Below are 144,179 nucleotides of genomic sequence, written 5' to 3'. Positions count from 1 at the left end.
CTCAAGTCCCTTAGTGTGTCTATTACTTTGCCCAGGAATATTGTGTGTTTTATTTTCCACAGCCTCTAGGTGTGTCACTTACTTCCACAGCCACTTTGTGTGTTGTTTACTCCTTCTATCCCATTGTGTGTGTCCCCAGCCCCTTTGTGTGCCTCTTTCTCTCCCAGGCCATTTGTCTCTTTCTCCCCTACCCCAACGCCTCTGTGTTTCTCTTCCCACCAGCCCCTTTTATGTATCTCTTTACCCCACAGCTTTTATTGTGTATGTCTCTACCCCATGCCACTTTTGTATGTCTCTTCCCCATCATCTTATCTGTATCCCATCAGCCCTTCTGTGTGTCTTTTCTTACACTTCACCATACACTCTATCTCTTTCGCCCCCCCCCCCCCCCCCCTCCGCGGAGCTCCAATACGGCAAGCAAGTATCTCTGCTGTGACCAACAGCAGTATGGACTTGGGATAGCAACCAATCACAGTACAAAGCTTACAACCAGTGTGAATGGAGACTTGTAATTACCAGAAAGGGTGGGGAGAGACAATAACAAGGGCTGAGGATCAAATAATAGATTTAAAGGAGAGGCAGGGCAGTCTGTTTGAACTTGTCTAGAAGTGTCCTTACTGGGAAAACATACATAGGACCAAATCATATGGGAAACATTTAGGCACTCATAACAACACAACATAATAAAACAGCAGACCATGGGCCTCTGGGTCATGGGAATTTGCAGGCTCCGCCACACAGCTCCCCCTTAATCATTAGTCGGGCAGACACAGCCTGTTCTCCACAGGTCAGCTTGGAGTTATCCGGGGTGCTCACGGTCACTTGTCCAGTTCTGTTTGACGAGATAATCCATTTGTGTTACTATTATGTTGTCTGGGAGTGGAACGGGAAAAGGTACAGTTTTCCCCAGAGTTCGCTGGATCGCGTAGCTGGCAAAGAGTTCCACTCATCCAACGACCATGTACCGCTGCCTGCGTTTCGGGAGACAAAATGCCCGCCATTCACAAATGGCGGCAACCCAGGGAAAGAACTTACATTAATTGTTCCTTTGAAGTTAACAAGCCGAGGGTGGTCGGTGTTCGGGGGTGTTAAAAGGGTGACCACACATCTTCCATTCAGGAAATGAACAGGGAGGTATGGACAGCCGAACAAAGAGGAATAAGTCTTATACAGCGGACCCAGTCTGCTACACGGCTCCCTCTTAATCATAAGTCCGGCAGACACAGCCTGATCCCCACGGTCAGCTTGGGGATGTCCAGAGTGCTCACGGTCACTTCTCCAGTTCTGTTTGGCGACATAATCCATTGGCGTTACTGTTCTGTTTCCTGGGGCGGTAGTGGATAGTGAAGTCATAGGGCTGGAGAGCCAAACTGCAGCGCAACAGTCTAGCATTGTCCCCCGCCACCTGGTTCAGCCACACTACCGGTTTGTGATGCGTGAGCTAGGAAAATTGTTGTCCATACAAATAAGGCTGCAATTTCTTGAGGGCCCACACCCAGGTAAGGCACTCCTTCTCAATGGCAGCGTAGCTCACTTTTCTATGTAATAGTTTCCGGCTTAGGTATGCACGGGATGTTTCCGACTATCGTCCCCGACCTGGCTCAGTATTGCTCCCAATCCAAACATAGAAGTGTCTGTGTGGACTAGAAAGAGTTTAGTTAGAATGGTAGTAGCCAGGACAGGGACATTAACAAGTGCTGCTTTTAAGTCTGCTCCGGGGTCCACACTTCGGGGTCTAGATTACCTGTCGTCGAAGATTATTTTTGAGTTAAGTCTGTGAGGGGCTTAGCTAAGGCGCTATATGAACACATTTTCAGTAATAACCAACCATCCCTAGGAAGGTCAAACATGGGTCTTCTTACAGGGGGATTGGGGGGGGGGGGAGTATGCCAGTTGGCTACTGCCTCTATCTTAGTGGGCTCTGGTCTCTGATTCCTGCACTCCACCCGGTGACCCGGTCTGGTGGTTGTATGGGCGCTACCTCCTCGGCTCTTGGTAGCACAGGACTATTACATAGGTGGTGTCACACTTTTGTTCCACCATCCGGTAAGGGCCCTGCCAGGCAGCCTGCAGCTTATCACAGGATGCTTATCTGCAGCTTCTGTCCGACCCAAAAGCAGTGGTCCCTGGCTTCCCTATCATACCATGTCCGCTGGTGCCCCTGAGCCACCTGGAGACTGTCTCGCATGGTTTTGGTCAGTTCCTCCAGGAGCTTCCGCAGCTCCAGCACCTATGGCTCAACAGGGGTCCCATCATGGTAAACTTTTTTTTCCAGTGTTCCCCATTGATACCTGGGGCACCTCCCGATATGAAAAAAGGAGATGTAGCATGAAGCATTCCGAATTTCTGCTAGAGAACATCCGCTTCAGTGTTTTGTTGAACCACTTTCATAGACCAAAGGTCTGGTGGTTGTATGGGGAGCCCTGAATAGATTTAATGCCACAGAGCTTCCAGAGCTGGTGGGTGACCGCCGCAGTGAACTGGGTGCCCTGATGAGATGATCACCCAAGTCAACCACACTTGAGAGAAGATCCACATTAGGGTCAGAAACTATCCCTTTCTGGACGGACTAGGCTTCGTTAAGGGCCCTATTATATCGACAGCCACTCGGCTAAACGGTTTGTCTATAATGGGTTGGGGGTTCAGCTGAGCTTTGCGGCGGTCTCCCCACTTTCCTACTCTTTGGCAGGTGTCACATGTCTGGCAGTCAGTGGTGTATCCTGGTTTTGTGCTGCCCTAGGCATGACAAAACTCAGGCACCCCCCCCTTCCTCTGCAGCCCCCCCTTCCCCGCCTTCTAAATACAAACACACACACACATTCATTGACAGACACGCATACACTAGCTAACAGACACATACATTCACTAACAGACACGCATACACTCTCACTAACAGACACACTCACACACTAACATACACACACACTCACTCACTAACAGACACACACACTCACTCACTCACTAACAGACACACATACACACAGTCACTAACAGACACACACAGTCACTAACACACACACACACTAACAGACAGACACACACTAACAGACACACACATATACACACACACACACATTAACACTCTCACATTTTTTTTTAATTCAATCCCCACAGCCTCCTTACCTTTGGAAATGCTGGGGGGGGGTACTCCCTTTCCTCCCTTTCCCTGGGGTCCAGTGGGGCTGCTGGGCTGGCGGGCAGGTGGCCGGTGACTGCAGGCAGCGAGGGAGCACTGATTCTCCTATTCTGCTCCCTCGCGTGCCGCAGAGTGATGCCGGAGCCGGTGTTCTGTCAGATTGCTATACCTTGTCAGATTGGTATACCGGAAGTGACGCGGCCGCACCGGAAGCGACGTTCGGACGGGGGGGTGCGCCGACGCGCAAGCGCACAACAACTGGGTAGGCAATTTTAACAGCGAGCAGGGGAAATTAACGCCAAGGTGCGCACGCGCGTCATAGTACTCCGGTCGGAGGTACAGCGCGTGTGCGCACTACAGGGCAGGGAGCACTTCACCCCCCGCACGTGCGCAGTATAGGGGTAGGGAAATTTGATGGCCATTTCTCCTGTTAAATCTCCCTACCCCTATACTGCGCATGCGCGGACCCAATAGACCGCGCGTGCGCAATGTGGGGTAGGGAAATTTCACAGGAGAAATGGCCATCAAATTTCCCTACTCCTATACTGCGCACGCGCGTGGGGTGAAGTGCTCCCTGCTCCCAACACCCTCAGCCATAGCGAGGGGGGGTACATTATATTGTGGGGGGTCTCTAGATTATATCTTGGGGGTCTGTACATTATATTGGGGGGTCTGTAGATTATATTGTGGGGGATCTGTACATTATATTGGGGGGTCTGTACATTATATTGGGGGTCTGTACATTATATTGTGGGGGGGTATGTACATTATATTTGTGGGGGGTCTATACATTATATTGGGGGGTCTGTACATTATATTGTGGGGGGGTCTGTACATTATATTGGGGGGTCTGTACATTATATTGGGGGGGTCTTTAGATTATATTGTGGGGGGTCTGTACATTATATTGGGGGTCTGTACATTATATTGTGGGTGAGTCTTTACATTATATTGGGGGTCTGTACATTATATTGTGGGGGGGTCTGTACATTATATTGGGGGTCTGTACATTATATTGTGGGGGTCTGTACATTATATGGGGGGTCTGTACATTATATTGGGAGGGTCTGTACATTATATTGTGGGGGTCTGTACATTATATTGGGGGTCTGTACATTATATTGGGGGGTCTGTACATTATATTGTGGGACGTCTGTACATTATATGGGGACGTCTGTACATTATATTGGGGGGGTCTGTACATTATATTGGGGGGTCTGTACATTATATTGGGGGGGTCTGTACATTATATACCTCCTCAATATAATATACAGACCCCCCCAATATAATGTACAGTAGATTATATTGTGGGGACTGTACATTATATACCCCCCAATATAATGTATAGACCCCCCCAATATAATGTACAGACCCCCCACAATATAATGTACAGATCCCCCCAATATAATGTACAGACCCCCCATATGATGTACAGACCCCCCCACAATATAATGTACAGACCCCCCCAATATAATGTACAGACCCCCCACAATATAATGTACAGACCCCCCCAATATAATGTACAGACCCCCCTATATAATGTACAGACCCCCATATAATGTACAGACCCCCCCAATATAATGTACAGACCCCCCATATAATGTACAGACCCCCCATTATAATGTACAGACCCCCCACAATATAATGTACAGACCCCCCACAATATAATGTACAGACCCCCCACAATATAATGTACAGACCCTCCAATATAATGTACAGACCCCCATATAATGTACAGACCCCCCACAATATAATGTACAGACCCCCCAATATAATTTACAGACCCCCAATATAATGTACAGACCCCCCCACAATATAATGTACAGACCCCCCAATATAATGTACAGACCCTCCCACAATATAATGTACAGACGTCCCCATATAATGTACAGACCCCCCATATAATGTACAGACCCCCCCCACAATATAATGTACAGACCCCCAATATAATGTACAGACCCCCCACAATATAATGTACAGACCCCCCCAATATAATGTACAGACCCCAATATAATTTACAGACCCCCCCAATATAATGTACAGACCCCCCCAATATAATGTACAGACCCCCCAATATAATGTACAGACCCCCCACAATATAATGTACCCCCCCTCGGATGGCTGAGGGTGTTGGGAGCAGGGAGCACTTCACCCCCGGCGCGTGCGCAGTATAGTGGTAGGGAAATTTGATGGCCATTTCTCCTGTGAAATTTCCCTACCCCACATTGTGCACACGCGGTCTATTGGGTCCGCGCATGCGCAGTATAGGGGTAGGGAGATTTAACAGGAGAAATGGGCATCAAATTTCCCTACCTCTATACTGCGCACGCGCGGGGGGTGAAGTGCTCCCTGCCCTGTAGTGAGCACGCGCGCTGTACCTCCGACGGGAGTACTATGACGTGCGTGCGCACTGTGGCGTTAATTTCCCCTGCTCGCTGTTAAAATTGCCTACCCAGTTGTTGTGCGCTTGCGCGGTGGTGCACCCCCTTGTCCAAACGTCGCTTCCTGTGTCACTTCAGGTGCGGCCGCGTCACTTCCGGTATACCAATCTGACAAGGTATAGCAATCTGACAGAACACCGGAATATGACGTCATATTCGAACTCCCGGCATCACTCTGCGGCGCGCGAGGGAGCTGAGAGCTCACAAATCAGTGCTCCCTCACCAGCGCCGCCCGCATGGATTTTTAGTCAGCCACCCGCCCGCTTAAATTGTCAGTTAGCCACCAGGCTAACAAGACATTTGCCTGGGCATTTGGGGGCGGCATTTGGAAAGTGCGTCCCAAGGCAAATGCCTTGTTGGCCTCGCGGCTAATACGTCCCTGCTGGCAGTATCGCCGGATATCTTTGGAGATCCCCGGCCAGAAGATGTTTTGGGTCAGTTGGTACTTAGTGCGGCTGACCTCTTAGTGCCCTGATAAGTTTAGTAGTTCCTGTCTGTATTTGCGGGGTACCACTAATTGCTTGTTGAGGGTCGGGGTCAGTCCTATTGTGTTTTTTTTGGACACCCTGTATAACAGCCCTTTGTGCAACATACAACTTTATCCATCTAACCCCCCTTGGTTGGTGCTATCTTGTCCCAATAAAAATATAAGGAGGGGTCTGCTGCTACTTACCTCCTGAACTCAGCTCGGGTGTCCCAGGAAAGGGGAGCTATGGTCATATCAGGGGAATTTGTCTGGTATTACCGGAGCTTTGGAGGGTGAGCTGACTTCCACAGTATTGGCTTGTTGTCTGGTGGTGACTGTATAGGTCTCTTTTGCTGGTCCATTAGCAAATGTGGATGTGAGTTGGCCCAAGTCATTGCCTAACAGGACTTTGGCCGGTAGCTCCTGCATTAGTCCTACTACCTCCACCTACCAGGATCCGGCACCCCAGTTCAAGTGTACATTGGCTGTGGGCAGTCAGTAGATAGCACCCCTGCAACCCTGACTGCAACACAGATATATCAGTTTTTCTGTGTGTCCCGGATCAACTGTTGCTTGACTATGGTAGGGGGAAACTCCCGTGTCCCGGAGTCAGTCCTGCTGTTGACGAACACCCATTGTCTGTGGTGCTGTTGGTTATCAGCCGCAGCCTGCACTGAGTCCACTTTATGCAGTGTTCTCTAGGTCTCTTCGGCGGTTGGCGACTCTGATCACCCCCTGGGTAGTACAGGAGTTGCAAACGCCTCAGTGTGGCAACAGTGGGAGCTACCCGTGTCGCCGGTGAAGGACTGGATCAAATTCAGGAGAGTCTCTCTCTTTCTTGCGGACAGTCCAGCTGCATGTATCCATACTTTTTACATTGGTGATGCTGACTGCCGCGTTGCTTGAAACGTTACTCATTCAGAGATATTTGCACTTTTGTGAGGGAGGGGGGGTTGTTGCAACTCTGGAACACGTGGTTTAGGCAGTGCAGAACTGTATTAAGGGTGCTTCACCCAGCACTGGAATAAAATAAGTTTATACTTTAATTTTGGCTTTATAATAGGAGAACTTAAATAGCAATGTCCAATAGTGCATGCTAAACAAAAAAAAATACACTTAAAGGGGTTGGAGTAACTTTTTAAAATCGGTTTTGTCACATCTCTCTATTTCATTAAGATAAAATCTTTTACAAAACACTCATAATGTCTGCATTGAAATTCTAGTATAATCAAAATAAATTATAGTAATCAAAGTAGTGTCTACTCTGTATTCTGGTAAAATTTGAGGTTAGCAAACATTGACAAATGGTGAAGCTTTCACTATCAAGTTGTGTCCATTTTCAGCTGCCATTAATAGTAATAGCTGTAAAAACAGTTCTATAAGAGGATCACTAATATTCCCCATTGTTATACTCTTGTGAACGTGCAAGAGAGCAAAGGTGATCAGGATTCCCGAAGCATGATGCACCAGGAGTTTTCCTCGTAAGAAAGATGATGTGCCAATCAGGGAAAGTTTTAGATGAGTGTATCTTCCTTTAACTTCTGTCCTGGGCTGCTGCACACCAATCCCGAATGTCAGAGTTAGGGGTCTTTAAAAAAAAAATTGGTTTTAGAACCATATCACATCCCCACTCCAACAAAATCTTGAAGGATCTGCCAATACATAGCACTGGGGCCTACTGACATATTGTTCTCTAAAATGTAAATCACTCCTGATAGCAAATTATCGACCTACTGCATAAATCTAACCCTGGCAGCTGTAACGCTATATTATTATCAAGATCTGCCTCTTAATGGCCTTTGGTGAATCCCTGAATAGAATATTCAAGGTAAAATCAGGGATAATCCCTGAATTATGATATTAGGAGTAAAATGCTGAGATTTGTGTATAATCCCATTATAGTGTCAGTGTCAGGCTCACAGACTGGCATACACAGAGTTAACAACAATTTCAGGCTGTAGAAGTGAGCAGGACCTTTACCCTTTTTTTCTGGCAGTGAAGGGGTTATGAAGGACAGCCTGCAGGAATAAAGGGTGTCACGTGTCATGTTAATCTGAGATCTAGTGCAGAGGAGTTGGAAGCTCAGTAAGGACAAGGAACAATGGCCAGTGACAGCAAGAAGACAGTCCTTATAACTGGGTGCTCATCGGGCATCGGGCTAAAGATTGCCGTACAGCTGGCGCATGATCCCCAAGAGCGCTATCATGGTGAGGACTTATAGAGAGCTTATACAGAGTAATAAGAGGCTATATGGAGTAATAGGAGGAGTTATAGTGAAATGTTATATGGAGTAATAGGAGGAGCTATAGGGAGAGGTTATATGGAGTAATAGGAGGAGTTATAGAGAGAGGTAATATGGATTAATAGGAGGAGTTATAGAGAGAGGCTATACAGAGTAATAGGAGGAGTTAGGGAGAGGTTGTATGGAGTAATAGGAGGAGTTATAGTGAGATGTTATATGGAGTAATAGGAGGAGTTATAGAGAGAGGTTATATGGAGTAATAGGAGGAGTTATAGAGAGAGGTTATATGGAGTAATAGGAGGAGTTATAGGGAGAGGTTATATGGAGTAATAGGAGGAGTTATAGAAAGATGTTATATGGAGTAATAGGGGGAGTTATAGAGAGAGGTTATATGGAGTAGTAGGAGGAGTTATAGGGAGAGGTTATATGGAGTAATAGGAGGAGTTATAGGAAGAGGGTTTATGGAGTAATAGGAGGAGTTATAGGGAGAGGTTATATGGAGTAATAGGAGGAGTTATAGGGAGAGGTTATATGGAGTAATAGGAGGAGTTATAGGGAGAGGTTATATGGAGTAATAGGAGGAGTTATAGAGAGAGGTAATATGGATTAATAGGAGGAGTTATAGAGAGAGGCTATACAGAGTAATAGGAGGAGTTAGGGAGAGGTTGTATGGAGTAATAGGAGGAGTTATAGTGAGATGTTATATGGAGTAATAGGAGGAGTTATAGAGAGAGGTTATATGGAGTAATAGGAGGAGTTATAGAAAGATGTTATATGGAGTAATAGGGGGAGTTATAGAGAGAGGTTATATGGAGTAGTAGGAGGAGTTATAGGGAGAGGTTATATGGAGTAATAGGAGCAGTTATAGAGAGAGGTTATATGGAGTAATAGGAGGGGTTATAGAGAGAGATTATATGGAGTAATAGGAGGAGTTATAGGAAGAGGGTTTATGGAGTAATAGGAGGAGTTATAGGGAGAGGTTATATGGAGTAATAGGAGGAGTTATAGGGAGAGGTTTTATGGAGTAATAGGAGGAGTTATAGGGAGAGGTTATATGGAGTAATAAGAGGAGTTATAGGGAGAGGTTATATGGAGTAATAGGAGGAGTTATAGGGAGAGGTTATATGGAGTAATAGGAGGAGTTATAGGGAGAGGTTATATGGAGTAATAGGAGGAGTTATAGGGAGAGGGTATATGGAGTAATAGGAGGAGTTATAGGGAGAGGTTATATGGAGTAATAGGAGGAGTTATAGAGAGAGGTTATATGGAGTAATAGGAGTTATAGGGAGAGTTTATATGGAGTAATAGGAGGAGGTATAGAGAGAGGTTATATGGAGTAATAGGAGGAGTTATAGAGAGAGGTTATATGGAGTAATAGGAGGAATTATAGGGAGAGGTTATATGGAGTAATAGGAGGAGTTATAGGGAGAGGTTATATGGAGTAATAGGAGGAATGATAGTGAGAGGTTATATGGAGTAATAGGAGGAGTTATAGGGAGAGGTTATATGGAGTAATAGGAGGAGTTATAGAGGTAGGTTAAATGGAGTAATACGAGAAATGTATATAGGGTCTAGAGTATTATGATGCATCAGACAGTTCATGATTTCTTCTGTACCTGCATTTTGTATAATTATTTAATTAAAGGGAAACTCCAGGCACCCAGAACACTTCTGCCCATTGGAGTGGTCTGAGTGCCAACTCCCACTACCCTTAACCCTGCAAGTGTAATTATTACATTTTTCATAAACTGCAATATTTACATTGCGGGGTTAAGTCCTCCTTTAGTGGCTGTCTACTCAGGCTATGTGAGGACCTCCAGCGTTGCCGAAATCCCCATAGGAAAGCATTGTATAAGCCATTGCCGCGCATGCGCATTAGGTCTCCCCCGCCAACGGCCACGCATGCACATGTCGGCGGCTGATGTCGGCGGGGGGAGGAGCGTAGGCGGAGCCTGACCATCGCCGAGGGACATCGGCGCTGGACTCCGGTAAGTCACTAAAGGGGATTTATCTCCTTCAGCAACTTGGGATGGGTGGTGGGAGTTAGAGGGGCACTAGAAGGTCCTGCAGTGCCAGGAAAACTAATATATTTTCCTGGGACTGGAGAATCCCTTTAATTTTTACTTGTGTGCTGGGGGCTAGTTGCACCCCCAGAACACGTGACATTGTCAGCTCAGAACTCTGTCATCAGTGCGATAAGAGGCATGATTATCTTCTTTATCTTTTCTTATATATATATATAAATCAACCCCTTCTAATATTTGAATTCCTTGACTTTTTTTCATAACAGAAAGTTACATTTAATTTCTCTCTTTATGACATCTGTTACTACAGTGTCCCAGAATATGTTCCTATCCGTACAGCAGGAATTATGTTATTACATATTTTGAAACATTATATTTCCCTATGTATTTGTGCTACCTTGTTCCTATTCTACATATAGCAGGGGCCCACTACTACTGACTGAACACATTTTTTGTCCTAACTTCTCTATAATATCACATTAGTGTGAGTATTCATTTGTAACAATTGTTTCAGATATCAGACCCTTCCGGTCTCATTTTATTCTGTGCCTCCCCTGTCATTGTGTATACAACCTTATGCAGTGAGCAATCCCCAACCCCAACATCAGGCGGTGGCTGAGTGTGATTGCTCCTGCAATCCACCCAATCTAGCAGCCGATCGGAGAGATCACTGTGTGTTTCAGATGCTGCCTAGCAACTGTGGAATGCAAGCGGTTCGCGTACCGATCTCGCAATCGGCAGGTTCAGCTGATCGGTTATCTCCTCGTGCACAGTAGCATTTACTGCAAGGTTCACACACGACATGGGTAAGCACATCATTTTCATACCTATATTATTTTGCCTATACATGTAAGGTTATCTTTGCCATCCTGAGGAAGGCTCCTGATGTGAGCCGAAACATTGATGTATATTTTTTTTGTTTTATACTATATTAATTAAAACTCATTTTTGGATATTTTTATTAACTATATATAACTATATATAACTTTACAACGGAGGAAGCTTCAAGAGAAAAGATGATCATGCCTGATGTTATCACACTGATGACAGGCCGAAAATATGCACAGCATTGACATTGGTTGCCCGTGCCTACCTTGTCCCTTAAATGGTTCCTTATTAATGTACATATCTTGGACTTGCAGATTGGTTGTGTTAATATATTAATAGTTCTCTTTTTTAGATTTGTTTTCTTTTTATAAATCTTGGGGGCTTTATTATGTATTTTTTTTATTTTAAAAACAAATATGTAAACATTTTCAAAAACAGCATCAGATAAAGGGAAGAGTTGCTTACTTAACCCCTTAAGGACCAAACTTCTGTAATAAAAGGGAATCATGACATGTCACACATATCATGTGTCCTTTAGGGGTTAATAATGAAATGTCCAGCATACACCTACACATTCCAAGGTGTTCTTTTATTACATGATCAGAGCAAAGCCTGTTTTCATGTCTAATAAAGAAGCACCTTGCAATTATGACGCTTAAAAGAACAGATCTTAACTACATTTTGCTGTAGCGCTATTATACGTTTTAGCTCCCATGGTGCTAAGTCAGACAACTGATATACGAAGGGGGCCTGCCCTTTTATTATTTTTCAGAAAAAAACACTCTGCTCTGTGAATATATAGGTGCTTAGGTGCAGTTATAAAAATATAACAACTTCACACGCTACTACACTCCGGTGGATATGCCCCTCTTAGTGATGTCGCGAACATGAAATTTTCCTTCGCGAATGGCGAACGCGAACTTCCGCAAATGTTCGCGAATGGGCGAACCCGGCGAACCGCCATAGACTTCAATAGCAGGCGAATATTAAAACCCACAGGGACTCTTTCTGGCCACAATAGTGATGGGCCCCCACCCACCTGAGCGGTGTGTGGGGGCCCTAAACAAGAATAAGGGAGGGAGACCTAATGTCCACCCCCCAGGCCCCTAATGTCCTCCCCCCGGCCCCCACCCCTGAGCGGCGGGTGGGGGCCCTAAATACCAATGGGGGGGACCTATTGTCCTCCCCTCAGCCTCCACCCCTGAGCGGCGGGTGGGGGCCCTAAATACCAATAGGGGGGGACCTATTGTCCTCCCCCCCGGCCCCCTAATGTCCTCCCCCCCGGCCCCCACCCCTGAGCGGCAGGTGGGGGCCCTAAATACCAATGGGGGGGACATATTATCCACCCCCCGGCCCCCACCCCTGAGCGGCGGGTGGGGGCCCTAAATACCAATAGGGGGGACCTATTGTCCTCCCCCCGGCCCCCACCCTGAGCGGCGGGTGGGGGCCCTAAATACCAATAGGGGGGACCTATAACTTACTATAAAAAAATAACTTACCATTCGATGTTTTCTTTCTTCTAAAATCTTAATTTTTCAGGCCCAAAAAAGGGCAAATAAATATCCATAATAACCGACGCAATAAAAAAAAAAAAAAAATGAGCGCCAAAAAAAATAATCCATCTTCACCGGGCGAGGGCTCCGCGCAGACTTTCTGATTGGTTACTTAATCCACCAATCAGAGTGTTATGAGTCAAATTACACAGCGTGGGAAAATTCCACAGAACTTTCCCACGCTGTGTAAAATGACACAGAGCACTCTGATTGGTGGATTTCAAACCAACCAATCAGAGTGCTGTGACAGGTAAATGTAGAGACTTACCTGCCAGTCTTTTCCTTTACCTGTCAGAGCATTCTGATTGGATGGCTTAAACCCACCAATCAGAGTGCTCTGAGCCTAATTGCAGGGCGGGGCACGGCTTTATAAGCCTTCCCCCGCCCTGCAGAGCTCAGTCTGCGCGGAGCCCTCGCCCGGTGAAGATGGATTTTTTTTTTTTATTGCGTCGGTTATTATGGATATTTATTTGGCCTTTTTTGGGGCTGAAAAAAGAAGATTTTAGAAGAAAGAAAACATCAAATGGTAAGTTTTTTTTTTGTTTTTTTTTTACAGGTTCTTAGTTAAATGTCCCCCCCTCATTATTTTTAGGGTGAGGGGGGTAGGTAGGGGGATCGTTTTTTTTGGGGGGGGGAGGTGGTGACTAGGGGTTTGGGGACCCCTAGTCACCTGGGTGGACACACATTTGTTTTAGGGCCCCCACCCGCCGCTCAGGGGTGGGGGCCGGGGGGAGGACAATAGGTCCCCCCTATTGGTATTTAGGGCCCCCACCCGCCGCTCAGGGGTGGGGGCCGGGGGGGAAGACATTAGATCCCCCTATTGGTATTTAGGGCCCCCACCTGCCGCTCAGGGGTGGGGGCCAGGGGGGAGGACAATAGGTCCCCCCCTATTGGTATTTAGGGCCCCCACCCGCTGCTCAGGGGTGAGGGCCGGCATGGAGAAAATTATGTCCCCTCATTGGTATTTAGGGCCCCCACCCGCCGCTCAGGGGTGAAGGCCGGGGAGGAGGACAATAGGTCCCCCCCTATTGGTATTTAGGGCCCCCACCCGCCGCTCAGGGGTGGGGTGCAGGGGGGAGGACATTAGGTACCCCCCCTTTATTAGTATTTAGGGCCCCCACCCACCGCTCAGGGGTGGGGGCCAGGGGGGAGAACATTAGGTCCCCCCCAATTTGTGTTTAGGGCCCCCACCCACCTCTCAGGGGTGGGGGCCAGGGGGGAGGACATTAGGTCCCCCCCCCCCAATTTTTATTTAGGGCCCCCACCGCCGCTCAGGGGTGGGGGCCAGTGGGGAGGACAATAGGTCCTCCCCCCATTATTTTACTTTAGGGCCCCCACCCGCTCAGGGAGGGGGGACACTTTTTTTTTTTTTTTTAACAGTGAGCAGCCACAGGCTGCTCACTGTTTAATAGACATGCCCCTACTCGCCGTATTGCGAGTAGGGGCCCAATTTACTAATACTAAGTAATTTTTTACTTAATATTAGTAAATTTGTCTGAAAGACCACAAAAAAAAAATGAATGCAACTTCAGAATTAATTAAAATTGTATGCTGTCTAGGAGGTGGGTGGGTCTGGGAGGGAGGGTCTGCTGCTGATTGGCTGGAATGTGTCTGCTGACTGTGAGGTACAGGGTCAAAGTTTACTCAATGATGAAGAATAGGGGGCGGACCGAACATCGCATATGTTTGCCATCTGTGGCGAACACGCAATGTTCGCCAGGAACTATTCGCCAGCGAACCGTTTGGGACATCTCTAGCCCCTATTCAATACAATACACCAACCAGAGAAGTGGAGCATGTAAGGTGTACTATAGGATACACCTACCCTTTGTTGGGACGTAGGGATTAAGCTGTAAAATTGAGGGGAAAAAGGGGACTTATAGTGTAATAATGACAGGGGTATAAGTGGACTGTAGGGGTCCAATGGTCCAACTCACATGTGAATGAGCCTTCCAGGACCAGCTCAGATCGTACAGGCAGAAGTGTACTAGGTGACACAATTCCCTGTTCTGTCCGCTCAAATATGGTATATAAAAAATAAGTGGGGAAACCAGTCGACTTCTGGTGCAGTATGTTAGGTATGATAAACCAGATATACAATAAAAACGTCTTGCTCACCTATTCCAGAGCCCTTAATGTCTGGCTCAAGGTGATAGCGCTCTGTGCCTCTCAGGGGGCACACTCTTCTTTTCAAGCAAGCAGGCAGGAATGATTTATAGGACTATATTATTTAATAAACGCAACAATTAAAAACAAAGTAACAAAAATAAAAAGCTAGCTGCCAAGAAGACAAACAAGTTGTTATTGTTCCTCCTCCGATACGCGTTTCACCCTTTCCTACAGTTTAATCCCTACGTCCTAACAGAGTGTAGGTGTATCCTATAGTAGACCTTATACGCTCCTCTTCTCTGGTTGGTGTATTGTACACCTTCCTGTTTTTGATTCTTTGTTCCCTTTATTATTTTGTCTGTTTCTCGCACAGCTGTGAGTGATGGCAATGTGAACCTGCATAAAGCAACACTGTATCACTTTCAGCTGCCGCTGTGTGAAAATTGTTGAGTATCTGCCACCAAAATTATTCTGAAAAATATGTTCTTGAATACATGCTAGCTGATCAAAAAAAAAATATACATTAAATATTTTGGATATGGTAACAATAATCCATTCTTTGCTGGTATGAAAGAACTGCTTTATAAGAAGAGATCAAAAACCCTTTCTTATGCTTGACAACAAGCACCAATAATATGATTTCTATATGCTAATACTGAAGTATGGCTGTATAGCACAAACTTCCAGGTCACTTGAAACTTCCAGGTTGGTGAGTTCTACAAGGGTTTGCAGCCATCTTTCCTTCATTATAATAAGATCAGTGCTATCAGGGTCCTCTTACGCTTGTAAATTCTTATTAACTAAGATTCATGGATTTAAATTTGGGATACAATTACTCATTTCACTTGAGTTGGCTTTGCTTTGGAGTTGGAACAAGCCCCGAGGCTGATTGAGCATCGGGAGAGTTGTTGCCAACTGCACTTGACGTGAAAGAGTTTGTTTCTGCTTCTGTAGCTGTCAGAAACTGACCTATGTTACTATATCCTACTCACAGTCTAGTTTTTATCATTAATTATTAAACTGCTAACACAGAGAGACCATTACAAAGAAAAATAACTTTATAAATAAATAAAGATGTTTTGTCTGGTTGCAGCTGAGAGTGCTGACCTTTTGCTCTGGATAAATCTTCTTATCTCAATAAGAGGATTGAAGTCCTACGGTGTTAAAGCCTCTTAAAGAAGCCTTCCTGGCTGTCCTACATTAAGTTGTACAGTCGCCCTTACAAATAGTGTCAATACATTGCTTATCAGAAATACATATTGTAACAGGTACAGGGTGCATGGTCCCTGACTTTGGATTGAGACCAGAAGCTGTTACTGTATCCAGCCACCGGGGACCTCCAGGCTACGGGGACCTCCAGGAGCTAACACAGCAAACTGATACCATACGGCTACTCGCCTAGCAGTCGGAGATTCTTAAGTGATATCGCCCAACCATCAAGCAGATAGTGGATAAAGAGATTAAAAGCTCTTTCTACCTTGCACCCAAACACTAGACAAGACTGAGTGCAGGGACAAGACAATACTGGTATATTTATGCAATACAATGTCTTACATAAAGGTGTGATGAACATTTTAAACAGTGTGAGGACCTTGTGGATGACTCCAGTGATACAGAGGGTACTAATCAGAGTGCTGGGCACATACACATACCTAATGTCAGTATGTCTGGGCTAAACTGAGCAAATGGGGGAAGGGAGCTAGAACCACTTGTCCAGTTGGTGTTTTCTACAGTGTCCTTGGTGGTTAACCGGTTAATTACATAACCCAAAATGTATGCACTGAGATTTTCTGGATACTTAAACTTTCAGGGCTGAAGAGTGATGTCCATTAGACTTTCGGCATTCATTTGAAAATCGTCTATTTCGTTTATTCATCCAAATTCTAAATGGAGCAATGGAAGAATTAACTAAATTAGGAAACAATATACCAAACAGCTAAAAAAGACTAAAATACTGCTTAGTAGACAGCTCCCTAATCTGGTATTCTTTTGTTGGATCGTCATATTTAAGGATACCAAAAGAAGAAATAGATTCTTTTACCTCAAATTACAGCCGAAGACTTAATTTTGAATAATTAGTGTTTGCATTTTTATGATCTCCTCTGTGTAAAGTGACTTTTTATTTTTTTCATTATCAAAGGGTTAGAATTTTTTATTATAATAAAACTGACAAACGTAACTGTAAAATATGTCATAGGTTTAAGGGGTCACAATGTTTTTTCAGTTTTTTTTAAACATCAGTAAGTACAAGTTCAGTAATAATCAGTACAATGGTGGATGAGTTATTGGTCCGAGGATTAAAGAGCAACATTACATATAAGGTAAATACTTATTAATGATTGAACATGTAAGTGGTCAGCTGCCCTCATTGAAGGTGGGGCAGATGACCACTGTTTGAGATATCTGAGGACTCTGATCCAGGCTGTGCGGCTATGCTTCCTCATACTATGGGTCTGGCATGAATGATTGAAAGCACACCTTGGCGTCACAGATGGCCTTGGGTTATGATATATAGTTGCGGGTAGGTGTGGGAGTGTGAGAGGGTGGGTAATGAGCCTTCTGAAATTGGTCTTATACTGGTCCCCTGGGTAGTTTGGAGAGATCCTGTTCATAACCATATCAATGGGGACATGGGTGATTATTCATACTATGCATAGAATACCTAATCTACAAAGTGATAGAACTATTTGTTTGTCAGGATGTACCTTTGTTATGAACCCAGTTTATTTTAGGGGATTCTTCCAGTCCCTTTCCAACTGTCATATTAAACCGGAGGAGTGGAGAGGGTTATTTTACTACTTAGTTGTGTAGTATTAAGACAAGAAAATTCATTGAAGGCACTCGTTTACACATATATTTGGGGTAATCGACTTTGAGAGGTAGGCTGATATGGCCCTGTAGAGTGTAAATTTGAGAGAGTTCTTGTTAAAACTGTGTAGATAAAACCTATCAGTAAAGAGAGGAGGTAATACTTTATTGTTGTTTAATAAAGAGCAAACAGGCTTCCAAAGTGGAGAGAAAGGTATTTGTGAGTTAGAGAGGCTTGGATTTCTTCCATCCATCTGAACAGTTCCACCTTCGCGATCCACTTCCTAATAAATGGTGCTTGTGGGCTTTTTCAGTTTATAGGGATGAGTAGATTGGCATACGTTAGAAGGTGTGTGATTAGGAGATGTTGTGGTTTGGGGGAGGTTGTGGGTTTAATAGGAAAATGAGCTGGTAAAAGTGGCAGTTGAGATTCTACTAAGTCTTTTATCATTGCTGTGATCCTTGTCCAGTAGGCCTGAATAACTGGGCAAGACCACTAAATATGAGCCGATGTGGTCCCTGTCTGGTGGCATCTCCAACATTTGTCAATTGTGTCAGGAAGGGACTATGAAGCTTTTCTGAGGAGTAGTGCCATCTAGCTATTCTCTTATCTCCACTTTCTTGTATGTTATTGTTGACGGAGGAATGGTGTATTTGTGCAAAAAATTTCCCCAGCCCTGTGACGTGAGTGAGATGCTCAGGTCATTGGCCCATGTAGATGTAAAGTGAGCCAGTGAGGTTTTTTGGGGTCAAGTAGAAGGAGCTTATAGAATGTGGAGAGATGATTCACTGATATTATGCATCACACAACTCGTTTCGTAGATCGTGAGGTTGCGTGGTATATTGACCTTTTTCACATGATTCCTCCAGTTATTTAAAGTTATATCAAGTCAGTGGTTGAGTTTCCTTTGGTGGCAATGGGAGTTTAACATTGTCAGAAATCTATTTTAATGTCTTTTTCATACTGCAGGTGTGATAGTGGGGTGTGGTGGGGTTTACTAGATAAAAACTAGTAAAATACTCTATAGCAGATAGGGAGCCTGCACTTACCACCACTGTAAATGAAGACTCATTCAGTAATAATATGAGATTTGGGTTGCATTCTTCCACTAATTTAAAATAGGATGTGACTAAATATATATAAAAAAGAACCTCAGAATAAATTAATTGTGTTTATAATGCTGCAATTATTACGAATAGTAATAACTATTATGTGGATTAAAAATATTATTAATCACAAGTATGACAGCTCCACATTAACTTCAACTTTAGTAGGTTGCAGTTTTGCCCTCAGCCTCGGGAACCCTGAGCTGTTCCATATCTTTATTGTTCTCTCTGCCTGCAGTCATTGCCACCATGAGGGACCTACGAAAAAGTGGAAAGCTGGAAGCAGAATCAGGACATTCCTTAAATAAGACATTAGAGATCAGACAGCTGGATGTGACTCAGGAAGACTCTGTGAAGAAATGTTTGGATGGACTTCCTGATCGGAAAGTTGACATTCTGGGTGAGTGAACCTTAGAGCTAATGCCATCGATTTGCTGAGTAAATGTTAAAGAACATTCCAAACACCAAAGGCACTTTAGCTTGCTGAAATGCTTTATGTGTGAAGAGTGTGTTCTCCCTTTTCATTTGGCAAAAATGAATTGTCAATTTTCTAATTTGACCTTGTTACCCACCCCAAGGCTGTCAACCAAACGACAGGTCCTGTTACTTCCTGGTTTGGTTAGCTCAGTGGCGCTAAACTCAAGAGGCAGCACACCTGCCTTGCAATGACCTCTTATTGAGCTGCATTGGGAAATCTGTGATTGGATAGCCACAGCAATTCCGAAAGTCTGGGGCAGCGTAGAAGGGGAGGACTTAGAAAGGCAGCACACAACAGATCTACAGCTTTTGCAAGCTCTTTTTTAGATATTCACCCAATGAAAACAAGCACAATTAAATACATGCATGTGTTAATTGGAGGTATATATACTAAATAGTCATTTTGTTATGTTTTTTTTTTTTTTTTTTTTGCTATAATACCTTTAATCTTATTTTCAGTGATAAAAATGATGACACTTTTCCTTTAAATGGTAATGCATGGGGTACAGTCAGGTAGTGGAGAGCAGGGCAAGCTGGGATATGGGTTCACAAAACTATCTTAAACTCTCAAACAGTTTGACACCCACTGATGAGTGCATCTAATGAAGCTTCATGCAGGAAGAGTTATTTATTTTGTGCACTGAAAGCATTGGTTTGCCAAACAATGAAAACAACTATTGCACTATACCCATACCTCCCAATATATATATATTTTTTTTTAAATTCTTTATTTTTCTTTGTGCAGGGAGTAACAAAACGTTTGTCAATGCCACAACAGCATATTCAACAGATATAAGCACAGTAGTTGTACATTTGTGGCATGAGAATATCGGCACATTTTTTAAATGTTATGTTTTAAATAAGCTATGTACAGTGGATTATGCATGTTTTAAGTAGTTAAGTTGTGAGATTGTAGCAGAGATTTCAACAAGATAACAGTATGATTAGTTATACGTTGAGAGGCATCAATGCGAGGAACAGGTTTAATATACTAGGCGGTTAGCATTATACCCAGTTTATACATGTTGGGATTTACGTTGGGTAGGGTGCCCGTCAGGCGACGCTGTCTAGGCGTTAGCAGACAGTGAGCGACCATATGCCAGAAAAACATATAAAGTTAAGCCGTGTTTCTATGGTGGGTACATATTTGATGCTATCAGCAAGATTACATTTTCCAAATAAACAGGACCTCGGTGGCAAGCTCCCTGTAACTGCATCCATTCCACTCACACATTACCTTTTATGCAGGAGATACCAAATCATAAAATAATATAAGATAACAATATAAATCAGAGGAAGTTGGCAGCTTTAGGGCTGCATGCCTATCTGGTGTGCTGCAGCATTTGTTAAGACTAATTACAGAGCCTGATGGGTAATGTTTAAGATGTGATTTTGGCAGGAGCTAAAAAAAAAACATCCCTAAAAATATGGTACAGAAATGTAAGAGTCCTTAACTGAAGGGCAGGATGTGCTAAAGTCCCATGGTAGCCGTGTAACAATAACCCAGATGATTACTGAGACTTGGGACCATAGTCTTGGTTAACCCTCACCAGTCTTGGGTAGGTTATAGCCCCATGATGTCAGTGTCCAAAGATCCTGCGTCTCAGGCATGGCGATGTGCCATGGGTGAGTACGGTGTTCGATGAGGTGTATTGCTGTGTTCTGCACCTGATAACTAGGGTTTTTTTAGACATTCTGAGTGCTGTGTGTGACAGTTATAAGGCAATTACAGTGCGGGTTAAAGTGTGTATAAAGCATTTGTCAGTAAGGTACTAAAGGAAATCACTTATAACTTTGCTTATCTGCAGGAGAAAGAGTCCTTGGCAGTTCAGTTTTAGGCGTGTCAGCCATGCAGGTAGAAGCAACAGGCGTCCCGGTGAAGCGTAAAGCATGTGTGGGACACATGCAGCCAGTCCACTCCCGACCCTTAACCTATGCCAGATCTCGAGGCCTGTCGCCTGGCGGCAAGGTTCTGTTCGGCAATAAGGTGTATCCAGCCATCTCGTGGGAAGCAGCATGTCATAGTGGCAGCGGGGTCGGAGCTCCATTCCAGGGAGGTGGGCCCAGCAGCCGGGGGCAGTCTGCGTAAGGAGGTGTACCGCAGACCGCGGTACCGAGGTCCAGGCAGGTGAGTTGTATTTCTTGTTAAGCCTGGAGTGCTGCACTGTATCTCTGATCGACGCAGCACTCCAGTCCGAGGTTGCGGGTAGGGTGGCTTCTTTGCCGCCTTGTGTCGGAGTGATGCGCGGCGTCTGAATCTCCAGCGTGCCGTCCCCCTCAGAGCCGTCAGAACTGGCGGTCTGCGATGCAGGGTTAGGCGGTGCTGCTGGTCCCATGTGCACCGTTGTTTCACTGCGGCCATTTTGCAGCCGCCACGTGGGCGCCGCGAAGGCCGGGCGCCATGTCTTGCTGCAGCGTTTTGTTGCATTTGCTTTTCCAGTTTGTGCCAGAATGCTATAAAGATAGCGTCCAGCCGTGCCGCATAGTCAGAGCAGTCTGCTTGGCTGTCAGTAGGTTTTTCGGAGCTCTCTCCGGGTTCCTTAGGTATTCCCATAGAGGAGGTCCCAGGGGCGCTCCGAGTCTGTTGGGTTTCAAGCTGTGTTGCGGGGGTAATCGTCCCCAGCGAGGACCGGGATATCCCCCGCCGGTCCAGAGGGGGGGGGGGGCAGCAGGGCTGTGGTGAGTACTCTCATGTGTGCTTGTCCCGTGCCGGGAGATCGGCCGCCTCCCCCAGGCCCCAGGCTCTGCTTTTGATTAGGCCGCATGGCCGGTGTCGGCTTTTCCGCTGTGTTTTGGTGCCAGACAGGTATCATTCTCTTCCTTGTATTCTCTAGTGCCAGTCTCCGGTCACCGTGTGCCTCTGGCACTGTTAGTTTGGTCGATATTGGCATAATTGTGCCCTCTGTTACAGGAGCTCACAGTGTGTGCGACCGGCCATCTTGGCTGTCAGGCCCCGCCCCATCATTTTGTTATTTGGGCAGTGGTGTTCCTTTAATGTAGGCCTTTGACTCTGATTGGAGAAAACCATAAATTTCACTGTTAGCATAGCCCAAAATAAAAACTATTTGGGATACATTCAATCTCAGTCCAGTTGTGGGCTAACTCGCCTTATGCCAGGATGAATGCGGCAACTGAGTATCCATAGTTTATGCTGTAGGATGCTGAGGGAATAATAAGAAAGGCTTCTGAATGTATGACAGGTCAGGGGAAATATGCTGAATAAGATTATGATAACACAGACATTTGTCAGCTTCACCAAAGAGATATTAACATCAAAATGCCTTGATTGCAGAAGATCTGTTTAGTGTGTTTTGCCTATGCTCCTTATACACTGTGACGGTAGTCCCCATCATTGGGAGCAGAAGGACACTTTACATTACAGGTTCCAGTATTATTATTATGTTTTAGTCACCCTTTACAGCAACCTATGTTGGTAGCAACAGCTACATGCACTACCTGAATATCAAACTTGTTAATTTGCATATTCAGGTAGATTTGCATATTGCTAATTCTGCAGGCAGGAGAGATATTTAGTGTTAATTATTGTCGTCTCCATCCATAAATATGCCATTATATTATTAGAAGTTCCTGTATGTGGTCTAATGTGATTTTATTTTTTTTGTATTTTTTTTTTTGAGTTGTCACAGTAATCTAAATGTAATGAGCATGTGGGCTAGTCCCGAGTGAAAAAAAAATAAAGCTTAGTATGTTAGTTCTTTAAATAAATAAATATATGTAATGGTATAAATAGATGTTCTGTTAATAAAAGTTGTCTTTATCCCTTTCACAAGTGTCATCTAGTGCTTGGGGAGGTGGGCTATAATCCTTATAGCAGCATTTTTTTTCCCACCCAAGAGGACTTCAGTGGAGATACTAGCTTTGAATATTGGAGCTCCACTACATACACACACTAGGGAATGATATTGGGAAGACATGACAGTAAAAACCCAAAAATGCTGCCAAAACCCATTTGGTGCTTCTGAGCCTAATAAAATATTTCAATAATGTGTGAACAATTTATTTTGTTCAAGTGATCCTCTAGTAAGTTAATTTCCCATTTAGGAAACACGTTTTATGCCTTAACACATGATATTTGCTTGCAGTGAACAATGCTGGTGTTGGGCAAATTGGTCCAATTGAAAGTTTTTCAATGGAAGACATGAGAAAGGTGTTTGAAACAAACTTTTTTGGAGTTGTGAATCTTGTTAAGGAGGTCCTTCCTGGAATGAAGAAGCGTGGGAGTGGCCATATTGTTGTGATCAGTAGTGTCATGGGACTTGTCACAGTAATCTAAATGTAATGAGCATGTGGGCTAGTCCCGAGTGAAAAAATAAAATAAAGCTTAGTATGTTAGTTCTTTAAATAAATAAATATATGTAATGGTATAAATAGATGTTCTGTTAATAAAAGTTGTCTTTATCCCTTTCACAAGTGTCATCTAGTGCTTGGGGAGGTGGGCTATAATCCTTATAGCAGCATTTTTTCCCACCCGAGAGGACTTCAGTGGAGATACTAGCTTTGAATATTGGAGCTCCACTACATACACACACTAGGGAATGATATTGGGAAGACATGACAGTAAAAACCCCAAAAGGCTGCCAAAACCCATTTGGTGCTTCTGAGCCTAATAAAATATTTCAATAATGTGTGAACAATTTATTTTGTTCAAGTGATCCTCTAGTAAGTTAATTTCCCATTTAGGAAACAAGTTTTATGCCTTAACACATGATATTTGCTTGCAGTGAACAATGCTGGTGTTGGGCAAATTGGTCCAATTGAAAGTTTTTCAATGGAAGACATGAGAAAGGTGTTTGAAACAAACTTTTTTGGAGTCGTGAATCTTGTTAAGGAGGTCCTTCCTGGAATGAAGAAGCGTGGGAGTGGCCATATTGTTGTGATCAGTAGTGTCATGGGACTTCAAGGTAAGCAAACAAAATGCAGGATAAGTGGTTATGTTCCTTTTTTTCATTATGAGAACTATCAGTGGACTCATTACCTATAAACAATAGTTGAGTTAATCTTGCTATGCAGCAACTTACTGCTGAAAAGAACTCCCCATCCCCCTTATGCACATGAGACTGCTGAAGTTTTTTAGGGCTTGTGGCAGAGCCCCACACTCAATTTGAGGGTCACCACCAGATTTTGCCTTTGCCTGGAGCAGGATAGCTGAAGTGACTATAGCAGTGCCCTCAAACATCAGCCAAGGCTTTAGGAAGGCTAAAACAGGCATACTTTATTTCACAACCTTTATACAGACATTCCTAACAGGGGTTTATTAGCTGAAATAATATAATGTCACCCCAGCGCCTCTGTGTCTGGAGAATAACTCAATTAAAGACAGGGTGATTTAATTAATTAGCGGACATCAGGGCACCTTACAATGTATCTCTGAAAATATCTAGTTCTCATATGTAAACTGTCAAGAAAGCTCCCGGATCAGATTGAGCAATCACAGATTGAAGTTTGACATACCCACGGCCATCCTTTGATGCTGTTGCTTGGTAGGTCCCTGTCTCAGATAATCAGCTTCTGGAGCCCTATAGAAAGAAGTCCTTGGTATCTCTGGATGCCTAATTACCTCTCTGATCTTCCTTCCAAATAGTGCCCTGTGACCCTGGTGGTCGGGGGACTGGGATACATGATTAGAGATTAACAGGATTGCGACACAGTTCCAGTGAACAGGTCCAGATCGATTCTGGATATCTCAAGGTCAGGCGCTTGATGTAAAGATGAGTCCAAGCGATCTGCAGATCGCCTGGGGAAGCCAAATAAGCATCCAAGGCCCTATGCTGAGTTATATGTGATGGTACAGGAGGGGAAGCAAGCAGTGGAGATTTGAGCTCTTTTGGAAGTTTTATTCCAGAGTCTTACACCATCTGTTAAGGTGACCGGACTAGTCCTTCAGAGGGTTTATCTAAAGATTTATAATAGAGCTTATTTCAAGAAAAAAAAAATCCACTTTTATTATAATCCCTAGTTACATATTCCCATCCTTTAAACAGAAGTCTAGGTGGGTTTCTTGTCTGACTTGCGTTGAAAGTTCAAAGCAGAAAGTAATGCTTCTATATGCAAAGCATTGGTTAGGCAGAGCATGAGGATTGTTATGGATACAATGTAAGTCCTCAATCATTTTATATGATAAGTATTCGACTGGACTGGAGATCATCAATAATCTATTCGACTGGAGATCATCAATGGTATTTGCGACAGCAGATTAGGTGCATTGAGGAGACTGTGCTAGCGATGGAAAAAAAAAAGAAAGAAAGAAAAAAAAGTAGTGAGTTTACTTAATGTGCCAAAATCTAAAAACAAACACAGCAGTGTAATACAAAAGCAAATACAAATATACAAAAGTCCTGAACTCAAACTACCACCACTTCTGAGCGGCAGCAATGACTACAGTATTTTCATTTTTAACATTAGAGTGTTTCTTTAATGCTTTCTTACCCTATTTCCTTCCTACTCATCTTGTTTTTCTCTTCTCTCTTTTCCAAGAATAAGAGCGCCATGAGAAATGTACATGGTTATTCTCTAAAGTAAGAATTCAAAGTAAATTTCAAATTAAAAGGAACACTATAGTCACCTAAATAACTTTAGTTTAATAAAGCAGTTTTAGTGTATAGCTCATTCCCCTGCAATTTCACTGCTCAATTCGCTGTCATTTAGGAGTTAAATCACTTTGTTTCTGTTTATGCAGCCCTTGTCACACCTCCTCTGATTGACACAGCCTGCACAAAATAAAACTGGTTTCATTTTCAATCAGATGCAATTTACCTTAAACAATTGTATCGCTTTCTCTGTAAATTGAACTTTAATCAGATACAGGAGGCTCTTGCAGGGTAAAGCAAGCTATTAACATAGCAGGGGAAAAGAAAATCTAAATGAAACAGAACTTGCAATAAAGGAAGGATAAACTTTAGATGACTCTTTACAGGAAGTGTTTAGGAAGGCTGTGCAAATCACATGCAGGGAGGTGTGACTAGGGTTCATAAACAAAGGCATTTAACTCCTAAATGGCATATAATTGAGTAGTGAGACTGCAGGGACATGATATATACACCAAAACTGCTTCATTAAGCTAAAGTTGTTTTGGTGACTAGTGTTCCTTTAACCCCTTAAGGACCAAACTTCTGGAATAAAAGGGAATCATGACATGTCACACATGTCATGTGTCCTTAAGGGGTTAAGGTTCAAATAGTCTGTTACGTCAGTTATGTATTGTTTGGTTGTTTTGCTCTTCAATTTGAAATTCACTTGGAATTCTTACTTTAGTAAATAACACGTAGTCTTGCATATTTCTATATAAATTAGGTCTCTTAGGTCTTAAAAAATTAAAAGCACAAAATAGAATCTTTCATCTAGTCTACTCTTCTTCTTTTAGGTATTATATTTAATGATATTTATGCTGCATCAAAATTTGCCATTGAAGGTTTTTGCGAAAGTTTGGCAGTCCAGCTACTGAAGTTTAATATATTGTAAGTACACAGACAATTGTACCTAACATGTTCTCTTTTTGATGAGACGTTTACAAATCTATGTTTTATATATTAAAAAGCCTAAACCAGGTATGTTTTTTCCAGCATCTCCTTGATAGAACCAGGACCTGTTAACACAGAGTTTGAGATGAAGCTGATGGAAGAAGTGTCTCGTTCAGACTTCCCTGGGGCCGACCCTGAAACCATACGTTATTTTAAAGATATTTACCTACCTTCCGCTCATGAGATCTTTGTCACCTTGGGACAGACGCCAGATGCAGTGGCAAAGGTTATATATTTTTATTTACCTTGTATTTACTACTAATATTTAAATCATAGGTATAATATTTTGTAACACCTTAAGGACGGGACTGTTTTTGCGATGTTGTACATTTGCGACCAGGCTTCTTTTTACACTTTTGTGGTGTTTGTGTTTAGCTGTAACAAATTAGCTGTACAAATTATATATTGTTTTTTTCAGGACAAAATGGTCTTTCTTTACATACCATTATTTATATAATCTCATGTAATTTAATATAAAAAAAAAAAACACATATGATGAAAAATTTAAAAAAATACATGTTTTTTTACTTTTACTTGAAAAATCGTTTACTCATTTACAAAAGCGAATGAAAAAAAACTGCTAAATAGATTCGAAATTTTGTCCTGAGTTTAAAAATACCCAGTGTTTACATGCTTTTTTTTCTGCAAGTTATAGTGCTATAGGTACAAGTAGGATATTGCGGTTTCAAAACATACATAACACAGTTTACCGAACACATAATATTAAAGACAGCCTGAATGCAATTTGCTACACAGTCTTAAAGGGGCATTGTTCCTAAAAGTCATAATATGTCCACGGATGGCCCTTAAAGGGCCAGTAGCAGCAATATAAAATACCACATGCCCGAATATTGCATAAAAAGGTACAAATTTACCAGGGACCATAGTCAGCAGGTAGGAGGCGGGCAGCCAGGCCTCTCCAAGGCCCAGTGGCGAGGCAGGTTCCGCCACATTTCTCCCCTTTCCCATTGAGACTATCCAGACTCCAGACCTCCAGTCGGTCTGGGGCTCTGATAGTCAGCCGGCCTTTCTCAAAGGTTGTAGTTGTCGATATGGCCCCCTGCCACTTGTGCCCAGTTGTAGATCCATGGCGTGGGGAAAAGGTAACCAGGGTGCCCTCTCCCCTGGTTGAACAAAGCTGTTGCTGGGGAGAGGGGGTAACAGGCTCCTCTCCCTGCGACACCCTCTCTTGGTGTAGGGGAAAACCAACTGCCTCCCCTTCCAATACCTTGTCCTGTTGTTGGGGACCAGGACAGACTGTCCATATCTCCAATGGTGCAGATGCAGAGACTACGGTCCCATCTGCACTGTTGTGGGGCTTACTGTCTCCCCTTGGTGGGTTAGGCTGCTGCAGGGGAGTGGGAACAAGACTCTCCCCTCCCGGTGGAATATTCTGCCGCTGGGGATCTGGGCCAACTGCCCAGCATCCCTGTAGCCCACCCTGCCGCTGGGGAGGGAGGACGCTACTCTCCTCTGCCTGCAAGGTACACTGCCGCTGGGGAGGAAGGACGACACCTTCAGATCCCTGGAGTACACACTGCCGCTGGGGAGGAAGGACGGCACCTTCAGATCCCTGGAGTACACACTGCCGCTGGGGAGAAAGGACGGCACCTTCAGTTCCCTGGAGTACACACTGCCGCTGGGGAGGAAGGACGGCACCTTCGGCTCCCTGGAGTACACACTGCCGCTGGGGAGGAAGGACGGCACCTTCGGCTCCCTGGAATACACACTGCCGCTGGGGAGGAAGGACGACACCTTCAGCTCCCTGGGATACACACTGCCGCTGGGGAGGAAGGACGATACCTTCAGCTCCCTGGGGTACACACTGCCGCTGGGGAGGAAGGACGACACCTTCAGCTCCCTGGGACACACACTGCCGCTGGGGAGGAAGGACGACACCTTCAGCTCCCTTATTGTTCAAATCTGCTAGGCACTGCAGGAACTCTGCCGTTACTTTCCTCACGAACTGCACGTATCCAGGCGCCATGCTTACTCTGCCGACGTTGGTTCCTTTGTAGATAGGGGCGCTGTACGGGTACTAGCGTTACCCTCACTTTGTAAATCCACGAACGGTGTCTCTGAGCTGCTTTACCTCGCACTAGGACGCCATCCCACTGCTGCCATCAATGTAACAGATCACCTGGCACCCCGACTGGGTACCTCCGTTGAAAGATGCTCCTAGCGCTTCCTGAGGACTCCAAGCACTGCAGCAGACACCACAACCACCGAACCGGAGAAACATATAAATCCTCTCAAGCATATGAATGCTGTATACAGCCGAATAGGACAAACCATGCAAATAGGTTTACTCTCCTAGCAGTCAAACTGGAACAGCATACAATAAATCCTCCCCCAATAATGAGACGACACTTCACTTTGAGGGTTAAGCAGGAACTAAAGATTTATTCACATAACCTCCTTTTAAGACATTCTCCCATGCAAGGGAGGGATCCACAACAATTAGTACCACAGCCAATAATGTACCAGTTACCTCCCACACATCTCCTCTTCTTAGTGTGACACATAATCCCATTATTCCAGCCACAAATTCCCTGGGTATCTGGATGTACCCCTAAACATAGGGTTACCCCTTTAAATGTTACATTCCCTGGTAGCCCTGATCTGGGTGAGACGCATATCCAAAAATCACCCAGATCGGACCAGGGGTTCGGGAATTATGGAGGGTTAACGTTTTGACCGACCACATGGCAAAAGTATCCGAAAATAGTTCCATGTATTTTGGCCCTGCAGTCAGTTATAGAAAAGGGAATGAAAACACACAAACTGCCTGGGTTATTGAGCCTGGGGAGGGTATGAATGAATTCCCTTGTTCGTGGGGTTCTTTCTACCGAACGGCGGGCCATTCGGTAGTTTCTACACTAATTCATGGAAGTCTGGAGGTCTCAGCGGTGTTTGCCTAGTCGAGTGTCCGATTTTAGTTCCAGACACTCGACAGCAAAACACCGCTGTTCGGGAGTTTAAGATGGCCACCGCCACGTGTTCGTTTCCCGAATGGCGGCCACCCAGAGGACAAAACCACACATTACACACATTGCCAATTACCCATTTGCAACATTGTTGCGAACGGTAATTGGAGGCACACTTTAATCCTGGGTGGTCTGGTTATTCGGTAGTTTCATTCAATATAATGAATGGAGTGATTCTACCGAACAATCAGACTAATGCTGCATCCACATAACACAGTTTACCGAACACATAATATTAAAGACAGCCTGAATGCAATCTGCTACACAGTCTTAAAGGGGCATTGTACCTAAAAGTCATAATATGTCCACGGGTGGCCCTTAAAGGGCCAGTAGCAGCAATATAAAATACCACATGCCCGAATATTGCATTAAAAGGTACAAATTTACCAGGGACCATAGTCAGCAGGTAGGAGGCAGGCAGCCAGGCCTCTACAATGCCCAGTGGCGAGGCGGGTTCCGCTACAGTGCGAAGGCACCAAAACATTCCCCGCACCACAACCACTACAAAAGGATGCTACTGCGTCTGACCCTTTACCAGGGACCTCCAGGAGATGCTGGAGCAACTGCAACTATCGCTACAAAACATACACACATCAGAGAACTGTGAGATGAGAATTGACTTTTTTTATTCTTTATTTTTGACTCAGTAAAAAAACAAAAAAAATGTTAGGAACACATACGGTAGAGCATAACAAACAGGGTGTCTAGCATATATTGGCATTGGACTAGGAGCTGAGGGAATTTAGTTTTGGGTAGTGGGAGACAGCACTTATTCTAAACCTAGCATTGCATTGCTAATGGCATTTAGGCTGGATGTACTTATAGTACAGTAATAATGTTATGGTTCAGTTTGCCAAACTAAGTTATATGGGGAGCGTGTTCAACATAGTGTGGGCATTTAGTAGCGCTCCTGTTTTGAAATTATACCCCATTACCCTGGGGATGTGGGGCGGGAGAGGGGGAACGTTTCAGCAGTGCGATTAAACTGAACACTTGCTAACATAAACATAGGAGAGAGGTGAGTCTCGGTCGCCATAAATGGCATGCCCATGTAACAAGAGGGCTGTTAAGAGGTAAGTATTAGTCCCTGGATTCTTCATGTAGTGGCGGTTGGGGAGGGTCCTGCTCCAGCCCTTCGGGGGACAAACGGTGTCACCTTCATAGGGTCACTTGTTGATGGCTGTGCCACTAGGTGGTTTGGTTCCACAGTTGACAGAGAGTCCTGTTGCAGCCCCAAGGTTGGCAGGAGATAGGTGTTTGCACCCTGCATATCTTGGATCTTGAATAATGTGTTGCCATGGTGGATTATTAATTAGTGCCTGGGGTCGCCTCCATTGGTATTTGATTTTTTGCAGGTGAAGGAGAGCCGTGAAGGGTATCATGCGGCGCCCCAGTTGCCCCTGATAAATCAGCGTAGAATGAGAGCTGCATACTCTCAAACACATACGGCGTTTGGGTTCTCGTCTCTTGAAGGACCGCTGATCTGTTTCCGTGACTCAGGAAGTGCACCAGGAGGTCTCTTGGTGCTGCGACCGGGGCTTTAGATGGTCGTGGGAGGTGGAACATCCCCACCAGGGCTCTTTGTATGGCCTGTGTAGGGGGCACGAGAGTGGACAGCAGGCGCCTGATAAAGTGCGGTACCACCTCCTCCGGTATCTTCTCACCTATGCCCCTGATCTTGAGGTTCAGGCTTTGCCTCTGATCCTCCAGGTCTGTGAACTGTTGGTCCATTATGTGGGTCTGCTGTTGCAGGCCATGTACTGCTTTTTGCAGCTGCGTCGTGTCTTGCGTCGTGTCTGCGAACCGCTGGCCCATTATGTGGGTCTGCTGTGGCAGGTCGTGTACTGCTTTTTGTAGCTGCGTCATGGAGTCAGCTTCCAGCGTGCTCAGACGGCCTGTCAGGCCTTTCAGGTCTCAGCAAATCTGGGCCATGTCAGCTTGTATAGTGAGCTGAAGTCCCACTAGCAGTTCTATCATCACTGCTGTGGTCACTGGAGAGGTATCTGCTTGTGGGTGAGTCTGGAGAGGAGCTGTCAAGATAGGTGAGTGGTGTATTTCAGCCCCGCTTGTAAAGTCATCCGATATATCAGAGCAGTCGTCGGCGTAGACAGCCATGTGCCCATGTTGTTGCAGGCCTGCCTCCATAGGTCTCTGATATTTCCGCTCAGCCGAGGTTAATCGGGCTTGGCCTTTTTATTTTTTCGGCCATTCTCTTTAATTGCAGTTAGTGGTTCAGGTTGGTACCGTTTGCAAGGAGATGCGTTAGAGGGTCCAATGTGGTTGATGGGTACGGAGCTCCGATTGCATGCGGCCATTCAGGTCAGTAGCTTCGGGATTTACTTTTTAAACAGTAAAACAAACACAAAATTAACTTTTTCAGTCCCTGCCAGCCTAAATACAATACCTCTTTGTCAAATGCACTCTTCCTACATGATATTAACCCTTGGTGGTTTAAACTGTCTTAATTATCAATAGGCTTAAACCTTTGCACGCCAGTAATATTAACCTTAAAAGTTCTCATCTCTGCCTTATTCACATTGTGAACATGGGTTAGCTGTTCACGTGAACTACAGTTTTGTTAACTAGCCCTTCATAAGTCTCACTTGTCCTTAGTCCATCAACTAATTTGGAGTTGGAGAGTTAATCACAAGGGTTCATAGTCTATGCCCAAGAGGCTGGCAAGTGAGTCTCTCTGCAGGGTCCATTTGTGACTCCGTCTTGTGTGCCTCCTCTCCAGGTCACACAGTGTGCTATGTGTGAGTAATGTACTGTTTATCCAACTATATCTCACTTTTATGCTTACTAATATTTTATAATTTCTCTTTCTGACAGGCCACTGTGAAAGTGATTGGAATGAATCAGCCAGTTTTCCGTCACCAAACCAACATTCTCTACACCCCCTTAACTGCTCTAAAATATGCAGACAACACAGGAAACCTCTCAGTCAGGACCTTCTATAACCTTCTCTTCAACTATGGCTCCATGTTCCACTTTAGCCTGAACTTTCTCAGATGTATAACCTGTAATTGCTTTCGCAGGAGAGTTATGCCTGTCTGAACTTGCTTGGTTACCTGACTATATCAGTCTACAAATGTGTAGCCTTAAGGTCTACAACAGCATTATTTTAACTAACAGCCTGGATAGGTCTTTAAAGGAATTTAATTTATGAAAAATAAAATATATATTATTTGTATTAAATCTTTTATTTAATAAGGTCCCCAGTCTATTTCTGAATGATATCTGACCCTCACTGTTTGTTTTTTATAATTACAATATATAGTAATCTAGTTTGAAAACAGACTAAAAAGTCCATCAAGTTTAACCTTTAAAATCCATTCCTGTATGCTGTTGATCCAAAACCCCAATTGTAGTGATTTCCAACTACAAAAAGGGAAAATAATTTCTTATTAACTCCATAAATGGCAATCAGATTACTCATTGGATCAACAAGCAAGATTGCACAGTCAAGGTGGGGCCTTACCACAGTTTTATAAAGAGGCAAAATTATATTTTGCTTGTGTGAATCAATAACCCTCCATATACATGATAGCACCTTACTAGCTTTTGCAATGGTAGACCAGCATTGGATACAGTTGCCTAGTTTATCTCTAGTTGTTCCAAAGTCCTTTTTATTTGATCTTATCAGTATCTCAACCCCATTTAAAGCATAAGTGGATTGTGGCATTTTTATGCCAAATGCATAACTTTGCTTTTTTCTGTGTTGAATCTCATTTGTCACTTGCCTGTCCACTCCCTGAATTTACCAAATCACTATTTATAGAGTTTATATCATGCTCAACCTGTATTTTCTTACCTAGCACCTAGCAAGCACTGACATAACTTTAAATGCCCATTTTAAGATCATTTATAACCACTTTTGTACAATTTGAAAATGTTCAATTTACAACTACTTTCTGTAATTTATCTTTAAACCAGTGTTGTGTCCAAAAACATAATTTTCATCTAAGCTAACTGATTTCACCCAGACCACTTCATTTTACTGGGTGCAGGCTCACAGGCTTTACGCTCACAGGTCGGGAGATTCCTGGTTGAACTTTTGAATATCTTTATATATATAAGCACCACATCTGTTTTCTCTATAAGACATGGTTAATGTAAATATATGTATTTTTTTGGTTTGTTTGGTATTATAAAGGTCATTTGTTCCTATCTTCCATAGAAGACTAGAATGATAAGTGCTTTACAAATTGGGAAAAAATGCAATGAGTGCAAATTATGCAAGAAAGAAATTGTAAAAATGTCTGTACTAGTCTGTTAGAGTACTTGTGTGTTGTAAGTTTGTGTACATTCCTGATATGGATTATGTCGATATGCACTAAATGTGAAAATAGGAAACATGAAGCTACATAAGTTATGTTAGATTTGTATATGCAGTTATTATTTTTTTTTTTAATAATGAATAGTTTTACTTCATAAGCCCTCCCTTTCACCCCATCTCTCACAACCTGCAGTGTTTCCTGTTTTGTTCCACAAAAACGGTTTATACAATGTCATAACTTTGGTTTCTGGGAGCTCTGGTTCCGTTTTTCATTTTCAACTCAACCATTGAACTACAAATATTATTACTAAAACATTATTATTATTATTATTGCCTCTTATATAGCGCCAACAGATTCCGTAGCGCTTTACAATATTATGAGAGGGGAATTTAACTATAAATAGGACAATTTCAAAAAACGTACGGGAACAATGGGTTGAAGAGGACCCTGCTCAATCGAGCTTACATTCTATAGGACATTTATTATTTTTGTATTGCTATTACGATGGCATATCACTTTATAATTGCTTGATATGTGGGCACTTTATATTGTTTAGATTAGATTCAATGAAATGTATTTTTTTTAGGTTATTTTCTTTGAGATTCAGAGAGAGGGAAAGAGTCAACTCCTTTTGATTAAGTACCTAATTGTTCAGTGAGATAACAGATGGGGTTAATCCCATACAGGTTTTGCGGTTTGCACTCAAGTGTAACTCTTCACCGTGATTGGGTTATTTAATTATTGATAACCTATATGTAGCTTTGTATAAAAACTCCCTGACACCCTTATGGTGAGCCCGTGCAGCACTGCATAGGGGATAAACTCAGGAGTGACATAGAAAGTCACTTCCTGGTTTGGTTACAGATTGCTGCAAAATATGCAAAACAATGCAGCAAGTGTAGGAAATTAATAAAGCTTAAATATTTTTTTTTAAATGTCTTTTTATTGTTTTTGGATGTTTCGATGCATTATCTATATAAGGCATTAAAATAAAGAATGGACCGTCATTGGAATGTCCATTCAGACTCTCGTGTGTTTATTTAGTTATTTTCACTTTACTTATCCAACCATCTTGTTGAGGTTTATCTTGAGCCTGATTGTACTATTTCCATTCCACTGGAAGGTAAAATACATAATGTGTTTTTAGTTGATTAAATAGCTGTTTGTGTCAAGTGAAAAAAAACAAAACATATCTGAGGTTTAAAGAGACACTCTAGGCACCGTTACTACTTTATCTCATAAACTGGTTACAGTGTCTGGCGCTGACCTTCCATTCAGTGTTTAATCAGGCAATCCCATCTGTGCCTCTTGGGCTGATGAGGAAACATGAGCCTGAATAGCAATGGGTAATAGTGATTGACTAAGACTGTCAGCTGACCATTTTCAACCTATCACAGCCACCAACTGCTGGTATGAATTGGTATGGCTTAGGAAGAATGTTATCTCTGCTTAAGCCATACATCCACTGGTGGTTGAGTTGTGCCAAGCCCTGGACCCTTATTCAGTGTTAAACTTCTTGAAAGTGATTTATTACTAAATGGAGGCACAGCACCAAAGAACTCCAGACACTATAACCAATTTCATGAAATTAAATGGTTATAGTGCCTATTGGGTTCCTTTGGGAATCCAGGTATAGAGATTCTTTCAACCTTGGCCTTCTCCAATACACAGTATGCACGGCATACCTACTTTATACCCCAGGCAAACATCCTCTATATGTATAATCAGGTGAGACACCCCAAGGGTTGGTCGTCAAACTTTGATTATTCGGGGAGAATTCAACAGAAAATTGCACACACTAGGCCAAAAGGACAGCTGGAAACATTACTGACAATTGATGGCTTATTGAATAATTCTGTAAATTATTTCTTAATTTAATTTCCTTGTATCTTTATTGACACCCAGTGGCGTACATACCGGGGTCGCAGGGGTCGCGGCTGCGACCGGGCCCGGCCCACCAGGGGGCCCGGCCGCCCTGCGACCCAGGTATGTACTCACTGGGCCAGCCTCTTCTCCTGGGGGGCCCAGGAGCCGGCCACCTCCGGGCCCCCCGAGGCTGGCCCTGCTTACACCCGGCGGGCAGTCAGGCTGGCGGGCGCGCGTGGGAGCACTCTCCCCTGAGTGCTCCCTCTTCAGCTCCCTCGCGCACCGCACTGAAACCGGAGCCGGAAGATGACGTCATCTTCCGGCTCCGGCATCAGTACGCGGCGCGCGAGGGAGCTGAAGAGGGAGCACTCAGGGGAGAGTGCTCCCTCGCGCGCCCGCCAGCCTGACTGCCCGCCGGGTGACACCACTGGACCCCAGGGAATCCCCTCAGCTCTCCCACAGGTAAGGAGGCTGGGGGGATTAAATAGAAAAAAAAAAAACGTGTGTGTGTGTGTGTGTGTGAGAGAGTGTATGTTAGTGAGTGTATGTTAGTGAGTGTGTGTTAGTGTGAGTGTGTGTTTGTGTGAGTGTGTTAGTGTATGTTAGTGAGTGTGTGTTAGTGAGTGTGTGTTAGTGAGTGTGTGTTAGTGTGAGTGTGTGTTTGTGTGAGTGTGTTAGTGTGTGTGTGTGTGTGTGTGTGTGTGAGAGAGTGTATGTTAGTGAGTGTATGTTAGTGAGTGTGTGTTAGTGTGAGTGTGTGTTTGTGTGAGTGTGTTAGTGTATGTTAGTGTGTGTGTGTGTGTGTGTGAGTGTATGTTAGTGAGTGTATGTTAGTGAGTGTGTTAGTGTATGTTCGTTAGTGTGTGTGTGTGTGTGTTAGTGTGAGTGTGTTAGTGTATGTTAGTTAGTGTGTGTGTATGTTAGTGAGTGTATGTTCGTTAGTGTGTGTGTGTGAGTGTGTGTTAGTGTGAGTGTATGTTAGTGTGTGTGTGAGTGTGTTAGTGTATGTTAGTTAGTGTGTGAGTGAGTGTGTGTTAGTGAGTGTGTTAGTGTATGTTAGTGAGTGTGTGTGTGTGAGTGTATGTTAGTGAGTGTGTGTGTGTGTTTGTGTTAGTGTGTGTGTGAGCGTGTGTTAGAGTGTGTGTGTGTAAGTGTTAGAGTGTTTGTCTTAGTGTTAGAGTGTGTGTGTGTTAGTATTAGAGTGTGTGTGTGTTAGTGTGTGTGTTGGAGTGTGCGTGTTAGTGTTAGAGTGTGTGTCTGTGTGCGTCTGTTAGTGAGTGTGTATGTATGTTTGTCACTGAGTGTGTGTCTGTCAGTTAATGTGTGCGTGTGTGTCTTAAGCACTTACCTTTCTCCAGCGCTGGACTCCCTTGGCGCTGGGGATCTCTCCGCCCCGATCCGCCTCTCAGCTCCGAATGCGCATGCGTGGCAAGAGCCACGCGCGCATTCAAACCGCCAATAGGAAAGCATTACTCAATGCTTTCCTATGGACGTTCAGCGTCTTCTCACTGTGATTTTCACAGTGAGAAACGCAGAAAATCCTCTAGCGGCTGTCAATGAGACAGCCTCTAGAGGCTGGATTAACCCTCAGTGAAACATAGCAGTTTCTCTGAAACTGCTATGTTTTCAGCTGCAGGGTTAAAACTAGAGAGACCTGGCACCCAGACCACTTCATTGAGCTGATGTGATCTGGGTGTCTGTAGTGGTCCTTTAAGTGTATGTGTTTATGCATGCACTGGCGTACATAACGTGGTCGCAGGGGTCGCAGCCCTGCGACCAGGTGCCCGCCGCCATGTGTTGCGGCCCCAGCCCGCGCAGAGTAAGCGCGCGCGGGGGGGGGGGGCCCACGGATCAGTTTTCGCACCGGGGCCCCATGGGTTGTGTGTACGCCACTGTTGACACCTTTTAAGAAAATAGCAAATTAAAACTGTGTGTGTGTTCAAAATAAATGTTTCTGAAATATATTTTCATTCTTTGAGCTAATGTATTATCTAGTTGGGTAGTTTCTTAAGTAAAATATATTTTAATGAGCCAAAAAGTATGTATGCAAATTATTTAAACAAAAATTAATTTTTACAAATGTATAGGTTTATTTTTTTGTTTGTTTATGAATAGTAATTTAACAAATGTAAACAAACCAATGTAAATAAAGTACAACCTGGCAAAAAGGTTTCTAAGTATTTACATACTTTTCTGAATTCTATATTTGTAGATCTATGAATAGATCGGTACAGCAAAATAAATTGGCACTTATTATATAAAACATTGCTCTATACCTTGTTTTTTAATGACTGTTCTTGGATTGTATCTTGCTTTATCCTTTACCAAGCATTGGCTATACTGAATATTACTGTATGACAACAAATAGCAGCCCAAGCAGACAAAACCTTGAGGTAGCAGACCTGGTGGGCTTTTACTACTTGGGCACATTTAGTTGCTGCTGTTTTCATTTAAATAAAAAAAATCCTGCAATTTATGGACAGTATGTGGCTGCTTGACCATAACACCTGATAACCTTTGCCACTCTTCTCCCAATTTGTACCCATTTAGCCAAAAGAACCATTGAGAAGTCATTTACTAATGATATCCAAAATGATGTGGCTTGCAATCAATGATCCAGGTCATCCCAATGGTGTTCAGTGGAGTCGAGGTTATAAATAATAAGTACTTTTAAAAAAAAATAAGGAACTTGCCAAATCACAACCTGTAAAACTTTTTTCTGATTTTGCTAATTCCACATTTGTATTAAACTATAAACAGGCTGTCTTGAGATTATGAGTAATCTTTGACAGCTGTCCAAATTAATTGCTGATTCTGTGTAATGTGATGTAATGTGACATGATAAGATACCTATATAATCTGATGGTTTATATAAATAAATCAAAGTTGATTTGAACCTCAAATTGGTGTTTTGTCTGAGTTGATTCTCCACGGTGTTGTGTGATGATTGGAATTCCTGAAGTACGTAGCTGCAGCTTTAAGATCTCACCGGGGAGGCCACTCAAGTTCTTCTACACCAGGCTTCTTAAACCACGTCTTCATTGGCCCAGGGGCACAGTCATTCTGGAGCAGGAAAGGATGTTCTCCAGACATTTGCCACAAAGTTGGAAGCATCCAATCGTCTAAAATGTCTTCATATTCTGTAGTATTAAACTGGTCCTGCACAGGAGACAAGGGGTTTGGTTCAAACTCTGAGAAACAGACCCAAACCACCAAATGGTGCTATGCAGTGAAGTTGGCACTAGGTATCCCAATAGGTAGCATTCTCCTGCCATCTGCAACATCCAAATTCTTCCATCACACTGACCTCTGCGCCAAACATTTTTTACAATAAAAACTGGGTTCCTGTGCCCATATCCCAAGCAAGTGACATGCTTAAGAAGTTCTCTCTGGAGCGCCCACTCTGCCCAAAATGCTCTTGGATCGGAGGTGTCTAGCCTGAGTTAGCTGCAAGTTAATGTTTCGACTGGGCTGTGATGATTATTATCATTATTTTATTATTTATATAGCGCTAGCAAATTCCGTAGCGCTGTACAATGGGATAATCCTCTGATCCGGCGCAGAGCTCCACAGTGCTGGGTAGGAAGTCCTCGTCACCTATGATGATGGCGCTTTCCGTTGGTACATGAAGCACCATCCTTAATTTTTAAATTAACTTAGAACTCACTTTGAATTATGGACAATTCTCCATATTGTTAAAACTGTTAGTCAATAAACTTGTGACTATTGCAGAGTTCTAGAATTTTTCTCTAACAGCTGTTTTTCCTCATTTTTTCCATTGGGATTTCATTTGCAAAAGTTCTAACTTTTAAAAATGATCCTGATAGATTGTTTGCACTGTCCTAGAATTGTGACTCAAATGGTGATCTAGTGGTGCCACCTAATGGTTAAACCAAAACTTGCAGACTGTTATTTATCAGTGAAATGAAACTGAAACTGCAAATGCTGGGCACTGGGCAGTATCCGGTGTAAGAAGATGAATACGTGTGTCTATAATTCGATAAAGCAGATACCCAGTCCTGATCAATTTTTGTAGTGCAACAGTGTTTGCGAATCAACATTGCTATTTGTATCAACCAACTAGGACCCTAATTTAATATTTTTGGATAAGCTTTCCAAATGATTTAATGATTTTTTTTAAAATATATTTTAATATTACTTCTTTATATATATATATTTTTGTTTATCCAAAATATTAAATCATTTGAAAGGTTTATCCAAAAATATTAAAACAATGCCCAAGTAATATAAACAGCTCTAAAGAATGCGTTCCAACAGTCCCCTATTCGGGTTTCTGTTTCTTTGTGTCAGGCTTGCTCCCTTGTGTCCCGCCATTTTTAGACCCCAAGGAATTGTTCCAGGAAGTGCAGTGTGAGGACTTGAGCTGCACAGAGAGCACTTAGGGTATTCAGACCATAGGCAGGGTGCTCCAGAACCACTAACGCATAGGAAGTGGGACAGACCAGACTGTATCATGTCACCCTAGTGCACACATGCCAGACTGGCATCCCCCTTTGAGGTGGTCTGTCCACTTTTTTGGGTGTGTCCGTTCATTTCCTTGATGAACATGCCACTGCCAGCACCTCCTTATGACCTGCTTACCTCTGGTCCTGGATCCAGTCTTTCCTCCCTATGTTGTGAAGTATACTGTAAAAGTATATTACTTTTGTTTCTGTCCATTCAACCCTAGCCACACATCCTCTGGCTATGATTTACAAAACCTGTATGAAAAAATAATTGTTTAATTTTCCATTTGATGTTAATCTTCTGCTCTGCTGCTTCTTCGAGGTCTAGCAGGCTATTAACAGTGCAGGAGATAAGAAAGTCAAAATTAAACAGACTGTGCAATAAAGGAAGTTTAAACAATAGATCTCTCTTTACAGGAAGTGTTTAGGAAGGCTGTGTAAGTAACAAGTAGGGAGGTGTAACTACAGCTGTATGAACAAAGTGAAATACCTTCTAAATGGCAGATAATTGAGCAATGAGACTGCAGGGGCATGATCTATACACCAAACCTGCTGCATTAACCTAAAGTTGTTTTGGTGACAGTTGACAGTAGTGTCCCTTTAAGTGTGAACTCCGCCAGAGGAGGCCAGACGAGCCAGCTGGGGGGATAAAAGCTAAGTAAATCTTATTATTTTCTTATTTCTGGGGGTGAAATAATCTAATTAATAAACCACTGGCATTAGGAATACATGTTTGTTCCTTAACAGAGGGTTAAGAGGGAAGAATAAAGAGTTGAGTTGTCAATAAGTGCATTTAATTTCATTTTCTCAAACCTCATAAATACATCTTTACTTAATACAGGAATTAATAAACATAAAGTAATTGTGACAGTATCGCATTCATGTCACTATGCAGAGGCATTTTTTCTCACTTAAGAGCTGTTCTCACACTCCCTGAGGTTTACCCCTGTCGTTCACTAGGTAAATCACTGAAGACCACCCTCACTCTAACCCTCCCACTAACTAAGTCTCACAGGGAAAATCCCTTGCCTCCTCGTGGTCACTCTGGCCAGCTAAAACTTTAACTCGGTGGACATTCAACACCATGAGTGCAACAAGAGTGTTTTTTTTAACCGAAGGAGACGGATAGCTATCTGGGGATATAAGACAAGTGGGGGTTATTTGTGTTACTTCATATATTTTTGGGGTATATTGTAATGGCGCCCTGATGTCTGGTTATAATTAGAGTTGAGCGGACACCTGGATGTTCGGGTCCGGCGGGTTCGGCCAAACTTTGGCTGCTCACTGTAAAAAAAAACAAAAAAAAACTATTGCCTCCACCCCCGTGCGACGGGTGAGGGCCCTAAACAAGAATGTGGAGGGGGGGACCTACTGTCCTCCCCCCCGGCCCCCACCTCTGCGTGGTGGGTGGGGGCCATAAATAAAAAATGGGGAGGGGGACCTAATGTCCTCCCCCGGCCCCCACCCCTGAGCGGTGGGTGGGGGCCATAAATAAAAATTGGGGGAGACGGAACTAATGTCCTCCCCCCGGCCCCCACCCCTGCGTGGCTGGTGGGGGCCCTAAATAACAATAAGGGGCGAACCTAATGTCCTCCCTCCAGCCCCCATCCCTGCGCAGTGGGTGGGGGCCATAAATAACAATAAGGGGGGGACCTACTGTCCTCACCCCCACCCCCACCCCCGAGTGGTGGGTGGCGGGCCATAAATAAAAAATGGTGGAGGGGACCTAATGTCCTCCCCCCCGGCCCCCACCCTGAGCGGTGGGGGGGGGGCATAAATAAAAAATGGTGGAGGGAACCTAATGTCCTCCCCCCGGCCCCCACCCCTGCGCGGCGGGTGGGGGCCCTAAATAACAATAAGGGGGGGTACCTAATGTCCTCTCCGGCCCCCACCCCTGCGCGGCGTGTGGGGGCCCTAAATAACAATAAGGGGGGGACCTAATGTCCTCCCCCTCGGCCCCCACCCCTGAGCGGTGGGTGGGGGCCATAAATAAAAATTCCCCCCACCCCCAGGTGACTAGGGGTCCCCAAACCTCAAGTCTCCCCCATCCCCAAAAAAAATTACCCCTACCTACCCCCCTCATCCTAAAAATAATGATGGGGGACCCTTGTCTAAATACCTGTAAAAAAAATAGACTTACCATTTGATGTCTTCTTTCTTCTAAAATCTTATTTTTCAGCCCCAAAAAAGGCCAAATAAAAATCCAGAATAACCGACGCAAAAAAAAAAAAACAGAGCGCAAACAAAATAACCCATGGAGGGCTCCGCGCAGACTGAGCTCTGCAGGGCGGGGGAAGGCTTATAAAGTTCTTTGGAATTTTCCCACACTGTATAAAATGACACAGAGCATTCTGATTGGTGGATTTCAAGCCAACCAATCAGAGTGCTCTGTGTCAATTTACCCAGCGTGGGAATGTTCTTTGGAATTAGTGGATTAATTAACCAATCAGAGTGCTCTGTGTCATTTTACACAGCGTGGGAAAATTCAAAGAACTTTCCTCCATGGATGAAGATAGTTTTAAAAGCCCCCACTCGTGCGTCTCGCCACAGGCTGCTCAATGTTTAATAGAATACTAAGTGACCAGCTTCTATAAAGGCTGGGTCACTTGCTGCACTGGCCAATCACAGCCATCCCATTAGTAGGCATGGCAGTGATGGCTTCTAAGGGCACACGAGTCAAACGCTTGTTGATTGGCTGCCCTGCAGCCTTTCAAAACGCGTCATTAAATCGCTGAACTCCAACCCGAACATACAGTGATATGTCCGTGTTCGGGTCCGGGGTCCGAAAAACTTAATGTTCGGTATGAACCCGAACTTTTCAGTTCGAGTTCGCTCAACTCTAGTTATTATTAATACCGAGATGCCGGGGCAGGTATTGGATGTACTGAATAGAGACCCCTTTGTGAGTGTGTTTAGCTCAATAAAAACAGTTGTATGTCCAGAATTATGTGTCGTCCAGTTACTGGAGGAATGGGCTATATTCACTAAGCAGCACTTTGTTCCAGCTCGAGAGAATTTCGGCGAGATATTCGCACTCAGGATTGCAGCTCCGCTACAGATATGAACCAAGTTCAAAGGAGATGTCTCCATATATCCCGCAAATACTTAAATTCCTCTGTCTTCCAAGTCTATGACTTTATTCTCCAGATACTTAATTCTCTTGTCCACCTATGCATTTTCTGTTTGGAAGAATTTGTAATCAGATTGGATCTTGTCAAGAGTGTCTGCTTGTATAGAGAGGACGGCGGTAAGTTGAGAGACTTATTTCTTATTTTATTTGAATAGACCATCAAGAATCTCTAAAATACTTTCCTGGGATATAGCAGGTTCCTTAATAGTACCTACAGAAGTTTCATCTTCTGTAGTCCTAGATGTATGTAAGTATTGCTGTATGAGAAACGGTAGATTCATTGCCCAGGGGCTGCGGTGGCCATGGGATTAGGATCTCCCCTGCCGGTCTATGCAGGGCCCGCGCTATCCGAGTGCCGGCCCCGCTGTGTTTCATTAAATGCCAGTGGGTTTGATCTCCCTCACCGGCCCACATGTAATGTATTGCGGCCGCTGGCGAGGGAGAGAGGGAGGGAGACAGGAGAGGAACCTGGAGGAGCCCTATCTTACAGCTCCGCCGTGTTCCTCTTGCGAAATTTATGGGTCTTGCAAGAGTGAACTCACCACTAGCATCAGCAGGGGTGGCAGCACGGTCCCCCCTCCCAGGGATGTAATCAATGCTTCTTTCTTTTTTTTCAATGAATACATAGATAATAATATGCCCCTCCTTCCCCAATACACAAGTCCTCCAAACATATTCATACACCAGCACCCTTACTCTCACACACACACACTGCACCACTGACACTCACAGCACCCTCACTAACACACACAGTGCACCCCTGACACTCACAGCAACCTCACTCATACACACACACTGCACCCCTGACACTCACCGCACCCTCACTCACTCACTCACTCACTCACACACACTGCACCCCTGACACACACACACACACACACACACACACACACACACTGCACCCCTGACACTCACAGCACCCTCACACACACCCACGCATTGTACCCCTGGCACTCACAGCACCCTCACTCACTCACTCACACACACACACACACACACACACACACACTGCACCCATGACACTCACAGCATCCTCACACACACACACTGTACCCCTGGCACTCACAACACCCTCACTCACACATGCACTGCACCCCTGACTCTCACAGCACCCTCACTCACACACTGCACAACTAACACTTACAGCACCCTCACACACACTGCACCACTGGCACGCACAGCACCCTCACACACACAGCACCCCTGGCACTCACAGCACCCTCACTCACACACACACACTGCACTCCTGACACTCACAGCACCCTCACTCTCTCACACACATTGTACCCCTGGCACTCACAGCACCCTCACTCACTCACACACACACACTGCACCCCTGACACTCACACACACACACACACACACACTGCACCCCTGACACTCACAGCACCCTCACTTACACAAACACAGTGCACCTCTGACTCTCACAGCACCCTCACTCACACACACTATACACTTGGCACTCACAGCACCCTCACTCACACACACACTGCACCCCTGACACTCACGGCACCCTCACACACACACACACACACACACACTGCACCCTCACACGCACATAGCACCCTCACTCAAACACAGTACCCTCACACACTGCGCCTATCACTCACACACACACTGCACTCCTCACACACACAGCATCCGTACCCACACACACACTGCACCCCTCTTGCACACATACTACACCCCTAACACACGCACACATCACCATAACACACACAGCACCCTCACATACACACACACACTGCACCCCTGACACTCACGGCACCCTTACTTACACACACACACACTGCACCCCTGACACTCACACACACACACACTGCACCCCTGACACTCACAGCACCATCACACACACACACACTGCACCCCTGACACTCACAGCACTCTCACACACACACACACTCACACACAGCTTTCTCACACGCAAATAGCACCCTCACTGAAGATACAGCACCCTCACACACACTGCATCCACCACTCACACACAGCACACAGCACCCTTACCCACACAGCACCCTCACACACACTGCACCCATCTTGCACACACACTGCACCCCTCTTGCACACACACACACACACTCACACACAGCACCCTCACACACACACTGCACCCTCACACACACACTGCACAATACTCTTTACAGGCATTTTTGTCACCTGGTATCCTATCTATGGAGACACCAGAGACAAATTTAAGCAAACACAGTGCAAGCATGTTATTAAATTTGCTTGCGCTGCGCAGAACAAATACAGGGCCTTTTTCTCATGCTAGAGTTCTTCAGCAGAGCTCGGCGCATGGTGTGCCCTGGAAGAGCATTGAACCAACATGCTCACTTTGTGATGGGGCGTGCTTGTCATAGGTGATGAAAAAACACACCCTATGCAGCCGTCACGTCATCACGCCCTCCCCGAGCAAGTAAAATGTATTTTCATGAGCCCAAAAGTATGTACAGAGATTTAAAAAAAAAAAAAAGATTTAATTTCTACAAATGTATATGTTTATTTTTGTTTATGAATAGTTCTTTAACCCCTTAAGGATGCATGACGGACCCCGTTCGTCATGCTGGGGAAGCACTTAACGCACTGTAAAATGAACCACAGATCACGTCGATCGTGGCAATCGCGGGGTTAACGCAAAGGTCTGCTTCGATATTCGAGGCAGACTGGGAGCACCCGATCGCGCTTTCCCTGCAGCTGTGATCACTCTGACAGGCAGTCAGAGTGAGTACATGTGCTGCAGGGACTACTGATCTGCCTCCCTACGCTTCCGCGGTCAGTGTGAAGTGCAGGGAGACGGATCAGTGAGGATCCTCTTCACCCTGTGGGAAAAAAAAAAAAGTTAAATCCCACCCCCCCTTTAATAAAATGAATCCCTTCCCTGCCAATTGATCACTGACTACAGTGATCAATTGGCAGGGACTACATTTTACTGTGATATGATTATTTTTTTTAACCCCTGAGGGTTAACTTCTATTTATTTATTTATTTATTTTTTCAATTCTTTATTTTATTCGTGCATAGTTTGAACATGTATGTTTGCACTGCCCCGACAGCAGGTGCAAGCGGGTATGAAGACATAATATTATAACATTGGTAAGGCATTGAAAAAACATTGCACAATTTTTGATAATTATGTAACAATTTGAGTGTTAAACATTGAACAGGCTAAAATGATTCTACATATTAATAGCTTAGGTTAGTGATTGGTTGCAAAAGTACAAGTTAACTCGTTAAAGTCTAAAAGTCGTAATGCGTCAAGCTGGATTTTCATTAGATAGGCTTAGTTAAGTAAGACAAGCTAGAATCTAGGCATATTTAGTCCAACAGTGTAACAGTATAAAAACAGCATTCTGGCATGTACGTGCGGGGCAAGTTTCATTAGTAGGTGCAGATTAGTGATTTGTGCCAACGGGACACTGGCTTCCATTATGGTAGGAGTGGGTCAGGACTAGGGAACTGACAAGTATTAAAAACAGGTTTTAGGACTCTGGGTGGCCTATCATGCCAATTTATAGCCAAAATATATCTGCCGCAGCAGGAAGTATAGCTCTTAGGAAGGTTGGTAGTCTGAGGTGTCTGCCTGGTTTTTGCATTAAAAGTAACAACTGAACTCTCTACCGTAACAGCAGGATAAGAATACTAAAACACTATAATTCTAAATCATACTAACAATAAGCAGTGCCCGCGAGAACCTAATACAGTGTAGTATAGCCTCAGATTGCAAGCGAGCCTGAAGTAAGTCTATGGCCAGAGCGTTAGCCGATGCCACAGTCCTGGCTCAGCAATACTCCGGCACCAAAGAAAAGAAAATGTTACTTGCGCTTTTTCCTTAATCCCTATGTATATTTAGACAAATGGAGGTCATTTAGTTGCTCCAATGGCCATTGGAGGGATGCCCGCCTGCCAACGTCAAGGCAGACCCCCCTAAGCGGGTCCTAACACTGACCCTTCACCTTGTGTTGTAGTCCTTGCTGCTTAAGCGCAGGACTTCTCTTTTTCTATTTGTATTTACTTTGTATCACACAGCCTGGTTACAATGCTGCTACCCATCCCATGTGTTCCCTATTAAGGGTTAATAAGTAAAGGGGTGTATATAAAAAATACCCCTTTCTGTCTCATTAGAGATATCTTTGCCAGAAGCTCAAGGAAGCAGGCTGAAGGGTCAGTGTTAGGACCCGCTTAGGGGGGGGTCTGCCTTGACGTTGGCAGGCGGGCATCCCTCCAATGGCCATTGGAGCAACTAAATGACCTCCATTTGTCTAAATATACATAGGGATTAAGGAAAAAGCGCAAGTAACATTTTCTTTTCTTTGGTTTTTACTATATATTGGGGCTGATGTGTGTTGTAGTCCTTGCTGCTTAAGCGCAGGACTTCTCTTTTTGTATTTGTATTTACTTTGTATCACACAGCCTGGTTACAATGCTGCTACCCATCCCATGTGTTCCCTATTAAGGGTTAATAAGTAAAGGGGTGTATATAAAAAATACCCCTTTCTGTCTCATTAGAGATATCTTTGCCAGAAGCTCAAGGAAGCAGGCTGAAGGGTCAGTGTTAGGACCCGCTTAGGGGGGGTCTGCCTTGACGTTGGCAGGCGGGCATCCCTCCAATGGCCATTGGAGCAACTAAATGACCTCCATTTGTCTAAATATACATAGGGATTAAGGAAAAAGCGCAAGTAACATTTTCTTTTCTTTGGTTTTTACTATATATTGGGGCTGATGTGTGTTGTAGTCCTTGCTGCTTAAGCGCAGGACTTCTCTTTTTGTATTTGTATTTACTTTGTATCACACAGCCTGGTTACAATGCTGCTACCCATCCCATGTGTTCCCTATTAAGGGTTAATAAGTAAAGGGGTGTATATAAAAAATACCCCTTTCTGTCTCATTAGAGATATCTTTGCCAGAAGCTCAAGGAAGCAGGCTGAAGGGTCAGTGTTAGGACCCGCTTAGGGGGGGTCTGCCTTGACGTTGGCAGGCGGGCATCCCTCCAATGGCCATTGGAGCAACTAAATGACCTCCATTTGTCTAAATATACATAGGGATTAAGGAAAAAGCGCAAGTAACATTTTCTTTTCTTTGGTTTTTACTATATATTGGGGCTGATGTGTGTTGTAGTCCTTGCTGCTTAAGCGCAGGACTTCTCTTTTTGTATTTGTATTTACTTTGTATCACACAGCCTGGTTACAATGCTGCTACCCATCCCATGTGTTCCCTATTAAGGGTTAATAAGTAAAGGGGTGTATATAAAAAATACCCCTTTCTGTCTCATTAGAGATATCTTTGCCAGAAGCTCAAGGAAGCAGGCTGAAGGGTCAGTGTTAGGACCCGCTTAGGGGGGGTCTGCCTTGACGTTGGCAGGCGGGCATCCCTCCAATGGCCATTGGAGCAACTAAATGACCTCCATTTGTCTAAATATACATAGGGATTAAGGAAAAAACTCAGAAAACTCAGATTTTCGGAATGGACTTTTTTCTCCACGCTCAGAAACGGACTGAACCGGAAGTTACGAAGGAGGCGCAAAGCACTATGGGATTTGGAGTCCACTAAGGTACCGCAACCGGAAGTGACGTTACGTCACTGAAACATCAGAAAGAAAGGAAGCCGATAGGCTAATTGACGATAAGGCGGTTTTTTTGGACGCATAAAAACCGGAACCGGCAGAATGCAACCCACGGCCAACTGAGGAAGCTGTTGTACAGCGAAACGCGTCTTGGCAGAGGAGAACGGAACTACTACTGCACCTTATACCTATATGGACTATTTTTTTATTTTCTAGCATTGTGTTAATTTTATATATATACTTTTTTACCTTAGCTAATAAATTATTTATATTTGACTGCTGCATCCTGCATTTTGTCCGGTAAAAAGGGGGAAGTGTCACCCCAATTTGACACCAGGCGTACAAACTTAGAGCCGAGGACAAATAGGCTCTAAATAAGGTGAGCAATTTTCGCTTTCATTATAATTTACCTATAAGAAAATTTCCTTGAAAATACTACACCCAGAATCCGGTCTCTCTTTTCTCTTATATCCGTATGGTGGCAAGACAAAAAGAACGGAAGGAAAAAGAGGGGTTAAGCTGTCTACCTTAAAGACACGGAGGCCTGGAAGTTTAGAGCCTAAAAACTAAAAAGGCTCTAAAGAATGTGAGTAATATTATACTCACACTTAATATCAATCACTATATACATACAATATTACACTATTATTCTGCATTTTGTTTTCTTTTATTTTTCATGTATACCCCCGCAAGCTAACCAATTTGGGGTGAGTTATCCATATTATTCACTGAGCGCTGCACTCTAATCTGAGACCCAGAGAGTGGAAACACTAACCGGATCCCAAGAGATTTCGTGTCCCGATCCTGACATTACGACAGGGCCTTGTTCCTCACTCACTTTAATTATGTACTTACGTATAGACCTGGTTCTAAGAACTCTAAGGCCGATGCATTGTCTCGTCAATATGAACCATCCACTATAACTGAACCACTTCTGTCCTCCATAGTTCCTAAGGGGAATATCATCGCGAACACGAATCTCAGGATTCACTCTCCATTGCTTTCTGAGATCATGAAGTTTCAGCATTTGGCACCCAAACAGACCCCTGGGGATGGACACTTCGTTCCTGCCGCTCTCCAACTGGAGGTGCTACGCTGTCTCCATAACAGTAAGGTGGCTGGGCATCCTGGCATCCGCAAGACTTATGCGCTGGTCTCTAAAGATTTTTGGTGGCCTGACTTACGCAAGGATATTAAAGAATTCATCGGGGCATGTGAAGTTTGTACCAAGACCAAGCTACCCCATTCGCTTCCATGCGGATTTCTACACCATTTAAGGTTCCTGAAAAGCCTTGGTCCTGCCTGGCAATGGACTTCATTGTTGATTTGCCTATCTCTAAAAAGCAGACTGTCATCCTCACTGTGGTAGACAGATTTACTAAAATGGCTCACTTCATTCCCTTACCTAAACTCCCATCTTCGCCCGAATTAGCGGAGATATTCGCCAGGGAGATTTTCCGTTTGCATGGGATACCTTCCCAGATTGTCTCTGACAGAGGCTCCCAATTTGTTTCCCGTTTTTGGAGATCATTCTGCTCCCAACTAGGCATCAAATTGAATTTCTCCTCTGCCTATCATCCTCAGTCCAATGGAGCTGCTGAACGCACTAACCAAAAAGTTGAACAATATTTACGTTGTTTCGTTTCAGAACACCAGGACGATTGGGTCGGTTTGATTCCTTGGGCGGAGTTTGCACATAACAATCTCATTTGTGATTCTACGCATTCTAGCCCTTTTTTCTTGAATTATGGCTTTCATCCTTCCATCCTTCCTTCGGAGTCTTCTTCTCAAGGGATACCGTCGGTGGATGTTCATGTTGCCAATTTAAGAGAGTTGTGGGATCAAACTCGACAAATCCTTCTGCACAATTCTACGCTGGTTAAAAAACACGCTGACAAACGTAGAAGGGCAGCACCGGTGTTTGTTCCAGGCGATAGAGTATGGTTAAGTACTAGAAACATTCGGTTAAAAGTGCCGTCCATGAAGTTTGCTCCTCGATATATTGGACCTTACAGGGTACTGTCTCAAATTAACCCAGTTGCGTATCGTTTAGCGTTGCCTAATGCCTTACGCATTCCTAATTAATTTCATGTTTCCTTGCTAAAACCATTAATATGTAACAGGTTCTCCTCCACGATCGCCCCTCCCCGCTCAGTTCAGGTGGAGGGTCAGGAGGAGTATGAGGTCAATTCCATCGTTGATTCTCGAATCTCCCGGGGGAAACTGCAATATCTGGTCGATTGGAAGGGTTATGGTCCTGAGGAGAGAAGTTGGGTACCTCAGGAGGAGGTGCATGCTCCCCGTCTCCGCAGGGCGTTTCACTCTCGATTCCCTTCTCGCCCTGGTGTATTCCGCCCGGTGGGCGTATCTGAGAGGGGGGGTACTGTCAGGGTACCTGTGGTACCTGTGGTACCTGTAGGTAGAGACTTAGCTGTTCCTCCATCCAGACGGCCTGATGGCTCCCTTCCCCACGGTCTATCCGGTCATGCAAGGCCGGCCGCGAGGGAGTGACTGCCTTTTACAGCATCTAGGCAGGAAGTTGTCATCAGGACACTCCTCCGGAACGACCTGTCACTCAATTGCTGCAGGACCAATCAGGAAGCCTCGGAGGCGTGGTTACTGTTCTGAACAGGGTATTTAACAGAGCTTCTTTCATTAGCTCATTGCCCTGTCGCGGTTCTAGCTTGCTCTAGTCACTCAGTGCTTGTGTATTCTATTATCCCTTTTGGTTTTGACCCGGCTTGTTTACCTTACTCTGCTTATCTCTGTTACCCTTGATTCGGCTTGTCTCTCGCTTACCTGTCTTCTGTTACCCTCGACCTCGGCTTGTCTTTGACCATTCTATACTGTACTACTTACGTTAGTCCGGCCATTCTAAGGTCCGGTATACGTATCTGGCTACTGTTTGTACTCTGCGTGTTGGATCCCTGTCCCGATCCTGACAGCTTATACTCGAGTATATACGGTATATACTTTTGTGTGGAAATTTTGCTTACTGTGATGGCTACTAAACCTACAAGACAAACATACCAACTTCTAAAATTGTTTCACATTGAAATTTAATTTTAGCCCTTTTATTTTGTGACCTGTAACTTTCAAAATAAGCTGAAATCCTATATATATTATGTACTCTATAAATGAAGACACATAAATGAATTTATTTTGAATTACTTTTTCTAAGCTGCACATATTATGCACACACTATTAGTGACAAAACTGTGAAAAACTGTTTTTTTTTTGTTTTTTTATCACATTTTTGGGCATTTTTAAAAAATAATTAAGTAGAATTTATCTATGTATATGTGACATCAAATTGAAGACCTTTTTGCCCTCTAAAAACCGGTATATATATATGTGTTGAGATGCAAATTGCGTTTGAACACAAACAGCAAAAAATGCAAAAATGAATTGTGACTCGAACGGTGATCCAGTGGTGCCACCTATTGGTTAAACCAAAACTTGCAGACTGTTATTTATCAGTGAAATGAAACTGAAACTGCAAATGTTGGGCAGTATCCGGTGTAAGAAGATGAATACGTGTGTCTGTAATTCGATAAAGCAGATGCCCAGTCCTGATTAATTTTTGTGGTGCAACAGTGTTTGCGAATCAACATTGCTATTTGTATCAACCAACTAGGACCCTAATTTAAAAATTCTGGATAAGCTTTTCAAATGATTTAATGAATTTTTAAAAATATATTTTTGATATTTTAATATTACTTTAAAAAATAAAGTTTCTCCAAAAATGTTAAATCATTGGAAAGGCTTATCCAAAAATATTAAATCAATTATTTTATTTTTTTTTTACATTGCACCGTTATTTGCATGTGCCAGTCTGTGTATCTGTGTGTCAATGTGTATCTGTGTGTGTGTGTGTATGTATCTTACACACAGATACACACACTGGCATATAGTGGCACACAGATACACACACTGACACACAGATACACACACCTTGAAACACAGTGTGTATATGTGTGTGTGTGTGTATGTATCTGTGTGTCAAGTTGTGTTTATCTGTGTTTGTATGTGCCAGTGTGTATCTGTGTGTGTATGTATCTGACACACAGATACACACACAGGCACATAGTGGCACACATATACACAGACACACACACATACACACACTCAGATACACATACACACACTCAGATGCACACAGTGACACAAACACACATCTTGACTCACAAATACACACACACTCAGATACAAACATATATACAAACACTTGCACCCACAGATACACACACTGGCACATACACACACTCAGATACACACAGTGTCATACACACTGACACACACACACACACACACACATAGGCACATACAAACACACTGATATACACTGGCACGTACACACACACACACACACCAATACACACACACACACTCAGATACACACAGTGACACATGCACTCCCTGACATACAGATGCACACACTGACACACATACTCTTTGACAGACACAAATACACTCTCACTGACAAACACACATACTCTTTGACAGACACACAAACAAACACATATACACTCTCACTGACAAGCACACATACATTCTCACTGACAAACACATACACACTCACTGAGAAGCACACATACACTCTCACTGACAAACACACATACACTCTTTGACAGACACACATACAATTTATTATTTTTTAAAAATTTTACTCCACCCAGCCTTCCTACTTTTGGGAGTGCTGGCATTGAGTCTTTATGTCCCTGTGGTCCAGTGGGGCTGCTGAGAGGCTGGGCGTGCGGTCCCTGTGGGGCTTCAAGGCGGCTGGGCGTGCGGTCCCTGTGGTCCAGTGGGGCTGCTGAGCATCTGGGCATGCTATCCCTGGGGTCCAGTTGGGCTGCTGAGAAGCTGGGGTGCGGGAGTACAGTGCGGGTGGCGAGGGAGCAGTGATCTTCCTGCTCAGTTCCCTCGCGCGCCTCTTAGTGATGCCGGAGCTGGAGTGCCGTCATATTCCGGCTCCGGCATCACTGCTGTGCGCGAGAGGGAGCTGAGCAGGGGAGAGTGCTCTCTCACCGCGATTTTGTTTCCAGAAATTTTGCCGGAACCTCCGCGGAACACCAATTGGGAAACGCTGCTCTATATCGTGATCAAATTATTGAGTAAAATAGTGGACCTGCGCTAAATGTATAAACAATCGCTGTCATTATACTAGGTATAATGAAATACCTTTGCCACATTACACTATGAAATACTAGTATATAACATGTGCTAGATATATACATACTCACTTTTCCAATCCTATGAGACAGCTTTACTCTATTGCAGCAGATGAAAAGGGAGATCACTGCCGTTTTACACAGCAGAAATATGATGGGATCTGTATATATAAAATATCAGTGTTATGATATCTTAATGAGGATTGTGTATGTAGAGCCATGAGGGCCACATTAATTATTGCACAAAAAAGCATGTTAGTATATGAAATGCCATCAATTTATAAACGCAAACTATTATTAAACATGATTGTGTCATACATTAAAAGAGTATTAATAAGATCATTAAATAGCAAAACGTTCTAATAATTTAATATGTTTCTAAAAAAAAAAAAAAAGATGTGTGTGTTCTTAATATAGAAACTGTGGGAGTAACGTACAAAGAATAATTCTGTTCTGGGTCAAAGTTCTAAAAGTGGAACTGTCCCTATGGAAACCACTATAAAGCTGCTGATGACTTTTTCACTGTCAGAACTTTGACCCAGAATTACTCTAAACACCTAACTCCCTATAACACTGTGATGTTTCCGAAATAAATTGACAGGCAGCATGCTGTGTTATAACCAAATCATGTGACAGTCATGTAGGATATACATACAGGAAATCTCACTGTCCCTTTTCCTCCTCCCATAACCCTCCTCCCGGAACAAATCCTTCCTAAAAATAACTAAAACTGCAGGCCAGGGCTGGTCCCACACTGCCTGCTATCAGGGGCTACCAGATCAGAGGGGAGCTGAGCCAAACTAGCCAGACAGCAGCCATGCAGAGCAATCTTCAGGAGGAGCTGGAGGTAAGGTATATGGGCATGCATGCTATACACACCCACAGCCCTATGGGCGGCACTTTGCATAGGCTGGGGATGTCAATGCTTATACAGCAATACATACACTGCTTAGAATGGAGATAAGTTGACTGAAGATAGGAATGGTTTAGAAACATAGAGCGTCTTGTGTGTCTATCTGTATCTATATAGGGACATATTTGTTTTTCTGAACCTGAAATGATATGTATGTGTATGAACAGATCCATATACCCAGAGCTCCCCTTCATATACCTCTAAAGCAAGCAGTGTATATTTTCTATTTAGCAAACTTAGGGACTAGGGAGGCATTTCCTGATGACGTGCAAATATACACGTGTACTTATAAAATAAATAAATACAATAACCCCAGATGTTCGCTATTTCCCTTTTAAGAAAAAAAATTATAAAAAAAGTTAATATATATATATTTTTGTAATTAAAGCTAATGTTTATTGACTTATAAAATAACCAGTTGTTAGTAAGTTTCACAACTGCATGTTTGTATTAACAATTGGAATTATTTGCTTACGTTGGCTGATTGTGCAATAAAAAAAAAATAATCTCTGTAAAGTGCAGTTTTTGTGCACTTTTTTGTGGAAGTGATATTTAGAGCATGTGCGTTTTTAAATCACTATTTATCCTCTGAACAGTTGTTTTCTCTATATTTGGTATTTTTATGATTATTTTTACATCATCATATGGTTTCTTCACGAGTCCCTAGAAATAAATACTATATTTTGAATTTAGCACTTGTAATTATTTATTAATCAACTAGGGAATTGTTCCTGATGTTCAACGCAAAGCAAATATATATGATTTTTTTCTTTTTCATTATACTCGCTCACACTCTCTCTATATAATATATTTTTTATTATACTATTTCTAGCAGATTTATTTTCATTATCACTTAGCATAATTATACTCACTATTTTTTGGTAGTTAACTGGCCACTTTAGGCACCATCACATTACTTAATTAAATTAAAAGAAACGTTTTGCATGCACTATCCCAAATCCCTATGCTTATTCAAAGAGTTACTACAAGCTCCATGACCTTTCAATACATTGAAGTGGTTATGGTGCTCAGAGCCTGTCCAAACACTGGACTTGCAGAGATATTTACTTTTTCTGCCCAAGGTGTAACTATTCTGGCAATGTCATTAGAAATTCTCTGCATGATACAGTGGAGGGCTTAAATCATTGGCTCAGCCAATGACCTAGCTCTCAACTCAGGAGAGCAATCTGGCTCTTCACAGGAAGTAGTATAGGCAGGGATTTGCACCCGGCAGACCCTATATAACATGCCAAATGGATCTAAAAGCATTCTGGCACATAGATAATATTTGAAATGTGTGCCAAAAATGTCCCCGGCACACAGTTGCATTCATAATTTAAAGGGACACTATAGGCACCAAAACAACTTTAGCTTAATGAAGCAGTTTTGGTGTATCGATCATGCCTCTTAAGTCTCACTGCTAAATTCTCTGCCATTTAGGAGTTAAATCACCTTTGTTTCTGTTTATGCAGCAGCACTGGTCACACCCTCCCCTGTCTGTGACACAAAGCTGAAAAGATTTGAGGGGTGTCTAGTAATCCTGGGTCAGTGACAGATTCGACAAAGGTTATGGAGCGTGACTAAAACTTCACCCTTTGTCAATTTTTTTTAACCTGCTCGTTCTACAAAAGGAAAAGTAGGGACTGAGTTTCTTTATCTATAACATGGGTCCTCAAACTCCACCCCCCCCCCCAGATGTTGCTGAACTACAACTCCCATGATTCTTTGAATTACATAGATAGCCAGAGAATCATGGGAGTTGTAGTTCAGCAACATCTGGGGGGCCGGAGTTTGAGGACCCGTGATCTATAACTTTGGGGGGGAAGCGTTTAAGAAATAGAACAAAATTAAATCAGTGCATACAAGGGTGGGTCTCAAAACATGACCAACAGATTACAAGTGACAGAGCCACTTTTAAACCATTTTACTGGCAAGAGGTTTACTGCCTAGGAGATGTGTTACAATTTTACAGCCCAGGTAATGTGTTACAACTTTACAGCCCAGTTGTTATAGTTTTCATGGAAAGCAATCACTGCGGAAAGCATCTGAGATGATAAATTAGGCAATTTGAGTACCTGAATCTTTTTTTTTGCATGTTATAAAAAAATAAAAGAATTTCTGCAATCCTTGCCTTTTAAAAAAAAAAAAAAGGGATGTAAAAGATAAATTGACACAAGATAAAGAAGGGCAAAGTGCACAACAGTTGCCATTGAAACAAATCAACTATTTCATGCATGAAATAATTAGCACAGTTATAATGGTGAGATAGTGCTAATATATTAAATATGCTTGGCTCGGCAAGGAAGTGGAAGTTAATTTTATCATTAAAGGAACACAATACGGTCAGGAACACAAACATGTATTTCTGACCCTATAGTGTTAAAAACACTATCTAGCCCCCCTAAATATAGTAAAATCTTACCTTTAATAATGTTTGCTGGTGCTGGCTCTGCCCCGATCTGCCTCCTTGGCTGACATCATCAGATTGTCAGTTAAGGAGACGGGATCAGGGTGGAGCTAAGCGCCACCCTGGCCAATCAGCATCTCTTCATAGAGATGCATTGCATCTCTATGAGGAAAGTTCAATGTCTCCATGCAGACTGTAGAGACACTGAATGTCAGTGCTGCACACTGTGCATCACTGCCTCAAGAAGCACCTGTAGTGGCCATCTGAGGAGTGGCCACTGGACGTGTCACTAGGCTGAAAAGACAGTGTTTACTGCCAAAGTAAAAAAAAAAGTTAAAGTCCCTTTAACTGGTTGTTCATTACTCTAGGGAAAGTGATGGCTGCCTAGTAGTAGAGAACACTTTGTTCTGACAAATGTAAAGTTGCATGGATGATTACAGCACAGTGTACGAAGGTATTGAGTATTCTAGGCATATATGTTCATTCTCTAATGCCCACGGACATTGATGACTGTACCACCCAGCATACTTAGCCAGGCTTCGCCTAAATGAGCCTGATGGGAGTATGACTTCACCTCATCTTGAATGCAGATATCACTTAAAATAATGCATATAGTCCCATTTTTGAATGTCAAAGTAGTGACACAGCACTTTTAACCCCTTAAGGACCAAACTTCTGGAATAAAAGGGAATCATGACGTGTCACACATGTCATGTGTCCTTAAGGGGTTAACAGTGCAATGTATCACAGTGTCACTCAAATTGTGCTTATTTGGGAAATACAATTCTTGCAGTAAAGGTTTTAATTAAAGTGGATTTGTCACCAAAAAAAATTAACTAAATCAGATCTGCATCTTTATAGCTCCCTGTGTCCAAAACTCTTAATTTTTTGTTCCTGGGTGTTTAGTTTTCATAAAATACAAAAAGAAAAGTTGGGACTATTTTTTCCTTATGCACATTAGTCAAGTTGACAAAATTTGACAATGAATGGAACTTAACCCAATGTTCTATTTTGATTGCCAATCAAATTTACTCACAAATCGACCAGTAAAATCAATTCTACAGAAGACCAAACAGCAGACATCATGGGCAGAGGCAAACAATATGGCTGCACCCAGATATTGCGATCAGACTGAAGGGAGAAAAGATAAGTACTGTATACATTAAGACAAGTGGCAATGGAGGCAGTGTAATCATTAAAGGGACACTATAGTCACCCAGACCACTTCAGCTCAATGAAGTGGTCTGGGTGTCAGGTCCCTCTAGGGTTAACCCTGCCTGATGTAAACATAGCAGTTTCTGAGAAACTGCTATGTTTACATCTCGGGTTAAGCCAGCCTCTAGTGGCTGTCTTCCGGACAGCCACTAGAGGCGCATCAGCAATGATTGAGGCATATTATGCTTCAATCATGCAGAGCGTCCGTAGGAAAGCATTGAAAAATACTTTCCTAGGGACACTTTTAATGCGCGCGCGGCAGTGCCGCGCATGCGCATTCGGCGCCGGTGACGTCAGACAAGGATGCTGAGGTCGGCGGGGGAGGAAAGGTAAGGGAGCCCGGCGGGGGAAAAGGGTGAGTAGCTGCAGGGGTTTTAACCCCTTCAGCGCCGCGGGAGGGGGACCCTGAGGGTGGGGGCACCCTCAGGGTACTATAGTGTCAGAAAAACGGTTTTCCTGACACTATAGTGTCCCTTTAAGATAAAGGGGGCGTAACGAAAAGAAAACTGGAGAAAATAAAAATAACAGTACCACTTCAATGCAATCCCGGCAAAATACCTTCTAGAAGGTACAGGAAAATGTTTACAAAGTAACAATTTATCATTGAGGAATCTACCATTAAATAATACATCTGTTTAAGAATAAACCTGCTCATAGATAATAATATCTTAAATGCAAACTTTTTTAATTTTTTAATTTTGAAACAGCTGCATTTAGAATAGTCTAGGCACCATAACCACTACATTTCAGTGTAGAAGTTATTGTTCCATCTGACTACGAAACTCCCCCCGTTTCTTGGTCAATCCAATTTTTTTTTTCTTAAAATTCAAAGTGAATTTTAAATTCAAGGGTAAAGTAGCTGACGTAGAGACATAGCGTTCTTAGATGATTTTTCCATTTTGACTATTTTGACCCTAATTTTGAAATTCACACCTAATTCTTACTTTAGTGAATAACTCTGTAAGTACTGTTATTTTGGGTCAATTTATTGCTCTAAAAAAAATAGGTAAATTTTCTGCAGAACACTAGTATCAGTGCCTAGAAATAAATTACACTAAGCTGCTAAAATGGTTTACTAGCAAGATAAAAAAATTTCACTTGCAATAAAAAGTACCAATGTCACGATAAACCAATTAATTTGAGATGACTAACCTTGGCAACCCAGATGTTTGCGAAGTAATCGCTCTTAATTTTCACGCAGCCAACCTTTAAAGTGATCCTTTAGTGGCAGGAAAACAAAGCCGTTTTACTGGCACTATCGGTTTCAAAGGTCCCCCCCTCCTCCCGGGGGGCTCAAGGTTTTAAAACCCATTCAGCCACTTACCTGAATCCAGCACCGATGTCCCTCTAAATAAGACCATATATTAATTTTTCCCCGAAAAACGCACTAGGGCTTATTCTCGGGAGAGGTCTTACTATGGGGAAAAACCTGTACTTGAAAGCAGGTCTATGTTCGTGGGAATTCCACCAAATCTTCCCCCGAACATAGACCAATTCACTAGGGCATGAAATCCTGCAAATCTATGTTCGGGGAAACTTCCTTGAACATAGATTAGTTCACTCGCGAATGGAATCTTGCGTATCTATGTTCGGGGAAACTTCCCCGAACATAGATAAGCTTACTCGCGAATAGAATTCCGCAAACTTCCCCCGAACATAGATAAGCTTACTCACAAATGGAATTAGCGAACTACTAGGGCTTATTTTCAGGGTACAGCTTATATTAGGAGCTAGGGCTTATTTTTGAGGGATGTTTTATTTTTGTGGAAACACAATATAATAAAGTGTTGCAAGGTTAGCCAATGTTTTACCACTGTACCTTTCCTTCATAATCAAGAAAACTAGAATGAAGTGACCACGTGAGTTTTACCGGTCAGAGTTGAGCTTGCAACTAGCTGCCTGGGCAGAATTCAGTTGCCAACATCCCATAGTGATTCTCTTTCTACATTCTTACTTCTTACTTACATCACTTTGTGATCCTTGTTACTGAAAGCTAGCTGCTAGTTTGCTGTGCTGTCAGTTATGTCAGATAACATCATGTGTTAGCAGGCAATGGCCGGGTCAGTCGGAGTGACTTATGTTTGGATAATAGCTGAAAAAACAATCAAAATAAAACAGTTGCAGTTTGCCTTTGAAGTGTTACTCCAACCACGATGACCACTTTAGTGATTTGAAGTGGTCTTGGTGGTAGTAGTCAACATGTGCAGTGTTTCTGTTTGAAACATTGCACATACAGAAATAAATCTAATTGTGTGCTGGGGCAGAGTTCTGGGCTGCTAATGTCACGTGTCCTGGGGGTGCAACTAGCCCCCAGCACACAATTAAATTTACTTATTTACCCATTTTATTTACCTTTTTTTTGCAGCAATAAATTGACCCAAAATAAATAAAGTACTTACCATGTTGTGAGGCCTACAGACATACAGGGTTAGTTACTCCTCCTATTACCCCATATAACCTCTCCCTATAACTCCTCCAATTACTCCATATAACCTCTTTCTATAACTCCTCCTATGACTCCATATAACCTCTCTCTATAACTCCTCCTATTACTCCATATAACCTCTCTCTATAACTCCTCCTATTACTCCATATAACCTCTCCCTATAACTCCTCCTATTACTCCATATAACCTCTCTCTATAACTCCTCCTATTACTCCATATAACCTCTCCCTATAACTCCTCCTATTACTCCATATAACCTCTTTCTATAACTCCTCCTATTACTCCATATAACCTCTCCCTATAACTCCTCCTATTACTCAATATAACCTCTCCCTATAACTCCTCCTATTATTCCATATAACCTCTGCCTATAACTCCTCCTATTACTCCATATAATATCTCTCTATAACTCATCATGTTACTCCATATAACATCTCTCTATAACTCCTCCTATTACTCCATATAACATCTCTCTATAACTCCTATTACTCCATATAACCTCTGCCTATAACTCCTCCTATTACTCCATATAACCTCTGCCTATAACTCCTCCTATTACTCCATATAACCTCTCTCTATAACTCCTCCTATTACTCCATATAACCTCTCTCTATAACTCCTTCTATTACTCAATATAACCTCTCCCTTTAACTCCTCCTATTACTCCATATAACCTCTTTCTATAACTCCTCCTCTCCCTAAACTCCTCAAATTACTGCATATAACCTCTCTCTATAACTCATCCTATTACTGCATATAATCTCTCTCCATAACTCCTCCTATTACTCCATATAACCTCTCTCTATAACTCATCCTATTACTGCATATAATCTCTCTCCATAACTCCTCCTATTACTCCATATAACCTCTCTCTATAACCTCTCTCTATTACTCCATATAACCTCCCCCTATAACTCATCCTATTACTCCATATAACCTCTCCCTATAACCCCTCCTATTACTCCATATAACGTCTCCTATTACTCCATATAACCTCTCTCTATAACTCCTTATATTACTACATATAACCTCTCCCTATAACTCCTCCTATTACGCCATATAGCCTCTCCCTATAACGCCTCCTATTACTCCATATAACCTCTCTCTATAACTCATCCTATTACTGCATATAATCTCTCTCCATAACTCCTCCTATTACTCCATATAACCTCTCCCTATAACTCCTCCTATTACTCCATATAACCTCTCCCTATAACTCCTATGTGTTGGAGCTCCTGTAGGGGGACTGAGGATGGCCTCAGACCCAGGGGGGAGAGTTGGTGATCTGGATACTAGTCCTGCTCTAGTCCCAGGCCTGGAGATGTTGGAAGGCCAAGAAGCCCAAACAAACGAAAGCAGACATTTTAAGGAAAGTTTAATTAGTAAAGCTTTGACGGTTTTGGACAAAAGACTGTGAGATGCTTCTGCTAATTATCAGACTTTATGTGCAATGTATGATGATTTGCACAAGCAGAAGCAAGATTTGGTGAAGAAAGTGGATGAAGTAACCCAGGAATCTGAGAGAACAGGTTTACTGCAGCAGATTGATCAGATCCAGGAGGAGATCAACTCCCTACAAACGGCAATGGATGTAAAAGAGGAAAACATTGAAAAACTGAAAAGTGCAATAAAAGGTGAGGAAAGAAAATTTTATAAAATGCAAAAGTTAAACCCATTAAGGATTAAGAAGGTACCAGCACAACCCCTTAAAGACAAGCAAGTAGGGGTAATGAGAAATTAAGTGATAAAATGTGCCCAGTGACTTTACCTGCTCAAACAGGAGAGGCTGCTGCTGAATGTAAACCTGAGAGTTCACCTGGGTGAATTAAACCAGCAGCCCTCAGCATTGCCATACCTGAATGTTCAAATGAAATAACTGTCCATAAGCTGAGATCTAGGAGCATAAAGCGTGTTGTGGAAAGACTTATTGAGAAAGAAACAGATCAAGAGAAAGAAAGTGATTTTCAAAAACCTCTTGGTGTAAGCATTGCAGGAGATACCACACAAAGCAGGAATTCCACAGCAAAGCTGAATCTGGAGGAATCACCAGATAGTCATCTGCAATCTGGAACTGGTTCTAGCAATGCAGTAGGACTAAAACCTGGACCGGATTCAGGTACTAAAATGGGAATAGGAACCAGCATACAGAGCAGCTCCCAGGTAAATGTACAGCAACCTGCAGCAAGCGGGAATTTGTTTTCAAATGTAGCAAGATCAAGGGGAGATGTATCTAAACGGAAGAATGCAGTGCGCCTGTTGTTCACAGGACCAGAATCTGACATTCCAGACAGAATATTCATTGGTCGCAAACTCTTAATAGAATTCATGGGTTTTTCTGCAAGTGACATATTTGCATTTATTCATTTTCCTGGATCAAGACAATTTGACATTAATTTTAAACTGATGCAGAACTTGGATATGTTTTGGGAGATTTTGCATAGGACAAAATCAGATGGTATCTGGAAAAACAGGAAAGCTATCCCACTCACAAAACAGGCTACAGTGTCCATCAATCTCCAGTTCCAGACAGAAGTAGTGGCTTTAAATGACATAATGTATTGGATAAAGAGACACTGTACAGTTGTGAGTGACCCACAAAAGATTTATGATGAGATTGGGCTATGGAATGGTGGATGGAAACTGCAAGTTAAACTGTGGCAGACAGGGGGCGTTACTCACCATTTACCACACAGTTTTTTTATTGGTGCGGACAGAGGCATCTGCTATTATCCAGGACAGCCTAGAAGCTGTTATAAATGTGGGTCAATAAGGCATTTGGCCTATTGCTGTGATAAAATAAAGTGCTCTCAATGTAACTGTCTGGGCCATATGAGATCAGAATGCAAGCAGGACGTAATATGCAACTTATGTTCTGTACAAGGTCACACCTTTAGAGAGTGCCCAGAAGCACACCATAATAAGATAAACGACTGTGTGCTAGATTTGGAAAGCATACTTACTGAAGCAATGGAAGAGTCCAATACAACCGAGAAACAAGATACAAATGAGCCACAGAAAGATGACATTACTGAGCCAGAAAACATCTTAAGGAAAGACGTAAAGGAAACACAATCTCCATTAAATGTTGAAAAGGGTCCAATACCAGAAAAAAACAATGAAGAATTTCAGTTGGTGCAAGGAAAGCGCAAGAAGAAATTAAAATATCCAGGTTCTTGTGAGTCACAAAAACCTCCTCCGATGCTTTCATCATTTGAAATAACCGCTGGTCGCTATGCTATCCTGGACGAACCTAGTGAAGATGCCATGGAGTTTAAACAGAGTGAAGGATCTCTCTGGAAAAGGCGATCCACAGAGGAATTGCAGTTGATGTGTGAAGAAGAAGCAACTGCCTCTGTTTCAATAAAGCGATGGGGATCTCAGGGTGACAATATAGGAGCAGTAAAAAAGAAGCGCTGAGTCTCCTTGGATTTCATGACTTTACATATGTGCTCGCTTAATGTTAACAGTTTGAGATTAAAAGAGAGAAGAGACTTACTCTATACTTTTCTGAAAGAACAATCATTTGATGTGTGTTTATTACAGGAGACGATTAAGAAATAATAGTCAGGTTTTTTGTGCAAAAAGAGAATGGACAATGGGCCCATCTTATTGGTCATTTGGACTGGAAAGTTATGATGGGGTGGGTATTTTGTTTAAGAATTGTGATTTTAAAATTGATCGGATAGTGGAAATTGTTGCAGGTAGATGTCTTTTGTTAGATTTTACACTTAATGATGTGAGATATCGAATAATTAATATATACGCTCCTCAGATAAGAGCAGGTAGGAAGAAAGTGTTGTTTTTAAGTGTAAAACCATATTGTTTCACATCCAAAGTGTTAATTATGGGGGGTGATTTTAACTGTGTGGTAAATAATGAATATCGAAATAGTAATTATAAAAATTTAAAATATGATGAAAATTTTCTAAAAAATCTGATCAGTCAAGCTGGTCTGATTGATACTTTTAAATATAATTATCCTACACAGCGAGGATTTACATATCATAAAGGGAGGTGGGCAAGTCGTATAGATAGACTTTATGTAAAAAATCAAACTTCATCTTTTAGATATAATCTAGTCTTGGTAGAATTTTCAGATCATGATATGATTAGTCTGTCCTTAAAGGTAAAGGAAGGAATAACATATGGGAAAGGTATCTGGAAACTAAACTCAACAATACTTGATAATGAAAATGTAAAGCATGAATTCATTGCTTTTTATGAAGATCGAAAAACCACGCAGTGCTTATACGACACGATGTCGAGTTGGTGGGAACAAATAAAAAAAGATATTAAAAGTTTTTTTAAATCAAAAGCTAGAAAAGAAGGAAATCTGCAATATATGCAATATCTTGCCCTAAGACTTAGACTTAGTAGATTATATTCCTTGGTCAATAATGGTGAGACTGTGAATTCAAATAGCATTGATCAAGTTAAGGATAAAATGAAAAACTCCAATATGACCGTATGATCTCTCTAAAAGCTGAAAATGAATTTGATAGTTGGGGTTTCACAGCCCCAGATCCTTTTCAAGCGTGTAAGGAAAGAGTATGTAAGAAAGCCATGGCAGGACTGGTAGATCAAGATGGTGAAACACAAACAGAAAGTAAGGACATTTTAAATATTGTCACAAAATACTATAAGCAATTGTTTGCAAGACAGCCTATCGCAAATGAAAATATTTTTAAATATTTGCAAGATGTTGATAATCCGGTATTAAATGCAGTGGATGCTGAGATCATGGTTAAACCTATAACAGAGGAAGAAGTTAGAAATAGCATTCAATCATTAGTTGGGAAGAAAAGTCCAGGATTGGATGGAATAAGTGCAGAGTTTTATAAAGTGTTTTTAGATCTTTTGGTAACGGACCTTGTAGTGCTATATAACGAAGTGCTAACTCTGGGACAGTTGCCATCCTCACAGTATGCCTCAGTCTTGGTACTTTTATTTAAAAGTGGTAATTTAAATGAGCTAAAGAACTGGCGTCCGTTATCATTATTGAATACCGATTACAAAATTCTTGCAAAAGTCATGTTTATAAGGCTTAGTGCAGTGGCTGAAATTTTGGTAAGTCCATGTCAGTCGTGTGCAGTTAAGAATCGTAGCATACAAGATACACTGTTGCTAATAAGAGAGGTGGTAGAATACGCTAAGCAGCAGAGAGAAGGTATTTATTTGGTAGGGCTAGACCAAACCAAAGCATTTGACCGAGTACACCATGAATTTTTATTTGAGACTTTACGGAGATATGGCATTCCTGATACTTTTACTAAATGGTTGAAAATACTCTATAAAGAAGCAATATGTTTCCCTTTAATTAATGGTAGTTTGGGAGACCCTTTTCAGGTTGAGTCTGGAGTTCGTCAGGGTTGTCCTATAAGTCCTTTGCTTTATGTTTTTAGCATTGACCCTCTATTAAGAAAAATAAAAGGAAACCATAATTTTGAAGGTTTGGAAGTGAAAGTAGAAGGTGTTTCCGAGAGGGTCAAAGTTTGTGCTTATGCAGATGATATTTCTGTTTTTTTGAAATCAGAAGTAGATAACCAATTGTTACAAAGAGAACTTAAAAGTTACTCTCAAATTTCAAACTCTATGGTTAATATGGAGAAAAGTGAAGCATTGTGGCTGGGGGAGAATGTAGAAGCTTTTCAAATCCCTTTTAAAAGAAAAGATGAAACAATCAAAGTGTTGGGTATTACATTTGGATGTGTAGAAGACATTGCCCAGAGAAACTGGGATGATAAATTAAAAATATTCTCAGATAAAATACACAAATGGAAAAATTGGAAATGGTCTTACCAAAAGAAAATTCAAGCTATCAAACGATTTTTATTTCCCATTTTTATTTATACTAGTTTTGTCTTTCCATTACCTGATAATTTAGTGGTTAAGATAACCGGTGGTTTGTTGTTCCAGCTAATATGGGGAAATCGTTTAAATATTGTTAAACGTAACATTTCATATCTCCATAGGAAAGATGGAGGATTAGGCATGTTGTGTCCTGAACTTTTTTACAATCTCTTGTTTATAACCAAGAATTTAAGTTTTTTTAAATCTGGTAGGACAGATTTATGGGGAGTCTTGTATAAAAACCAGATTAATCACTTTGTTAGAGTTTGGGCAAGAGGTGTAAAGATCAAAAGATTGTCTGGTAAAGTTAAACATTGCTCTCTATATGCTCAGCAATGTATAAAGTTGTTGCTGAGATGGCAAATTTCATATGAAGATATTACTGGGCTAGATAGAAAACAATTATATCATGTTCTGTTAAATAAGTACTATAGTGCCCAGCTGGTTTTAAAAGACTGCCCTAATACCTTAATGAAAAAAGCCATTCAGAATGTTACTAGCACGAGAATACCAGTTAAATTGAGAAATGTTACTTGGCTTAGTTTTCAAGGAAAATTATACGTTCGATCCAATTTGAAATTTAAAAAACTAGAGGAACGAAATTGTCCGAGAGAAGAATGTTCAGGGATATTAGAAACAATGTCTCATTTTCTGTGTGACTGTCCCTTCAGTTTAGCAATATGGACAGAAATGTCCATACTTCTTAAAATATCCCATTTTAAAGGACAGTCATATGCTGAATTAGTATATGGAGCCTTCAAATGGGCAGACAAGATTAACAAATGCACTTTATATGTAATTAATTGTATTGTAATATATCATTTATGGCAAGCGAGGTGTTTAAAATCATCCAAACAAATAATTGTAACAACAGATTCTGTGATTAATCGGATAATCAAAGACATAAAAGATGTATATGTAAAAGAACAAACTACAGATTATTGGAAAAATATAGATATGACATTCTGTTTTTAATTGTATTTTTGTATATGTTTTTGATACACTGAACATTGTTTTGTAATTTGTTGTTAGAAAATGTAATAAAAAATTTCCTCCAATTACTCCATATAACCTCTTTCTATAACTCCTCCTATGACTCCATATAACCTCTCCCTATAACTCCTCAAATTACTCCATATAACCTCTCCTTATAACTCCATATAACCTCTCCCTATAACTCCATATAACCTCTCCCTATAACTCCTCCTATGACTCCATATAACCTCTTTCTATAACTCCTCCTATTACTCCATATAACCTCTTTCTATAACTCCTCCTATGACTCCATATAACCTCTCCCTATAACTCCTCCTATTACTCCATATAACCTCTCTCTATAACTCCTCATATTACTCCATATAATATCTCTCTATAACTCCTCCTATTACTCCATATAACATCTCTCTATATCTCCTCCTATTACTCCATATAACCTCTGCCTATAACTCCTCCTATTACTCCATATAACCTCTGCCTATAACTCCTCCTATTACTCCATATAACCTCTGCCTATAACTCCTCCTATTACTCAATATAACCTCTCTCTATAACTCCTTCTATTACTCAATATAACCTCTCCCTTTAACTCCTCCTATTACTCCATATAACCTCTTTCTATAACTCCTCCTCTCCCTAAACTCCTCAAATTACTGCATATAACCTCTCTCTATAACTCATCCTATTACTGCATATAATCTCTCTCCATAACTCCTCCTATTACTCCATATAACCTCTCTCTATAACTCATCCTATTACTGCATATAATCTCTCTCCATAACTCCTCCTATTACTCCATATAACCTCTCCCTATAACTCCTCCTATTACTCAATATAACCTCTCTCTATAACTCCTCCTATTACTCCATATAAACTCTCTCTATAACTCATCCTATTACTGCATATAATCTCTCTCCATAACTCCTCCTATTACTCCATATAACCTCTCTCTATAACCTCTCTCTATTACTCCATATAACCTCCCCGTATAACTCATCCTATTACTCCATATAACCTCTCCCTATAACTCCTCCTATTACTCCATATAACCTCTCTCTATAACTCCTCCTATTACTCCATATAACCTCTCCCTATAACTCCTCCTATTACTATATATAACCTCTCTATAACTCCTCCTATTACTCCATATAACCTCTCTCTATAACTCCTCCTATTACTCCATATAACCTCTCCCTATAACTCCTCCTATTACTCCATATAACCTCTCCCTATAACTCCTCCTATTACTCCATATAACCTCTCCCTATAACTCCTATGTGTTGGAGCTCCTGTAGGGGGACTGAGGATGGCCTCAGACCCAGGGGGGAGTGTTGGTGATCTGGATACTAGTCCTGCTCTAGTCCCAGGCCTGGAGATGTTGGAAGGCCAAGAAGCCCAAACAAACGAAAGCAGACATTTTAAGGAAAGTTTAATTAGTAAAGCTTTGACGGTTTTGGACAAAAGACTTTGAGATGCTTCTGCTAATTATCAGACTTTATGTGCAATGTATGATGATTTGCACAAACAGAAGCAAGATTTGGTGAAGAAAGTGGATGAAGTAACCCAGGAATCTGAGAGAACAGGTTTACTGCAGCAGATTGATCAGATCCAGGAGGAGATCAACTCCCTACAAACGGCAATGGATGTAAAAGAGGAAAACATTGAAAAACTGAAAAGTGCAATAAAAGGTGAGGAAAGAAAATTTTATAAAATGCAAAAGTTAAACCCATTAAGGATTAAGAAGGTACCAGCACAACCCCTTAAAGACAAGCAAGTAGGGGTAATGAGAAATTAAGTGATAAAATGTGCCCAGTGACTTTACCTGCTCAAACAGGAGAGGCTGCTGCTGAATGTAAACCTGAGAGTTCACCTGGGTGCATTAAACCAGCAGCCCTCAGCATTGCCATACCTGAATGTTCAAATGAAATAACTGTCCATAAGCTGAGATCTAGGAGCATAAAGCGTGTTGTGGAAAGACTTATTGAGAAAGAAACAGATCAAGAGAAAGAAAGTGATTTTCAAAAACCTCTTGGTGTAAGCATTGCAGGAGATACCACACAAAGCAGGAATTCCACAGCAAAGCAGAATCTAGAGAAATCACCAGATAGACATCTGCAATCTGGAACTGGTTCTAGCAATGCAGTAGGACTAAAACATGGACTGGATTCGGGTACTAAAATGGCAATAGGAACCAGCATACAGAGCAGCTCCCAGGTAAATGTACAGCAACCTGCAGCAAGCGGGAATTTGTTTTCAAATGTAGCAAGATCAAGGGGAGATGTATCTAAGCGGAAGAATGCAGTGCGCCTGTTGTTCACAGGACCAGAATCTGACATTCCAGACAGAATATTCATTGGTCGCAAACTCTTAATGGAATTCATGGGTTTTTCTGCAAGTGAAATATTTGCATTTATTCACTTTCCTGGATCAAGACAATTTGACATTAGTTTTAAACTGATGCAGAACTTGGATATGTTTTGGGAGATTTTGCATAGGACAAAATCAGATGGTATCTGGAAAAACATAAAAGCTATCCCACTCACAAAACAGGCTACAGTGTCCATCAATCTCCAGTTCCAGACAGAAGTTGTGGCTTTATCACACACTGACACACTCTAAATGTCTGTCAGTGTGTGTGTGTGTGTGTATGTCTGTCTGTTAGTGTGTCTTTGTGTATGTCTATCATTGTGTATGTGTGTATCTGTATGTCTGTCAGTGTGTATCTATGTGTCTGTTAGTGTGTGTTTGTGTATGTCTATCATTGTGTATGTGTTTATCTGTATGTCTGTCAGTGTTTGTGTGTATGTGTGTGTGTATCTGTGCGTCTGTCTATCTGAATGTGGGAATCGGTAGAGCCCCAGCTTTCAAAGCATTGTTGAAGTTGCACGACAGAGGGGGATCTATCTTTTAGCCATCCTGTGTACATACACAGACCGTCATACAGAGACATATGTCTCTGTATGACGATCTGTGTATGTATTCAAAAGGAATAAACGCAGGCAAAGTGCGACGTTTCGGCTCAGCAGAGCCTTATTGTATGAGCTGAAACGTCACACTTTCTATGGGGTGGTTCACCTACCAATAAATATACCATTCTTAAATCTGGTAGAATATATAAAAAACAGATTAATTACTTTGTTAGAGTTTGGACAAGAGGTGTAAAGATCAAAAGATTGTCTGGCAAAGTTAAACATTGCTCTCTATATGCTCAGCAATGTATAAAGTTGTTGCTGAGATGGCAAATTTCATATGAAGATATCACTGGGCTAGATAGAAAACAATTATATCATGTTCTGTTAAATAAGCACTATAGTGCCCAGCCGGTTTTAAAAGACTGCCCTAATACCTTAATGAAAAAAGCCATTCCGAATGTTACTAGCACGAGAATACCAGTTAAATTGAGAGATGTTATTTGGCTCAGTGTTCAAGGAAAATTATACGTTCGATCTAATTTGAAATTTAAAAAACTTGAGGAACGAAATTGTCCGAGGGAAGAATGTTCAGGGATATTAGAAACAATGTCTCATTTTCTGTGTGACTGTCCCTTCAGTTTAGCAATATAGACAGAAATGTCCATACTTCTTAAAATTTCCAATTTTAAAGGACAGTCATATGCTGAATTAGTATATGGAGCTTTCAAATGGGCAGATAAGATTAACAAATGCACTTTATATGTAATTAATTGTATTGTAATATATCATTTATGGCAAGCGAGGTGTCTAAAATCATCCAAACAAATAATTTTAACAACAGATTCTGTGATTAATCGGATAATTAAAGACATAAAAGATGTATATGTAAAGGAACAAACTACAGATTATTGGAAAAATATAGATATGACATTCTGTTTTTAATTGTATTTTTGTATATGTTTTTGATACACTGAACATTGTTTTGTAATTTTACCACATGACAGGAGGCTTCGTATTTTGCATTAAACTCTCTTTACTAACTCACACAGCAGTAAAGAAAAGTGAAAACATTAACCAATCAAAATGCAATAGGAAGCATAGTATTCACAGAGATAAGGCTCCTCCCCCTCTTTCTTTACTGCTCCTTCAGCAGACAGGTCAGAGTTTTTGGCTCTTCCCTTACTTATCTTATTTTATATTGAATTTCTCATTAACTTTGATGTTTGATATAATAGAAATTTTCATATTTGTCTCCTAGGACTTTGTCCTTCTGCTTTGTTCAATAAAACAATTTCCTCCTATTACTCCATATAACCTCTCTCTATAACTCCTCCTATTACTCCATATACCCTCTCCCTATAATTCCTCCTATTACTCTATATAACCTCTTCCTATTACTCCATATAACCTCACCCTATAACTCCTCCTATTACTCTATATAACCTCTCTATATAACTAGTGATGTCGTGAACATAAAATTTTCTGCTCGTGAACGGCGAACGCAAACTTCTGCAAATGTTCGCGAACCGGGCGAACCGCCATAGACTTTAATAGGCAGGCAAATTTTAAAACCCACAGGGACTCTTTCTGGCCACAATAGTGATGGAAAAGTTGTTTCAAGGGGACTAACACCTGGACTGTGGCATGCCGGAGGGGGATCCATGGCAAAACTCCCATGGAAAATTACATAGTTGATGCAGAGTCTGGTTTTAATCCATAAAGGGCATAAATCACCTAACATTCCTAAATTGTTTGGAATAACGTGCTTTAAAACATCAGGTATGATGTTGTATCTATCAGGTAGTGTAAGGGTTACGCCTGCTTCACAGTGACAGACCAAACTCCCCGTTTAACGCACCGCAAACAACCGCAAACAGTCTGTTTGTACAACCGCAAACTCCCCATTTGCACAAGGTTGGATACCAAGCTAGCTATGTCCCGTTCCTTGTCCTCACTAATGTCATTGAAGGTCTCTTACTCCACCCAGCCACGTACAACACCAAGGGTCCCCGAAAGGTGACAACAAGCCCCTTGGGACGCCTGCTGTGTTTGGTCTTCCACCTCCTCAAAGCCACCTTCCTCCTCTGACTCCTCTTCTTCAGACTCCTCTCTCTGCGTTGCCTCTCTCTGCGTTATTATAAGGTGTGTTAAGTAGTACTATTCCTATCAGTTGGTCCTCCTACTTCAAATTTGGGGCACTACACATGTTATCTAATGTGCCACCAGATAGGAGTGGTGTGTTAAGTAGTCCCCCTCATCAGGCCTTTTTTAGTCGAATGTATTGCCCACTGTCAGTCCCTTTGGGATCCATCCCTCATTCATCTTAATAAAGGTGAGGTAATCTAGACTTTTTTGACCTAGGCGACTTCTCTTCTCAGTGACAATACCTCCTGCTGCACTGAAGGTCCTTTCTGACAGGACACTTGAAGCGGGGCAGGCCAGAAGTTCTATCGCAAATTGGGATAGCTCAGGCCACAGGTCAAGCCTGCACACCCAGTAGTCAAGGGGTTCATCGCTCCTCAGAGTGTCGATATCTGCAGTTAAGGCAAGGTAGTCTGCTACCTGTCGGTCGAGTCATTCTCTGTGGGTGGACCCCGAAGGGCTGTGGCGATGCGTAGGACTTAAAAAGCTCGGCATGTCCTCCATCAACAACACGTCTGTAAAGCGTCCTGTCCTTGCCGGCGTAGTTGTGGGAGGAGGAGGATTACTTTCACCTCTTCACCTGTTAGATTCCCGTTGTGCTGTGACATCACCTTTATACGCTGTGTAAAGCATACTTTGTAATTTTATTTTGGAACTGCTGCATCCTTTCCGACTTGCGGTAATTTGGTAACATTTCAGGCACTTTCTGCTTATACCGGGGGTCTAGTAGCGTGGACACCCAGTACAGGTCATTCTCCTTCAGCTTTTTTATACAAGGGTCCCTCAACAGGCACGACAGCATGAAAGACCCCATTTGCACAAGGTTGGATGCCGAGCTACTCATGTTCCGTTCCTCGTCCTCAGTGATCTCACTGAAGGTATGTTCTTCCCCCCAGCCATGTACAACACCACGGGTACCAGATAGGTGACAACGAGCACCCTGGGATGCCTGTTGTGGTTGGTCTTCCTCCTCCTCCTCAAAGCCACATTTCTCCTCTGACTCCTCTTCCTCACAATCCTCTTCCAGCGTTGCCGCAGGTCCAGCAAGCGATGCTGATAAGGCTGTTTCTGGTGGTGATGGTAACCACAACTCTTTCTCTTCCTTTTCACGCTCATCTATGGCCTGATCCAGCACTCTTCTCAGGGCACGCTCCACGAAGAAAACAAATGGTATGATGTCACTGATGGTGCCTTCGGTGCGACTGACTTGGTTTGTCACCTCCTCAAAAGGACACATGAGCCTACAGGCATTGCGCATGAGCGTCCAGTAACGTGGCAAAAAAATTCCCAGCTCCCCAGAGGCTGTCCTAGCACCCTGGTCATACAAATACTCGTTAACGGCTTTTTCTTGTTGGAGCAGGCGGTCGAACATTAGGAGTGTTGAATTCCAACGTGTCGGGCTGTCGCAAATCAAGCGCCTCACTGGCATGTTGTTTCGCCGCTGGATATCTGAAAAGTGCACCATGGCCGTGTAGGAACGCCTGAAATGGCCACACACCTTCCTGGCCTGCTTCAGGACGTCCTGTAAGCCTGGGTACTTAAGCACAAAGCGTTGTACGATCAGATTACACACATGTGCCATGCACGGCACATGTGTCAACTTGCCCAAATTCAATGCCGCCAACACATTTCTTCCGTTGTCACAAACCACTTGGCCGATCTCCAGTTGGTGCGGAGTCAGCCACTGATCCACCTGTGCGTTCAGGGCGGACAGGAGTGCTGGTCCGGTGTGACTCTCTCTGCTTTCAGGCAAGTCAACCCAAAGACGGCGTGACACTGCCGTATCCGGGATGTGGAATAGTACCTGGGGAGCTGGGGGGGGGGGGGGTCCGTTGATGTGGAGCAAGACGCAGCAGCAGAAGAGGACTCAGCCGAGGAGGTTATGAAAGAGGATGGAGTAGGAGGAGTAGAGGAGGTGGCAGCAGGCCTGCCTGCAAGTCGTGGCGGTGTCACCAACTCCTCTGCAGAGCCACGCATTCCATGCTTGGCAGCCGTCAGCAGGTTTGCCCAATGCGCAGTGTAGGTGATATACCTGCCCTGACCATGCTTTGCAGACCAGGTATCAGTGGTCAGATGGACCCTTGCCCCAACACTGTGTGACAGACATGCCATTACTTCCTTTTGCACAATCGAGTACAGGTTGGGGATTGCCTTTTGTGCAAAGAAATTTCGGCCGGGTACCTTCCACTGCGGTGTCCCAATAGCTACAAATTTTTTGAACGCCTCAGACTCCTCCAACTTGTATGGTAAAAGCTGGCGGGCTAAGAGTTCAGTCAAGCCAGCTGTCAGACGCCGGGCAAGGGAGTGACTTTGTGACATTGGCTTCTTACGCTCAAACATGTCCTTGACAGACACCTGACTGTGGGCAGATGAGCAGGAACTGCTCAAGGCGAGAAACGTAGTGGCAGATGGTTGAGAGGGGGCAAGGAGGACAGCAGTGGTTGACGTGGCTGAAGATGCTGGACCAGGAGGAGGATGGCAGCTTTGAGTTTGTGTTCTGCTTGTACTCATGTGTTGATCCCATAGGCGTTTGTGATGTGCGATCATGTGCCTTCCCAAAGCAGTTGTACCTAGGTGGGTGTTGGACTTCCCACGACTCAGTTTTTTTTTGGCACAGGTTACAAATGGCATCGCTGTTGTCAGAGGCAGACACACAAAAAAAATGCCACACTGCTGAGCTCTGCAATGACGGCATTCTGGTGGTGGCAACAGCATGCGTTGATTGGCGTGCTGTGTGGCTGACCCCGGGTGCCGATGCATGCTGTCTGACTGTGCCACTAGCTCCTTGCGACGACCTCCCCCTGCTTCCAACTCGTCTCCTCCTCCTCCTCTCTGTCTCCCCATCTGAACTTTCCCCCTGTTCTTCTTCTGTTCTAGCGGGCACCCACGTGATATCCACGGACGCATCGTCATCATCAACCGCTTCACTTGTATCTGACAACTCAGCAAAGGAAGCAGCAGCGGGTACAACATCATCATCATCATCACACCGTATGTCCATGTGTGTAATGCTGCCTGACTGAGACATATCCCTGTTATCTACATCCTCTGGCAATAATGCTTGCGCATCACTCATTTCTACCAACTGATGTGTAAATAACTCCTCTGACATACCAAGTGAAGCGGCTGTGGTGCTAGTGGCGGCAGGTGGGCGAGTGGTAACTTGAGAGGTGCCCGAAGCTAAGCTGGAGGAGGATGGTGCGTCAAGGTTCCGAGCGGAAGCTGTAGAAGATTGGGTGTCCTGTGTTAGCCAGTCAACTATGTCCTCAGAACTTTTCGAGTTCAGGGTACGTGGCCTCTGAACACTGGGCATTATTCTAGGGCCAAAGGGAATCACAGCACCACGACCACGTCGGCCCCTGCGGGGTGGCCTGCCTCTGCCTGTCATTTTTTTTCGATTAGTGGTACTATGCGTGCAAGCTACTGTGACAACAGATATGAGTGGCACTGTGCACTGGCAGAAGTTGGCAGAGTAGACGCTGTAGGCCTGACACACACGCTTGCAGACAACTAACTGCTATTCAATCTATCTATCAAATTTTTTATTTTTTTTAAATGTACACTACTGTTACACCAGATATGAGTTGCACTGGTGTGACACTGTGCCCTGGCAGGCCCTGAAACGCACACGTGTGAAGGAAACTGACTGCTATTATATTAAAGTCCAAAAAGTTTTTTTTTGTTAAATGCAAGCTATTGTGACACCAGATATGAGTGGTGGCACTGGGCAAGTGGGCACAGTATATGCTGTGAGCCTGACACACACGCTGGCAGACAACTAACTGCTATTCAATCTATTACAGTCAAAATTATTTTTTTTTTAAATGTACACTACTGTTACACCAGATATGAGTTGCACTGGTGTGACACTGTGCTCTGGAAGGCCCTGAAACACACATGTTTGAAGGAAACTGACTGCTATTATATTACAGTCCAAAAAGTTTTTTTTTTTTTTAAATGCAAGCTATTGTGACACCAGATATGAGTGGTGGCACTGGGCAAGTGGGCACAGTATACACTGTGAGCCTGATACACACACTGGCAGGCAGGCAACTGCAATTAGATTACACAGGAAAAAAAAAAAGCAGACTGATGTTCTAGCCCTAAAAAGGGCTTTTTGGGGTGCTGTCCTTACAGCAGAGATCAGATGAGTCCTTCAGGACTGTAGTGGACACTGAATACACTAGCCTAGCTATCAACTCCCCTATTATATAAGCAGCAGCTACACTGCCCCTCCTCTCACTAAGAATGCAGCTTCAGAATAAATCTATAATGGATGCTGTCCAGGAGGTGGGAGGGTCTGCTGCTGATTGGCTGGAATGTGTCTGCTGACTGTGAGGTACAGGGTCAAAGTTTGCTCAATGATGACGAATAGGGGGCCGACCGAACATCGCATATGTTCGCCCGCCGTGGCGAACGCGAACAAGCTATGTTCACCAGGAACTATTCGCCAGCGAACCGTTCGGGAGATCACTATATATAACCTCTCCCTATACCTCCTTCTATTACTCCATATATCCTCTCTCTATAACTCCTCCTATGACTCTATATAACCTCTTCCTATAACTCGTCCTATTACCTTTCCCTGTAACTCCCTATACTGCATCATATAATAGGATCAATATAAACTTAACTTCATGCAAATCTTCTCTCATTGTTGCCCGTAATACCTGTCTGTAATATGTGTCAGTTTACAGATATCATCTCTCACGGTAGTTTATTTTTCTTGTCTAGCTGGAGAAAAGTGTTCGCCGCTTGCGAGAGAAATTTTATGGCAAAATTTCAGTGGAGAAGGCAGTTTTGCTAATGAGAAATTTTGTTAACAACCACGACCAAGTGTGTCGATACATCATTATGTGCAAGGATGAACTTGATGGTAAGAGCTTTGCTTTGTCCCTTCTAGTCTCTGATATACACAATGGATTCTTATCCTCCTACATCATTAAAAACACCTCTCCCCCTTTTATCCATAAAATATAATTCTGTCCTATAAAGCCCAAAACAAACACTTCATCCTCTAGATCCCTATTTCATATACTAGTGCATTTTCCAGTCTCATAAATACAACTGCTTCTTCATGGCATGCCTCTATAATTGTTTGGTACATGGTCCTTAAAGGTTATGGGGCTGTAACCAGGTCGGTGGGCATTATACAGGATTCAAGGGACCACCAGGTAGACATGGACTGTTAGTTCCTGAATATACTTCTCCACTTTGCAAGGGAACTTTGGTCAACCGAGTGGATATGTCCAGCTGGATACGGGAAGTTCCTGCAAGATAGTTCTTCATAGGCTGAAAGTTTTCCTCTTGTAACAAGGCTGCTAAGATATTTGCAGTAAAGATGAAATTACCGGAAAACAAAATGAACACGAACGACAATTCGTCCATGTCCATTCTGTATTTCTCCAATTACAAGAAGGGAGCTACATCCTCTTCCTCCCCACAATGGGTTAATTACTAACACGCTTAGTTCAGTGCGAAATAAAATCCTGTGGAGGGCCACATGATCCCCACTTAATTATAAGAATGGTTGACAGTCGTTGTCCTCCCAGCCCCCCAGGTTGGGTCTCTAATTATAAAAATGGGGGGACAAGCCAAAGACCAGAGTGCTCTGCCTGAAATTGCATAGCAAGAGAAAAGCATTGCAACTTTTCCCTCCTATGCAGTTTTAATCAGAAAATAAGCTGCAACGGAAAAATGTGCAGGGACAGGTTATAGACACAAGAACAACTACATTAAGCTGTATACTATACATTAAGCTTTAGTGGTTCTGATGACTATAGCGTCCCTTTAACCCCTTAAGGACACATGACATGTGTGACATGTCATGATTCCCTTTTATTCCAGAGGTTTGGTCCTTAAGGGGTTAAGGATTGGCTCCTAACTTTATTTGCTGGCTCCTAGATTCCAAGCAAATTTGTCAAGCCCTGACATATCCTCACATGCTATACACAATTTTAAAACTGGTGACCGCATGCCCATACTGTCCAAAAAGCAACGTTATCGATGAATCTGTGCCCGAGTTTTACCAGGCTGCCGCTATTCTCAAATCCAGACCGTTTGTTTATAAGTCCCGGTCACCTATTCTAGCTTCTAGCGGGTATGTGAATGGGAACTCTCTTAAGTCCAAGGTGTCGTTTTATGTGCTTCTGCCTCCCTGATGCCCCTTCTAAAAAGTGGTCTTGGGGCTGAGGACTACCCTGATGACGTTTGACCAGACTGTTGCACACCCGCGATCTGATCTATAGTTCCACGTGATATTTGAGTAGCTCCTAGTCAGGCACTCTCTGTTGTGAAAGTCCCTGGGGCAATGCTTTGGGCTACCCCGGCTAATGGTGGTAAGAGTACAGCCTGGAAGGGTAATTTAGTCTTTCAGGAAGGAGGTGGCTGGAAGTCTTACACCAGTCCAATGCACGCGACGTAGGTTAAATAATGGGACATGCCCAATAAAGTCATGGCTTCCCTGACAAAATCCTCTATATTGTATTATGACAATATAATCTTTTATGACATTGAGCAGCCACTGGCTTCTCCCTGTTTAGTAAACGTACCCGGACACGACAGGCTAAGGCATGAGGGAGTTTGTAAGCCACCCTTGTAATTATACCCATAGGGTTTTATTTGTTAGTTTAATCTCCTGGGAATTGGGGAAAAGAAGTGGTGTGGAAGTCCTATCGATTCCATATTGTAAAAACAAATAACTCCAGCTCAGCTCCTTCTACCCCAAACACATATTGCGCCCCCTAAAAAGCACTGCTGCCCTAAAACAGTACTACCATTTCTACCTTCATGCAGAGACAATGCTGCACCTTTTGCTCCACTCTCTGACATACTCTGTTTGTTGTTCTCTGTACTCTATCGACATGTATCCAGCTGCCCTGCTGAGTAACACTGTTATGTATATTTTTATCTAGCTATTGGTCCTGACGAGATTAACAGTTTAAGAAATGACATTGCTGCAATGGTAAGATATATACAACATTGTTTATTAGTTGGTAGAACATTTTGGCAATGAATCGATTTGGCCGACATAGAACCTCTTTAGTTTTTTTTTTAATTGAGTGATCAGTCCAACAACGAATCGAAAGGGGTTCCATTATGGACGATTGAAGAGAGAGTGCAACAAGTGCACATGTTTAATGAGTAATATTATAAATACATGTTTGTTATAGGATAAAAGGGGAAGTATAATGTGGAAAGGACAGCATTTTTGTGATGGGGTTGAAGGAGTAGTGCAAGTTGTTATGTTCTAAGAAAGGAAGCAGTGCTTACCATGGGGTTAAGGGGCATTAGTGATTATCATTGGGGTAAAGGACAGGGGCAATTGTTTTGGTAGTAGAAAAGCAATAGTGTTTGTGACAGACTAGAGATAGCAGAAAGGGTTATAGTGTTATCCCCCATTGTACAGCGCTACGGAATCTGATGGCGCTATATAAATAATAAAATAATAATAATAATAATGACGGAAAGGGCAGAAGGAGAAGTGATGTTTTTAGAGGACTAAAGCGTTTTATGGGGTGAAGGCTGTTTATTATGAAAAGAAAAGGCTTGTTATCTAAAGGGGCAGTAGTGCTTGTTATCGGGTAAAGGGACAGCAATACTTGTTATCGGCGATAGGGGCAGCAATACTTGTTATCGGCGATAGGGGCAGCAAAGATTTTTATCTGGTACTGAGGAAGGCATCCTTATTATAGGTTAGAAAAGGCAGCAGTGTTTTTTTTTTAAAGAATGGACACAGTAAAGTATATTATGCGGTAGCAGGTGTAAAAAAAATGTTTATAGGGTAGAAGGGACTGCTCATTCAAATGTGGCAGAAGGGGCCATTCTTCACAAATCTGGAAGAACGTGCTATATAATGGAAGCAGAAAGATTGCGTGTTATGGGTAGAGCTGACACCACTAATTGTTATGGAATAGAAGTGGCAGCAATGTTTGTTATGGGATAGAGGTGGCAGCTCAATGGCAACTATTTTTATAGGTTAGAAAGACACAATTATATGGAATGCTGCAAATGGCAGAAGGTTATGACATGGAGAAGGTGAAGCATGTGTTAGAAAGTTATTGCAAGGGGAGAGGGGGAGCCAGGGTCAGAAGGATATGGCATGGGGAAGATTGATAGCATAGGGCAGGAGGTTATGGCATGGGGAAGATTGATAGCATAGGGCAGGAGGTTATGGCATGGGGAAGGGTAACATAGGGCAAAAGGTTATGGCATGGGGAAAAAGGGTAGGACTGGAGCAAAGCAGAAACCTTTTCCGCTGTACCTGGTGTGAATGAACATAGAACAGCAGAGGGAGTGAGGTTAGGGGAAGAAGAAGAGATGTAGAGATCTTATCAGTGAAGTCAGTTGCAAAGTCTGAGGCGGTCAAGTTAGTAGGTGGAGGAGGAACGATAGGGTGAAGAAGAGAGTTAAATGTGTGAAATAGTCTTTTGGGTTTGCAGGAGAGTGTGGTTATGAGAGTATTGAAGTAATTTCCTTTTGCAGAGGAAAGAGCAAAGCAGTATGAGCGCAGCATAAATTTATAGTGGAGAAAGTCAGACGCACAGTGGGCAGGAGGCTATGGCATGGGGAAGATGGATAGCATAGGGCAGGAGGCTATGGCATGGGGAAGAAGGGAAGCATAGGGCAGGAGGCTATGGCATGGGGAAGATGGATAGCATAGGGCAGGAGGCTATGGCATGGGGAAGAAGGGAAGCATAGGGCAGGAGGCTATGGCATGGGGAAGATGGATAGCATAGGGCAGGAGGCTATGGCATGGGGAAGAAGGGAAGCATAGGGCAGGAGGCTATGGCATGGGGAAGATGGATAGCATAGGGCAGGAGGCTATGGCATGGGGAAGAAGGGAAGCATAGTGCAGGAGGCTATGGCATGGGGAAGATGGATAGCATAGGGCAGGAGGCTATGGCATGGGGAAGAAGGGAAGCATAGAGAAGGAGGCTATGGCATGGGGAAGAAGGGAAGCATAGTGCAGGAGGGTATGGCATGGGGCAGATGGATAGCATAGGGCAGGAGGCTATGGCATGGGGAAGAAGGGAAGCATAGAGAAGGAGGCTATGGCATGGGGAAGAAGGGAAGCATAGTGCAGGAGGGTATGGCATGGGGCAGATGGATAGCATAGGGCAGGAGGCTATGGCATGGGGAAGATGGATAGCATAGAGAAGGAGGCTATGGCATGGGGAAGAAGGGAAGCATAGTGCAGGAGGGTATGGCATGGGGCAGATGGATAGCATAGGGCAGGAGGCTATGGCATGGGGAAGAAGGGAAGCATAGAGAAGGAGGCTATGGCATGGGGAAGAAGGGAAGCATAGTGCAGGAGGGTATGGCATGGGGCAGATGGATAGCATAGGGCAGGAGGTTATGGCATGGGGAAGAAGGGAAGCAGAGAGAAGGAGGCTATGGCATGGGTCAGATGGATAGCATCGGGCAGGAGGTTATGGCATGGGGAAGAAAGGAAGCATAGAGAAGGAGGCTATGGCATAGGGAAAATGAGTATCACTATGAGGAATTAAGTTGATTGGTAGTATACGGTTGAAGGTTATGGCATGGGCATGAAGGGGTAGCGTAGGGCAGGAGGTTTTGGCATGGGATAGAAAGGGTAAGAAGTTAAGCAGTAATATCATGAAGTAAAAGTTCCACATTGTTTGTTATGTGATGGAAAAGTCAATAGGCTTTGATATGGGGAAGAGAGTGCATGGATAAAAAAGGTTCTTTATGGGATAGAAAGTGTTATTGTGTAGGGCAGTTCTGTATTAGAGCTTAGAATGGTCTGCAATTGATGTTTTGGGGTATGCTGTGCTGCCCTTTGTATAGAGTACTAGGAGTAGCAAGGTATATTACTGGACAGGAGGGTTAATAATACTTCTAAAATTCTAAAATTTTATTTTTCTAGAATGTCATTAACAATATTAACAATGACACCACACCACAGGTAAGTAATTTTTTTGTAAGACATTTCTTGTTTAACTCTGCGTTGTTAATATCCATGATTAAAGAAGCTTTTATGTTTATGAAATGATTATCTATCTCTATAGGTACAGACAACGACAGACAATGACATCAAGGTAAAGTTCACCATCTATTGTGGCTGTGAGGTATTGTGCTTTGCCATTTATTGATGTTAAAGGGAAACTATAGTCACCAGAACAACTATAGCTTATTGTATTTGTTCTGGTGATTATAATCATCCCCTTTTTGCTGTAAACACTGTTTTTTTCAGAGAAAATGCAGTGTTTACATTACAGCCTAGTGATATCTCCACTGGCCACTCCTCAGATGGCTGCTAGATGTGCTTCCTGGGGCAGTGCTGCGCAGTGAGCAGCACTCCCATTCAATGTCTCCACCCTCTGCATGCAGACACTGATCTTTCCTCATAGAGATGCATTGATTCAATTCATCTCTATGAGGAGATGCTGATTGGGTGGGGTTGTGTTGCACTTGTTCTGGCTCTGCCCCTGATCTGCCTCCTTGACAGTCTCAACCAATCCTATGAAGAAGCATTGTGATTAGCTCAGACCACCACTTCTGATGATTTCAGCCGACATCAGGCAGACAGGAAGAGCCAGCAGCTGCAGACTTGAATACAAGTAAGATTTTACTATATTTAGGGAGGCAAATGAGGGGCCAGGGGGGGCAGATGGTGGTTTTAACACTGTAGGGACAGGAATACATGTTTGTGTTCCTGACCGTATAGTGTTCCTTTAAGATCCTGAAAGCAGATCATAGGTAAGTGTTTCATTTATTGCTTGACTGAAATTAAATCGAAATTATATTACATGAAAGTTTTTACTCTCGCTGTTATTTGACATAGAAAGGGGAGAGATCTGTGGGACATGGAGTTTTTCTCTTCAACCACAGGGTGACACAGAGAGAAGGGATTTATGGGATATGGGGTCTATTAAGTCCATCAAAGAGTGACGCAAACAAAGGGGCTATATGATTTATATGAGATATGAAATTTCCTCACACTATCCGTGGGTGATAAGGTGACACAGCCTGGGACAATCTGTTGGGTGCACGCTTTATCTCATTTATATCACTTTCATTCACTTTGTGATGCCATCAACTTGATGATAATTGTATAAACATTTCTTGGCTCTAGGACATTGCCAGGCAGTTGACACAACTTCCTCTAACCGAGAGGAATTTAAGAATGTTTGATAATGCTTCTGCGAACCGCATTCCCTCTGAAGACAGACAGTTTGCCTGCAAGGATTGTGATAAAATGTGGTGGCGTAGGGTACCAGAGAGAAAGCAGGTTTGTGGTGATATTGAACCCATACTTATAAATGGTAGTTGTGCTGAGAAATAGGTTGTGCTCTGTATGTGTTATGTTAACTTCTTCGTTTTGTGTTCTGTGCCCCACCTCCTCTAGGCTGTAAGCTCGCTTGAGCAGGGTGCTCATCTACCTATTGTTCCTGTAACATTTCGTTATTGTCTCATATATTAAATTCCCCTTTTATTTTGAAACGCTGCGGAATAAGCTGGCACTATGTAAATACCAATAATAATAACTCACAGCGAAGAAATCAAAGCCAGAGTGTGTGTTCCAACAATGTTTTCATGTCATATTTGTAGGTTTCCAAATGCCACAGATGCAAGAGAAAGTTTGACCCGATTCCCCGAGACAAGATGTGGGGAATAGCTGAGTTCCAGTGCATGGCCTGTAACCGTTCATTCAAGTAAAACTCATACTTAATATTTACTATCCATCCCCTACTTTCAACCTTATACTCCCTACATTTCTACTTTTCTTTTGTCATTGTCTTCTTTTTTCTTTAGAACTTTTTGACACATGTGGTGGTCCTCATCTACTACCCTTTGATTCTGAGCATCGTCTCTTAAATTTTGACCAATCTATTATTATTTTTTTGTATGTGTGTGTGTGGATTGGCGTTGGTGTATAGTGTGTCTTTGTGGGTACTAGTGATGAATATAGAAATGCCGTTTTAATAATAATGAAAACATATAAACCGTGTTTTTTCAATACATGCATTATTTGTTTTGTATTTTTGCAGTTGCAATCAGTCCATCTATGTGCATCTGATCATTTCTTAGAATACACCTGTTCACGTATGGCGCTTGTTTCATTTTCTGAAAATCTCTTGAAAAGTTTTATTCAGCGTAGAAAATAGTTAAAGTTGGTAAAATAGGTTGAGTTTGTAAATGTGGAACATCATAAAAAAGTATCATAGTAAAACGTGGTACAATGAAAAGCCAAAAAAAAATTAATGCATGTTTAATTAAACAACTGAGTTGATAAAAATGGAGCAACAGAAACCATAACAAACAATTGTAATGTAAGATATATCAATTAGTCTTGTTAAACTAATCTCAGTATGTTCTTTCCAAATAACTTTGCCTGCCGTGGAACAGGCCAGCACTCTTGGATGTTAAAGGGTCACTCCAAAAGGCATAACCACTACAGACGTCTACATTAGAATCAGAATGTCTTTCCTTATCTAAGAATTGCCAAATACAGGGCCGTGCTCATTGGCTAACAGTGCTTAGCTGATGCCTCAAATATACTGTAATGTTCAAAAACTTCATTGTTTGTGTCTTTTAAATTTCATGATATATACTTTTATATATATATATGCTTCTTTGTGTGCATGTGTGTGTATACTTGTGCATATCTGTGTATTTTATTATGTGCATGTGTTTGCTGCTCAATTTTCTGAAAGCGTGCATGTGTGTGAGAATGTGTTTGTGTGTGCATCTGTATGCATGGACGACTGCACTCTTTATTTGTTTCAACATCTGTGTGCCTGTGTTTATGAATCTAAAAATGCAATATTATTATATATGCTGTGGATGTGGAATTTGTATCATCCAACGCCCAGGACGTGCAGAATACCTAGCATTTTTACAGAACGTTTTCTATATCTGCCCAAATTAACTTTTGTACTGTGTCATGTAGCATGAATCTCCCAATTTCCGATTTTTTTTCCACTCTCTGGCAGAGGACACGCGCAGTTTGGGGTGGCCTCTCCGTGCTATAACTGTAGCAGTGCCACCATGCCCAGCCGTATTCTTCCTCCACGCAGGAACACTGGTCCACGATCTCGCAACCAGCACAGCTGCTACGCTGTGGATTGTTACAACCGCAAGGGTGAGAAATGGAGGGGCTGGAAATAGATGGAATTAAATAACCAGGAGATAGAGGACTTGAAGGGACATATGATAAAAAGAAACAGGAGAGAACAGGATCACCAATTGGCAGCATGCCAGGGTTAGGAAAGATAACACTGGTGGATAAAAGGTGAGCAGACTGATGAACCCAAAAGTGGTCCAAAGTTCTAAAAGTGAGAGAGTCACAATTGAAATCCGAATTAATCAGCTGTTGAATTCCACTAGTGACTTTTATAGTTTTGCACAAGTTTCAAAAGGGCAGATGGGAGGAGAACGTATTGGCTGGGTAGACCGGGAGAGAACAGGCATAAACTTGGAAGAAAGATTAATTATGACTGCAAAAAAAAGACAGTAGGGGGGTTGGAAAGAAGAGGAGAATGGATATGTAAAAAAGGTTGAAGGGACAGGAAATTCATAAAAGAGATAAAGTGAAGGACAGGCTAAAAACGTCTGACAATGAGAGTAAGAGGGAAAAACAGACTGGTGGAGTAAAGAACGAACAAAATAGGAAGTACAAAAAAATTAGACAACTGATGGATAGTACAAAATGGTTTGTAATGGAGTGAGATCAGATGTAGGTGGTACTCATGAAAGAATGAGATCTGTGGGCGTGGCATCAACGGGTGGTCCATGGCCGTCACGGCAAGAATGTATTGCCAGTCCACGAAAGCTTTCACTCGACTATACTGCTACAGAGTGAGGCACACAATTGCCGTGAAATATTTCCCTGGTGCTATGATCATATGAATAATGCTCCGAATCTCGCAAAAGTGAACTCTAGCCTGAGCTGCTGGAGTTCACTCTTACCACTTGGACCATCAGGGATTGCTTTGTACTGTCCCCCCTCCCAGGAAAAGGTAAGCAGGGAGGGGGGATATCAAAATATATTTTTTTTAATTAAAAAAAAATATATTTATTAATCTACCCTCCAACACACACACTGCCCCCCCCCCCACACACACACACTGCAAACCCACACATACACTGCTCTCCATACACACACACACACACACTTCCCCCATACACACGCTGCCCTCCCATACATACACTGTTCCCATACCCACACACACACTGCCCCAATACACACACACTACCCGTCCATACACACACACTATACCCCTCACACACACTGCCCCCATACACACACACTGGCCCCCCATACACACACTGCCCCCAATACACACACTGCCCTCCCACACACACACACACACACTACACCCCTCACACATACACACTGCATCCCTCACACCTACTATTGTTTTTTATCTCTGGCTGACGCCGGTCCGCAAAATATTTCTCCTCTTTTCGTAAGGCCGCGGGTGTTAAAAGGTTGCAGAACACTGATGTAGACGACAATAAATTACCAGGTAAAATTAGAGCTGAACAAATAATGTTTTTCTTCACTGTTTCCAAACAGAACCTCATGTTATCGGCCTATTTTGTGTTCACCCAAGGAGCCGGGCCAGGAACAATCTCTGCAAAGTGTTGCTTGGCAGTGAACCTCATATCAGTACAGGGTCGACTGTGGCTACCTGCCTGAGTCAAGGAAGCCTAACACAATGGGATTTGGATGATATCATCATGGATGATATAAATGAAGATAGAGAAGATTCGGATAATTAAACCAGAAAAGGACTTACTGCTTCCCCTGTATATACCCTCATTGATTTTCGGTATAGTGAATACCTGCATGCAGTGGGAAAGCTTTGAGACACAATCTTCTCTCTGGTTGTAAGTGATTGTTTTTGTTAGGTCTAGGTGTATGGTGCAATATAGAGGGACAAGTTATCAGCATTCTATGTTTAAGCATGCACCTGTACGCAAATCATTGTTGTAAGTTTGTCAGAGAATCAGCTCCTGTTGGTCACTATGAAGAAAAATTTTTTCATACCACAATCATTCAGTATATGGGACCATTTTTCTAAAACACCAAATCTAATCAGGCCTTATACGTTTTTAAGATTTCAGTACAGTTAGAGGAACCACTTTGGGTTTATCTCTTATTTCATGGGAACTAGGGGATAAACTACAGTCTGGAAGAGCATCATGGTAGTTGTAGTTGACTGACGTGGTGGTGCCTTTGAACAGCCCTGATAAAAAGCTCCTCAGACCTTTACTTACATAGGTTTCATAGCAGAGGTGGCCCAGCTGTTGTGATTTCCCATGATGGTTTGCAAGCCTACGACTTGTGTAGGAGTGCACAATTTCTAAAAGATTTTCTCTAAATGAACCGAACAATCTTAATTTTATAACTTTGCGTCTTTCAATCAGGTGATATGCCATTAAAAGTAAACAGTCATTACTTTGTTTTCAAGCCTAGATAATGGTTTTGGCAGGACATCATAGCCAGGACAGTGCTTACATTAGGAAAACGCACATCCAGGAATACAACATTAAAGAAACATACAGTTTAATACAAATTTGTAACTTTGCACAAAATGTTGCTAGTGAATACAGTGATTTACACACAAGATACGTTCCTGATTGGTTCTCTTTAACATTTTCATATTGTTGATTCCAATTCTAACATTGACTTCTTTCGTTGAAATTTGAACGTTAAAAAAAAAAAAAGAGCATTGTAGATGCCATGTTTGGATTCCCATCATGCTTCATGCTTCAAAGGAGTTTGTCAATCTGATTGGCTTTCGTACTCCATATACAATTTTCTTGGAAACTAAAAGTTTGTCTTAAATGGTGTTAAAACTGCAAATTTTCTGTATGGTTTTTTTTTTTAAATGCTTTTATAAATTATAAACAAAAGAACAAAAAAAAAACATGTTTTGGAGCAAAATATAAAAAATAAAAAATAAAAGTTGTGTTTGTCTTGTATAGATGCTGGACACAGGCAGTTATGACTAATATGAGGTTTAAGATACTACAGCACTAAATTATACAGCACATTATATTCATTTTCAGTGTAAAAATAATCAATATTTGTTATCAGTGCGAAGATACTCGCTGGCAATACACAGTATAGATTGTTCATTATCTGTCAATATAATTTCAGATAATTTCATTTCAAATAGTTTGTCCATTAGGGTACTTAGCATCATTTTACAGCCCAGCATGTAAATGATCACTTTAAAGTTTCTTTGTATTATTATTATATATAACAGAATGTTGAATGTAAAGTCTATAGAAAGGTGATTTTTTTTTTTTTTATAATAATTATTTAATGGGTTTCACTAACATGGAAACCTTTTTAAGTGAATAAGCACCACCACGAAATTCAGCCCAATAAACGCCATCTTGGAAGCGGCTGCGGTAATGGCCACCCCTATACCACACCCCGTTGAGGTTCGAGTGAGCACACATATTATACCACCATCCTCCCTTTTGGAAATGAGCACAGTTACCTTGTGGGGAAAGAAACCAGAGGTTAGATGTGATCTCAAAACAACACAGTATAGATCAATTTTACAACAATAAATAAATAGAAATTTAAATATTAATCAAAATTGGTTAAAAGATTGGTGTATAAACCCTATAAAATAAAAAGCGGCTGAAAACATACCTACAAACTTAAAGGTGCTTATTCAGTACATATATATATGCACATGTGTCAGCGCTAAAAGTTTAATTAAACATTCATAAAATTAATATACAGTCACAGTTCCTCATCTTGGGTGAAACTAATGTAATTCGACTCCAATCAAACTTTTTGTGTTGCCATATGTATATGGAATAAATCAGTTTTATTTTACTGTGACTATATAGTTATAAAAGTATTAGACGTTCCTATCGTTTTCGTCACACAAATGGGAAATCTGCCAACCAGGAATGTCTAGACAAAGCCAAATGAGAACCAGTGAGCTGAGTTCATGTTTTAGTAGAAAGAGACTATGATTGACTCAAAGACATATAGGTGAAAAAAAAAGATATGAGTGGGTAGGTAGAAGAGTGGTGAGTAGTATGAGACCATAAGTTAATTCACGAGATAGTGAGACTGACAGATCATCAGTGAAAGAGAGTGTGAGACCAAAAGAGATCATGAGTGGGAGACCAAGGCTAATACTAGCAAAGATATTGAGTGATGTGATAGTGATAATAGTGTTAGAAATAGAGTGAGACAAACCGATTAAATAGAAGAGAGGAACTGAGCTTAATGGATGAGAAGTGGATGATTTAACCAATCATTGTTAACAGGAGTAGTCCCAGAAGATTGGAAGTTAGCAAAAGTTGTGCCCATTCACAAGAAAGGTAATAGGGAGGAGTCAGGCAACTATAGGCCAGTAAGCCTTACTTCAGTAGTGGGGAAAGTAATGGAAACCATGTCAAAGGATAGGATTGTTGAACATCTAAAATCACATGGATTTCAAGATCAGAGACAACATGGGTTTACTTCAGGGAGATCATGCCAAACTAATCTTATTGATTTTATTGATTGGGTAACTAAAATAATAGATCTGAGTGGTGCAGTAGACATTGCTTACCTATAATAATAATAATGATAAAATACGATTTTTATAGCGCTTTTCTCTCTGTGAGACTCATAGCACTTTACAAATAAACAAACATAGAGAAATAAAACTTAGGAGTAGGTAGGGGCAGCGTGGCTGAATGCCCTGGAACCTGAGTCTGTCTTAATTCTTGGCACTGACAGGAGGGATTTGCTGGCTGACCGAAGTAAACAGGATGGAATGCAGGATGTCAGGAGCTCTTTCAGGTACTGTGGGTCTTGATTGTTTAAGGCTTTGAAGGTTAGCAGGCCAATTTTAAAATATGTTCGCCATTTTATTGGAAGCCAATGCAGGGAGTGGAGAACAGGTGTAATGTGGCAGGAGCAAGTTTGATTGGTCAGTAATAGTAGTCTGGCTGCTACATTTTGTACCGTCTGAAAGTGATGGAGTTCTTTTTCTGGGATGCCCAAGTAAAGTACATTGCAGTAATCTAGCCGAGAGGATACAAATGCATGGATTAATGTTGGCAAATCATCCGGTGGAATTAAGTGTTGTGTCCTGGCTATGTTTTTGGGATGAAAGTAGGCAGATTTGGCAGATTTTATTACGGAGGAAATCTGCTGTTTAAATGATAGTCCAGAGTCAATCAGCACTCCGAAATTTCATACCTTTGATGAACTCATGAGTTCAGAGCCTCCAAGCTCCAGGCCAGTTGGGTGATCATGGGATATTTCTGTTGCCCGGGGTCCCCTCAACAAGAGTAACTCTGTTTTGCCCGGGTTCACTTTAAGCCAACTAGCATTCATCCATTCTATGAGAACTGCTAAGCAACTGTTGATGCTGTTGGGTCTGTGGTATCTGGAGTAAAGGAGAAGTAGAGTTGTGTGTCATCAGCGTAACAATGATACCTTAGGCCATGTCGCCTAATGATGTCCCCTAGTGGTAGCAAGTAAATTGCGAATAGCATGGGAGACAAGATGGATCCTTTTGGAACTCCGCAGCTCAGTTCTGTTGGTGCCGATGAGCTTGATCCTGATGTTACTCTCTGTGATCTACCAGTGAGGAAAGATTTAAACCAATTAAGGACTGTGCCTCCTAGATCACAGATGTGCTGCAAGCGCTCTATTAAAATCCTATGGTCAGTAGTGTCAAATGCAGCTGAGAGATCCAAGAGGATTAGGATGGAGTAATCACCTTTGTCTCTCGCCATAAGGAGATCATTTAGCACTCGGACTAGCACTGTTTCAGTGCTGTGGCGGCATCTGAAGCCTGACTGGAAAGGATCAAATATGTTCAAGCCTGATAGATGGGCCTCCAGTTGAGTTGCCACTATTTTTTCAATTATTTTCCCCAGAAATGGAAGGTTGGATACTGGTCTGGGTCTGCAGTCTGGGTCTAATAAAGGTTTATTTAGGAGTGGTTTTACCACAGCTTCTTTTAGATGACATGGAAAGTCTCCAGTTTTTAGTGAACACTGCACTATTTTTGTGAGGGCTGGGGCGAGTGTTTCAATGCATCCAGATATGAGCTGAGTTGGAACAGGGTCTAAGTCACGTAGTAGGGTGTAACTTTTGCATGGTTCTTTTGACTCCCTTTATATCCACATTTGTAAAAGTGGACCATAAACTGGGGCAATCTGGAATTCCATTGTAGTGGTTCTGGTGTGTAACGGTTTGGCCTGCTGTGATAGAGGCTCGGATTGAGGAAATATTGTCTCTGAAGAAGATTGCAAATGCTTCACACTTATCCTGGGAAAAAGTTGGTGGGGATATGCGTGCATGCTGGTTTGCAGAACCTTTTTTACTGTGCGAAACAGTTGCCTGGGTCAATTGTGGGAGAGTGCAATTTCGTGTGCTAAAAATATTTTTTTCTGAGTTATCTTGAATTGATATTCATTTAGATGTTTGGTAAGAGCGGCTTCATCCTCTGGATCATGTGTCCTGCGCCACTTTCTCTCAAGTTTACAGCCTGTTCACTTCATTTCTCTGATGGTGCTATCAAACCACGGTGCATTGTTGTGGGTTTTGACAGTGCATATGCGTGTTGGTGCAATGCTTTCCAGGGTGTCTCTCATGGTTTTGTTGTAGAGTCGGACTAAGGAGCTGGGGTCTTCACAGGTGCCCATTAGTTCACTTATATCTATATGTGATGTTCCATCCAATGACATCACTCCTTTTAATGAGCTGTGTTTGACCAGGTTCTGAGGCTGGGGTCTGGTTGATTGTGATACAATGGAGAAGTGAATGGAGTGGCGGTCTGACCAAACAACTGGATTTATAGTTACTGGTGACACTTCTAGTCCAGACTGGAACACTAGATCAAGTGTATGACCTTTTCTGTGAGTGGAAGTGGCAACTATTTGTGTGAAGCCGAGTGCACTCATCAGGCTGAGGAGATCCTGCCCAAGCAGGGATAGGGTGTCATCAATCAAGTTGTTGAAGCCTCCCAATATAAGCCATCTGGGGTGTTCAAGGATTATGCCAGTCAAAAGCCAGTCTCAGAGAGTTCCTGAAGAAATCTCTTCCCATCTCCTGGGGGTCTGTATATTAACAGCATCCAGAATCCTCTATTTATTGAGAGGCTGGCAGCTATGCATTTAAAAGATTGGGGTTTGTGGACTTCTATTGGTCTGGGATTTAAGGATGATTTTGCACAGATCATAACTCCACCTCCCTTGCGATCTTGTCTCGGGTGGTGGAACACTGTGTAATTGCCTGAAATAGCTGCCTCTAGAATTGTCCCCGCATTCTCATCTAGCCATGATTCTGTAATGCACGCTAATTCACATGATTCAATAAGGTCGGCAATAATAGCTGTTTTGTTTCTTATTGATCTGGCATTGCGCAGGATTGATCTGATAGGACAGTCTTGGGATTCTGAGTTTTTGCTCTGTACTTTGGAAACAGTGTTTCTTCTAATGGGGATCACACAAAGAGGTTTCCTTGACTTGATAGTGCGTTTTTTGTGGCTTCTAGGTTGACTCACTTCAATTGGGCTTGCAGGTAGACAGGGTGGTGGAGCAGCTGTGATAGAGTCAGGAGGATTTAGAACTGTACGTTTTGATTTTCCTCCACGACAGCCCCTGTCAGTTTGAAGATGTCAAGTGATTGTAGGGTAACCACTAGCGAGGGACTGAGTGCAGCGACCGCTTTTTGGGGTCTTAGGGAATACAGATATGAGTGAGTATAGATGATCATTCCATCAGCAGTGATGGAGTTAAAATTGCTCCTAGTTTTTGTAGGGATGTTAGCAGTGGGGGCTGGTTACATTGCCCTGCTCTATAGGATTCAGGCCAGAGTGAGGTGTGAGATTGTGCACTTCAGGCTGCATTGTAGATAACAGATAAGAGAGCATGCATCCAGGTCAAATTACAGGAGTTCAAAACCAATATTTTTTAGTGAAATAGTTTTCATCAATTAGTTTTCTTGGTGTTTAGAGCATTGCTGAATGGATGATCAAATCCAAAAACCAAATTAAACATGGGGGGAGGTCGTTTTTCTTTTTTTAGTTTAAATTCACCTTGTTTGTGGTGTTCAGCTGAAGGTATCTCTTCCTGGTAGTAAGATGGGCCAGTGGAAGTATATTTCAATCCGTTGTGTATCTCAGTTTAGTAATGCCATCCGTTCAATTTTGGTAAATCCAGTTGTGTGATATGTGGAGTCGATATTAGTCTTTGAAATATTTCTGATGAATTATGAGTGTAAGGAGGTTAAATTAAGATAATTCCTGAAGAGGTCAGGAGCCTGAGAAAAGTGTGGCAGTCAGCAGGGGTGCCTGGTAAGACCAACCTAGATTTCAGTAAGGCATTTGACACTGTTGCCCATAGAAGGCTTATTAATAAACTGCAATCTTTAAGTTTGGATTTCAATATTGTTGAATGGGTAAGGCAGTGGCTGAGTGACCAGCAACAGAGGGTTGTAGTCAATGGAGTATATTCAAAGCATGGGCTTGTCACCCGTGGGGTACCTCAGGGATCTGTATTTGGACCCATTTTCTTTAATATTTTTATTAGTGATATTGCAGAAGGTCTTGATGGTAAGGTGTGTCTTCTTGCTGATGATACTAAGATATATAACAGGGTTGATGTTCCAGGAGGAATAAGCCAAATGGCAAATGATTTAGGTAAACTAGAAAAATGGTCAGAGTTGTGGCAACTGACATTTAATGTGGATAAGTGCAAGATAATGCATATTGGACGTAAAAACCCAAGGGCATAGTACAGAATATTTTAAAGAGTCCTAACCTCAACATCTAAGCAAAGGGATTTAGGGGTGATTATTTTAGATGACTGAAAGGTAGGCAGACAATGTAACAGAGCAGCAGGAAATGCTAGCAGAATGCTTGGTTGTATAAGGAGAGGTATTAGCAGTAGAAAGAGGGATGTGCTCATGCCATTGTACAGAACACTGGTGAGACCTCACTTGGAGTATTGTATGCAGTACTGGAGACCATATCTTCAGAAGGATATTGATACTTTGGAGAGAGTTCAGAGAAGGGCTACTAAACTGGTTCAAATATTGCAGGATAAAACTTACAAGGAAAGGTTAAAGAATCTCAACATGTATAGCTTGGAGGAAAGACGAGACAGGGGGGTTATGATAGAAACATTTAAATACATAAATGGAATCAACACAGTAAAGGAAGATACTTTATTTAAAAGAAGAAAAACTATAACAACAAGAGGACTTAAATTAGAGGGGCAAAGGTTTAACCCCTTAAGGACACATGACATGTGTGACATGTCATGATTCCCTTTTATTCCAGAAGTTTGGTCCTTAAGGGGTTAAAAATGATATCAGGAAGTATTACTTTACTGAGAGGGTAGGGGATGCATGGAATAGCCTTCCAGCTGAAGTGGTAGAGGTTAACACAGTGAAGGAGTTTAAGCATGCGTGGAATATGCATAAGGTTATCCTAGATATAAGATATGGCCAGGGACTAATGAAAGTATTTAGAAAATTTGGGCAGACTAGATGGGCCGAATGGTTCTTATCTGCAGTCACAATCTATGTTTCTTTATCATTGTTAGATTATAGGGTAAGGTTTTAAGAATAGAGAGGTAAGCCAGCGTTAATCAATAAATTAAGAGAAAGAATGTGACAAATTGTCAGGGGCATAGAGAGACTGAGACAGAAAAAAACAATCGGTAGGAGAGAGCCTGTAATTACATAGACTGTCAGTGGAATATAGAGATAAATATCAACAAAGATCAATTATGGGAAACACACTGAAAATAAACGAAATATGACCGAGATGAAGAATCACATTTTCTTGAGTGTGAGAATACTGCATGAATGAGGCAGATGCACTAAATGAAATTTTAATTAGGAAACCAAACAGCATTGGGTGGGTAGCCCTTCCCATTGCTGCTACTGGAAAGTCATTAATAATTCATAGAACCCATCCACTAAAATAACTCTAAAGTTGTTTTCTAGTCTTCATCCCTCCATATGCATGAAATATTAGCTGCTTGTCATCCATCCCTTTGCTTTATTTAATTATTTAAAATATATTTCTAGCTTGTTTCTCTTAACTTCATTCTCTTTTAATGTTTTTTATTTTTATTTTACATTGACCATTCGGTACGGTAGCACTTCCTAGCCATGAATAATTGACTGTATATAGCTTGGAGAAGTATTCTAAAGGTCTTATTCACTAATGGCCAGATGCCCCTGTAACCATACAACAATTTAAAGGGACATGCATCACTTAACAATTATTTATTTAAAGGAACACTAAAGTGTCAGGAATACAAACGTGCATTTTCTGACACTATTGTTCTAAAATAACAGTTAAGGTCCTGACCCCAGTTATCTTTGGTTCAAAAGGTGAGTTTGAATTAATGCATCTCTTTGAGGACGTTTCTGCACCTCTATGCAGAGCATGGAGATTCTGAACATCAGTGCTGCATATTGTGCAGTACTGACCCAGGAAGCACCTCTAGTGGCTGTATGAGTTACTGCCACTACAGCCACTGTTCTGGTGACTATAGTATCCCTTTAAATCATAAGCATTCAAGTTTTTACCATTTGCTCATTATGATGTCACCAATTGGAGAAAAAAACACAAAAACCACACAGCATTTCACTGTTGATGAGTAAATATCTAGTGTGGCTGTGTGACTTACCACTGTAAGAATCCTTGTCCTTATCAAGGGTCGTAAATTGTTTGGCATTATGCCAAGAGAGCGAATCACCAGCATTGCCACGATAAAGGCCCACACGCAATCGGTAGAAATCACTCTCTGGTTCCAGGCGAAAATAGTCATACTCAGCATGAACGGTCCGACCTTGCCAATCTTCCATAAGGATCAAAAGCTTGTAACTCCCTTGGCTGACTAGCCAATAAATGTTCTCCAGGCCCAACCAATATTCACCGTCCAAGTGGCCGAATCCATGCTGGCATGACACAGAATTGCCAAAGTAGGTACAGGGAAATATGGACATTTAAAGAAAGTAATAGTGTTGAAATAGACTAGATGGAAAAATTGTGGAGTAAAAAAGGTAAGTAGAACAGACAGAGTGACGTTTGAATTGGTAAGTTAGGGGAAAAAAAGAGTAAGAGAGGTGTATTGGGTGGCAGTGGAAAGTAATATTTGTCGAATTTGAATTCTAAGGTACTGGGATAATATTATTCTATACATGGCAAGGAAAATGCCAGATAAATTGGAAAATACAAATGTCAGATTAAAGGGACACTTGTGTCACCAAAACAACTTTAGCTTAATGAAGCAGTTTTGGTGTATAGAACATGCCACTGCAGTCTCAATGTTCAATTCTCGGCCATTTAGGAGTTAAATCACTTTGTTTATGAACCCTAGTCACACCTCCCTGCATGCAGGGCCGGACTGGGAATTAAAAATTATTTAACAGCCCCATAATGCGTCGCACCAGCATAGTGTGCAAATACAGAGTTAGAAAAGATAACTAACGATTAAAAATTATTACTCCAATGCCACCGGACCGACCACCCGGTGGCACATATCTGTGCAGCCCCCAGATGCCGCGGCCCACCGGGAAATTTCCCGGTATCCCGGTAGGCCAGTTCTGTTTAATTTAGATTTTTGTATCCCCTAATAGCTTGCTAGACCCTGTATGTGACTAAAGTTAAATTTACAGAGCAAGAGATAAAATTGTTTGAGATAAATTACATCTGTTTGAAACTGAAACCAGTTTTTTTTTTGTGTGCAGGCTCTGTCAATCAGAGCCAGGGGAGGTGTGGCTAGGGCTGCATAAACAGAAACAAAGTGATTTAACTCCCAAATGGCAGAGAATTGAGCAGTGAAACCCGAGAGGCATGATCTATACACTAAAACGGCTTAATTAAGCTAAAGTTGTTTAGGTGACTATAGTGTTCCTTTAAGCAATGGACTCACCTTGTAGTTATGCCAGGTTGTGAAGAAATTGGTAGATCCGTCCTGTCTTCTTTGGATGACTGTCCACCCTCCCTCTGCTACTTCCTGGTCACACCAGGCTTGCATCACCTGGTTTCCGACTAATGGTTTCAGAACGTAGATGCCACTGGATGTCTTCCCATCTAAGAGTACATCATAGCAATCCAGCCAAGGACCTGTTACAGAACAGTTAGAACTTGCTTTTAAAAAATTATTTTTTCCAAGCTCCCAAATGTTTTACTATCTATACTACTGTTCTATGTATGCTTATCCTACAGTCACTCACTTGATAATATCAGTAAAACACATATGGGTCATATTTATCACGGCAAAATATAAGCAATTCTGAGACAAAGTGCAAATCCCGGAGAAAGTAGCCAGAACTTATTCTATGGTGATTGCTGTATATGAAGTGCTTTGCCTTAGAGATGTTCCTGTTTAGTAAAATGTATAAAACTTTGATCAACATTTTACATTAGAATTGTGCATGGTGGCAAAATTCGATTTGCCCGAATTAATTCACCACAAAGAATTGTTTGGTTGACCACATTTCATTCATGAGGGCGTTCGGCTCGCAGGTTACAGCAATAAATATTGTACGCAGTGATCTTATGGGATCTTTTTTTTTATTCTGCACCTTATGATATATGGCCTCTTTTGATATTTAATTCTTACTAACTAGCATTGGATTGAGAAAATACTTGCTGGTCCTGCAGAGTGAAATGTAAATAAATATATATATATATATATATATATATATATATATACATATATATATCAGGGGATAGAAAAGTGAAAGATTGGTTAGAGGAAAATGGCATAAACTGGTGATTGAAGTCTCAAGAATACTATATTAGAAGTATTTGAAGGCATAGCTTAAAACCAGATGTGGTGTACACTAACGCAGTGGAAGGATTTAAGTTTGCCTGTCATTAAACTGACCAAACCATATAATCAAGACTGCGGAGTGCAGTGTATTAAAGGAAAACTATGGTCACCATAACAACTTAATCAAAAGGAAGTTATGGTGCCAGGACGCCCACCTAAAGGGGCTTAAACTGTTCTCGAACACCAAAGATTGCCTCCAGTCCAGTGCCAGTTCTGCAGTTCCCCCGGCACCATACGGCTTCTGAAATTGAGTTTTAGGAAGAGCGGAGTGCCACCTGGCAGGGGTGCCGCTGATTGGCTAGAGCGGACACCAGACTCTCTAAGCCAATCAGTATTTTGTTACCTCTGTTTGTTTTAGATGGATATATATCCTTTAGATTCTGATTTTACATATTTCACTTACACTATTTTGAGACTGTTATTCATGATTTTACATATAATAATATTATTCTGCAGGTACCTAAAGACTCGGTGGTCTCTGTAGTCATAACAGCAGGAGCACTGGAGGCTGGTTCCGTTGAAGGTACCTCCTTTCTATCAGATCCATCTTTGGTTTGGTCGTCCTGAATCTCAATGTTGTGCTTTGTTCTTCCATCAGTAGGAGAACCACCAGCTGGTGGTTTTTGAATTGGATCCTGGAAATATTAAAATCAATCAATTGCTTTGCTGGAAATAATATAGTACATCAAATATGATTTGGGATTTAAGCTTTTTAATGAAAGTTGTATTTTTTAATAACTGTTTGTTGCTTCCAGTATCATAAGTAGACTAAATGCACATTGTGGTTCATAAATCGGAATCTGATGGCGCTATATAAATAATAAAATAATAATAATAAAGAAAACTATGTGATTCAAAGAACCACTACATATAAAACAATGTGCTGAACATAACTATAATCCACCATTAGTTGGGAGCAACACAAAGAAACAAGCAAAAAAATAACGTAGGGTCTTTATTCTTCAGAGTTTCCTCTAATTCTCTTACAAATAAAAAAAACTATTGTGGGGTTGGAGTGCAGGTGTTCTTCTGGGCTGTGCCAGGTAAAGGGGAACCTCAGGGAGTGTGAGAACACCTCTTAAGGTAAGTCTCTTCCTAGTGGCAGAACTGCGGTTATGTCACATTTATTATTTTGGGGATATTGTTGCAAGGCGCCCTGTTGTCTGAAAGTTAATAAAATAATTTCCTTGTTAATTGAATTATTCTCAGACACAGAGGTGCCAGAGAGGGGACTTGTTGTTCATGTTGATGACCTTCTGTCCCTTTAAATAAGTGAGTATTGTCCCAATAAGGCGTTCTTATTTTACCCTTTCACTAAGTCTCGACTGGTGTTTGGGGAAAGACTATAATCACTTTAGCAATCTATTCCCAGTGATGGGGAACTTTGACGGAGGTACTCAGTAGAAATAGAGGAACTCCGCCACTCTCATAACAGTGCTTTAATCATGGCAGTAATAATCCCATTTAATCCTCTACAACTGCAAATATGTAAGAAACATGTAGTACCAGCAAGGAAAATGCATAAAAACACTTATTATACAAACAAACTCACAGTTAGGAAACACAATACCAACCACCACTGGATAGTGATCAGTGTCGGAATTACTGCAGGGAGGGCCCTGGTGAAGAAAGTTTTTTGAGCCTTCCTCTAGTTCAAGGGTGGCCAAAAGGTAGATCCTCATCTGCCGTACAACTTCAACATGTTGTACAGCAGATGAGAGGATCTACCATTTGCCCATCCTTGCAGGGCTGTATTTGTGAGCAGTGTTTGTGATTTTTAATGTAAGCATGTTTTTGTATAGAATATATGTGCATGTAGGGGTGTATTTGTATGTGTACTATTGCCATTGACTGCAGTGGTGTATTTGTGTGTAGTGTTTGAATGCAAGGGGTTCTTGTATATAATTTATGTGTATTAATACAAGGGAGTGTGTGTAAGAAATGTTTGCATTTGATTGCGAAGGTGTGCGTTGCCTTTTAAATGTGAATGTACATTTTTGTGTAGTATTGGTGTTTGGATGAAGGGGTGTGTTTGTATATAATGTTGGAGTTTGAATGCAGGGGTGTATTTGTATGTGATATTTGTGTTAGATTGCAGAAGTGTGTTTGTATGTTGTGCTGGTGTTTGACTGCTTGGATGCATGCACACACACACACACACATACACTGCCACATACATACATACATACACACACAGAGATACATACATATAAACACATAGATACACACACACACACACACACACACACATAGACACAGACACACACCCTGACATATACACACAGAGATAAACAAAGACACATACTGACACATGCACACACTGACACACATTTACTGACACATGCACATACTGACACACAGATATACATGCTGACACAGCATGTACACAGCTCAGCCACTGACAGCACTGAGTGAGCTGCTTTCAGTAACAACCTGGTTTTAGACAAACAGTAAAAATACAAAAAGGCAGTGATATCCTTACTACATATCTCTGTGGGTGTCCTCTCCTTCTATTGGGTCCTTTGTAGTTCAGATCAATCAGTGTAGTCAATACCAACTGCAAAATTCTTAGTATTTACTTTTACAGGGTTATTCATTAAAATGAGAATCTTGGGAACTCGTAGTGAAATCAAAGTCAATTTCAAATCCAAGGTCAATATCACTGAACTTTTTTTTTTCAAATTTGGCTATTTTGGCCCTAAATTTAAAATTCACTTTGAATTCATGTTGATTGCTAAACCATTCTCCCTTTAGTGAATACAACTGTTAGTTTTGCATTCCATGTTCACTAACCAGATTAAATACCGGTACTTATTCAATTTCTTTACTTGCCATGACTTGCATGGTGGGATGTGTGGAATATTTACAATATGATATTGTACCATAGAATACTTATTTGAGGTGTTTAACCCCTTAAGGACCAAACTTCTGGAATAAAAGGGAATCAGGACATGTCACGTGTCCTTAAGGGGTTAAACACACATTAATATGAATATTCCACCAGTACTTTTGATGTTTTTAATGCCCGTTTACCTTGTATGATATTTGATTTAGCTTATTATTTGATTAAAAGCAATTTCCTACTATATGTTGGTAAATAAACCTTGTAAATATCATATCAAGTGATGTGTGTTTACTTCTAATGTGGAGATTCATCAAATTACATTACTTAATTTAATTAAATTTTTCCCTTCCAATGCCCAAGAAATCAATTAAAAGAAAAAAATCAATTTACCTGGTCTGCTTGGTGGCGAACAAGGTTTTGGAGACATTGTTCTTCCAAACGTGCTATGGTCAAGCTCTGGTTGTTGATTACAGAAGCCAGGAAATTATATTTCTCTTGGAGGTCCCTGTATTTAGAAGCCAACTTGAGAACTTCAGAGGTGGCATTGATTCCTCTGTTTTCTCCCTGTATTATTTCTGTAGACTCATTTTTCCGTAGGATGACTTCATGGAGCAGCTGAGTTTGGAGGTGACTAAGACGGGACTCCATGCTCCTGCTTTCTTTACGTAGATGCTCCATTTCTGTGGCCACATCATGGTCCACTTCCACAAGCTTCTTCAGCTCCTTAATCTCTGTTTGCTGACGACTTAATTCTTCTTTCAGCTCCTGCACCTCACTTCTATTTGCTCCAAATGCTTCAGGAAACCTTGCTGTGCTCACACATATAGCCCCAGTTATCTTCTGCTGTGGAACCACAAAGGTATAGGTGCACTTGGGTCGACTGGTATTATTGTTCAATGAATGTTCACTACTTGATAATTGTGATAGGCAGAAACAAGGCATGACAATCATATACAGAAGGCTATGAAAGGTCATTTTGAAATGGGCAATTCAGCAAGTGGTCCTTAAAGATCTCTGCAGATTTCTGTAAGATAAAACTGAACGTGCAAAATAAAAAATAAAACTTCTTCAGAATATTTTCTTCCGTCAAAGATATATATTTTTTTTCTATATTTTATTTTTCTCTTATTTTCCTTACGGTACATAGACGTTTCTTAACAATACAGTACATCAGAACTTGCAAATATTGAAATTACATGGTATAACGAAGTGTAATCACATGTTATTGACATTGTTTAGCACATTTTCCTTATTATACGGTAAATTTTCACAACTTCACATTCTTCACATTCTCCGAAGAAAAACAAATAAATTAACTTATTCTCATAGCAATTACAAACAGACAAACACAAACATTGACACTTTAGCTGCACTTATGATTTCTATTATCTTGTAATATTTCCCTTTAGAAATTGCTTCCATGGTTGCCAGATCTCTGTATATCTGTGGTATTTATCTAGTGCACCCCATCTCAGTTCCTCCATTGTGTGGAAGTGTTCAATTTTAAAGTACCAATCTTTTTTAGTGGGTGATGTGGGGGTTCTCCAATTACTCACTATATTATATTTGGCTGCTGTCAGCATAAAATACGTGAGGGAGTACCTGAAGCTACTGTGCGTCGTGTTGAAATGGAATAATAGAAGCGCCTCTATGTTAAAGGGGATGTTCAATTTTGTTACTAAGTTCACCATGTTCCATACCCCCCTCCAAACTCCTGTAATCAGATTGCATGACCACCATATACCGGATATACTCGAGTATAAGCCGACCCGAATATAAGCCGAGGCCCCTAATTTTACCCCAAAAAACTGGGAAAACTTATTGACTCGAGTATAAGACTAGGGTGGGAAATGCAGCAGCTACTGGTAAATTTCTAAATAAAATTAGATCCTAAAAAAATTATATTAATTGAATATTTATTTACAGTGTGTGTATATAATGAATGCAGTGTGTGTGTGTGTGTATGAATGCAGTGTGTGTATGAATGCAGTGTGTATATTATGAGTGCAGTGTGTTTATGAGTGCAGTGTGTATATGAATGCAGTGTGTGTGTGTGTGTGTGTATGCAGTGTGTGTATGAATGCAGTGTGTGCATGCAGTGTGTGTGTATGCAGTGTGTGTGTGTGTGTATGAATGCAGTGTGTGTATGAATGCAGTGTGTGTGTGTGTGTGTATGCAGTGTGTGTATGAATGCAGTGTGTGTGTATGAATGCAGTGTGTATGAATGCAGTGTGTGTATGAGTGCAGTGTGTGTGATGGAGAGCATTGGTGGGGGTGGGCATTTTTTTTATTATTAATGAATTATTATTCTTTTAATATTATTTTTTTTTCTGATATTATTTTTGTTATTTTATTATAATTTTTAGATTTTTTTTTTTCGTCCCCCCTCCCTGCTTGTTAGCTGGCCAGGAGGGGGGCTCTAACTCCCTGGTGGTCCAGTGGATAGGCTGTAGGAGGGGGGCTGGCAGAGAGCTCTTACTTACCTTCACAGCAGCTCCTATCAGCTCCCTTCTCTCTCCTCCGGTCCGTGCAGCTCCCAGGTCAGCTCCCTCTGCAAGTCTCGCGGCCGCGCGGAGCGTTGCCATGGTAACCCGTGGCAACGCTCTAACCCCGCGGCTCTCGCGAGACTTGCAGAGGGAGCTGACCTGGGAGCTGCACGGACCGGAGGAGAGAGAAGGGAGCTGACAGGAGCTGCTGTGAAGGTAAGTAACAGCTTCCTGCCAGCCCCCGGTCCTTGTCTGTATTATGGCAATGTAAATTGCCATAATACAGACAATTGACTCGAGTATAAGACGAGTGGGGGTTTTTCAGCACAAAACATGTACTGATAAACTCGTCTTATACTCGAGTATATACGGTATGCTGAAACGTGCCTCTTTCTATTTTGCATCTCCAACACTTGGGAGACGTTGTAGGGTCGAATCTATTAACATCTACTGGAGTCGTGTACCATTTTGATATGAACTTGTAGTTTATCTCCTGTAGTGGGACGCTAGAATGTGCATGGAAAATGGTCGTAAATATAGCGTTCCATTCCCCCTCCCCCAGCTCAGTGTGTAGGTGATCTTTCCAAGTTCTAGTGAAGTATGGTAGTTGGGTGTGCGTTTGAGTTTGTAATAATCTGGTGCTTTCTCTCATTGTCATACTAGATATTGGGGTTATTCCCTCTTTGATTATAACCTCGACTAACGTTATATGACCTGTGAGTTCATTGCCTTTCTGTGGTTTTAATAGTAGACCTTTTTTCTCATCTGGGAAATTTGGATTACCTGTTATTGGGTAATTCGGACAGGGGGTTGGAGCTATGTCTGCCGCGGCAAGGTTTTTTTTTCCAGATTCTGATTGTGGGAGATATGGTCGGGTGATTTGGTACTTTCCACTCATTGGTGGCAGTTAACAGCCAGGGTAATGTCTGTAGTGATTCTCCTATCTGAGCTTGTTCTATGGGAATCCACAGTTGGGATGGTTTCTGGTGTGACCAATCGATTATGCGACCAAGATGTATGGCTTGGTAATATAGACAAACATCTGGGAGACCTACCCCTCCTTTGTCTTTGGGTCTAGTTAGGATATTGTAGCGTATTCTCGGTCGTCTTTTGGCCCATATGAACTGGGTAAAAAGTGTCAGAATTTTCTTGAAAAATGTCCTTGGGATTGCGATTGGGAGCGTGTTTAGAAGATAAAGTATCCTTGGGAGTGTGTTCATTTTTAAAATGTTGACCCTGCCGAACCACCTAAAGTGCGGTTTGTTCCAACTTTCCAGGTCAGTGCTGATGGCACTTAATAATTGCGGGAATTTGGCCCCATAAAGTAATTTAGTGTGTGGTGTTATGTTAACTCCTAGGTATTTAATGGATTTCATCGCCCATTGAAAGGGGTATGTTGTTTGAAGGTGTGACCTGTCCCTCTCAGGTAGTGTAAGGTTTAATATTTCACATTTGTCTGAATTTATTTTGAAATTTGATAAGGCGCTATATTCAGATATCATATCCATCAGTGCAGGAAGAGATGTTGTTGGGTTAGCCAAGGTGAATAGTAAGTCATCTGCGAATGCTGAGACTTTGTATTGGGAAGGGCCAACCAGCATCCCCTCTATTTTCGATTGGGCTCTCGTTGCATTAAGAAGAGGTTCAAGTCCTATAATAAAGAGAAGAGGCGACAGGGGGCATCCCTGCCTCATCCCGTTAGTTATTAGGAATGGTTCAGAGAAAGTTCCATTAATTTTAAGTCTAGCTGATGGGTTCGAATATATCGCTTGAATCCACTGCATCCATCGTTTTCCAAACCCTAGAATTTATAGCGTCGACAGGAGGAAATTCCAGTCCACCCTGTCAAACGCCTTCTTTGCATCTATAGCTAATAGTATTGCAGGAGTGGCGAGCCTTTGTGCACTGTGGACTAAGTCAATTATTTTTGTGGTGTTGTCCTTCGCTTCTCGCGAAGGAACGAACCCTGCCTGATCTGAATGAATTAAGGAGGGGAGAAGGGGTTTTAATCTTAATGCCAGCATCTTTGTAAAGATTTTAATGTCCACATTGAACAATGAGATCGGCCTATAACTACCACAGGCGTCTGGGTTTTTCCCTGGTTTGTGAAGTAGGGTAATATTGGCTTCTAGACTCGATTTGGGGATTGGGTTGACTGAGTTAATAGAGTTAATGGCTTTTTGAAGGTGTTGGCCTAGTTCCATCATGTATAATTTGTAATATGAGGCTGAGTAACCATCTGGGCCTGGGCTTTTGCCTGAGGGGGTGGATTTGATTGCGTTTGTGAGTTCCATGAACGAGAAGGGTTCGTCCAAGGATCTCGTCACCGCCTGCGGAAGAATTTTGTCAAATTTGTCTGCCAGGTATGTCATGATCGATTCCTTATTTTGTGAGGTTTTTGTGATATTGTATAGGGAGTTGTAGAAGTTCGTAAAGGCTTTTGCTATTTCTTCATTCGTTTGTACTATTTTATTGTTAGTTGTTTTGATTTGTGGAATATATGTTTTTTCTCTCTTTTGCTTGAGTGCATTAGCCAAAAGCTTTCCACATCTATTACCCTGGGCGTAGAAAAGCTGCTTGTTCCAAAGCAACGATTTCTTAGCCCTGGATTGCAATAGTATGGTTAATTCTGACCTGAGGGACATTAGTTTGCGGTGAACTGCCTCTGTCATGGTATTTTTATGTGTCTCTTCCAGAGTCGCAATATCATGCAATAGTTCCGTTTGTTTCTTGATTCGTTCTTTTTTGAGGTAGGAACCCCATTTTATGAGCTTCCCATTGAAGGAATGGTGTAGTGTCTGATGTATTGTTATCCTGGAAGTAATGAGTAATGGTCCTAGCTATTGCCGGTTTTGCTTTTTCATTGTGTAATACATAGGTATTTAACTGCCATTGTCCTCTCCCTTGCGCCATGGAGGGTATCTTAACTTTTATCTGGACTGGAGCCTGGTCAGACCAAGTGATGTTGTGAATGGAGGCTGACAATACTAGAAAGAGATCTCTCTGGGACGTTAAAAATAGATCTATCATTGTATATGTGGCAGCGGATCTGGAGTAAAAGGAAAAATCCTTTGTGGTAGGATGTAAGGCTCTCCAGCAATCCACTAGTTGGTGACTGTGCATGAGACGCCTCATCTGTGATCTAACTGGATATGAATGGTCGGAACAGGTGGCTGTGCTGTCTTTCTGCCCGTCTATGGAATTGTTAAAGTCTCCCCCTATTATTATTATCCCTGTTGCATGTTGTTGGACTTTGGTGAGGATTCTGCGTAATGTGTGACACTGTCTTGTGTTTGGTAGGTAAATATTTACCACGGTGATTGGTTGACTGTATATCGTTCCCCTGAGAATAATATAGTGACCTGATCCGTCTATGTGATGTGTGTGATATTTAAAAGGGATTTGGGCTCCTATTAATATTGCTACTCCCCGAGATTTGCTATGGGTGAAGTTATTGTAATATGCACTAGGAAAATGCCTATTATGCAACTTTGGGGCTCTGGCGTCCTTGAAGTGCGTTTCCTGTACAACACCACATCAGCCTGGAGCCTGTGAAAGTCCCTTAGTGCCATATTTCTTTTAACCGGTGAGTTAAGTCCCCTGACATTATAAGAGATTATATTCAGTGTGTCCGTTATTCCTGTTAGTCTTAGAGAGTGTCTCCATTTCTCTTTTGGTTGATTGTTTAGTTGTGAAGTTGTCTAAAAATGTGAAATTTAAAGTTTATGTGCTGTGTTAGTGTTCAGTTACGTAAAAGTTGTAACACAGCGATAAGAAAAAAATAAAAATAAAAAATAACTAACAACGAGAACTTATTTACACTTTAAAGTAAATCCTAGGCCTAGGATTCACTAGCCTGAGCTGGTATCTTCACCAGCGTAAAAGGAGTCGGTGTTCTGTGTCTTACACCGTCAGCTTCAATTGCTGAAACGGGATTTCTTTCTAATGGCATGGATAATCACTTTAGTGCACCGCTCTTAACCTTAGTAGGTTATATCTGGGGTATATTGTGATATTATTTTGCCAAGTAATTTGGCAACGTAGCTATTTGTTATAGTTCTCAAGTAGTGTTTAAAAGGTTGTCAGAGCTCCCTACAACCTTACTTAATTACACTGGGAATGTCGCGCCGCCAAGCGCTATTATTGGTGGCGGTGAGACTCGGGTTTTGTTGGTCTAGGGACTCAGGGCCAATATAAACACTGTCCCTTACCGTCCATTAGAATAGTCCATTGTGTCGTAAAACAGATAAATACGTAGGCATGTATCACAGAGATTGAGCATAATGTATGACCATAAGCATTGTAACATTATACATTCCCCTGAACATTGGGTATTGGGGTGGTCTACCTCATTGTATTTTATCCCTCACTATTGAAGGGCCAAATCCTTGGTTGTGAAGATCCCCAAACCTTCCCCCCTCCCCCCTACTCTTTTTTTTTTATAATATACTTTCTAGTAGATTACTGTGTCAGGGTTACATTAATCAGTGTCTACACTCATATCCAATATATTATATACATTACATGCTTTCTATGTGTTGTTGTCAGTTCTTGAACTCCGTTTCCAGAGTGCGTCCGATGTAGTTCTATGGTAAGAACTCCGTGAACAGTCCTGGACCTTGATCCATAGAGCGCCTGAGTCCCTTTGATGAATTTAAATGTTCCTTTTAGGTCTCAAGTATTGGGCAGTCTTTTAAGTGTTCTGAAAAGTTGATCGGAGTCTCGTAGTAGGTGTGAATGGGAGCCTTTTCCAGGTGTCCTCCTCTTCTAAGCTTGACCCCTCCATCTAGGTCTTTGCGGTAGTGCTTGCGTGGAGACCTGGGGCCATGAATCGTACCAGTCCAGTATTTCCATCTGGGGAAGATCAAATAATTTAAGGAATTCCGGAACATCTTGAATTGTGGAGATGCTGCCTTGTATTCCCTGGTATGACGCCGTCAAGGAGAAGGGGTACCCCCATCTGTATCGGATATCCTTTGCCTGTAGCACCTGTGTGATCGGACGTAGGGCCCTCCTTCCCTGTAGTGTTTGTCAAGCCAAGTCTGGTAGTATTTGTATCTGAGGGGAGGAGGAGGTCAATACCGGGGAATTTCGGGCTTGACGCAACATATCTTCCTTCAGGGCATAGTAATGTACCCTACATATGATGTCTCGTGGCATGTCTTGTGGTAGCCCACGTGGCCTTACTGCTCTGTGTGCCCTGTCCAATTCTATGTGGGTCTCTGCAGGACGTTTTAGTATATTGTTGAATAGTATTTGCAGGGTATCCTTAACATTTTCGGGATCACTTTGGGCTTCTGGAATACCTCTTATACGCAGATTATTTCTTCTGCCTCTATTGTCGAGGTCTTCATTATGGCATAGTATCTGTGTGATTTTAAGTTCCTGCGCATCTTGTCTTTGTTCTAAGTTGTAAATTTTTAGTTGGATGTTGTCTCTGTCCCCCTCCAGGTCTCCCACTCTGAGGCCTATTTGAAGTACCTCTGTGGTGATAGCCGAGAGTTTGTCCTGCATGGATGCCTCTAGTTTCGCCAGCATGGAGGCCATTTCTTCTTTTGAGAGAAGCTTCTGCAGTATTTCTTGCAGCATGGTGTTCCCATTTGTGAGAGCGGAGTCTGTGCTCGCCGGGCTGGATTGTAGCGATACACGTGGGGAAGATGGCGTCTCCTCCATTTCTGCCTCCGTGAGTGCTCTCACCTTCTCTTTGAAGTAGCGGTCTAATTCTCAGTTTTTTTTTTGCTGGAGGGTGGACCTGGGGTCTCCTGGAGGGTATTATGTTTTTTTTTGTTGCCCATATCTTCTTTATAGACTGCTTGGCGGCTTAGCTGTTTAAGGTTGATCAGGAGCTGCACGGAAAAGCGACTGTTCACACCATTAGTCCAGCCACGCCCCGTCAAAGATATTTTTTAACTGGGAAAGGTCTACATGGTGGGTATTGTTGTGCTCAAGATCAGAAATACAAACATGGGGTTTTGCAATAGTTTTACAAACACTGTCAGTGAAATTCCCTGTCTGTGAAATTAATCATGGGTAAAAAAACATGAGGGATTAAATATTGCCAGCAGAACTGGCAGATGTTTTTGATATAATAGTTAAATGAAAAAAAATGGCAAAACGCTCTTCACGTGCCACTGTCACCCCCACCTGAAAAGAAGAGTATTTCATTAAGAAAGAATCTTTATGAAATACTCATTATGACTGTGTTGGAATTTCACTGAAATCCCAATCCTGTCAAGAGATATACAGAGACAAAGGAAACTGGGTCTATGAAGGAACCCGGGGGTTCGTCTATAGACCTCATGCGTTAAAGTGCAGTAGTGATGTTGGATCCCAGTGTTGAAGAGTAGCAGTGCAGTCAAGACAGAAGCACCCATGCTGGAAAGGTTCAGATAAGTAATTTCACGCTTAACAGCCTCCCCACAGCCACCAAACCACCAGCGCTGATATCACCATCGGGGAATGCTGAATTCGGCAAAGCCCACCGATGGTGATAGTGCCGCTTAAATTAAATACTTTAGGGGGGGTCTACCTTCTACAAATGCATGCTTTTGTGTAGAGGTTTGGGATTTTATGATTACTATTATCAGTGGTGTATCCTGGTTTTGTGCTGCCCTAGGCAGGACAAAACTCAGGTACCCCCCCACCCAACCTTTTCCCCCACCCCGCATTCTAAATACACACACACACATTCACTGACAGATACGCATACACTAGCTAACAGAAACACACACTCGCTAACAGAAACACACACACACTAACAGACACACTCAGTTACAGACAAACACACTCACTAACAGACACACACTAACAGACACACACTCACTCACTAGCAGACACAAACTAGCAGACACACACACTCACTAACATACACACACACTCACAGGCAAACACACACTAACAGACACACACAGTCAGACACACACACTAACAGACACACACACACACACAGTCAGACACACACACTCACAGGCAAACACACTAACAGAAACAAACTAACAGAAACACACTAACAGACACACACACACACACTAACAGACACACACACTAACACACCCACACACCCACATTAACACATTTTTTAAAATGTATTTAAACACCCCCCCCCCCCCCCCCCCCAGCCTCCTTACCTTTGGGAATGCTGGGGGGGGTCTCTTCCTCCCTGGTGGTCCAGTGGCTGGTAGTTTTCAAAACCACTATTCACTCAAAAATGTTGAAATCCTAGACATACTGTGCACAGCGCATTTTAATGATCAGGACTAGAAAGTGAATCTATTTTGAGTAATTTTTTATTTTATTGCACTAACTGTGTAGAAATTCTAATTAAAAAAACTGTGAAGATTTTATTAATGATTAATGTAGTGCTATGCATGCATATAGGATATTAAATTTTAAAAAAACTATATATCCTTTAAAAAGGATATATAGTATGTATGAGTGCACTATAAGAGAATGTGTTACATTAAGTTGGAACAAACACAAAGCAAATGGCTTTGGTTCCAAACACTCTCAGAAAAGCCTCAGCCACTACATGATCAAACACAATAACAGTTGGTTATCATAAAAGGTTTTGCAAAATTTTTTGCTACCAACTGCATCCTTTAGACACTATTGTCTTTTAAAGCAACACTCAAAGTACCATTATCACTACAGCCCGCTGTAGTAGTTATGGCGCCATGAGTGCCCTGGCGATGTCCCAGTCTCTCACAGTTGATGAAGTGCTCAGCCCACGTTCTTAAACAAAAAGTGTGGGCCCGCATAGCCCTGCCTAGCTCAGTACACCTAACTGTAAAGGAGAATATAAAGAGCAGGGTATGTGGTCTTGATGAAACCCAAGTGCAACAAACTGTGTCAATATGACTGTGTCCCCCAACAGAGTGCAACCCTCCCGCTCCCCGAAACCCCTTTGTCCCAGCCCAGCCCTTGGGAGAAAGTGCGCAAAACTAATTTTCATGGTTCTCCAATTGGTCGGCAGGTATCTGCGGTTGTGAAGCCGCCTTCTAGTTTCATAGTGTTGGCTAGGGCTCCCACCTCTCACTGGTGGATGTCTCCACGTGGGTAGCACCAGGGAGAGTGCTCTTTGAGGTAGGCAAGAAAAACTGCTAGCCCGGTATGCTGTGACCCCAGAGGCCCACTGGGGGAAGTTCCGAGATGTACGGAAAGGGCACCAGGACTCATACACGGAGTTTGCCTTCCGTATGCAATAGACAGTCCATAACTGGTTACAAGGGTGCCAAGTAGTAACGTTGGAGGATGCCACCGGAGGTCCAAGACTGGGTCAAGGACCGGAAACCCCTCACGGTGCAGGAAGTTGCCCGGCTGGCTGATGAGTTGCAGGACATTCAGGTCATTCTGTCCCTCGACCTCACAACCCGACCCACACCTCACACCCCTCTACCTCAACCCCAACCTTATAACCCCCGGCCCTCCACACAAACCCCCCTACGGCTACCGCAGTAGAGCACATCGCACCCCTCCTCTGTGCCACGTGTGTAAACAGCCTGGGCATCACAGGAACAACTGCCCCCAGTGAAGCCGGACGGAGTAGCACCAATCCCCATCTAACCGGCCCCGAGCCGCGGGCCACTGTGTAAAGGAAGAACGGTCTGGGGGTGATCCAGGTGCCATCAAGAAAATTTGGCCCATGCTTCATGAGGTGGACCTGGTACAAGCTGCCAAGGACAACCGTGACCAGCATAGGCAGGTTGTCAAAATCGACAGGAAGGAGGCTCAGGGACTAAGAGACACGGGGGCCACCCTGACCCTAGTACAGCCGCACCGGGTTAGCCCCACGGCAAAGACCGGCTGGACTGTGGCCGTTAGAGTTGCCGGCGGAGCCATCCACCGCATCCCGACTGCCTGGATGCACCTTAACTGGAGCAATGGAGCTAAATACAAGGACGTCTGCATCATGCAAGAATTGCCGCTGGAGGTGCTCTTGGGAAACGATTTAGGGCACCTCACCTCTCAGTTCACACTGGCCACACCAGAGCCAGGTACCACAGGCTAGCAGCAACTGGGGCTGAGGGGTTAAGGAAGGAACGGTTCGAGTGGGTGGAAGACCTACTATACTGGGCAACAGCAGGGACTAGGAAGGGGGCCACCAAGGTTTCCAAAAGACAGCGGGTAGTGCCGCAGAAATACCGGGCAAAGCTACTACAGCTTAGCCACAATATTCCCCTAGCAGGGCATTTAGGCAATCGGAAAACCTCTTACCAGCTCACACAAGCATTCTTTTGGCCCGGAGTCGCAGGACCTACAAGAATATTGCAGAACCTGTGATACCTGTTGTGGCGAAACCGACCTCGCCACGTGTGCTTGGAGGGGGCTGCTTGCCCGCCTCTTGCTTTCTGACTATGGCCCGGAAAGATGTGGCCCTTTAATTACAAGATTTGGGCATAATGGATTTTTGTTGTGCTGTTGCTGGCCCTTTAACCCCCAGAGAAAGGATTTGTACCTTTAAATTGGCACTTCGAATGCCGTCGAAGTGCCGAAGTAGTCGAAGTGGCCGCCATTCGAAAAACAAACACGTGGCGGCGGCCATCTTGGTTCATTCAATGCGGTGAGCGTTATGTGTAGCCAAATTCATGGAACTGAAATCGGCTACACAATTCCGCGAACACCGCTGAGCCTTACCTTCTCCCACAATGATTTTGCAGCCGCAGAGACTAAGTCCCGTTCAAAGATTCGAACGCTCGTTCGAATGGGACTTAGTCAATTTTTCAGCCTGAAATAGACCGACCGCACAGCCCAAATCTATGGAACTGTTTTGGGCATGAAAATGTGCTTGCGGTCGGTCATAAAGGACCTCCATCTAACTTTTTAACCCCTGAACCGATTTTTGAGTATGTGTTTATTTCCCGCATGCTGATTATGAAAATGCATGTTTTATGTTTGTGGCATGTATATTTTAGAAGTTTAAATATTGTGTAAAAACTGTATTCCTCTGCCTGTGATAATGATATTACCCATTGTGTTCAGTAATCATATCACAGGCAGAGGGGAGGATTTTGTGTGGGAGTGTCTGTGTGTATTGTACGGATTTATTGGTTGCTCTGTAACACCCTGTGGGCAGTACTGTGTTTGTGGATTGGGAATAAAAGAGGCTGTATGTGCCAGTACAGTCAGATTTTGCTTGACCCTCAAAACGAAGTGTCGTCTCGTTATTGGGGGAATTGGATTGTATGCTGACTGCCAGGAGTGTAAACCTTTTGTATGTTTTTTCCTGTTCGGCTATTTCCAGTGTTCCTGTGTTTTCAGTTCGGGAGATTGGTGTTTGTAGTAGCTGCCTGGGCGTCTGGAAAGGGGAATATCGCCTAAACGGTTTTTAACCTCTGGTGAGCAAAACGGTCCGTTACACCTGTCAGCAGGTAGGGAAGAGAGGAGACCACGCCAAAGCAAAATTAAGGTCCCTACCTATAGTGGACAAACCCTTTCACCGGGTAGCTATAGACCTCATAGGAACCCTAAGCAAGTCGAGCAAAACACCTCCCCTCCCTGAATGCTCATTGGCCGCTACGTGTTCGCGCCATTTCTACTGATGGCCGCCGCTTTCACCGGCCTAAACAAAGTGATCTTGTGGAACTGTTTTCAGTTGTGTACAGAGCCTTGAGCCCAGACTTTACACGATGCTTTCTCAGGCTCTGTACATCCGATCACTCAGACCAGGAGCTATCCAGGGATGTAGAGCATGTAGAGGGATGGAGACCCTATCTTCAGAAGGATATTGATACCTTAGAGAGAGTTCAAAGAAGGGCTACTAAACTGGTTCATGGATTGCAGGATAAAACTTACCAGGAAAGGTTAAAGGATCTTAACATGTATAGCATGGAGGAAAGACGAGACAGGGGGGATATGATAGAAACATTTAAATACATAAAGGGAATCAACACAGTAAAGGAGGAGACTATATTTAAAAGAAGAAAAACTACCACAACAAGAGGACATAGTCTTAAATTAGAGGGACAAAGGTTTAAAAATAATATCAGGAAGTATTACTTTACTGAGAGGGTAGTGGATGCATGGAATAGCCTTCCAGCTGAAGTGGTAGAGGTTAACACAGTAAAGGAGTTTAAGCATGCGTGGGATAGGCATAAGGCTATCCTAACTATAAGATAAGGCCAGGGACTAATGAAAGTATTTAGAAAACTGGGCAGACTAGATGGGCCGAATGGTTCTTATCTGCCGTCACATTCTATGTTTCTATGTTTCTATGTGGGGATGCATTTGTCACGTATTCATCCGCTTATAAAAATTTGGTTAATGACATTTACTGTCCACACAGGAAAAGTTGTGCCGAGCAACAACCAAATCCACAGAAGGGTTAATGCTGTGCAGCAATTATGCAAATGGCACCTGGTAACTGCTTTGGGATCAAAGGCCGGTTACAGCCTATCAGATCTATAGGAGGGGTATTTAGGCCCAGTTCTCATCCTGCTCAGTGCCCTGTCGTGGTTTCCCTTGTGGTTGTCCGAGAGCGTGTTATTGATTCTGGTAATTCTGGTTATTTGACTTTGGCATTGTTTTTGACTTCCCTGTTTTCTGGCATTCCTGACCCCTGGCTTTTCCATATCGTTGTGTCTCTTTCTGTTTCACTTGACCTCGGCTATTCCTGACTATTCTTTGGTACTTTAGTCCGGCCATTCTAAGGTCCGGTATATGTTACCTATCAGTCCTCTGTGTTATACAATTCTACATGCTGGATCATTCTGTAATCCTGACAGCATTACTGTGTACTGTGTATTTTGTGGGTTTTTGTGTATTGGCTTCCTGTGTCTGGGAGATACCATTATCTCAGAGACACAGTGATGCTGGGGCATGCTTATGTTTTACATTACTGTGGATGGAGAAACCCTGTGGGGGTCTGTGCATAAATACTGTGTATCTGGCCTTCCATAAACAGATCCTGTTGTACCCTTCATCAAGTCTCAGCTGATGTTTGGGTAACCAAGATCTCTAATCACTGCTTTGCTTGGGAAATGGGAGAATCACAACACAAATACTCAGTCGGAGTATAGGACATCCGTTACACCAAGACAAATGACGATGGAATGGTGCCAGAGTCAATTTTGTTGCTTCACTGCATGGCGAACAGAGAGTACAGTCTTTGTTTATAAATTATGGGTTCACACTTGTTCAGAAAACACAAGATTATTAAATTATCTGTGGTTTATTTACTAAACCAGGGTTGCTGGGATTGTGAGGGATTTATGAGTAAATCACAAATGTTAGGCCAAAACAGTAGTCAGAGCATGGCTCCAACAATCCCACTTTCATGGTCCTGCCACACCATCCCAATTTAGTTCCCTGGCATCTGAAACTGTGTTTGGGCAGCACAGTGCAAGTGTGTTAGATGCACTAGGGCATGGCCAGCACAACCATAAGGCAACACAGGCGACCGCTTAGGGTGAACCGGCCCAGGGGGCACAAAATCTGGGTGACCGGCAGTAGGGGAGTACACAGCACACTGTAACCCTACTGCCAGTCACTCCATGTGTACTGTGGTCACTGTAATCTGTATCCTCTACCCATGTGACAGGAATGAACAGCTTCCTGTCAAACCTGCTAGAGGATGCATAGTTCATGCAGCCACATTACCAGGAGGTAAGCATTAGGGAAGGGGGAAGACACACAAAGGGATGGGTGGCATGGAGGAGACACACAAAATGGGCTTGGTGGGAGAGACACACAGATCATCTGTGAATGGACAGAAAGGGAAAAAAGAGAGGCTGGGCAGAGAAAGAGACACAGAAGCGCAGAAAAATAGGACATAGGGGCACAAAAAGTGGCTGGGGTGAAGTGACACACAAAGGGGGCTTGAGTAAAGATGCATACAGAGGAGCTGCAGAAGTGGAGAAACAGACACACAAAGGAGCTGGGGAAAGACACACAAAGTGACTGGGAGGAAGTATGAGATACACAAAGTGGATTTTTTAAGAGACACACAAGAGAGGGTGTAAGACATATAAAGGGAAAAATGGACGATAAGATACACTAAAAGTGCTAAAACAATCAAAAGAGCTAATAAGAAAAAGAAGAGAGAGTAAGAATTTCAAAAAGGGGTAAGAAATTCAAAAGGGGCTTTAAGATACACACGGGTGAAGATGCATTTTATTTTTATTTTTTGCAGGGAGCGGCAAAATGAATGTTCGCCAGAGAGTGCTTTAGTAGCGTTTTCTGCATGGTTCTGCACATAGGGAGCTGGCTGGGAGGCTGCCTGTCAGCATGGTATTTTTTATGCCAGGATGACATGCTCCCCCCCGCTTCTTACGTATATACCCCGTATATGCCATATACCCATAACAACGCTTGTCGGATATTTATAATTACTGATATATGCTGGCTTGCTTTTAATTACTTCTATGCCAAAGGCATGTGTGCACCTTAATGCAAGGCAATACACATATTTTCATTTCTGTAGGATTCAAAGATTTAATTCCAGTCCTTAGTAGACCAAAAAGAAAGGCAAAAAGGAGAGGAAGTGGAGATTTTTGCTGACAAGTGGAAATTAAGCCAAAACCCCAGAGTTTGGTCTTGGCCGAGGTTCCGTGTGGTTAGAACTATCACATTTCACGTAAACTCATTTTACTCTATGGTTAGATGATTTCAGTGGAAATTCCGAGGGCTTCTATTTTTCTTTTCTATTTTAACCAACATAATGTGTGGATGCAGTACAGCCAGCCAATGTTGCCATCCATAGCAATGCGGTTGTATATGCCCCTGGGGTTGATTCTCATTAATGTGCTGGCCCATATGCCCAAGTCCAATCAACCCATGGCAGCACGGCAGGCTAGAACAGGTAGCAGAGTTACTGGGTATCTGGGACAGTGCAGACATTGCGTGTGGGTTCCTCTTTCTTTACAGCAGCAGTTCCTAATTTGTGGCACTGGGTCTGCTTTATGAAAACACAGTTAGTTGAATCGTAATTACATTAATGGGTGGGATAACCTGGAGGATAGGGTCTGCCAACCCTACTCATGTAAATAAGCTCTCACCATTCACATTAATGAACACTGTATCTAAAATGTAAATAGAATGCTACCATTGTCAGCCTCCTTCTCAAATTCTGTATGGATTTAGTGAAGATAAAGATTGAGAAATGAAAGGAAGACTGACAGCTACAAGATAAGGGGACACTACACAGACATGGGAATGGGGCCACATCCTGGTAAAGTCCTAAGGGGTCAGTTGTGTTTATATTATGGGGTGAAGAACCTTTGTGGGTCTATCTTATGCTAAATGAGCATGAGTGAATTCTAGAATTTAACCCTACAAAGTAAGCTCTCACAGCCAATATCTCTCCCTCACATGCTGTATACCACTCGCACATTTTGATATCTTAAAAGCAGTGCTTTTAATTTTAATATGCAGTTTAATTAACTGGTTTATGGATGCAAGTATAGACTATTCTCTCCTCATTCACAACCTTTCATCAATGCAAACACCATCACACCTTTACAAAGCATAGCCCTCACTTACATCTTTTCATCTGACGTTGACACTCATTCCTTCCCTCTTACAATCCTTGCCATTTGTTTCCCATGTACTCTCAATGATATTTTTATCTTTCACACATATATCAATGAATTATTTTTTTCGTGCTCAACTTCACTTTTTTGATCAACATACCCCTCTCGCCTAATTGCCTCTGTCTCTTCTCTCTCTGTTTTGCTCATATTATTTTATGCCCATTTCACTACCACTTTTCGTCTCATGCAAAATTGTCACACGATTCTTCCTCTCCTCCGCCTCTTGCAAATTTCTCTTATCGGCGTATACTCCACAGACCAACAACTAGCAGGGTTATTAACTAAATTGAGATTTCCAGGAATTCAAAGTACACTTCCGATTTAAGGCCAAAATTGCTTAAATGACAAGATGATTGACTTGGAGAAATGTTTTAATTGAACTACGGTATTTTGGCTTAACTTTTGAAATTCACTTTGATTTTTCTTTTAATTCTTGGAAATTCAATTTTTTGAGAATAACCCTTTGTATGTCAACCACCTTACCCAATTTTTTATTCCCTCTCAGACCCTCTCTTAATTACATTCAAGTGTTGTTTGCTTTCGCTTCTTATTCTTCCAAATACCTAACTCATTCAGTTCTCTCTATAATATCAAAATATTTCATTTTTTTCCTTCTTCCTCTCCTCATTCCTACTTATCTTTTTTTATCTTGTTCACATTTATTTGACTTTGATCTTTCACCATAAGTTCTACATGCCATTGCAGTGGTTATGGTGCACTTGGGATGACATCTCTGTACCCGAATTCTTGGTCAAGCCATTTTTGGGCAACCTTAGACCCTCACTCTCATTATTGCTAATTCTGAATTAGCAATATCAATTTTGCACAGGACATCACCTACTGGGCTTAGCGTATTTTTGGCATCACAATATGGCTGAAATCGATATTGTGAAACGTCTACATTAACAATATGTTGTGGGGGTGGGGAGGTTGGGCCACAGATAGTTATGGTATTTAGACTGCCCATTTACTTATTTCTACCATGTTACTTACACAAATTGTTAATCTTTATTTTATGTTCACACTCTTCTTACTATCCTATCCACATTTGTCTCATACCATACTGCTATGTTCTAAAAAGTGGTGCAAAAAATGTAAATAGATAGGAGACACCAATGAAACGTGCCTGGTGATTCATTGCTTTTCGTGGTGGTTGTCCACTTTTAGTACTTTAGAGATTTAATGTTTCTCTTTCATAATCCTCCTCTCATACTCCTCTTTTTTACTATTCTTTTTAATGAATGTTCACTTGTTCTCATATTCCATTCACAAACCTCTCTCTCTATCTTTATCTCTCTCTCAATTACTGACACTCTCTCTCTCTCTATTATAAAAATTATTTTAAATCCCCATCATGTCTCTTTCTCAAATTTCCTTTAAGTTCTGGTCGTATCCACCTTTGTTTTTAGTAGATATTTCATCTCCTTGTTCCAAGTTCTTTCTCTTTACATTTCAAACATTAGTTAAAGTAAGATATGTGATGAAGGGATGTCAGAAAAGAATAGGATGAAATGGATGGTGAGACATACTTGGAAAAACCCAGGATATACTTGAAAATGTATCTTTCCTGGTAAAATATATTATAAATATATAAATAAACATTTGCCTGATATAATTTAAATTGAAAACACTTACCCAACTAATATCCTGCTGTTAAAAATGGCTTTTTCCAACGTCTATGAAAGCGATGTATTCCATTGATTCTCATTCTGTGAGAAGAGCTTGTGATGAAATAGGAGTGAGACAGTCTGTTTATTTAATACTGAAGTCCCTGGATAGGCTGCTGTTGCAGATAATCCCTGAGACAGCCCTCTCTTTCTCTCTATGGGAATGTGGATTTGTACTTCGCAGATATTTGCAGGGACAAAAAAGCAATACACTTTCTTCTTTTTGTCATCTCTGCAAACATTTTATGGCTTTAACCACTGGAATGCTAGTGGAGTGCTAGTACGGAGCACACAAGCAAAATTTTAAGTAGAACATTAAAAATAATGTCCACCCATTTTACACACAGCAGAATATGGTAGTGTTTAATAACTAATAATAATAATAATAATAATATAAAAAATGTTGGGCAGGATACTTTCAATAGCACTGTGTAGAAGGACATGCTTCTAGCAAATAAAAAAAAAATTGTAAAATGTAACAGTTATGCATCTTTCAATTTATTACAGATACAAAATATAGCTAATTCACAATGGAGCACAAGAACCCAATTCCCCCTTCTAACAGTATAAATATCATGAAGATAAAGGTCTTCCAGATTGCCTAACAATTCAGTGTCCCTTTATTAAAGTGCACAAAGCTATGCTTCGGCTTTTATTACTACCACTGTTGCAGCAGGTGCAGCTGTGTGGGTCCATTGGTTGTTCCTGACATTTAGGGGCACTTAATGAGCCTCTCTGTTCAGGGACCCGGACAGGTGCCGTCACCTTTTAACAGCTCCACTGGGCCCCTGCAAGGTGGGAAGATGGGAATTCAGGTCACTTTCTCCCAGCTATCAGAGAGAGCGACGCGGGGATGGATGGGGGGCAAAGAGAGGAGGGTGAGAGAGAAGAGTCGCCGAGAGGAACAGACACTCAGTTGCCACATACTCCCATCAACCTCAGCCAGCAGTCCCATTGGACCCCAGGCAAGCCATCCTCCTGCACCAAAACGTATGGAAGCAGGGGTGTATAAAAAAAATATGGAAATAATAACTTGTGTGCGTGTATTAGTGTGCGTGTGTATCTATGTGTCAGAGTGTATATCTGTCAGTGTCTATGTTAGTGTATGTATCTGTGTGTGTCATTGTGCATTTGTAGCTGTGTCAGTATATGTGTGTATCTGTGTGAATCACGTTTAGTATGTTTTTGTATATATGTCAGCGTGAATATGTATCTGTTAGGATGTGTGTGTGTCTGTGTATAGAACCAAACATCCCAGCATTCAAACACCAACACAACACAAATGCACACCTGCATTTAAACGCGAACATTACATACAAACACACCCCTGCATTCAAATGGCAACAGTACATACAAATACACTTGTACATATACACAAGCATGGTAAAACCGTCAACCGGGTGTCAACTGAACACCATAATGACAATCAGGGCACTATTTGGACTGACGGTAACAGAAGGCGTGAGCTATCCAGGGATACCTAGATTGTGGAGTTAACATGTTTTTGGAGGAAATTTTAAAGGAACGCAAACATGTATTCCTGACCCTAGAGTGGTAAAACCATCATTTAGGTGTCCTGCCCCGCCTCAAAGTGTTAGAAAGAAATGATCATGTCACTTAAACTAAACATTTAAATATTATCCCTCATAAGGATCTGGAATCTGTCTAGATTTAAAATAGGGCATTTAGTTTTAATTACTGTGCAAGATTAATCCAAAAAGATTTGCACCATATTTAAGAAAATAAATGTGTTTTGAGAGCACAGAAAGACAAAAGCTCCCCCAGCAGTAATGCTTAGTGGCTGGAAGGGGCAGGTTCTGTTTTGGATGGCCTTAGAGCTGCTTACAAAAGCATTTCCTCGGTTATAGTTATAATACAGGAATTTCTGTTTTTCTTTCCAAAGGAAATCCAAGCTATTAGGGCAGGGCTGTGCACCACTGTATTATGTGAGAAAGCCAAACAGTGAGAAATGGAACATTGTGAGAGTAGCAGCAGGAATTTATTAAAAGGACACATTGACAAATTCTAGCTCTGTAACTTACTGAACTATTTCTCCATAGATAACACCTTCCTGTAACTTTTCCTGTTTTTATATTTAACTTATTCTATCATTTCATTATCATCAAAACTCCTCCTATTACTCCATATAACCTCTCTCTATATCTCCTCATATTACTCCATATAACCTCTCCCTATAACTCCTCCTATTACTCCATATAACCTCTCCCTATAACTCCTCCTATTACTCCATATAACCTCTCCCTATAACTCCTCCTATTACTCCATATAACCTCTCTCTATAACTCCTCCTATTACTCCATATAACCTCTCTCTATAACTCCTCCTATTACTCCATATAACCTCTCCCTATAACTCCTCCTATTACTCCATATAACCTCTCCCTATAACTCCTCCTATTACTCCATATAACCTCTCCCTATAACTCTTCCTATTACTCCATATAACCTCTCTCTATAACTCCTCCTATTACTCCATATAACCTCTCCATATAACTCCTATTACTCCATATAACCTCTCCCTATAACTCCTCCTATTACTCCATATAACCTCTCTCTATAAATCCTCCTATTACTCCATATATTCTCTCTCTATAACTCCTCCTATTACTCCATATAACCTCTCTCTATAACTCCTCCTATTACTCCATATAACCTCTCCCTATAACTCCTCCTATTACTCCATATAACCTCTCCCTATAACTCCTCCTATTACTCCATATAACCTCTCCCTATAACTCCTCCTATTACTCCATATAACCTCTCTCTATAACTCCTCCTATTACTCCATATAACCTCTCCCTATAACTCCTCCTATTACTCCATATAACCTCTCCCTATAACTCCTCCTATTACTCCATATAACCTCTCTCTATAACTCCTCCTATTACTCCGTATAACCTCTCTCTATAACTCTTCCTATTACTCCATATAACCTCTCCCTATAACTCCTCCTATTACTCCATATAACCTCTCTCTATAAATCCTCCTATTACCCCATATATTCTCTCTCTATAACTCCTCCTATTACTCCATATAACCTCTCTCTCTATAACTCCTCCTATTACTCCATATAACCTCTCCCTATAACTCCTCCTATTACTCCATATAACCTCTCTCTATAACTCCTCCTATTACTCCATATAACCTCTCCCTATAACTCCTCCTATTACTCCATATAACCTCTCCCTATAACTCCTCCTATTACTCCATATAACCTCTCCCTATAACTCCTCCTATTACTCCATATAACCTCTCCCTATAACTCCTCCTATTACTCCATATAAGCTCTCCCTATAACTCCTCTTATTACTCCATATAACCTCTCTCTATAACTCCTCCTATTACTCCATATAACCTCTCCCTATAACTCCTCCTATTACTCCATATAACCTCTCTCTATAACTCCTCCTATTACTCCATATAACCTCTCCCTATAACTCCTCCTATTACTCCATATAACCTCTCCCTATATCTCCTCCTATTACTCCATATAACCTCTCTCTATAACTCCTCCTATTACTCCATATAACCTCTCCCTATAACTCCTCCTATTACTCCATATAACCTCTACCTATAACTCCTCCTATTACTCCATATAACCTCTCTCTATAACTCCTCCTATTACTCCATATAACCTCTCCCTATAACTCCTCCTATTACTCCATATAACCTCTCCCTATAACTCCTCCTATTACTCCATATAACCTCTCTCTATAACTCCTCCTATTACTCCATATAACCTCTCCCTATATCTCCTCCTATTACTCCATATAACCTCTCTCTATAACTCCTCCTATTACTCCATATAACCTCTACCTATAACTCCTCCTATTACTCCATATAACCTCTCTCTATAACTCCTCCTATTACTCCATATAACCTCTCCCTATAACTCCTCCTATTACTCCATATAACCTCTCTCTATAACTCCTCCTATTACTCCATATAACCTCTCTCTATAACTCCCCCTATTACTCCATATAACCTCTCTCTATAACTCCTCCTATTACTCCATATAACCTCTCTCTATAACTCCTCCTATTACTCCATATAACCTCTCTCTATAACTCCTCCTATTACTCCATATAACCTCTCCCTATAACTCCTCCTATTACTCCATATAACCTCTCCCTATAACTCCTCCTATTACTCCATATAGCCTCTCTCTATAACTCCTCCTATTACGCCATACAACCTCTCACTATAACTCCTCCTGTTACTCTATATAACCTCTCCCTATAACTCCTCCAATTACTCCATATAACCTCTCCCTATATCTCCTCCTATTACTCCATATAACCTCTCTCTATAACTCCTCCTATTACTCCATATAACCTCTCTCTATAACTCCTCCTATTACTCCATATAACCTCTCTCTATAACTCCTCCTATTACTCCATATAACCTCTCTCTATAACTCCTCCTATTACTCCATATAACCTCTCTCTATAACTCCTCCTATTACTCCATATAACCTCTCCCTATAACTCCTCCTATTACTCCATATAACCTCTCTCTATAACTCCTCCTATTGCTCCATATAACCTCTCCCTATAACTCCTCCTATTACTCCATATAACCTCTCTCTATAACTCCTCCTATTACTCCATATAACCTCTCCCTATATCTCCTCCTATTACTCCATATAACCTCTCTCTATAACTCCTCCTATTACTCCATATAACCTCTCTCTATAACTCCTCCTATTACTCCATATAACCTCTCTCTATAACTCCTCCTATTACTCCATATAACCTCTCTCTATAACTCCTCCTATTACTCCATATAACCTCTCTCTATATCTCCTCCTATTACTCCAAATAACCTCTCTCTATAACTCCTCCTATTACTCCATATAACCTCTCTCTATAACTCCTCCTATTACTCCATATAACCTCTTTCTATAACTCCTCCTATTACTCCATATAACCTCTCCCTATAACTCCTCCTATTACTCCATATAACCTCTCTCTATAACTCCTCCTATTACTCCATATAACCTCTTTCTATAACTCCTCCTATTACTCCATATAACCTCTCTATAACTCTTCCTATTACTCCATATAACCTCTCCCTATATCTCCTCCTATTACTCCATATAACCTCTCCCTATAACTCCCCCTATTACTTCATATAACCTCTCCCTATAACTCCTCCTATTACTCCATATAACCTCTCTCTATAACTCCTCCTATTACTCCATATAACCTCTCTCTATAACTCCTCCTATTACTCCATATAACCTCTCTCTATATCTCCTCCTATTACTCCATATAACCTCTCTCTATAACTCCTCCTATTACTCCATATAACCTCTCCCTATAACTCCTCCTATTACTCCATATTACCTCTTTCTATAACTCCTCCTATTACTCCATATAACCTCTCCCTATAACTCCTCCTATTACTCCATATAACCTCTCCCTATATCTCCTCCTATTACTCCATATAACCTCTCCCTATAACTCCCCCTATTACTTCATATAACCTCTCCCTATAACTCCTCCTATTACTCTATATAACTTCTCCCTATAACTCCTCCTATTACTCCATATAACCTCTCCCTATATCTCCTCCTATTACTCCATATAACCTCTCTCTATAACTCCTCCTATTACTCCATATAACCTCTCTCTATAACTCCTCCTATTACTCCATATAACCTCTCTCTATAACTCCTCCTATTACTCCATATAACCTCTCCCTATAACTCCCCCTATTACTTCATATAACCTCTCCCTATAACTCCTCCTATTACTCTATATAACTTCTCCCTATAACTCCTCCTATTACTCCATATAACCTCTCCCTATATCTCCTCCTATTACTCCATATAACCTCTCTCTATAACTCCTCCTATTACTCCATATAACCTCTCTCTATAACTCCTCCTATTACTCCATATAACCTCTCTCTATAACTCCTCCTATTACTCCATATAACCTCTCTCTATAACTCCTCCTATTACTCCATATAACCTCTCTCTATATCTCCTCCTATTACTCCATATAACCTCTCTCTATAACTCCTCCTATTACTCCATATAACCTCTCTCTATAACTCCTCCTATTACTCCATATAACCTCTTTCTATAACTCCTCCTATTACTCCATATAACCTCTCCCTATAACTCCTCCTATTACTCCATATAACCTCTCTCTATAACTCCTCCTATTACTCCATATAACCTCTTTCTATAACTCCTCCTATTACTCCATATAACCTCTCTATAACTCTTCCTATTACTCCATATAACCTCTCCCTATATCTCCTCCTATTACTCCATATAACCTCTCCCTATAACTCCCCCTATTACTTCATATAACCTCTCCCTATAACTCCTCCTATTACTCTATATAACTTCTCCCTATAACTCCTCCTATTACTCCATATAACCTCTCCCTATAACTCCTCCTATTACTCCATATAACCTCTCTCTATAACTCCTCCTATTACTCCATATAACCTCTCCCTATAACTCCTCCTATTACTCCATATAACCTCTCCCTATAACTCCTCCTATTACTCCATATAACCTCTCCCTATAACTCCTCCTATTACTTCATATAACCTCTCCCTATAACTCCTCCTATTACTCCATATAACCTCTCCCTATAACTCCTCCTATTACTCCATATAACCTCTCCCTATAACTCCTCCTATTACTTCATATAACCTCTCCCTATAACTCCTCCTATTACTCCATTTAACCTCTCCCTATAACTCCTCCTATTACTCCATATAACCTCTCCCTATAACTCCTCCTATTACTCCATATAACCTCTCCCTATAACTCCTCCTATTACTCCATATAACCTCTCTCTATAACTCCTCCTATTACTCCATATAACCTCTCCCTATAACTCCTCCTATTACTCCATATAACCTCTCCCTATAACTCCTCCTATTACTTCATATAACCTCTCCCTATAACTCCTCCTATTACTCCATATAACCTCTCCCTATAACTCCCCCTATTACTCCATATAACCTCTCCCTATAACTCCTTATATTACTCCATATAACCTCTCCCTATAACTCCTCCTATTACTCCATATAACCTCTCCCTATAACTCCTCCTATTACTCCATATAACCTCTCCCTATAACTCCTCCTATTACTCCATATAACCTCTCTCTATAACTCGATATATATCTCCATATAACCTCTCCCTATAACTCCTCCTATTACTCCATATAACCTCTCCCTATAACTCCTCCTATTACTCCATATAACCTCTCTCTATAACTCCTCCTATTACTCCATATAACCTCTCCCTATAACTCCCCCTATTACTCCATATAACCGCTCACTATAACTCCTCCTATTACTCCATATAACCTCTCCCTATAACTCCTCCTATTACTCCATATAACATCTCACTATAACTCCTCCTATTACTCCATATAACCTCTCCCTATAACTCCTCCTATTACTCCATATAACCTCTCCCTATAACTCCTCCTATTACTTCATATAACCTCTCCCTATAACTCCTCCTATTACTCCATATAACCTCTCCCTATAACTCCTCCTATTACTTCATATAACCTCTCCCTATAACTCCTCCTATTACTCCATATAACCTCTCCCTATAACTCCTCCTATTACTCCATATAACCTCTCTCTATAACTCCTCCTATTACTCCATATAACCTCTCTCTATAACTCCTCCTATTACTCTATATAACCTCTCCTTATAACTCCTCCTATTACTCCATATAACCTCTCTATAACTCCTCCTATCACTCCATATCACCTCTCTCTATAACTCCTCCTATTACTCCATATAACCTCTCTCTATAACTCCTCCTATTACTCCATATAACCTCTCCCTATAACTCCTCCTGTTACTCCATATAACCTCTCTCTATAACTCCTCCTATTACTCCATATAACCTCTCTCTATAACTCCTCCTATTACTCCATATAACCTCTCCCTATAACTCCTCCTATTATTCCATATAACCTCTCTCTATAACTCCTCCTATTACTCCATATAACCTCTCCCTATAACTCCTCCTATTACTCCATATAACCTCTCCCTATAACTCCTCCTATTACTCCATATAACCTCTCCCTATAACTCCTCCTATTACTCCATATAACCTCTCTCTATAACTCCTCCTATTACTCCATATAACCTCTCCCTATAACTCCTCCTATTACTCCATATAACCTCTCTCTATAACTCCTCCTATTACTCCATATAACCTCTCCCTATAACTCCTCCTATTATTCCATATAACCTCTCCCTATAACTCCTCCTATTACTTCATATAACCTCTCCCTATAACTCCTCCTATTACTCCATATAACCTCTCCCTATAACTCCTCCTATTACTCCATATAACCTCTCCCTATAACTCCTCCTATTACTCTATATAACCTCTCTCTATAACTCCTCCTATTACTCCATATAACCTCTCCCTATAACTCCTCCTATTACTCCATATAACCTCTCCCTATAACTCCTCCTATTACTCCATATAACCTCTCCCTATAACTCCTCCTATTATTCCATATAACCTCTCCCTATAACTCCTCCTATTACTTCATATAACCTCTCCCTATAACTCCTCCTATTACTCCATATAACCTCTCCCTATAACTCCTCCTATTACTCCATATAACCTCTCCCTATAACTCCTCCTATTACTCTATATAACCTCTCTCTATAACTCCTCCTATTACTCCATATAACCTCTCCCTATAACTCCTCCTATTACTCCATATAACCTCTCCCTATAACTCCTCCTATTACTCTATATAACCTCTCTCTATAACTCCTCCTATTACTCCATATAACCTCTCTCTATAACTCCTCCTATTACTCCATATAACCTCTCCCTATAACTCCTCCTATTACTCCATATAACCTCTCCCTATAACTCCTCCTATTACTCCATATAACCTCTCCCTATAACTCCTCCTATTACTCCATATAACCTCTCTCTATAACTCCTCCTATTACTCCATATAACCTCTCCCTATAACTCCTCCTATTACTCCATATAACCTCTCTCTATAACTCCTCCTATTACTCCATATAACCTCTCCCTATAACTCCTCCTATTATTCCATATAACCTCTCCCTATAACTCCTCCTATTACTTCATATAACCTCTCCCTATAACTCCTCCTATTACTCCATATAACCTCTCCCTATAACTCCTCCTATTACTCCATATAACCTCTCCCTATAACTCCTCCTATTACTCTATATAACCTCTCTCTATAACTCCTCCTATTACTCCATATAACCTCTCCCTATAACTCCTCCTATTACTCCATATAACCTCTCCCTATAACTCCTCTTATTACTCCATATAACCTCTCCCTATAACTCCTCCTATTATTCCATATAACCTCTCCCTATAACTCCTCCTATTACTTCATATAACCTCTCCCTATAACTCCTCCTATTACTCCATATAACCTCTCCCTATAACTCCTCCTATTACTCCATATAACCTCTCCCTATAACTCCTCCTATTACTCTATATAACCTCTCTCTATAACTCCTCCTATTACTCCATATAACCTCTCCCTATAACTCCTCCTATTACTCCATATAACCTCTCCCTATAACTCCTCCTATTACTCTATATAACCTCTCTCTATAACTCCTCCTATTACTCCATATAACCTCTCCCTATAACTCCTCCTATTACTCCATATAACCTCTCCCTATAACTCCTCCTATTACTCTATATAACCTCTCTCTATAACTCCTCCTATTACTCCATATAACCTCTCCCTATAACTCCTCCTATTACTCCATATAACCTCTCCCTATAACTCCTCCTATTACTCTATATAACCTCTCTCTATAACTCCTCCTATTACTCCATATAACCTCTCCCTATAACTCCTCCTATTACTCCATATAACCTCTCCCTATAACTCCTCCTATTACTCCATATAACCTCTCCCTATAACTCCTCCTATTACTCCATATAACCTCTCCCTATAACTCCTTCTATTACTTCATATAACCTCTCCCTATAACTCCTCCTATTACTCCATATAACCTCTCCCTATAACTCCTCCTATTACTACATATAACCTCTCCCTATAACTCCTCCTATTACTCCATATAACCTCTCTATAACTCCTCCTATTACTCCATATAACCTCTCTCTATAACTCCTCCTATTACTCCATATAACCTCTCCCTATAACTCCTCCTATTACTCCATATAACCTCTCCCTATAACTCCTCCCACTACTCCATATAACCTCTCCCTATAACTCCTCCTATTACTCTATATAACCTCTCTCTATAACTCCTCCTATTACTCCATATAACCTCTCCCTATAACTCCTCCTATTACTCCATATAACCTCTCTATAACTCCTCCTATTACTCCATATAACCTCTCCCTATAACTCCTCCTATTACTCCATATAACCTCTCCCTATAACTCCTTCTATTACTTCATATAACCTCTCCCTATAACTCCTCCTATTACTCCATATAACCTCTCCCTATAACTCCTCCTATTACTACATATAACCTCTCCCTATAACTCCTCCTATTACTCCATATAACCTCTCCTATAACTCCTCCTATTACTCCATATAACCTCTCTCTATAACTCCTCCTATTACTCCATATAACCTCTCTCTATAACTCCTCCTATTACTCCATATAACCTCTCCCTATAACTCCTCCTATTACTCCATATAACCTCTCCCTATAACTCCTCCCACTACTCCATATAACCTCTCCCTATAACTCCTCCTACTACTTCATATAACCTCTCCCTATAACTCCTCCTATTACTCCATATAACCTCTCTCTATAACTCCTCCTATTACTCCATATAACCTCTCCCTATAACTCCTCCTATTACTCCATATAAACTCTCCCTATAACTCCTCCTATTACTCCATATAACCTCTCCCTATAACTCCTCCTATTACTCCATATACCTCTCTCTATAACTCCTCCTATTACTCCATATAATCTCTCTCTACAACTCCTCCTATTACTCCATATAACCTCTCCCTATAACTCCTCCTATTACTCCATATAACCTCTCTCTATAATTACTCCATACAATCTCCCCCTATAACTCCTCCTATTACTCCATATAACCTCTCCCTATAACTCCTCCTATTACTTCATATAACCTCTCCCTATAACTCCTCCTATTACTCCATATAACCTCTCCCTATAACTCCTCCTATTACTCCATATAACCTCTCCCTATAACTCCTCCTATTACTCTATATAACCTCTCTCTATAACTCCTCCTATTACTCCATATAACCTCTCCCTATAATTCCTCCTATTACTCCATATAACCTCTCCCTATAACTCCTCCTATTACTCCATATAACCTCTCCCTATAACTCCTCCTATTATTCCATATAACCTCTCCCTATAACTCCTCCTATTACTTCATATAACCTCTCCCTATAACTCCTCCTATTACTCCATATAACCTCTCCCTATAACTCCTCCTATTACTCCATATAACCTCTCCCTATAACTCCTCCTATTACTCTATATAACCTCTCTCTATAACTCCTCCTATTACTCCATATAACCTCTCCCTATAACTCCTCCTATTACTCCATATAACCTCTCCCTATAACTCCTCCTATTACTCTATATAACCTCTCTCTATAACTCCTCCTATTACTCCATATAACCTCTCCCTATAACTCCTCCTATTACTCCATATAACCTCTCCCTATAACTCCTCCTATTACTCTATATAACCTCTCTCTATAACTCCTCCTATTACTCCATATAACCTCTCCCTATAACTCCTCCTATTACTCCATATAACCTCTCCCTATAACTCCTCCTATTACTCTATATAACCTCTCTCTATAACTCCTCCTATTACTCCATATAACCTCTCTCTATAACTCCTCCTATTACTCCATATAACCTCTCCCTATAACTCCTCCTATTACTCCATATAACCTCTCCCTATAACTCCTCCTATTACTCCATATAACCTCTCCCTATAACTCCTCCTATTACTCCATATAACCTCTCCCTATAACTCCTTCTATTACTTCATATAACCTCTCCCTATAACTCCTCCTATTACTCCATATAACCTCTCCCTATAACTCCTCCTATTACTACATATAACCTCTCCCTATAACTCCTCCTATTACTCCATATAACCTCTCTATAACTCCTCCTATTACTCCATATAACCTCTCTCTATAACTCCTCCTATTACTCCATATAACCTCTCTCTATAACTCCTCCTATTACTCCATATAACCTCTCCCTATAACTCCTCCTATTACTCCATATAACCTCTCCCTATAACTCCTCCCACTACTCCATATAACCTCTCCCTATAACTCCTCCTATTACTCTATATAACCTCTCTCTATAACTCCTCCTATTACTCCATATAACCTCTCCCTATAACTCCTCCTATTACTCCATATAACCTCTCTATAACTCCTCCTATTACTCCATATAACCTCTCCCTATAACTCCTCCTATTACTCCATATAACCTCTCCCTATAACTCCTTCTATTACTTCATATAACCTCTCCCTATAACTCCTCCTATTACTCCATATAACCTCTCCCTATAACTCCTCCTATTACTCCATATAACCTCTCTATAACTCCTCCTATTACTCCATATAACCTCTCTCTATAACTCCTCCTATTACTCCATATAACCTCTCTCTATAACTCCTCCTATTACTCCATATAACCTCTCCCTATAACTCCTCCTATTACTCCATATAACCTCTCCCTATAACTCCTCCCACTACTCCATATAACCTCTCCCTATAACTCCTCCTACTACTTCATATAACCTCTCCCTATAACTCCTCCTATTACTCCATATAACCTCTCTCTATAACTCCTCCTATTACTCCATATAACCTCTCCCTATAACTCCTCCTATTACTCCATATAAACTCTCCCTATAACTCCTCCTATTACTCCATATAACCTCTCCCTATAACTCCTCCTATTACTCCATATACCTCTCTCTATAACTCCTCCTATTACTCCATATAATCTCTCTCTACAACTCCTCCTATTACTCCATATAACCTCTCCCTATAACTCCTCCTATTACTCCATATAACCTCTCTCTATAACTCCTCCTATTACTCCATACAATCTCCCCCTATAACTCCTCCTATTACTCCATATAACCTCTCCCTATAACTCCTCCTATTACTCCATATAACCTCTCTATAACTCCTCCTATTACTCCATATATCCCCTCCCTATAACTCCTCCTATTACTCCATATAACCTCTCCCTATAACTCCTCCTATTACTCCATATACCTCTCTCTATAACTCCTCCTATTACTCCATATCACCTCTCCCTATAACTCCTCCTATTACTCCATATAACCTCTCTCTACAACTCCTCCTATTACTCCATATAACCTCTCCCTATAACTCCTCCTATTACTCCATATAACCTCTCTCTATAACTCCTCCTATTACTCCATATAACCTCTCTCTATAACTCCTCCTATTACTCCATATAACCTCTCCCTATAACTACTCCTATTACTCCATATAACCTCTCTCTATAACTCCTCCTATTACTCCATATATCCTCTCCCTATAACTCCTCATTTTACTCCATATAACCTCTCTCTATAACTCCTCCTATTACTCCATACAATCTCTCCCTATAACTCCTCCTATTCAGGGCCAGATTAAGAGCCCAGTGGGCCTGGTGCTGACAATTATGATGGGGCCTAATTACAGAATCCTATCGACCAAAAATACTCCCAAGCGTCATGTATCTGATGAAGATGGTGTTAGAGGGAAACTCAAAGGATGCAGCTATAAGAATACACATACTCTATGCTAATCTCTCACTAAATTATGATTTCATCTTTCAGGTAAATCCATACCCCCTCTACAGCAGTGTCCAGTGAAGCAGGAAGTCAATGGGTGGGGTAAAAGGGTGGGCCACTGATGCGAATCACGTGACCAGAACTGCCAAAAGGGGGCGAACATGCCCAAAAAGGGGGCATGTCTGTCCAAAGAATTGGACGCCCAGTCCCCTAGTCTTCCAGTGTCTCAGTGTCCTCATTTCTCCCCATGTCCCCATGTCTCAGTGTTTCCATTGTCACTAGGATACTAGGGGACACTGAGAGACATGTGGACACAGTGAGACATGTGCACACACTGAGACACCAGGGGACACTGAGACACCAGGGGACACTGAGACACCAGGGGACACTGAGACACCAGGGGACACTGACACACTTGGGGACACTGGGAGACATGGGGGCACTTGTGGATACAGACATGGGGACACTGGGAGACATGGAGACACTGGGAGTCATGGGGACACAGACACTAGGGACACAGACACTGGGAGACTAGGGGACACTGAGACACTAGGGCACTGGCTGGGAGACATGTGGACACTGGGAGACAGATATTTGGGGACACTGGGACACATGGGGGACAATGAGACTCTAGGGACATTGAGAGACATGAGGACACAGACACTGGGGGACTAGGGGACACTGGGAGCTGTGGAGACACTAGGGACATTGACTGGGAGACATGGGGACACTAGGAGACATGGAGACACTGTGTCCCTAGTGTCTTCCAATGCCCCTATGTCTCAATGTCCCCATGTTTCCTTGCTGCCTTTCCCCCTCATCCTTCACTTCCCTGAGCTGTTGTCTGTCTGCAGACTGTTTGCTGCTGTCTGAACTCTCTGTGCTGTGTAGCTGCTCTCCCGTGGATCAGTGAGTAGAGAGAGGCAGGGAGGGATATGCTGTAACTTCCTATCCCTGCCTCTCTCCATACACAGTGACCCCTACTGGCTGGTGCTGGTATTGCAGAGTAATCTCCATTTATACTGAGAAAAATATCTGCATTTGTATTGCCGGGATTACTGCTTGTGTTAATTATGGGGGGTGATTTTAACTGTGTGGTAAATAATGAATATCGAAATAGTAATTATAAAAATTTAAAATATGATGAAAATTTTCTACAAAATCTGATCAGTCAAGCTGGTCTGATTGATACTTTTCATATAACTTTTTATTGTTTTACAAGTTACGGGGTACAGAAAAGAGAGGGGGGGGTACGAGGTTACATGTCTCAGCAAGTTATACAATATGCGAACGTGTTATACAGAAATAAATACAAATTATGCATTGCTATACAATTTGGGATGACACAGTGGGGTGGTAGTAGGGAAGCGAAGGCCTACAAGGCAAAGAGGGGTAGAGGGATAGGTAGGGTTAAACAGTGGTGGGTCAGCGTCTTTACATCTCTTGGTATGGCCATATACATTGGTATTAACCTGATAAGTTGTCTACCGGATTTGTCACCCACAACCTCCTGGGTAACACCTCGGTTCAAGTGTGTGCTGGGGTCATCCCAGACGACCGTTGGGGTCCGTCGGTATTGTTATCTATCGTACCTCTGAACATTTGTTATGGGTTTTGTTTGGTCAATGCTCTAGCATACATAGTCCGCCATGGTTGCCATGCGGTTTCGAACCGTTGTGTGTCTGCACTTTGGTGCGTCGTTATGCTCTCATAGATCTGATACTGTTGGATCTTGTCCCATAACTGAGACTTGGATGGGCAGGCTTGTGATTTCCAGTTAATTGCTATAAGATTCCTAGCAGCTAATAGTATGAGAGCACTTATTTGCTTGTGTTCCCTAGGAATCCTGGTTGGGAATATAAGCAGGAGGTACATTTGGGGATTCGGAGTTAGGCTCCCTACGCCCAGCGACTCCAGCAAACTCCGGACTTCTGTCCAGAGGGGCTGAATCACTGGGCATGACCACCATATATGGAAAAATGATCCAATCTCCTTGGAGCACCTCCAACACGTTGGCAGCACAGTATGGTAAATTTTGTGTAGTCTTAGTGGCGTCATATACCATCTGTAGAGCAGTTTTCTATGTGCTTCAATGTGTGTGTAGCATTTAGTGAGTTTAGAGAGACCATTGAGAGCCTGAACCCAATCCTCAGTGGATAAATTGAGGGAGCAATCTTCCTCCCATTGCTTTTTACACTGGGGAGTTTGATGGGGGACCACTTCTTCCCACATTTTATAGCAGAGGGAGATAGACTTGGGTTTGCCTGGTACGGCCCAGCATCTTTCTATAATTCCCTCAGTTGAAGGGATTTTCTCACGGGTATCGTCGTGCTTTTGTACATGAGTCAGTATGGTACCTTTAAGTCTGAGGAATGTGAATAGTTCCTCCGGTGGTAGGTGCCATTTCGCTTGTATGTCAGTAAACTGCATAACCTCCCTGTCCTCCAGCAAGTGTTGTATGTTGGTGATACCAGCTTTAACCCACCTAGTTAGAGGTAGGTGCGGTGAAGTGGCTTTTAAAGCCGATAGTGGTGCCCTGACGTGATACAAGGTTTTACATCCTAGCGAGGACATGAACGTGTCCCAGATGCTGAGTGTGAGAGTGGTGGTTGGGTACAGGGCTAGTCCGGGGGTTCTCAGGTGTTTGGGTGTCCACAGGGTGTCAACCATGTTCCCTCCCTGAACCTGTTTGTTCTCCATATCTACCCAGCTCAACTCTCCTTTAGGGGAGTGTAGTAGGATCCCGGCCGTTAGCGCCGACGCTTTGTAGTATTGGGCTATATTCGGTAACCCCACACCCCCTTGTTTGACTTGTGTGTACAGGAGTTTGGCAGGGATCCTAGGTCTTTTATTGTCCCATATAAAGGCATTACATGTGTTTTGTAGGGTCTTGAGTAGGGGTTGTGCTATCTTTAGGGGAAGCATGCGAAAGATGTATAGGATTTTGGGTAATATGGTCATTTTGAAGGCGTTAATCCTTCCCAACCAAGATATATGTGTATGTTTCCATTTCAGTGTCTCCGTTTTGCACATGTTGGGGAGAGTTGAAAAATTTAAGCGGGCAGTTTTGTCAACCGAAGGCGCAATTTTAACCCCCAAATATGTAAGAGAGGATGACCTCCAATCAAATTGGTGCTTGTCTTTTAGAGCTGTTATGCGGCCTGAAGGCAGGTTAACTGGTAATGCCTGGGTCTTGTCCTGATTTAATTTATAGTGGGAAACCAGGCCAAAGTCTCTAAGGGTATGTACCAGGTGGGGCAGTGAATGTTCCGGGTCTGCTAACGTCACTAGGACATCATCGGCGAATAGAGCCAATTTATGTTCCTGGCCTAGTACATGTATTCCTTTAATGTTTTGATGACTGCGGATCTTTTGGGCCAAAGGTTCTAGTGACAGGATATATAGGAGGGGGGATAGAGGGCAGCCCTGGCGTGTCCCATTGGTGATATGGAATTTGTCCGAGATGAAGCCTCCACTAGAAACCTTGGCAGCTGGCGTGCTATACAGTGCATTGATACTTGTGATCATTTCTGGTGGGAACCCATATTCTTCTAAGACCCTAGACATGTATGTCCAATTAAGGCGATCGAAGGCCTTCTCCGCGTCCAGCGCAAGGAGCAGGCCCTCGGTGTTGCTCCTATCCATACATGCCAACGTGTTTAGGATGCGTCGGGTGTTATCCGAGCCTTGCCGGCCGCGGACGAACCCTGATTGGTCGTTATGCACTAGTTGCGTGAGGAAGGGGGCTATTCTATTGCTAAGTATTTTGGCGTATATTTTGGCATCGCCATTCAGTAATGATATGGGTCTGAAATTTTTGCACTGTGTAGGTGGCTTCCCGGGTTTAGGGAGTGTGGAGATGTGGGCCAGGAGAATTTCTTCTGGTAAGGCACCTTTGTTGCTACTCTGCCTATATAATTTTAGCAGATGAGGTGAGAGGACAGCTGCAAACAGCTTATAGTACGTATTTGTGAGTCCGTCAGGTCCTGGTGACTTGCCCGTGGGCAACGCCTTAATCACTGCCGAGATTTCGTCCAGTGATATAGGCTTCTGCAAGGCCTCTATTGCGGTTGGGGTCAGGGAGGGTAGGTGTAGGTCCGATAGGAAGCTGTCTATGTCTGTTTTTGTCGGGACTATAGTTGTTCCTTCATGTTGAAGGTTATATAGTTGACCATAGTACTTTGCAAAGGCATTTACTATCCCCTTTGGGTCAATGATTTTGTGGTTGTTGCTATCTTGTAGGTAGGCAATTCTGGAGGCGACAGTTTTTTGTTTTAGTTGTGCTGCTAATTTGGCTCCCGCCCTATTCCCTGCTGCGAAGAATTTGTGTTTTGATTTTTGTAAGAGGTAGGTAGTTTTAGCCAGTTCAATATCCCTCAACTGGGATTGGAGAGCCAATAGTTGTCTCTGTAGTGTGTTATTGGGTGATTGTTTGTTCTCGTGTGTGAGAGTTTTAATCTCATTGACTATAGTCAAGTATTGCGCTTGGCGTACTTTTTTGGTGTGGCTAGCGTGCTTGATAAAGCTTCCTCTAATGACCGCTTTATGAGCTAGCCAGATGTAGTCTGAGTTAATGTCCTGCTGATCGTTGTCTGTAAAATAGTTCTTGAGGTCTGTTGTTATTTGTTTGACTATGTGTGGCTGTGTTAGCAATTTGTTGTCTAGCCTCCAAGACGTTTGGCCGGTATTAGGGAATCTCTCTTTGAGTGTTAATGTGATAGGAGCGTGGTCTGACCACGTGATGTCTCCAATTTCTGTGTCCAGTATTTTTGTGAGGGAGGTGGTCTTTATTAAGAACCTGTCTATCCTGGAGTAGCTGTTATGCACCGCAGTATAGCAGGTGTAATCAGTTTCAGTGGGGTGTGTGATTCGCCAAGGGTCTACAAAGTCATGTGTTGCTAAGACATCTTGAATGTTACGTGACTGTGTGAGCCGCCTCTTTGAGGTGGTCGTTGCCACTGTTTTCGAGGCTGATGAGTCTCTAAAGCTATCTAGAAGAAAATTGGTGTCGCCTCCAAGTATTACCTCCCCAAATTTATACAGATTCAATAATGCAAACATTCTAGACATAAACTCCTCTTGGTTATCGTTAGGCCCATATATGTTCATTAAGGTGAAGGAGTTGTTGTTGAGATGGCATTGTATTATCAGGTATCTACCTTTCTTATCAATGATTTTTCGGATCAGTTCAAAAGTGGTTTGTTTGCTAATTAAAATGGACACTCCCCTCTTTTTTGTGGAATAGCAGGAGTGATGGTCTATAGGAAACCAGGGTGAATTGAATCTGGGGCGAGAACCCCATTTAAAGTGGGTTTCTTGAAAGAAAGCGACGTGCGCCTTCTGATTCTTGGCCTCTAACAATGCCAATCTCCTCTTATTGGGTGTATTTAGCCCTTTTACATTAAGAGAAAGTACCTTGAGGGACATGTCACCAGTGGTAACTCTAGGCTCGTTGTCTACCTGAGCTTTTTGTCAGCGTCGTCGGAGTGTGTGGGCGACACTGGTGGGGGGGGGGGGGGAGGGTTAGGCAGCACTATATGACAGAAAAACGTGAACTATATACAAGCCCGATAGCCAGGTGGCTTAGTACTTAAGCCTTGTGGGGTACCGTGGGCGCTGTCGTTGCGTTACTAATGGGGTGTGCACACGTGGGGAAAAGCTAAAATAAAGATAACTCAAATTAGTGGGTGTGCTCCACTGGTAACACTCTGTATCAGAAATCTCAATACTTAAAGAAAGCGAAATATTCAATATTATAACAATATATAACTAATAGTTGTAACAGTCATAGATGATCAGCCGCCTCGTGTGGACTCTCGGCTGTACGACACCATGAAAGTGAAGACAGGTATGAGGGTGCACAGGGGGGATTTGCGTGTGTAGTCTCTGTTAACATATACATATCTGTGGTTTATCAGCGATGGGCAGGAACGGTGCGCCCCAAGGTGTCGTCTTGTCGCTGTTATATTTCTGGAATGTTCATGTTGTGCCAAGGGAGCGAGTTGTGGCCTTTTGTCTGCTTTCGGGGTGGCGATGTCGTCGGGGATCTGGAGATGCCCGGTGGTGGTGGTACAGGAATGTCCCATTCTTTGAGTAGTCTCGCGCCGTCACGTGGCGTGGAGATTATCTTGTCGGTTCCATTCCTTTTAAGCAGTAATTTCGTAGGAAATCCCCATTTGTAAGCGATATTAGCCGATCGTAAAGCAAGGGTTATTGGTGCAAATGCTCTTCTCTTGAACATAGTCGCTGCTGATAGATCAATGAACAACTTGATGTCTGCAAACTGTTTAGGCAGCGGTGGGTGCTTTCTGGAGGCCTGCATGAGTTGGTCTTTCACTGTAAAGTAGTGGACTCTGGTGATTACGTCCCTTGGTGTGGAGGAAGGCAGGTGTTTAGGCTTAGGCAGTCTGTGCGTGCGGTCTAGCCGGAGGTCTGAGGCCTCTAACTCTGGGATGAGTGCCTTAAACATGTCCTGTACAAATTTAGGCAGGTCTTGTGGGCCTACTTCTTCAGGCACCCCCCTCAGTCTTATGTTGTTTCTTCTGTCTCTATCTTCATTGTCTGCTATTTTCCCTTCCAAGTATTGTACCTTTTGCTGCAGTGCAGTGTGTGCTTCTGCTAAGTCGTTGTGGGCTTCCCTTAGCCCTTCTGTCGCCTCCTCTAAATGCGCCGTCCTGTCCCCTAGGGCCTGGATGTCTGCCCTGATGTCCGCCGCCATTTTAGAGAAATCGGAGCGGAGATTGGACTGCAGTGACTGCAGCATGTGGCTCACGGAGGCATCCGTGGCCGGTTGGGTACAGGGGGGGTCCGTTGGGTCTTGACTCTCACCCGGTTCGCAGTCTATAGCTGTGGGGCTGCGGTCGTCGGCGCCATCTTGGCTGTCACTGCGACCCGTGGTGAGGTGCGAGTGAAGAGTTCTCTGCTTCATTTTTTTCGCTGATTTAGTAGTCATGACTTCCCCTGAGCTCTCCTCGGCGTTTCAGTCGTGGTGTTGGTGGTGTAATGCTGTGTTACACGCTGTGTTAGTCCACGGAATGGCGGAGCACTCAGATTATGCGACTGCTTCCATGCGGAGTTAGGCCACGCCCCCCCTGATTGATACTTTTAAATATAATTATCCTACACAGCGAGGATTTACATATCATAAAGGGAGGTGGGCAAGTCGTATAGATAGACTTTATGTAAAAAATCAAACTTCATCTTTTAGATATAATCTAGTCTTGGTAGAATTTTCAGATCATGATATGATTACTCTGTCCTTAAAGGTAAAGGAAGGAATAACATATGGGAAAGGTATCTGGAAATTAAACTCAACAATACTTGATAATGAAAATATGAAGCATGAATTCATTACTTTTTATGAAGATCGAAAAACCACGCAGTGCTTACACGACACGATGTCGAGTTGGTGGGAACAAATAAAAAAAAGATATTAAAAGTTTTTTTAAATCAAAAGCTAGAAAAGAAGGAAATCGTCAATATATGCAATATCTTGCCCTAAGACTTAGACTTAGTAGATTATATTCCTTGGTCAATAATGGTGAGACTGTGAATTCAAATAGCATTAATCAAGTTAAGGATGAAATCAAAAAACTCCAATATGACCGTATGATCTCTCTAAAAGCTGAAAATGAATTTGATAGTTGGGGTTTCACAGCCCCAGATCCTTTTCAAGCGTGTAAGGAAAGAGTATGTAAGAAAGCCATAGCAGGACTGGTAGATCAAGATGGTGAAACACAAACAGAAAGTAAGGACATTTTAAATATTATCACAAAATACTTTAAGCAATTGTTTGCAAGACAGCCTATTGCAAATGGAAATATTTTAAAATATTTGCAAGATGTTGATAATCCGGTATTAAATGCAGTGGATGCTGAGATCATGGTTAAGCCTATAACAGAGGAAGAAGTTAGAAATAGCATTCAATCCTTAGTTGGGAAGAAAAGTCCAGGATTGGATGGGATAACTGCAGAGTTTTATAAAGTGTTTTTAGATCTTTTGGTAACGGACCTTGTAGTGCTATATAACGAAGTGCTAACTCTGGGACAGTTGCCGTCCTCACAGTATGCCTCAGTCTTGGTACTTTTATTTAAAAGTGGTAATTTAAATGAGCTAAAGAACTGGCGTCCGTTATCATTACTGAATACCGATTACAAAATTCTTGCAAAAGTCATGTTTATAAGGCTTAGTGCGGTGGCTGAAATTTTGGTAAGTCCATGTCAGTCGTGTGCAGTTAATTAAGAATAGTAGCATACAGGATACACTGTTGCTAATAAGAGAGGTGGTAGAATACACTAAGCAGCAGAGAGAAGGTATTTATTTGGTAGTGCTAGACCAGACCAAAGCATTTGACCGAGTACACCATGAATTTTTATTTGAGACTTTACGGAGATATGGCATTCCTGATACTTTTACTAAATGGTTGAAGATATTATATAAAGAAGCAATATGTTTCCCTTTAATTAATGGTAGTTTGGGAGACCCTTTTCAGGTTGAATCTGGAGTTCGTCAGGGTTGTCCTATAAGTCCTTTGCTTTATGTTTTTAGCATTGACCCTCTATTAAGAAAAATAAAAGGAAACCATAATTTTCAAGGTTTGGAAGTGAAGGTAGAAGGTGTTTCCGAGAGGGTCAAAGTTTGTGCTTATGCAGATGATATTTCTGTTTTTTTTAAATCAGAAGTAGATAACCAATGGTTACAAAGAGAACTTAAAAGTTACTCTCAAATGTCAAACTCTATGGTTAATATGGAGAAAAGTGAAGCATTGTGGCTAGGGGATAATGTAAAAGCTTTTCAAATCCCTTTTAAAAGAAAAGATAAAACAATCAAAGTGTTGGGTATTACATTTGGATGTGTAGAAGACATTGCCCAGAGAAACTGGGATGATAAATTAAAAATATTCTCAGATAAAATACACAAATGGAAAAATTGGAAATGGTCTTACCAAAAGAAAATTCAAACTATCAAACGATTTTTATTTCCCATTTTTATTTATACTAGTTTTGTCTTCCCATTACCTGATAATTTAGTGGTTAAGATAACCGGTTTGTTGTTCCAGCTAATATGGGGAAATCGTTTAAATATTGTTAAACGTAACATTTCATATCTCCATAGGAAAGATGGAGGATTAGGCATGTTGTGTCCTGAACCTTTTTACAATCTCTTGTTTATAACCAAGAATTTAAGTTTTTTAAAATCTGGTAGGACAGATTTATGGGGAGTCTTATATAAAAAACAGATTAATCACTTTGTTAGAGTTTGGACAAGAGGTGTAACGATCAAAAGATTGTCTGGTAAAGTTAAACATTGCTCTCTATATGCTCAGCAATGTATAAAGTTGTTGCTGAGATGGCAAATTTCATATGAAGATATCACTGGGCTAGATAGAAAACAATTATATCATGTTCTGTTAAATAAGTACTATAGTGCCCAGCTGGTTTTAAAAGACTGCCCTAATACCTTAATGAAAAAAGCCATTCAGAATGTTACTAGCATGAGAATACCAGTTAAATTGAGAGATGTTACTTGGCTTAGTTTTCAAGGAAAATTATACGTTCGATCTAATTTGAAATTTAAAAAACTTGAGGAACGAAATTGTCCGAGGGAAGAATGTTCAGGGATGTTAGAAACAATGTCTCATTTTTTGTGTGACTGTCCCTTCAGTTTAGCAATATGGACAGAAATGTCCATACTTCTTAAAATATCCAATTTTAAAGGACAGTCATATGCTGAATTAGTATATGGAGCTTTCAAATGGGCAGATAAGATTAACAAATGCACTTTATATGTAATTAATTGTATTGTAATATATCATTTATGGCAAGCGAGGTGTCTAAAATCATCAAAACAAATAATTGTAACAACAGATTCTGTGATTAATCGGATAATCAAAGACATAAAAGATGTATATGTAAAAGAACAAACTACA

At 42.1% G+C, this 144,179-nt stretch overlaps 3 protein-coding genes across 3 annotated transcripts; 2 read left to right on the top strand and 1 right to left on the bottom strand.

Moving 5' to 3' along the window:
* Positions 1 to 8,138: 8,138 nt before the first annotated feature.
* Positions 8,139 to 34,917, top strand: RDH8 (retinol dehydrogenase 8). The gene is made up of 6 exons (XM_063449459.1): positions 8,139 to 8,250; positions 18,953 to 19,114; positions 23,934 to 24,113; positions 26,573 to 26,666; positions 26,772 to 26,955; positions 32,549 to 34,917. The coding sequence occupies exons 1-6, from the start codon at positions 8,145 to 8,147 to the stop codon at positions 32,771 to 32,773; spliced, it is 951 nt and encodes a 316-aa protein (XP_063305529.1). The 5' UTR covers positions 8,139 to 8,144; the 3' UTR covers positions 32,774 to 34,917.
* A 19,958-nt stretch (positions 34,918 to 54,875) lies between these two features.
* Positions 54,876 to 88,901, top strand: SHFL (shiftless antiviral inhibitor of ribosomal frameshifting). Its single transcript, XM_063449457.1, has 9 exons — positions 54,876 to 55,039; positions 77,808 to 77,949; positions 79,988 to 80,037; positions 82,963 to 83,001; positions 83,105 to 83,134; positions 84,172 to 84,327; positions 84,648 to 84,751; positions 86,033 to 86,181; positions 87,619 to 88,901. The coding sequence occupies exons 1-9, from the start codon at positions 55,010 to 55,012 to the stop codon at positions 87,822 to 87,824; spliced, it is 906 nt and encodes a 301-aa protein (XP_063305527.1). The 5' UTR covers positions 54,876 to 55,009; the 3' UTR covers positions 87,825 to 88,901.
* Positions 88,902 to 89,287: 386 nt separating this feature from the next.
* ANGPTL6 (angiopoietin like 6) lies at positions 89,288 to 120,478 on the bottom strand. The gene is made up of 6 exons (XM_063445924.1): positions 120,374 to 120,478; positions 102,118 to 102,764; positions 99,343 to 99,517; positions 97,977 to 98,170; positions 96,729 to 96,999; positions 89,288 to 89,557 (listed from the first exon to the last, which is right to left on the bottom strand). Exons 2-6 carry the CDS (start codon positions 102,700 to 102,702, stop codon positions 89,370 to 89,372), a joined length of 1,413 nt encoding a protein of 470 aa, XP_063301994.1. The 5' UTR covers positions 102,703 to 102,764; positions 120,374 to 120,478; the 3' UTR covers positions 89,288 to 89,369.
* Between the last annotated feature and the right edge of the window lie 23,701 nt (positions 120,479 to 144,179).

This window comes from Pelobates fuscus, chromosome 3, assembly GCF_036172605.1.
Source record: "Pelobates fuscus isolate aPelFus1 chromosome 3, aPelFus1.pri, whole genome shotgun sequence".
Classification (NCBI taxonomy): domain Eukaryota; kingdom Metazoa; phylum Chordata; class Amphibia; order Anura; family Pelobatidae; genus Pelobates; species Pelobates fuscus.
Note: the sequence above shows the minus strand (reverse complement) of the source record. Positions and strands in the feature narration are given on the sequence as shown.

Excerpts from the sequence above, each read along its gene's own strand:
- SHFL (XM_063449457.1), top strand. The coding sequence starts at position 55,010 with ATGCAGAGCAATCTTCAGGAGGAGCTGGAG. Across the intron at positions 55,040-77,807 it reads ATCTTCAGGAGGAGCTGGAG|CTGGAGAAAAGTGTTCGCCG; the intron begins GTAAGGTATATG and ends TTTCTTGTCTAG. Across the intron at positions 83,002-83,104 it reads ACAATGACACCACACCACAG|GTACAGACAACGACAGACAA; the intron begins GTAAGTAATTTT and ends CTATCTCTATAG.
- RDH8 (XM_063449459.1), top strand. The coding sequence starts at position 8,145 with ATGGCCAGTGACAGCAAGAAGACAGTCCTTATAACTGGGTGCTCATCG. Across the intron at positions 19,115-23,933 it reads TCGGAAAGTTGACATTCTGG|TGAACAATGCTGGTGTTGGG; the intron begins GTGAGTGAACCT and ends ATTTGCTTGCAG. Across the intron at positions 26,956-32,548 it reads CGCCAGATGCAGTGGCAAAG|GCCACTGTGAAAGTGATTGG; the intron begins GTTATATATTTT and ends TCTTTCTGACAG.
- ANGPTL6 (XM_063445924.1), bottom strand. The coding sequence starts at position 102,702 with ATGACCTTTCATAGCCTTCTGTATATGATTGTCATGCCTTGTTTCTGC. Across the intron at positions 98,171-99,342 it reads AGAGACCACCGAGTCTTTAG|GTCCTTGGCTGGATTGCTAT; the intron begins GTACCTGCAGAA and ends GTTCTGTAACAG. Across the intron at positions 89,558-96,728 it reads GGACAAGGATTCTTACAGTG|GTAACTGTGCTCATTTCCAA; the intron begins GTAAGTCACACA and ends TTTCCCCACAAG.